Source organism: Cricetulus griseus, chromosome 2 (genome assembly GCF_003668045.3).
Source record: "Cricetulus griseus strain 17A/GY chromosome 2, alternate assembly CriGri-PICRH-1.0, whole genome shotgun sequence".
NCBI classification, from domain to species: Eukaryota; Metazoa; Chordata; class Mammalia; order Rodentia; family Cricetidae; genus Cricetulus; species Cricetulus griseus.
In genome coordinates this window covers 195928484-196072662 of record NC_048595.1, presented here as the reverse complement: position 1 = coordinate 196072662, position 144179 = coordinate 195928484, and the positions used below count along the sequence as shown (strand labels likewise).

Below are 144179 nucleotides of genomic sequence, written 5' to 3'. Positions count from 1 at the left end.
TAAGGATGTTGAACACTTTCTTATGTGTCTTTCAGCCATTTTAGATTCCTCTATTGAGAATTGTCTATTTAGTTCTGTACCCCATTTTTTAATTGGATTGTTTGGTGTTTTCGAGAACAGCTTCTTGAGTTCTTTGTATATTTTGGAGATCAGCCTCTGTCAGATGTGGGGTTGGTGAATATCTTTTCCCAGTCTGTGGGCTGTCGTTTGGGCTTGCTGACTGTGTCCCTTGCCTTACAGGAACTTTTCAGTTTCAGGAGGTCCCATTTATTAATTGTTGATCTCAGGGTCTGTGCTACTGGTGTTATGTTCAGGAAGCAGTCTCCTATACCGATTGATTCAAGGGTATTTCCCATTTTATCTTCTAGTAGGTTCAGTGTGGCTGGGTTTATGTTGAGAGCTGTGATCAATTTTGACTTAAGTTTTTTGCACGGCAAAAGGCTTGGGTCTATCTGTAGTCTTCAACATGTTTGCATCCAGTTATGCCAGCACCATTTGTTGAAGATGTTCTCTTTGTTCCAGCGTATATATTTGGATTGTTTGTCAAAAATCAGGTGTTCGTAGGTTTGTGGGTTAATTTCAGGGTTTTCAACTCTATTACATTGGTCTACCTGTCTATTTTTGTGCCAATATCAAGCTGTTTTCAGGACTATAGCTCTGTAATAGAGCTTAAAGTTAGGGATGGTGATGCCTCCAGAAGTTCCTCTATTATACAGGGTTGTTTTGGCTATTCTAGGTCTTTTGTTTCTCCATATAAAGTTGAGAATTGTTCTTTCAAGGTAAGTGAAGAAATGTGTTGGGATTTTGATGGGGATTGCGTTGAATCTGTAGATTGCTTTTGGCAAGATTGCCATTTTTACTATGTTGATCCTGCCTATCCAAGAGCATGGAAGATCTTTCCATTTTGGGTATCTTCTTTAATTTCTTTCTTTAGAGACTTAAAAATCCTACATTACAGGTCTTTCCCTTTTTTGGTTAGTGTTACTCAAAGATATTTTATGTTGTTTGTTGCAATGTAAAGGGAGATGCTTCTCTGATTTCTTTCTCCACCAATGTGTTATCCATATATAGTAGGGCTACAGATTTTTTTTTGAGTTAATCTTGTATCCTGCCACTTTGCTGAAGGTGTTTATCAGCAGTAGGAGTTCCCTGATTGAGTTTTTCGGGTCACTTATGTATACTATCATATCATCTTCAAATAGTGAGAGTTTGATTTCTTCCTTTCCGATTTGTATTCCCTTGATCTCCTTCTGTTGTCTTATTGCTCTAGCTAGAACTTCAAGGACAATATTGAAGAGGTATGGAGAGAGTGGACAGCCTTGTCTTGTCCCTGATTTTAGAGGAATTGCATTGAGTTTCTCTCCATTTAATTTGATGTTGGCTGTTGGCTTGCTGTATATTGCTTTTATTATGTTGAGGTATGTTCCTGTTATCCCTGATTTCTCCAGGACCTTTATCATGAAGGGGTGTTGGATTTTGTCAAAGGCTTTTTCAGCATCTAGTGAGATGATCATGTGATTTCTTTCCTCAGTCTATTTATATGGTGGATTACATTGATGGATTTTCATATGTTGAACCATCTTTGCATCCCTGGGATGAAGCCTACTTGATCGGGATGGATGATTTCTCTGATGTGTTCTTGGATTCGATTTGCCAATATTTTATTGAGAATTTTTGCATCAATGTTCATGAGGGATATTGGTCTGTAGTTCTCTTTCTTAGTGTGTCTTTGTGTGGCTTGGGTATCGAGGTTATTGTGGCCTCATAAAGGAGTTTGATAATGACCCTTCTGCTTCTATTGTGTGGAATACTTTGAGGAGAATTGGTATTAGCTGTACTTTGAATTTCTGATAGAATTCTACACTGAAGCCATCTGGCCCTGGGCTTTTTTTTTTTGGTTGGGAGACTTCTAATGACTGCTTCAATTTCATTAGAGGTTATAGGTCTATTTAAGTTGCTTATCTGTTCTTGATTTAATTTTGGAAAGTGAAATCTGTCCAGAAAATTGTCCATTTCCTTTAGATTTTCAAATTTTGAGGAATATAGGTTTTCAAAGTATGACCTGATGATTCTCTGGATTTCCTCTGTGTCTGTTGTTATGTCCCCCTTTTCATTCCTGATTTTATTAATTTGCATGTTCACTCTTTGTTGTTTGGTAAGTTTGGATAAAGGTTTGTCTATCTTGTTGATTTTCTCGAAGAACCAACTTTTTGTTATATTGATTCTTTGTATTATTCTCCTAGTTTCCATTTTATTGATTTCAATCCTCAATTTGATTATTTCCTGGCATCTGCTCCTCCAGGGTGTATTGGCTTCTTTGTTTTCTAAATCTTTCAGTTGTGCTGTTAATTCTCTAGTGTGATTATTCTCCTGTTTCTTCATGTGGGCATTTAGTGCTATGAACTTTCCTCTTAGCACTGCTTTCAGAGTATCCCATAGGTTTGGATATGTTGTGTCCATATTCTCATTGAATTCTAGGAAATCTTTAATTTCTTTTTTTATATCTTCCTGTACCCATGAATTCTGCAATTGGGTGTTACTTAATTTCCATGAGTTTGTAGGTTTTCTGTAGTTCTTGTTGTTGTTCAATTCTAATTTTAAAGCATGGTGGTCTGATAAGACACAGGGGGTTATTTCAATTTTTTTGTACTTGTTGAGGTTTGCTATGTTGCCAAGTATGTGGCTGATTTTAGAGAAGGTTCCATTTGGCGCTGAGAAGAATGTAAATTATTTTGTATTTGGGTGGAATGTTCTATAGATATTTGTTAAGTCCAACTGCGCCATAACTTCTATTAGTTCTTTTGTTTCTTTGTTAAGTTTCTGTCTGGTGTTCATGTCCAGTGGTGAGAGTGGGGTGTTGAAATCTCCCACTATAAGTGTGTGCGGTTTTATGTGTGATTTGAGTTTTAATAATGGTTATTTTACAAACGTGGATGCCTTTGTATTTGGGGCATAAATGTTCAGAATTGAGACTTCATCCTAATGGATTTCTCCTGTGATGAGTAGGAAATGACCTTCTTCATCTCTTTTGACTGATTTTAGTTTAAGGTCCTATTTATTGGATATTAGGATTGCTACCCCTGCTTGTTTCTTGGGTCCATTTGATTGGAAGATCTTTCCCCAACCTTTAATTCTTAGGTACCATCTGTCTTTGAGGTTGAGGTAGTTTCTTGTATGCAGGAGGAAGGAAGGATACTGTCTTCTTATCCATTCTGCTAATCTGTGTCTTTTTATAGGGGAGTTAAGATCATTAATGTTGATGGATATTAATGACCATTGATTATTGTTCATTCTTGATTGTTTTTGATTTGGTGATGGTGGCAAGATTATGTGTGGGATTCTATACCTTTTTTCTTTTGACTGTTGGTAAGTTGGGATTATCTATTGCCTATGTTTTTCTGGTTGTAGTTAACTTCCCTGGGTTGCAGTTTACCTTCCAGTACTTTCTGTAGGGCTGGATTGGTGGATATGTATTGTTTGAATCGGGTTTTGTTATGGAATATATTGTTTTCTCCATCTATAATGATTGAAAGCTTTGCTGGGTATAGTAGTCTGGGCTGGCATCCATGGTCTCTTAGTGTAGGTAGAATATCGATCCAGGACCTTCTGGCTTTCAGAGTTTCCAAGGAAAAGTCAGGTGTGATTCTTATAGGTTTGCCTTTATAGGTTACTTGACCTTTTTCCTTTGCTGCTCTTAATATTTTCTCTTTGTTATGTATGTTTGGTGTTTTGATTATTACGTGGTGAGGTGACCTTTTTTTGGTTCAGTCTGTTTGGTGTTCTGTAGGCTTCTTGTATTTTCATTGATATGTCTTTCTTTAGGTTGGGAAAGTTTTCTTCTATGATTTTGTTGAATATGTTTTCTGCGCCTTTGAGTTGGATTTCTTCACCTTCTTCTATACCTATTATTCTTAGGTTTGGTCTTTTCACGGTATCCCATATTTCCTGGATATTTTGTGATATGGATTTGTTGGACTTAAGATTTTCTTTGGTTGACGAATCTATTTCTGCTAGTGTGTCTTCATCTCCTGAGATTCTCTCTTCTATCTCTTGTATTCTGTTGGTTATGCTTACATCTGTAGTTCCTGACCATTTACCCAGCTTTTCTATTTCCAGCATTGCCTCAGATTGTGCTTTCTTTATAGTCTCTATTTCAGTTTTTAGGTCTTGAACTGTTTCCTTGAGAGATTTGTTGATATCTTGTATTTTTTGGTTTGTTTTGTCTTCCATTTCTTTAAGGGATTTTCTCATGTCCTCTTTGAGGTCCTCTTTGAGGTCCTCTATCATTTTCATGAAGATGTTTTTAAGGTCATTCTCTTCTGGTTCATCTGCTTCGTGATGTTGAAGTCTTAATGGTGTATGGTTCCTAGTCTCCAGTGGTGTCATATTGGGTTTTCTGTTGTTGGATGTGCTTTTACCTTGTCCTCTTCTCATCCTTTCTTCTGGTGGGTGTAGCATGTGTTTCTTGTTCTCCTGGTGGGTGTAGGACCACGTTTCCCTTCTGGTAGATGCAAACAGATCCAATACTCTGATGTTGGTCCTCTTTTCATGGATGGAGGTGTCACTGTTACCCCGGTGTCAGCAGTGTTCGGGCCTGCCGGGTCCTGCCGGGCTGGCAGTTGGAGGCAGAGCTGTCACCGGGCCTCTGGCTGTAGGATCCCGCTACCGAACTCCGTCCAGCTCGCAGGTCACTTGCGTCAGATGACTCTGAACAGTGATGACGAACCGGAACCGGAAACAGTTCCTGGCCTGCCTGGGCCAGCAGATGGAGGCCGGTTGCCTCTGGGTGTTCAGTGTTCAGTGTTCAGAACCGGCCGCAGCTGAACGGGGTCCTTCACGAAGGTCGCTTGAGTCAGATGACTCTGGTGTTCTATTCTTAGAATCTTCCCAGTACCTCTTCCTCGATGCTCCCTGGTACAGGAGCTGTTCATGTACACGCACATAATGTATATAACAAATACAATCAAAGACAAAGACGCAATCAACTTGAAAGCAGGAGGGCATAGGAGTTTGAGGAAACCCTATCACCTCCAAAAATAAAACAAAATTAAAGGCTAGATTTTTTTTTCAATAACTAAGTTGCAAAGAGAATAAGAAAGAGAAAATTTTATAGATCAAAGGAGGCATAAGAGACCTATAAAACAATTAAAATAAATGAATATTATTCTAATCATAAATCAAAGCAATTTTCAAAAAGGATTTCTATAGTCATTGAAGAAGTGTAAAGACTGGTCTACAGAGTGAGTTCCAGGAGAGCCAGGGCTACACAGCAAAGCCCTGTCTGTGATTTAAAAAAAAGAAGGAGGAGGAGGAGGAAGGAAGGAAGGAAGGAAGGAAGGAAGGAAGGAAGGGAGGAAGGAAAAGATTGTGTTTAAATTGGAGAATGATCATTCATCTTAAGTATGCATTATAACTTGGAGATTGGTAGGTTTACAGAGAAATCAGGCACTAGGGAAATGTCTGGAGATCTACACAGATGACACCAGCTAACAATCTAAGCAACAGAGGAGAGGCTACATTAAATGCCCTCCCCTGATAATGAGATTGATGACTGACTTATATGCCATCCTATAGCCTTCATCCAGCAGCTGGTGGAAGTAGAAGCAGACACCCTCAACTAATCATTGAACTGAACTGGGATCCAGTTGCAGAGAAGAATGAGTGATGGGCAAAGGGGTCCAGACCAGGCTGGTGAAACCCACAGAAACAGCTGACCTGAACAACAGGGAGCTCTTGGTCCCCAGACTGATAGCTGAGATACCAGCATGGGACTGATCCAGACCCCAGGAACATGGGTTTCAGTGAGGAAACCTCAGAAATCTACAGGACCTCCTGTAGTAGTTCAGCAGGTATCCCTAGCATAGGTGTGGACCTTGGGAGCCCAATCCACATAGCAAGATACTCTCTGAGCCAAGACAGGGTGTTAGTTGGGGGGAGTGGTAGGAGAGGAGGGGAGGAAGTGGGAACTGGGATTGACATGTAAAACAATCTTGTTTCTAATTCAAATTTTAAAAAAGGAAAAAATAAAATAAAAATAAATAAATAAATAACTTTGAGATCAGCAACTATTCATGATTTTATTAACAATTGCTGAGCTCCAGAGTGGCTCTTTGGAAATCTGTCCTCTACTCAGAAGGAGCACTGCATTATCCATAGATTTCTTTGTTTTTAAATCCATTCTGCACTTCATACGCTTCTTGAATTAATCACTCACCATCCCCCAAGTTTAGTTATGAAGCAGAATCACCCAGTCAGTCTTTTTTTCCAACTCAAATTTCAGTCCCATCCCAGTTCTATTGAGCCAGAATTCTATGGGTGAGATCCCTGAATCCCACTAGTGCTGATGGAATCAAGGCTAACCTCACTCTGGGTCTAGACCTTAAATTAATATTTCTACAGGTTTTTTTAAATATACATCTTATCTTGATAAATCTAAAGATGTTTTATTAACCTTTACTATTCTTAATAGAAGCCCTTGACCTTTTTAAGCGTTCTTCAAACATGTTGTTATATTAAGTGTATTTTATATACACTTCTGTGTTTAATATGTATTTACATGTTTTTAGGCTTTGGGTCTTTTTTTTTTTTTTTGGTTTGGTTTGGTTTGGTTGGGTTGGGTTTTTCATGACAGGGCTTCTCTGTTTAACAGAGCCCTGGCTGTCCTGGAACACACTTTGAAGGCCAGGCTAGCCTTGAACTTACAGAGACCTGTCTGCCTCTGGAGTCCTGTGATCAAAGGCATGCAACACCATGATCTGCATATATTTACATGTCTTATAAAGTACTTTAGATCACTACTCCAGCTCTTGGGTTTGTCTTTAGACTAGCTCTGGAATAATAATTAACAACCATTTAAAAATGGTTAAGGTGGGTTGTGGCATATTTCCTGTATTGGTATCTTTACCACCAAGAGCACCCCATTTTGGGAAGATGGTTCTTTCTTTCATTCAAGAACTATTTTTTGGAGGCTCATGCACATCAGGCATAATGCCAAAGATACAACTTCAAATAACACAACCTGTCACACAGAGGTGGTTAATAAAAATAGGGTGAAAAGTGACAAATAGGAAGTTGATGTTGGAAGTGGTCTCTGTTTTAGAAATGGCATCCTAGAAAGCCCTCTCCGAAGAAGTAACATTTCAGCCGTGACAGAAAAGAACCAAATTGTGAACTGTGAGAATGTGCCACATAAGGAGAAGTGCAAACGCAAGCCTTGAGACAACAGTCTACATTTAGGAGCAGAAAGAGAATCAGTTAGTTTATCATGGTCAGGATACTGGATGGGATTTTAAGACATGAAAAGTTTTTAGACAGCAAAGTTTTTCAAATATCTTTGCCTTAAGGAATTGCTAACAACTGAATGGAGACAGAAGTCATCAGTTTCCTAGAAGAAACCCTATTACCTGGAATCACCCTTTTGTAGATGAGAGATGAAAATCCAAATAAAGAGAATGGAAGCTTCCTCAACCCAAGGAGAAGGGGGGAATAAGGCAACTGTGTTCCTACAAACCCAGTTGGAGGCCCTCAAGTTCAGCTTGAGCTACTACGATGCATAATCATCTACCATCAGGGCCCAAGAAGGCCTTGGAAGTGTTCCTTGAGATGAACATGTGGACTGAAGTCCAGAGAGAGCTTTTTCCAAGTTACAAGAGCTGCCTAAGAACCACAGAGATCTCCCACACCCTTTCAAAGTCCCATGGTTTCTAGAGTATCACTGAAACAGAATACCATCTTAAGGAACATAGATGGTCAAAGGGCATCATCAATCAGAACAAATGAGCAAGATGGCTCAGCTGGCAAAAGTATTTACTATTCAATCCTGATTACCTGAATTCAATCCCTGGATCCCACTGTGGAAGGAAAGAATCAATCCCCACAAGTTGTTCTCTGACCTCCACACATGTACGTGACTATACACATGCATACACATCACACACACACACACACACACACACACACACACACACACAAGCACAAAGAAGCACATGTGCACTAATAAATAAAAATGGTTCTGAAAGAAGAAATGAAGAAATGTGACTTTTCTTGTACTTGAAAGCTATGCATGAAAAATCACACCTTCCACAAACCAGTACCAACCGCTTTAAAAGGCTATTCTGTATGTGGTGTGACTTCTAACCCCCAAAAACATCACACCATCTAGTATTACTGCTCATTTCTGCCCTCTCCTCTTTCCATTTTGCAGATGGGGTACTGAGACTCAGGTTAAGCTTTCACAATTTAACTAATAAATTATAGGCATTTCCGTTAGCGGCGGTGGGAATCGCGCTGCTGGCTGGCGACTAGGCCTCTGTGGAAGCTAATCAGGTGGGAATCTGAGACATCGGAGCTGCCACCATGACTGTGGGTTAGACCAGCAAGATGCTACAGCACATTGACTACAGGAATGAGATGCATCCTGCAAGACAGCGGGATCTTCATCGGGACCTTCAAAGCTTTTGACAAGCATATGAATTTGATCCTCTGTGACTGTGAATTCAAGAAGATAAAGCCAAAGAACTCCAACAAGCAGAAAGGGAAGAGAAGTGAGTTCTTGGTCTGGTATTGCTTCGAAGGGAGAACCTAACATGACAGTAGAAGGATCTCCTCCAAAAGATTGGTATTGCTGGAGTACCACTTGCTGGAGCTGCTGGGGAGCCAGGTATTGGCAGAGCTGCTGGCAGAGGAATCCCAGCTCTTGTCCCCATGCCTCAGGCTCCTTCAAGGGTTGGGTGCAAGTCAGTGGCCTGAACACCTACCATGACCATGGCTACCTGGATGCAGCTTGAAGTAAAGCAAGTTTGTGTACCCCCCTCCCCCAGCCAAAGAACTAAGGCTCAGCTTGAGTTTCTTGTTGAGGTAGCTCAAACTGGGAAGGTATCTTGCACCATGGAAGGCCATTTTTCTGCCATCAGCATATGAAAAGCAATAACTTTCCAAATGGTTAGTTGAGCAGGGGAAACAAAATCAGATATGCAGAAACAACCAGGGACACAAGACAATGAGACGTAAAAATTACAAAGACAGTAACTGGCTTGGCTTTTGGTGATGTTTCTGCTTCCTGGATCTAGTCTCTGAGATCCTTTTAGTATACTCTCTTTGAGTTGCTTAAATTAGTTGTGATGTTTCTGGTCCCACAACCAAAAGACTGTTGTCATTCCAATACATGTGCAGTAACAACTGGGTATGGGGGAAACAGGTGTTCTGACTGGCAAAATAGGTCCAGGGGGACAGTGGTTTGTGAGGAGTCATGTCCTGGAGCTCCTAGCAGGCCCTGTACCACTTTTATGGGGAGTGGTGTCAGCCTGTGCCCAGCTAGGGTTGGGGAGGCACTATGCCTTTTACACCCTCCTGATCACCGGCAATTTGACAGCAGAAGCTAATGAATCCCACAGTTGGGGGTTGGGATGCTTTTGCCAGTTTCAGCAATGGAGAAAGTCCAGCTGGCTTCTTTGCTCAGGTGCTGGGGAAAAAGTACACAGGAGGGAGCTAGTTCCCCAGGTCAAAAACAATCACAGAAAATTTGATCCAGGGGCCACTTTCAAAAACAAAATGTAAACAGTAGGTAGGAATCAAGAAACTGTGTGGAAAAATCAGTTTCCATCTGAGAGTAAATCTACACTCACCAAGATAAAAAACGTTCCCCATTCCTGCTTCTGCTTTCTGTCTTGTCCCTTTTTGGAACTTCCTTGGTGCATACTGTGGTTATTTGTTTTCTATCATCCACCAGAAGATAAGCCTCTTTGTGGGTAGACTCTTGGTCAAGCTCATGTTTTAAATAATAGCATTACTTTTTGATAATTTCTTGCATGTGATATATTTTTATCATATGCATCCCCTGACTTCTCCCCACAACTCCTTCCAAACCCTGTTTCCCCACCCTAGCAACTCCATGTCCTTTCTTTCTCCCATCAAATCTCTTTCTCCTAAATCATACTGAGAACCTCCCTTTGCTCTATACATATGGCACATGTGACTAATAGGACACATGGGAAGCCTGATCCCACTCTAAATGATATCTGTGATTAGTAAGCTCTTGACAGGAGCTGTATAGAACAAAACTATGGCCCCCTTTCCTGTGTATTCTGTTATGCCTATGCTCCCTAGCTTCTGCTTCAACCTCTGTATACTCAAAGCCATGATGCTTCTAGTCCACCTGCAGAAGAAGCTAGTCTAGGAAGCAACTGCACTGAGCTAACTATGATGAGTACACAGTAATTGACTGCATCATGCCCAGCTTTGAAATGTACAAAAATTATACCTGCTGATGCCAAATTAGAAACGGCTTCCAAGTGCCTGATGCTACATTCATCACCATGTCCCAGAAAGATGCTGACGGGTGCTTTTCAAAAACTTCAAAAGACTCTTGCAATAATTGCATATTCATTAGACAAATTAGTTCTAGATTATTTTTAAAACTGTAACTTGGAAAAAACAGAACAACAAAGAACTGAATAGAATTATGCAGGAATGGTGTTTAGAATATAAAAATGTAGAATACTATTCATTCTTTTTGAAAGTATTAAATGGGGAAATAAAATGGAGAAGAAACAGTAAACCTAAACTTGAAAAGGCACATAGAGAAAAATAGTCTGTCCCCAGGAGGTAGACAGTTCTCAAATAGTTTTTTTTTGGGGGGGGGGGAAGACATGCATAGTGTTTCCACCTCTGATGTGGGAGCCTCATTGGTAAAATAATAATCACTGTTACCACACTGTTACCTAGCCTGAAGTGGATGATTAATATGGTGTGACCATATGAGTATCTGCTAGGATCTTGATGATTGAAGAGCCACAATCTAGTATAACAAACCTGCTTTATTCATTTTATTTTTAAAGACTCTATTATGTACTTCACCTAGATGTGTTAAACAGGGTGGAGAGTCTCCGGGTGTGGGAACTAAAGAAAAGCCACCAGAGTCACCATCAGGAGATTCTGACTCGAAGCATCCTGCCCTGAAGTGAATCATAGAATGGAAAAAAATATAGAGCCCTGTGCCAGACACAAGGTGCAAAAACTGGTGTTTACTCGGTGGCAGGGTTGAATGGCATGCTCCACCCCTGAGGCCACATGTAGACAGTATTACGATGTAAATTAAAGAGCCCGGCAGTATTTCCTGTTCATTGCCAAAGCCCACTGAGGTTGATCATTTCACCATATGTGAAGGACTGGCTAGCTTTCACCTGGCAGAGAAATGAAGAATCATCTCAACCCTGCTCGTTCCCAAATCAATCCCATCTTCATGATTTTAAGCACAGCACTACATGGACTGGTGAGGAAGGAAAACACAGAGAAAAAGAATGATCAGAGGATCAAATTATGATTACAAATTGCACTGCGGAGGAAAGTAAGGGATGTTATTTACATTAGGGGACAGGGCAGTCTGAGAAGACCATCATCTTTGGGCAGTGTAGGTCTCGGCGGAGAACAGGCACCAGAGGCAGAAAACCTTGGATCCATATTCAATTCCTCCTTTTGCTAGCTCTGTGGCCTTGGCTCTCTAGCTATATTATTTCCTTCTCCAAACATTACTTCCACCATATGTAAAATAAAAGTGATAGTATTTACCACATAAGTAAAGCTATAATGATATCACCTATGCAGCCTGAAGAATTTAACAAAATAGTACCCAGTCTTGGTGGTCCAGTGTATTGATTTCCTAAAGCTGCTAATAATAAATACTGCAGACTATGTGAGTTCAACAATTTTCTCTCTCACAGTTAGGTAAGTCTTGGTATCGTCTGAGGTCTCTTTCCTATGTTCTCACCTGGCCTATCCTCTTTCTGTGTCTGTCCTTGGTATTTGTCTTACTTGGGGTTTCTATGTCTGTAAAAAAGACTCCAAGACCATAGCAAGTCTTATAAGGAAAAATATTCAATGGGGTAGTTTAAAGTTTCAGAGGTTGTCCATTATCCTCATGGCAGGACATGGTGGCATGCAGGCAGACATGGTGGCAGAGAAGGAGATGAGAGTTCTACATCTTTATCCACAGACATCAGAAGGAAAGACTGCCATACTGGGCTTGGCTTGAGCATATATGAGATCTCAAAGCCCACTTTCACAGAGACACACTTCCTTCAACAAGGCCACACCTACTCCAACAAGGTCATATCCACTCCAACAAGGCCACACCTCCTAACAGTGCCACTCCCTATGGGCCAAGCATTCAAGCACATAAATCTATGGGGTCCATAACTGTTTGTAGCACCACAGTATCTATATCTCTACAAAAGGGCACCATTCATTTTCCATGGAGTAGAGCTCATTCCTGATGGCCTCATTCTTGCACTTAGTCACCTTTTCAAAGTCCTTTGCCCCAATCACACTGCAGACTACATGAAGTACTGAGAGCTAGAGAGTCAACACATGAACTGAGGGAGGGTGACAAAGTAACCCACAGTAAGCATTCCTGCACAGAAGCTGAACAACTAGAATGCTGTTTCTGGGCAGTCTGAATAGCAGCTGGCCTTATAGATCCAGCACAGGGAAGTGACAAGACTGTGTGTTACTGCTGTGGTTGTTATTATCAATTGAGTGTTACTTGCATGCCCTCTCTTCAGGGACATATCAGGCTTTAGATAGAGTGGTCCAATAGCTTTTAGAGCCAAGATTCCAAAAGGCACTGAAATTTTCAGCAGGGCTTAGAATTGGATAAATGCAAACACCTTGTGGGAAGAGTCAGGAAAACAGCTACAGGATAAAGAATAAGAGACAGCTAAAGAAAACTGAGATTTGAAGATAGGGACAGGAAGAAATGACCATGAGAAAGGGACAAAAGTTTTGGGGAAGAGGAGTCAGGTGCCAGAGTTTTGAGGTGGAGAGAGCCTCCTGGACCCATCCTAACTTTGGCTTGATGAATCAATCAGAAATTAGACACAGTCAAATTGGTTCCTTCCTTCATGTCACCCTGCTAAAGATTCTTTCTCATTTTTCAACCCGAATGGCTCCTTTCATTGTCCTGTGTTGTATCAGACTGTACGTTGTAGAAGGGAATACGATAGATAACCCAAATCTAAGAAATGCTGTCACCCTCTTGTGCAGTGTTTTCTTCTTCCTTTCCTTGGGTCATTTCATTCTGTGCTTGATACATGATGTACTGGGTATCACATTTATTCCTTCAGCTAATGCTCATGAGCTTAATGACTCTCTTATTTCACACCTCAGAAAATATGGAGTCAATCCAAGTGTGGTACTTCACACCTATAATCCCAGTTAATCTAAGGCCAGCCTAGAAGAGAGTAAATTTCTGTTTCACAAAAGCAGAGAGACAGCCAGGTGTGGTGGTGCATTCCTTTAATCCCAACACTCATGGAGCAAAGGCAGGTGGATCTATGTGAGTCCCAGGCCATCAAGTGCTACATAGGAAGACCATGTATAAACAGGGAGAGTTGATGGGGAAGATAGAGTTTGGATCACCATAACCCATAAAAGCTAGGCATATGATGCACTCCCATAACCCTAGTGCTGTAGGTGGTAGGCAAAGATGGGCAAATCCCAGGGCTTCCCTCACCAGCCAGCCTAAGCAAAACAGCAAGCTCTAGTTTCAGTGAGAGATCCTATCTCATAAAATATGATGGAGACTGCACTGATGATGCTCCCTCCAAGAGCCAAAGACCACCTAACAAAATCCCAATAGCACACAGAAGAAGCCCTCACCTGATTTATTGGCCAGGGCTCTCCAAGAGACTCCTGAAACATATAGTCTATTACTATTGCCCTTGGTTGCTGCTCCCCTCAGAGTTGAAAATTAAGTCCTTATCACTAAAGACACCATGAACTTCAGAATGGGCCAGAAAGCCCCCAAGCTATATGCCCCTTCTCTGAGAACTAGCTTACATGGTACCAGAAGGCACCATGCAAGCTTCCAACAGAGGAAGGCAACCAACAGCCCTACTCTGTTATGATGCCTATGAACTATGACCAGTGGCATGATAACCTTACAGGTACAGTGCTAGCATACATGTGTTGACAGTAACCAACAGCTTTCTTATTTGAATTAAGATTGAATCAACAAGAGAGATATATTCCTGGTACTGCCAACCTAGCTAATTAGTCAGTGCTAGGAAAGTTGTAGTTATTGTTGGAGAATCTACAATCACTAATTTACTAACCCAGCATTATATCTAACAGTAATCTATGAATAACTGTCCTTATATTCACGTATAGTCTTCACCCCTCATCAAGGAACTTCTCTTTGAAATAGACAGAGACTAATACAGAAAACCACAACCAATCAATATGCTGAATTGTGGGGCCAAGTCCCAATAGATATATCTACAAAACACTTCCCACCTAAGACTCAGGGAACATTTTGCAAGAGTGGGTGGAAAGATTATAAAAGCCAGAGGATCAGGGACTTTGCTGTAAGATTGGAAGCTGTACCCATAAAGTCTCACCAACATGACCACCCAGATATGAACTGAACAAGTAGGACATCAATGAACACACCAAATTATTAGGAAGAATAGATGCTGAGGCCTCAACTACAGGCAACTGAGTAAAGCTGGGAGAATGAGAGGTGGCTCTCACCCAGGGGACAACATGGAAACTGGTTCTCCAGTGCCAAATGGCCAGCCCTGAAGACATACATGCAAGTAACATTATATGGACTCAACAGGTCATATTTAGGAATGTGTGTGTGTGTGTGTGTGTGTGTGTGTGTGTGTGTGTGTGTGTGTAAGTAGAAAGATGCAATAACAATTGATGAGAAATAGAGGCCATGAATTTGAAGGAGAGTGGGGAAATACATGTGAAAGGGTTTGGAGGCTGGATATGGAAATAAGAAATGTTGTAATTAAAATATAATCTCAAAACAAAAAATTAAAATAAAGTGATTAAGGAAAATACCCCACCCACTGTTAATCACCAGCTTCCACCTACATATGCATAGGCAAGTGTGCCTGCACACATATTGTACAGAAATACAAATACACACAAAAAGACAGAGAGAGAGAGAGAGAGAGAGAGAGAGAGAGAGAGAGAGAGAGAGAGAATGCCAATTACAGGGAGAGTTAATGACTTATGTCAGATGACCAGATAAGAGTCAGTGTAGAGACCTGGTACTTGGACCCACATCCATCACACATAAGCATCATTGTTGTGACTACTTTCAGCACAGATCAAATCTGAAAAAAACAAGTGGTGATAGGCAATGACCAGCATTCCAAGTTCAGGTACTAACCATGGGGCTATTGGTACAACCAGGACACAATCACCATAGCACCAAAGGCCAGTGCCAAGACCTGAAGTCCTAGCATTGAGGGTGAGAGTGAGAGATACTATGAAGTCCAATGCTAACATTAGCTGCAGGGAAGTGTAAAGAAATTTGGGCCATTTATCTCTGATTCTTCCTCAATCCTTATTCTCCACATCCAATTAACCATTCTCTTACTGTTCTCATTTCAAAATACTCTGTCACTCTTCTTCCTCTCTTCATCCTAAAAGTTACTATCCTAATATTTTGAGATAACAAATCTATCTACTTCCAGCTTTGCCCCTCTAGTCTTTCTATACCATCACAGCCTATCTGTTGTTTCTGAAATAAGCCTTTGATCCTTCTCTCCATCTCCTGTAGTTCACTAGTTTCTCCTGGCCTTCAGGTGGAATAATTAAGGGCAGAAAGGAAAAAGAGACAAAGTTTTCACTTGAAAACTTCATCTCTCACAACTCCCAATTCCACTCTTCCTCAGACACTGAAGTACTTTTAGTGTCTCTGATGCAATACATCAAGTTTTCTCTAGTAGCCACGCCTTTGTGAATATTCTCTGTGCAGCCTTGAGAACAGTTTCTATCAAAATGCCTTCAAGTCTCAGCATGGACACCACTTATTTCAAGAACCCTTTGTTGGCACAGACATGGCCTTGGAAGACAAACTTCATCATGTCATATGTTCACCCTACTATGATTTCTTTCTCCCTTTAAGCAACCACGTCATCATGACCCCATGGCCCCATATGTGTTTTAGCATATGTGTTTCAGACATATTGTAAAATATTGTCTAGGGGGTATAAGGTAGTTCTCAGAGACAGGGACAGAGAGAGAGAGAGAGAGAGAGAGAGAGAGAGAGAGAGAGAGAGAGGAATGCTTATGATAAATATAAAAATAAATATCACTAGAAAAACTCAGAAAGTTGTACAAGTAAAGAAAAAGTAGAAAGCCAAGGACTCATGGGGGCTGTGGAAAGCTCTTCTCTGCAAAGCCACCAGGGAAGACTTTTAACTTCAAGGTCATCAGCTCCCCTGTGCTGCACAGTATCTGCCTTGGAATCCTCTGAGATTTTCTAAGGAAGAATCCAAAAGTTGTTTGACCTGTCTGGTCTCCTTGCTCCTGATGTCAGCATTCTTTGAAAAGTCCTGTTCCATTAGCTTACCATATTTGATGAGGGAGGAACACATGTAGATAGACAGTTTCTAAATAAGTTTGAGAGCTCCTTGTGCATTATGAGATGTAAGTGTTTGCCATGGAGTAAATATTTAAATATTTCATATTTAATCTTACCCACAGGTACACCTCCCAAGCCTTAGTAAGTGTCTTCAAGTAGACTCCTGTATATAGCCTAGATAATCACCTCCCCCACATTCCAGATACACAACAGTGTACTTCCCTCAGGTATATTAAGATATATCTGAACTGGAGAGATGGCTCAGAGGTTAAGAGCACTAACTGCTCTTCCAGAGGTCCTGAACTCAAGTTCCAGCAACCACATGATGGCTCATAACCATCTGTAATGAGACCTGGTGCCCTCTTCTGATGTGTAGCATACATGGAGGCAAAATACTGTATACATAATAAATAAATAAATAAATAAATCTTTAAAAAAGATATATATGGTAAAGATCATATCTGAGTTATTTTTAAATCCACCACTTACCACTTTATATGTCTGGCTCATATAAAGATAGGATGTTTTGAAATTAAATATAATGAATATAATATAAACAACCTACTCCTACCTCATTGCCTCAATAAGACATAAAATATGGAAATGTCCTTTCCAGCCATACCATCATGCACTAAAGTAACTAGGACCAAGTGGGAGACTCAGGTCTTCCCTCAGCACCACTAGAACTTTCAACCTCACTTTTGGAACCTCAGAGGAACCACTAGACTAGAATTTCAAGAGCTATGGATAGCAGAGTTTTCTTACCGCTGGTCTGGAGAAAATTTTTGGTGTGTGTGTGGGGTGTGGGTGTGTGTGTGTGTGTGTGTGTGTGTGTGTGTGTGTGTGTGTGTGCACATTTAATAGCATTGAGTCAAATTTTAAAATGTGATTCTGGTTCAATCCATAAAGGCAAGCAGAAGAGGGGCTCAGAACACCAATTCCTTGCCCTTTTGTCTCCCCATTTACTGGAGAAAATTTTGTGACAGAACTCCAAGTATGTCACTATAATAAAGTACCCAACACTTGGGTAAATTATATATTAGCTGCAACAATTGTTCAGCTTTTAAAAAGAATTTTTCAGATAAAAAAATTAAAATTTAGTGCAGTTTGTGCAGTGCCCTACAGCTTTGAAAATACATCATAACAAAACCAAAATGGTTTTAGAGAACTGTAACCTCACTTGCTCTTATTTCCTTGATTTTTTTTCAAATGGTTCTTCTAAAAGAGAACAAATTGTCATTGAGAGATAAAGCCAAAAAGTAATCAAACAACTAGAGATTTTTAAAAATTTGTTGCTCTACCCAGAAATAGTAGATGGTGACCAAGAAAGCAGCTGGGTTCATGTGAGAAGAAGCATTCTCTCTGATTATCACCTCAGTACTGCCATCATTAACAGTCTAGCTATGTTAAGAGCACTGGTCTAGGGGTAGAGACATGAGGCCATTGACTTCCAAGTCTCCTGGAAGCTTTTAAAACGAAAGTTAACTATTATGAATAATGCTGCTATGAACATAGTTGAGCAAATTTCTTTGTTTTACGATTGTGCATCCTTTGGGTATATGCCCAAGAGTAGTACTGCTGAGTCTTGAAGTAGATGGATTCCCAATTTTTTGAGAAACTACTATACTGATTTCCAAAGTGGCTGTACAAGTTTGTACTCGCACCAGCAGTGTAGAAGTGTTCCCCTTATTCCACATCCTCTCCAACAAAGGCTGACATTAGCATTTTTGATCTTGGCAATTCTGACAGGAGTAAGATGGTATCTCAGAGTCATTTTGATTTTCATTTCCCTAATAACTAAAGATGTTAAACACTTCTTTAAGTGTATCTCAGCCATTTAAGATTCTTCTGATGAGAATTCTCTGTTTAAATCTGTACTCTATTTTTAATGGGATTATTTGGTATTTTAATGTCTCCTTTCTTGAGTTCTTTATATATTTTGGATATCAGTCTCTGTGAGATGTGGGGTTGGTGAAGATCTTTTCCCACTTCTGTAGGCTGCCATTTTGTCTTGTTGACAGTGTCCTTTGCCTTACAGAAGCTTTTCAGTTCCAGGAGGTCACAATGGAGTATTACTCAGCAGAAGAAAGCAATGATGTCATGAAATTCACAGACAAATGGATGGAACTAGTAAAAATCATCCTGAGTGAGGTAACCTAGACCCAGAAAGATGAACATGATATATACCTACTCATAAGTGGATATTAGATGTAAAGCAAAGGATAACCAGGCTACAATCTTCAGTCACAGAGAAACTAGGTAACATAGAGGACCCTTAGAGAACATGTGGATCTCCCTGAAAAGAGGAAGTAGATGGGATGTCCTGGATAAACTGGGGTTGGGGTTGGGGAAGTAGAGGGAAGGGAATGAGTGAGAAGGATCAGGAGAGTAATGAGAGAGATATCTTGCTAAAGGAAGTCATTATAGGGTTAGGGAGAAACCTAAGGAGACTCCCAGGAATCCACAAGGATGACTCCAGCTAAGACTCCTAGCAATAGCGAAGGAGGGAAGGGAAACTGTGGTTGGTATGTAAAATAATTTTTTTTTAATGATGGGAAAAAATCCAGAAAGTTCACAGGACATGGGATCAGGAAATCTGGCTCCCATTCTTAGCTATGCCACGTGCTGGCTGCATAGTCTTTAAAGCTACATAGTCAGAAAATAACATAACAGAGCCAAAGGGTTGGGGAGCTCAGCTACTAGCCTGAGCTCCCCAAAACATCAAAGGTGTGAAAGTCAACACAAAGGAAGGAACTGTTCTTGAGTGAACACTCAAGGGACAACACAATGGAATATCACAAGTGATCTTGGATGAGACAGCAGACAAACACTTGGAGGACATTGACAAAAGTATCTCTATTTTCCCCCTCTGTGCTGGGGACTGAACCCATGGCCTCATAGACATTAAGCAAATGTTCTACCACTGGCATTCTGTTGTTTATTGATGTGCCCTTACCTTGTCAGATTACTTCTTCCATCCTAACTCCACGACAGGAAGGATATTTTTATGATTTATTTTCCTTGGTATCATTAGCATTTACCAGACAATCAATGATAGCTTTTGGATAAATAATGAATGAGTGAATGGATAAGATCCGCTCTGGCTACAAGATCATTTTCCACAAACTACTGCTTTTTCTCAACTCAATACTGGATACCTTAAGTCAATGGCCCTACTTAGTTCTAAATAAATAAATAAAATGAGGTTGGTGCCAACAATACCATTTCACAGATTAATAAACCAACAATTGCACCAAGGCTTCTATCTCCTGATGGAGCTAGAAGCAAAGCCAATTTGTACCCCAAAGTGTCTGTTTTATCAACATTTAGTGCAGCCTCAGAAAAACAGGTGTGTTCAGTTTTCCTCTGGAAGCCAGTGCCTCTCATTAGCATCCTGAAATCATGCTGCAAGAGCTTGTCATGATCTCATTTTCTTCTGCAGCTTATCGCTGGTACAAAGTCTGCAGCTGCTGTGGGTGATGGGATGGCTTTTAACCGGGTGAGTCAGTAGCTGATCTCTGTGCACCTCCATCACTAGAATGACACACAGAAGCGCCTGAGACATCCCAGGTCTTTAAGGCACCTTGTTTGTTGCCCTTGAGTCTCACTTTAGCAATTTTCACAACATTAACTTGTCCTTTGGATCGAGATGAAACCCTCAGTAATCATCGCAGACCTGGCTTAGATCAGCTGCAATGCTATCTGAAATTTTTGTCCTTGCTCCATACACGTGAAAAAAGAAAGTCCTTGTTGAATATCTAAATACTAAATATTTACTGAGTTCCAGACAGCTCCTAAGGTGCTCCAAATCCACAGGACTGTGTGTGTGGAGATGGCTTCATGGTTAAGAGCACTTCCTACTCTTGCAGAGGACCAGTGTCCGTTTCCAGCACCCTCCTCAGGTGATTGACAACCACCTGTAACTTCAGCTCCAGGGCATCTGGTACCATCTTCTAGACTCCTTGAGAACCTGCACTCATACATGCACAAAGCTACACACACACACACACACACACACACACACACACCACATATAGACACATAATTAAAATAAATCTTTTTAAAAAACAGAAAAAGATAAGCAAATAATGTGTGTGGTCAGGGAACAGCATAGCATGTCAAGAGAAGGGGGGAGACACTTGTGCTAATGCCTGAAAGGAACATGTGTTACCCACTTAAAAGGGTAGAAGGTATCCATGTTCTCAGCAGAAGGAATTACATATACTGTGACCTGATGGTGATGGTCATAGCACACTGGAAGCTAGGAAAGCACCATGCATCCAGGAACTAAGGTGTAAGCCTTAACAGAAAGAGACACCCTTTGTGGAATTATGGCAGGACTGGAGGTTTGAACTTTATCCATCAAGTATTGGGAAGTTGGTATTAATTTCCCAAAATATGATCTTCTCCAGGCATACTTCAAGGCAATGCAGGAAGACCGGTGTGGGGACTACTTCAGTCAGAGTGTAGACAGGAAGCAGAAACTCCACCAATCACCTTCAGGAAAACAATTAACTTAAATAGTTATCGATATGAATGAGATTGATGACTACTCTCTATGCTATCCTAGAGTCCTCATCCAGTGGCTGATGGAAGCAGAGACAGACATCCACAGAAATACACTGAGCTGAAATCTGGAACTTAGTTGAAGAGAGGGAGGAATGAAGAACGAAGGGGTCTGTACCTGGTTGGAGAAACCCACAGAAACAGTTGGCCTGAAAAAGGGAAAGCATATCGACCCCAGATGCTCTTTGGGAGGCCAGTACGGGACTAATCCAGCCCCCTGATCATGGATGCCAATGGGGAGGCCCCTGCACTCCTGGGAGCCTCTGGAGGTGGACTGGCGTTTTGCCCTGGTGGGTGGAGGGGACTTCCAGAGCCCATCCCACTTGAAGGGATTCGCTCTGTCTCTGAACACATGGGGAGGGGCCTAGGCCCAGCACAGGAAGATTTGGTGGACTTGGTGGAGCCCCGGTTGGGGGTTGGGGGTTGGGGGCCCCACCCTGCCTGGGGAGTGGTGGGTAGATGGGGTGGGGGTAAGTTGGAGGTGGGGGAGATGGAATGGGGGTGAGGGGAGGGAGAGGGAGAGGGGAATTACATGTGAAACAAGCCTGTTCCCTAACTTGAATTAAAAATAATAATAATAATAATAATAAATAGTTATCGATATGGTGGGAAATTGACGAGAGCAAAAGAAGATGATACCAGAATGTTAAATGTTCAGGAAACAGCTTCTTCTTTGAAGACATGAAAAACAAAAAGGGTCGGCAGCAAGGCTTGTATGAACTCCACATGTGTACTGAGCCATGTACACCCACTCTCATACGCACATATGCACACATATACACATATACATACACACATAAAACACATACACGGACACACATTAATAACAACTACAATTTTAATTTTTATTCTAAAAGTATGACTATGGATAAGAATAAATGTGCTGAAGCATGTCGTACACGAAAGAAATTGTAAGACTAGAGGAAGGGTGGGGAAGAGACGAGGAGCAGGCCTGGCGGGTGAGTTGAGATTCACATCTCCCAGGACAGGCTGACCAGCAAGTACTGATAAGGTCTCAGGACCATACATGGCAAGTTCCAAGAGCTCTGGAGGAGCTACAGACTGGAACCAACTGCTGCTATTGGGCACAAGTGTCAGTGCCATGATGAAGAAGCATTGCTGTGTCACTGAACAAGAAGGAAAAAGGCCCTCTCTCCTGTACATTCATATCTCCCAGATTGGCCTCCTCCAATGGCAGGGCTCAACAGGAAGGTAACCAGCTACAGGGATTGTGCTTTTCTGAGTCCCAGCCTCAGCATGAAAAGGCTAAGAAACTAGGCCAAGTTTGGAATTGAAATACAATAACTTAGTGACTATCTCATTAAAAATCTACAGGTGGGCAATGGCAGACAGACCACTGCAGAAGCCACACTCTCGAGGGTGTGCAATGGCAGAGAGACCACTGTGGAGTCACACTCTTGAGTAGTGAAAGTAACAATGTCAGAGACCACCGTGGAGAGCACGCCGTTAAGGAGTGAAAGACCATTATGAAGGGCACACTTTGAATGGGTGATTGTCAGTAATGACAGACACCACTATGCCAACCTCATGTTAGGAAGACATGGCTTTATGTTCTTCTAAATCTCTGACCACACAGGTTTTCTGGGTGCCTTTTCCTGCACAGTGATTGACTTGTCCACTTGAATTAATTCTTAAGAGAGGGAGCACTGCTATTTCTGTTATTTTTCAGAAAGACACATCTCCACCCAGAGCCAGAGATACAACTCAGATCTAATCCCTTTGATCAAAAATCATGCAACAGAGTTCTTTCCCCAAAAAAAAAAAAATTAAAGAAAAAAAGTAAAGCTATAGAAATAGACTAGAAGGAACTAGTTTTTCCTTAATGGACCCCAACAAAGCCCTGTAAGGAGCAGCAATTATGACACTTTTTTTTCAACTTTTTTTTATTTGAATTACAAACAGGATTGTTTTACATGACATTCCCAGTTCCCTTCTCCCTCCTGTCCTCCCCTACCCCCCCCAACTAAAACCCTATCTATCACATATCCTTTTTGTTCCCCCTGTATGGTGAGGTCTTCCATAGGGTGTCATCAGAGTCTATCGTATCCTTTGGGATAGGGCCTAGGCCCACCCCCGTGTGTCTTGGCTCAGGGAGTATTCCTCTATATGGAATGGGCTCCCAAAGTCCACACCTATGCTAGAGATAAGTACTGAACTACTACAGGAGGTCCCGTAGATTTCCGAGGTCTCCTCATTAAAACCCATGTTCTTGGGGTCTGGATCAGTCCCATGCTGGTATTCCATCTATCAGTCTGGGGAGCAAGAGTTCCTGGATGTTCAGGTCAGTTTTTTTCATTGCTTAAAATCAGTGCATTGTCCAGGTACAGAGACCCACAGACAAACACAAGGCAGAGTTTGGGGGATCCTGCAGATGTCAGGGAGGAAGGATTGTAGGAGCCAGAGGGATTAAGGACACCACAAGAAAAGCCACAGAATCATATAACCTGGGCTCATAAAACTCACAGACTGAACCAACAACGAGGGAGCCTGCACGGGACTGACCTAGGCACTTTGCATATATGAGACAGTTGTGTAGGTTGGCCCTCTTGTGGAATTCCTAACAGTAGGAGCCAGGGCTGTCTCTGATTCTTTTACTGGCTTTTGGGACCCTGTTCCTCAGACTGGGTTGCCTTGCCCAGCCTTAATACAAGAGGAGGTGCTTAGTCCTACTGCAACTTGATAGGCCATGTTTTGTTGAAATCTATGGAAGGCCTGGCCCTTTCTTAACAGAAACAGAGGAGTGGATGGGGTGGGAGGAGCAGATGGAGGTAGGGGAAGGAAATGAGAGGAGAGGAGGGAGGGGAAACTGCCATCAGGAGGCATAATTAATTAACTAATTAATTAATTAATAAGTGTGTTGTCAAGGACAAAGGAAGTAAGGCCCAAAGCTGATATGGGTGGGTCTATGCTCAAGAATCTTCAACCCCCTCTAATTTCTCACTAGCTACTTAACACTGTCTCTGTTGATGGCTGGAAAACCAAGGCATAATCGGAGGCAATGTATACCACTTAAAGCAATAGAGTGAGCCCATGCTTCTCCACTTTGACTTCCACTGTAATATCCATCACAAAACAACCGTCTTTCCCAAGCAGTGACTTCATGCTGAATTTGCAACATTTGGCTGTAAATTCATTTCATTTTCAAGGTTGTCCTATAGATGAAGTGACTCCAGCAGCCCAATGAATCATGTGATACATGTCTGAGCCAATCAAAACACATATTCCCCAGGTTTGGTACAAGATGTTGATGTAACCCAATCAAACCCAAAGAGATTAGGCAAGAGAAGATATTCACTTGGAATATCAGAAGTCAGAAACCTCACTTGGAATTAGAGGGCATAGATCCTTCTATAATTTCTTTACAGCTCTCAGGTGTGAGCTCACTAGAAACTGGGGCTTCCACATCACGGACACGGACACGGAATCCAGAAACAGATCCCTAGAGCGCCCTTTGAGCTCTGGATGAACTAAAAGCTAAATCTACTGGAAGGACTTGGAGAGGGTAAATTTCCTTTTTGATTTAAGCAACCAGGGTGAGATTTTCTTTCATGTCCCATGAAGTGATGCAATCCAAACAGGTACTGAAAACATCACTATCTTGCACTGATCTCTCCACTTCATCCCCAATTGCAAAATTCACCCTTTTCTTTCCCTGCTTTTGGATTGCAGCACCAGCCAGAAAATGACTTCACAGCATAGAAAAGGCACTATTCGGTGAATGGAGATCATGAGAACTTACTAGTAAACAAAGAAGCTGAAGTTACAGTGAGAATGATCTAACCCTGATTAAATGGTCCCATAAAGACTTTAAAATGACAACAGCCAACTTGAACAACATTTTGATGAAAAAGACACTATGTCTTTCTTAAGGTTTCTATTGTTGTGAAGAGGCGCCATAACCAAGACAACTCTTAGAAAGGAAAAACATTTACTTGGGGTGGCTTACATTTTCAGAGGTTTAGTCCATTATCATCATGGTGTGACATCGTGGCATGCAGGCCAACATGGTACTGGAGAGGTAGCTGAGAGTTCTACATCTTGTAGAGGCAACAGGAAATAGTCTGAGACACTGGCCATGGCTTGAACATGTATAAGACCTCAAAGCCTGCCTCCAAGGTGACACACTACCTCCAACAAGGCCAATCCTACTCAACCAAAGACACACCTCCCAATAGTGCCACTCTATGTTGGGGCCATTTTTTTCAAACCACCACACAGTACAATCTGGTACAGCTATTTTGGAAATGTGTGTTGCAACATGAGCTTAAAATTGTTAACAACCTTTGATTTGGTAAATTCAGCCACAGAAATTTATCTGAAGTATTACATTGACATCTCTCATGCTTGTCCTCTGTGTAACTTCAACTTATCAATATACCCTACTTAAAAACCACCAAAATTAGATATCACATTGTACATGTAATAAAATGCAGGGTCCCTACATATTTTCAACAAGTTGAATACTATTCCTGTACATACTAATGAGGCTTGAGTTAACTTTTTCTTTTGGAACTTGTACCAACCTTGTTAAATTACATGGAGTGCAACCATCACTGAAGTCCTACATTGTGAGTCCTTTATATGTGTATGTCTTTTCTGCAAAACTGGAAATTACTTAAAGCACCACTTTCCATCTCTATAACATCCATTTGTTAAGTCAACAAATATCTGCACCTGCACACTGTGAGGTGGAAATCATGCAGCAGCACAGCTAGCAGGTGATAAATGTCTTTCCAGGAATATTCACACTTGGAAAAATGGGAAACAGAGCCAAGACTAACCACAAACTAGCGATATACCTACAGGCAGCTTCTACAGAAATTTTCTGTGACCCCATGAGTTTTTCAGTCTTGAATTTAATACAAAGATGGCCAAGAGTTATTCCCAGCTGTCCCTTCCAAGAGCCCTGGGGACCAGAACAAGGGCTGCCTCCCAACTCCCTGGCCTTCAGCAATTCCTAAATATTCCATGCCACATCCTGGCTTCTGTGCCCTTGAATACTTTCTTCCTTCTGTAATACAGCCAGGTGGATGCAGTCTTCAAGACCAGATACAAGAGAGCCTTCTCTGTGATACCTGCTCTAGTCTCTCCCAGGCTGATCAGGGCTGACACTGTCATCCGTACTCATTACTGGTGACAGTATTGCATGGATCCCAGTATTCCTGATCTACAGTTACTTCGTTGCCTGGCTGATCTGTCCATTGTGTCCCGAAGTCCTTGAGTCTCTCATTCCATTCCATTTTCCAGTGTTCAGTTCTGACTGTGCTCAACAAATGCCCATTGAATAAATTTAAATTAATTACAGTAGAATCTTTTGGAGAATTGTAGCTGATGAGGAACAAAATGATGATGTGCACGTTTTAAGTCCAGGCAGCTCTGCAAGCTGCGAGCTTCAGTGCCTGTGTATGCAGAGACACATAAGCATACAAGCACACAATCACTCACACACACACACACACACACACACACACACACACACACACACACCACCAGTCTCAAATGTAAGCCTGCTGTATGTCTTAGAATATTCAAAAAGGTAATGCATGGCCCACTGAACCCGTTTCCCAGAATGGCACCATGCATCCATCCATCAGCAAAGTTGGGCTGCCACTTCAGGAGGTAACGATGCTGAGTGTTCTGACCCAAAAGGTGACATTTTGTCTCATAATGCTAATTTTCCACCTTAAACACTTTATACTACAAAACAAATCCAGTAAAGGCCTGTCAGGTCAGCAATTACAAATGGCAAAGTGAAGATAGATTAATTCCTGCAACAGGGAGCTTGAATTATTCCAAAAGGCTTGTATTTAAAAAACAATTTGACATAGACTAATGAGATTTGTGTCTTCGTAAAGCAAGATCTTTGTTTGGCATGAAATACAATCCAATTTTCCAGCAGTGCTAAGTATACAGATTTGCTTAACTTGGTCTATAATTTGAACTCTGAATTTTGGGTTATCATGGGTAGACCTTCCCACGATCAGAATGCCTCTGTTTAGGAACAATTTCACTTGTACAGGTGAACAGGTAGATTTGAGACAGAAACACACATTTGACAGATAGAAGTGGAAATAGAGGTGTATACCCCACTTTAAAACATTCATAAGGGGACTGGAGAGATGGCTATGCAGTTAAGAGCACTGCTTGCTCTTCCAAAGGTCCTGAGTTTAATTCCCAGTTCCTCACATGGAGGCTCACAACCATCTGTAATGAGATCTGCTGCCCTCTGCTGGCCTGCACCTATAGATGCAGGCAGAAAATAATAAATCTTTTTTAAAAATCATAAAACAACTGCCAAACATTCCAGGTGCAAAAAACTGAAACATCATTCTTTCTTTAAAGCTATTCCTTGAGAATGCCTTAAGGTAGATGCTTGTATTTAACTTTGCATGCCAGTCTGACAAATTTAACCTAAGAAGGACACCTTAAGGACATGCAAGGGCTTGTGTTCAAGGCGAGTTAGTGTAGAATCTTCTGTAGGGGATGCTGTAGCCACGCCTGCTTAGGGGCTGGCTACAGGTGTGCCTGACCATGCCTTCGAGGGCGTGGTCAGGGTGACTAGAGTGAGGGACACTTATGTGGTGGGATGCTTTTGCTTTCGGTTTCCACCTTCAGCTTGCTGTACAGACTGCTGCCTGCTGGCTGGCTAGGTTGCTCTGTAAGTAAGGCTTTTCCCTATTAAAATCCCTTGTATTTTTACCTGGCTCCATATTGGTAAATTCCCTGCATTAGTCATCCACAGAAACAATCAAACAAAAAGATGCAGTCCTCAACATTTCTTTAAAAATAGGAGAATGAGAGGGTCCATGTAGCAAAAACAGGACAGGGCCTTCATGGGTGATATCATTTATATAGCCATTTCCAGACATGGATAGATTCAGTTTACATATAAGTTACATGCCGTTAGAGATGTAAAGATAGAAAGATAATGGGGAGAACTTGAGATGTCCAAGTTTCAGGTATACTTTCCACTTGAACCCACAACATCCTAGGAAGTCAGTCTTCTCACAGATGAGCAAATTTAAGAATTTTACTACAGGTTTCCCCATCTATAAATGTCACAGTCAGGATTTGAACAAATATATGTCTAATTTCAAACTTTATATGTATAACCAGTGGACCCAAGAGCTCACTACTTGCAGTCCTCTTAGTTGTTTATATATAAAGTTTTATTAGAATAAACCACAACTCTGCAGAATGCTGTCTCTTTTATGCTGGTACAGGAGAGAGCTGAGTAGTTGGAACAAAGAGCAGAGAGCCACAAAATCTATTTACTAGAAATAGTGTATAAGAAATAATTTGCAAAGCTCTGCTTTTTGCTGTTCTCTGGAAAACTAATGTGAGGATTTGGAAAAAATCAAGAATACAGTCCATTCAGATAAGAAATGCATCTTGAATGTGATTGTCTGCTTGGACAGTTCAAATTTACAGTGATACAAGAAACGGAGACGGTGCCTTTAAGGCCTAATGCATTTAATGCTTGAGAAGAATTACAAGAAGACATTTCATGACATTTGAAGCTGTTTCGATTTCAGCTGCCTGTTATCTGACATTCCAAAATAAAATCACTAAAAATTTGCAGCCTACTTACTTCAAAGATCACATATGAGACCTGTGAGTCTCCTGATGCCCCTCAAACATACACACATAAAAAAATCATTTTACAAATGCTATGGTTTGCAAAGCAATGGAAAGTATATAGATTCAAGACTTTGGGTGTTATTATAAACTAAAAATAGCTTCCAGGTCTCCTTGCAAGCTTGTAACCTATCTTTTCATGATTAAATTATCTTAGAGAAAGTTTAGATTTCAGTACCAATATACTATCTCTCATGTGCTCATCATTCAATCCAGTTTCTCCAAGAACCTACGATGTGCCAGGCACTTTCAGTGCCTACAGAATTGCCAAGCTACCTTCACAGTGTCCTACACCCCTCACCAAGGATTTTTTTACTTTTAAATGATATCTAAAACAGGTATACCCCTATTATTTTGGAGATTATGATCTACAAGAATCCAAATAAACACACAAATATCTGAAAGACAAATATTATTACAATTACTGTGGTCCATTTGGGATACTATAGCAAAAAGTCATAGACTATATAGCTACATCAGAAAGGTTTGCTTGTTGTTTTGTTTAATCTTTCCTTGTAGGTCTGAACCCTGTGGAGCCCCAGATCAAGGCACTGGGAGATTCAGTGTCTGGTGAGAATCTGCTTCCCGGGTCACAGTATGAAACCTTTTCACTGTGTTCTCACCTGCCAGAGGGCAAAGGAGCTTCAAGGCTTACAGACCTGCATGAGTTCTCTAAGCATATTATTCCTGGGGGCCCTACTTTCATGATCTGATTATCTCCCAGAGGCCTTCTACGCTAATATCATCAGACATCAGGTTGGAGACAGAACTTCAACTTACTTCAGAATTTTGAGGATGACACAAAGATTCAGCTGGTAGGAACAGGATATACGAAGGCCAGAACATTCAGTAAGACAATGGCATCTTCAAAGACTAAAAAGGACAAGGAGGAAGTGAGTTCTAAGGGAAGACCCAGAGAAGGAGCACAATTTTGTGTAAGTGTAATCTTTACCAGTGTTCACATCCCAGAGGTCAAAATAAAGTATTTGACATTTGCCAAGCTGGATATTAAGAGTTATAACCCTTCTACACACACACACACACACACACACACACACACACACACACACACACACACACACACACAAATCTGCACATGAGCAAAGTAAAACTGAGTGATGATGCTGATTTACCTATTTGCTATTTGATATTGGTGGCTAGCCCAGGCTGCCTCCATAGCCCAAGATATATTAACAAGCTTGCAAGGCTTCCACATCTAACCTAATTCCCAGTTCAGCTTGTGTGAGACTGGACTACTCCAAGGAACAGCTCCCATCATAGCTGCACGATTTTGTTTTAAGATTTCTAAATTCATAAGGAAAATGTCAAAAACTGTCATTTAAACCAAGCTAGCCCTGACTCTCCAGAACTCCAGCAGGCCACCCACCCTCATCACTAATACAGTCATTTTGCAAGTATCTTTGCTGGAAGGCAAACATCACCATCAGTTCTTTGGCTCTCACAGATTCCAAAAACAGATCCTCATGTTCAGTGAAATGGAATCGTCCCTCTGGTTGGCTGGTCATGACAGGCAGCTCACTTCCTGGGGATACAATGCTGGACTCAGGAAACTACATGCAAGAGCTACAAGTCCCTAAAGCCACCCAATAAGGAATCCATTTGCCTTTTAGAGCAACCACAGACATGGAGAGACACAGCCATGTTTCATTTGTGCTCATTTAATTGCCACTTGACATGGGAAGAAAGATGATGAAATGACAAGATGTGACCCCTTCGAGTCTAATGGCTATTTATGGGAATCCTGGGCATGACCAGCATTTCTGTCCACAGCAGCATTTTCACTTCTCTTTCCTCTAGACACCAGCCTATAATGGCTATGAGATAAGCAGGCCTACATTCTAGTCCCAAAGCTTCCACAATGACTCTTTTGTCTGGGGCAATTTAATTATGTGCCTGTCTTTCCATTTTTCTACACCACATATCAAATATGATTACTTTACTGAATCTTCATTCTACCCTACTTTTAAGCCCAACACTGAGACTTGATACATAACTATTTTTTATTACTTGTTTGTTTGTTTTATCAACAAAGCAGTATCTGTTTATTAAACATTGAGGTGTATTTGGTTTTCCATAAATAGCAACTAATTAAGGCTCTCTGGGGAATTCTTGCCCCAAATTCCCAAATCTCTGCATCCCCAAATCAAGTCACATCCTAGACTGCCAGGACCCCACATAGCTAGTATCATTTCTCATTTGTTGCCCAAGACACTCAAGAAGTCCCAACATATCTGTGCTTACTTCCCACCATGGATTCTCCTGCCAGTTTCCAGTCTCCAGAAGCTAGTCATGCCTCTAGGGACCATTGGGTGCATGCTTCCACACCCCGCTGACAAATACCCATATCCTTCACCTGCTACCTGGCTATCACCTTTGCCTTCAACTGCTATCATGTCCTCACCTGGCAAAGAAAGAGACAGGGACATTCTTGACTGTGGATCAAGCTCCAAATGTCCACCTAGACAGCTAAAGCTATGACTGCTCACCCGAGGCCAAAAATCCCCTGGATTCATTTCTGTGTGGCCACTTGTGAAATTTAAGACACCATGAGCCAGGTCCAGAAAGAGCCAGAGAGAAATGGAGATAACAGATGGCTGAGTCAAGGAGAAAAAGAGCCACTGCTGGCCAAGGCCAGTTGGGAAGCTTCCTGAATGACACTCCCAAATGAGGCAAATAGTTCTTCAGAGTCCTAGACATACTGTTTTGTGTTAAACAGAAAAAGAACCCGAGGGACAATGTAGTGGTTTTATTTTTTAACATTTTTCTCTTTCGGGGGCCCACCACTCAGCACCCAAATAATCATACAGAGACTTATTCTTACTTATGAATGTCTGGCCTTAGCTTGACTTGATTCTAGCCAGCTTTTCTTAAATTACCTCTTCTACCTTTTTCCTCTGGGCATTTATCTCTCTCTATTCTATATACCTTTCTCTACTTCTTACTCCATGGTTTGCTGTGTAGCTGGGTGGCTGACACCCGATGTCTTCTCTCCTCCTGTTCTTTCATCTCCCTCTTCTCTTTTTCTCCTTCTATTTACTCTCCCTGTCTGGCAGCCCCACCTATCCCTCTCCTGCCTTGCTATTAGCCATTCTGCTCTTTATTAGACCAATCAGTTGTTTAAGTCAGGCAAAGTAACACAGCTTCACAGAGTTAAACCAATGCAACATAAAAGAATGTAACACATCTTTGCATCATTAAACAATTTTCCACAGAATAAACAAACGTAACACATCTTCAACTAATATTCCACCACAGGACAAGGTTATATTTACTGTGTAAGTAGCATGGCCCAAAGTACAGGCTTTTGCTATTGCTCTTGGATGTATACAAGAATTTAATAGTAAAACCCTATGTCTGAAGATGACACACTCATTGGTTATAGGACATGAAGGAATCAAATTAGTGCTGACCAGTAAGCTTCCTCTCTGCTGGCTAGATTTCATAATACTAGATGGTTTTATATTGGTCTCTGCAAGAGTACAGTCCTGCCTGGCTGTGAACTCTGTGAAGACAGCCATGACTGTGACTGGTATAGCAAGATATGTCCGTGGGTGGGATAGTGACATGGATGTAATGGGAGTAGCCAACCACTTTCTGATTGAATTTAAGGTTCACTCCACAGGAATAAATACATGCCTGGTACTATAAATCTGAACAAGAGCCCATGGCTGGGAGCTCATGGGCCCCAGGGGTGGACCTACTATTATTCTGCTAAATGAACTTAGTATGAAATAGGACTCTAAATTTGTATCTCTCTACTCATAGATCAGTGAAGCTCTTGATCATCATTCAAGAAGTTTCTATGTGCAATAGACAATAGGTGGTTAACACAGAAACCCACAACTGGCCAAATGGAACATCTGGGTTATGTCCTCTTTCCAAGTCAGGGATAACCAAGAAAGAATGGTAGAAGCATTGGTAGAGGCTGAGGTTGGAGAAAACCAATGTGAGACATTCTTCTACACATCATGGGATCTCTACACTGATGAAACCCCAGAAGCTGTGGTTGCCACACAAGGTTGGGCCATTAACACAAGCCATCAGCCCTAACTGAGGAGCTGTGGACAGTTGATAGTTCCTGGGATAGGAAGAATGTTGTCTTTCTTTTTTTTGTAGCTATTTTTACTGTCACACATTGCAGTATTACTGTTTTGATATTAGTAAAAAATAAGTCATTGTATTAAATATTCCCTCAATATCTTGAACGACCAAATACTCCATTAAGTTGCCATATCATTTTTACTATGTCTTTTTTTTCAACTTTTTTTTAATTTGAATTAGAAACAGGATTGTTTCACATGACAATCCCAGTTCCCTTCCGTCCTCCCCTACCCCCCCCCAACTAAAACCCTATCACATATCCTTTCTGCTCCCCCTGAATGGTGAGGTCTTCCATAGGGTGTCATCAGAGTCTATTGTATCCTTTGGGATAGGGCCTAGGCCCACCCCTGTGTGTCTTGGCTCAGGGAGTATTCCTCTATATGGAATGGGCTCCCAAAGTCCACACCTATGCTAGGGATAAGTACTGAACTACTACAGGAGGTCCCATAGATGTCCGAGGTTTCCTCACAGAAACCCATGTTCTTGGGGTCTGGATCAGTTCCATGCTGGTATTCCAGCTATCACTCTGGGGAGCAAGAGTTCCCAGATGTTCAGGTCAGCTGTTTCTGTGGGTTTCATCAGCCTGGTCTGGACCACTTTGCTTTTCACTCGTCCTTCTCTACGACTGGATTCCACTTCAGTCCAGTGATTAGTTGTGGGTGTCTGCTTCTACTTTCACCAGCTGTTGGATGAAGGCTATAGGATGGCATATATGACAGTCATCAATCTCATTATAAGGGGAGGGCATTTAAGGAAGCCTCTCCTCTGCTGCTTAGATTGTTAGTTGGTGTCATCTTTGTAGCTTTCCAGACCTTTCCCTAGTGCCTGATTTCTCTGTAAACCCAAAATGTCTCCTTCTATTATGGTATCTCCTTTCTTGTTTTCTTCTATTCTTCCCCCGACTCAACCTTTTTGCTCCTTCATGTCCTCTGCATCCCTCCTCTTCTCCCTTTCTCATTCTCTATTCAATTGGAACCAATACAACTAAAGGAATGTTTTCTTTAAGGGCATGGCTCTTAGTAAGTAGGCCACTCTCCGGTGGATTGTCTCACACCCAGGAATATGTGGAGAGCACAAATTAGATTCAGCTGATTATTTTTAAATAATAATAGGACACAAAGTTTGAGAAGTTAGAGAAGTGAGAGTGGATCTTGGGGGAGTTAGAGAAGTGAGGTTGAATATGTTCAAAATAAATTGTATTAAATTCCCAAAGAACAAAAATAATACTTTTTAAAGAAAAATATGTTAGTGACAGGGTGTGGCTCCAAACCCAAGCACCCTAGCAACAGAGAGGTGCATGTTTAACCTTCACACTGCACAGCCTCTCCTTTGACCTCAAGTATACCCTCAGCTTAATTAAAAATGGCATTCTAGCAAGTGATTTTCATGGCTTACTTGATAAGAGAGAATTTAGCCATATAAAGTTTTAGACAGCATTATAAAAGCTCGGAAAGAATTTTAATGCAATTGCTGAGTTCAGCAGAAACTCTGAGAGGTCTCAGAACCATGCATAATATTACTGGTTTTAAAAGCAACTCTGTGTTCCTCAAGATTGCAGATCTCCTAATGACTATACACTAAATAGAACAGAGAGACTGAAGTACAAACTTGATGAAAGCCCATGAAAGCCCCTATGCCCAGCCACAACACGTCACTTAGCAACTAACAGCTTTGCCATTAACACATCAGAGCCACAATTCCTAAGAGTCAACAATAAATCTGTAAAACATGGTCATTTTAATGAACTATGTGTCTCACTATTTAGACCATTTGATAATTTTCATAAATTTAGAACAGAAAATACAAAGGAATACATCTTTTATTCCTTTTCATTTATTTAGTGGTATTTAAAGATAGGGTTTCTCTGTGTGGCCCTGTCTGTCCTGGAACTCACTCTGTAGACCCGGCTAGCCTTGAACTCATAGCTCTGCCTGTCTCTGCCTCCCGAGTGCTGGAGTTAAAGGCATGTGCCACCATGCCCAGATGATTTTTTTTTTTTACTTCTTGCTTGGGTTATACATGAATTTATATTCTTAAAATGCTTGTTAAGTATTTGAACACCATCCCTGCATGCACTCATAAAAAGATGTTTTCCTAAGTGTGTATGAGAGTGAGCCTATGAATTTATGATGCTCTATGAATAATATTCAAGCACCACTACTTTGCAAAAACAGATCCCTCTAAATTCAGCAATCACAGAGACCCCTCATCTCATCCAGGTCTGAGGACCAGACCAAGCATAGAAAACTAGAATGGCCAGATAAACCTAAAAAGAGCCACTGCAGATATACTTAGATGTCTTTTTCTTTTCCTCTGTTTAGGCTTGTTAGGGGAATCAACAGCTCCCTAATTCTTGTGGTCCTGACAGAATGTATCAGGATGCTTTCTGTGACACAAATTAAGACATAAAGAGAACTCTGACAGCCCAGCTGAAAAAGCTCACACACAAAGAAGCCTAGAGGTAGAGCAATGCAAAACTCTCTGTTCTTCAGAGTTGAGAAGCCTTTCCCTGGAGCATCTCCTACCTCAGCAGATACCCTCCCAAGTCACAACCAGAAGCCAGAATTGGCACATGTGCAGCTCAGCAGATACACACACAGGGAAAGAACTGTGCTAAATGAAGCCAACTTGTCAAAATGTCCATTACTGTCCACAGCATCCTTAATGAGACTTCATCAGTTGAAAGTCAGAGAGAAAACCATTTGAGCCACAGCTCTACACTCCCTTAAAAATTCATAAAGGTAGACCATAAGGAGGAGGGAGAGGCATTTACCATCTGATTATACAATTATTTCCCCTTCTATCAAAAGACTGCAAATGCTGTCAAATAAAGCAATTATCGTATCTCAACCCTGACAAAAATGCGCATTAGCCATGCAAACAGAAAGCTGGGTCTATAACAGGATCTATACTTGCCATTTCGTTATATTTCTGACCCACTGACCATCAAAAGACAAGTGTGCCTAGCATTTGGAAGAAGCCATTCAAATTGCCAAGCAAGCGTCTATTCAGAGTAAGAATTTAGAGATGCTAAATATGAGATTGGAATCTTTAGCAAATAGTTGAAAACCCCTCAAATGGATTAAGTAATTGAGTTAAAGTTTGGGAGGGTCTTACAGGGAAGCTTGTTGGCTCAGCCATTTAGCCAATATTTCCAGGGACTCTGGTTGTCTTGGTTTGTTTTGTTGTTGTTGTTGTTTGTTGTTGTTGTTGTGTTATACAAGTCAGCTTTATCATCAGAACCTATTCAATGGATATTCCTTCAAACATACACAGTAACTTAAATTGTACTCCATGACAACAAAACACAAAAGTAGCTGCTCCTGTTTCAGCTCACATTTTTATCCTGAATGACCCATGGAAAGGAAAATGTCAGCTCCACTGGCACACACCCAGGTGTTAGGATCTCTTTCCTTACCCTGGAATAGGTCATTTGACTCATTGGAAATTAAGATGGGAGACCAGAGGTCGAATATGTACCTTGACTTGTGCCAATCATTGCCTAATTCTGGAACTGTGTGTGGGATCTATGCCACCCAAAACCACATGACAAAATAGAGGATTTTATTGTCAGAGGAAAATATGGAGGATTAAGGGATGCATGTGGGAGTAATCAGCCAACTCCTTGTACACCTGTCGTCCATGCTTCAGTGCTTCCCTGCATAAAGAGATTTTTCCAACAAGCATCCAGTTCCAAATATTGTTTCAGACAGAGTGACATTTTAAAAAAACAACATGGCAAGTTTTACTTGTTCAACTTGAGAAAAATAAATCCTTAAAATTGTGATATATTTTTAATAAAATCTTCCCAAGAGTGGGAACCATAGTACCAGAGGCCTCCCCCGTGGGCTCTGGCATAGAGTTGTAGCTGCATTTCTCCCCAATGAAGCACCATGTCAAAGCAGTTTCTGATTCATGCTTACTGGGCTGTAACCATTGCTAATTGAGCTTGGAGATTTAGTTACTGGCATTAAACACAAGATGTGAGTCTGGATAAATGATGAGATGCCAGCCCAGATTGGCATGTGGATCCTTTTCACTCAATATCCTTCCACTGATGGATCAAAGCACTCTGGGCACAGCAGCTGACCAGGAGGAGATTCCAATACCTGTGTCTGTCCATTGTCTCCTAGCTGTAGCCTGGAAACACAAGCAAAAACCACAAAGGAATTCTTACCTTCCAGTGATCTATCAAGCAATGCAATGAGAAATGAGCAACACAGAATCTACAGACCATATAGGATGTTACTGTCATAACTCCCTATAGCCTTATCTATCCAAAGCAAATATGGCCTCTGGAGTCTATATGTTTATACCTGAAAAATGGCTATTTGAACAACTCACTTGATGGCAATACAATTTAATTGCCTACTCTAAAAACTACTAGCAATGTGGCGGCATATCTACCCAATCCACAGTTACCCCCACCCTGTCTTAGTTCCTGCTCTACTGCTGTGAAGAGACACCATTACCAAGGCAGCTTATACAGAAAGGCATTTAACTGATAGCTTGCTTACAGTTTCAGATGGTTAGTCCATGGTCATCAAGGCAGGGAAGCAGACAGGCACAACGATAGGGCAGTAACTGAGAGCTTTACATCCTGATCCACAGGTGGAGGGCGGGGGCTGGGACTGTCTGGACTTTGGAAACCTCAAACCCCACCTACAGTGACACACCTCCTCCAACAAGAACACATATCTTAATCCCATCCAAACAGTGTGTCTGTCAACTGGGGTCTAAGCAGGCAGATATATGAGGCTATAGAGACCATTCTCATTCAAACCACCACACCCCCCTTTCAGTGCCCTCCATTATATAGAGGAGCTGAGACACAGTTTATGGTCATTGTAAGAAAAACCTTGCCAAGCTAACCTACTCATTTTTCTCCCTATAAGTATATTTAAAAATTAGGCTAGAAGTAAAAAAAAAAAAAAAAATCAATCTCTAGTGAGCAGTCAAAATGCCTTCTGTCCACGACTACAGAGACTGAAGATGATCCCAAGCCAGAGTCTCCTGTACTAGTGGAGAGAGAAAGACTATGCAAGAAGCAAATGCCTAGAATACAGAGACACAAAGGAGCTTCCATGAGATTAATGGGGTCTTAACAACTCCCCTGGCCCTTCAAAAGCCCAAAGACATCCTGCCCAAAACTTCCACAAAACCAATGTTCTCAAAGTCAAACATCTTGCAATCAGCTCTTCTTTTTTAACACACTCAAGTTTTTTCTGTTATTTGCAAAGAATTTTAATGAACAAATGAAATCTAACTCACTGGATGGCTAAGAATTAAAGCAAATAACAGTAACCTGTAAATGAAAAGCAATATTTAAAAAAAAAATACTAATAAGCAAGGGTTGGAGAGATGGCTTAGTGCACTGGCTGTTCTTGCAGAGGACCTAGCTGTGATTCCCAGGAGCCACAGGAATGTAACTGTCTGAAATTCCAGTTTCAGGGGATTATGCGCCTTCATCTGACCTCTGTGGGTACTGCACTCATGATGCTTAGCTATATATGCATACAAACACCTACACACGCACACACACACACACACACACACACACACACACACACACACACACACACACATTTTAGAAAAAAAATGAAAACTAATAAACACGTTAGATCTGGATAAATATACAATTTTTCATTTACAAATGAAATTATTTTGGAGAAAACAACTTCCCTGTAAGGAAAAGTATCTGCCATAAATTACATAAAGTTAATCAAAAGATGTTGGGTTTTCTTCCTTTTTTATTTAAGTTAGAAACAACTTTATTTTATATATCAATCCAAGTTCCCTCTCCTTCCCATTCTCCCATGCCCCCCCAACCCCATTCCATCCCTCTTCTGCTCCATAGAAAGGGTGAGACCTTCTATGGAGGATCACCAAAGTCTGTCACATCATTTGGGGCAGGGCCTAGGCCCTCCCCCATGTGTCCAGGCTGAGAGAGTATCCCTCTATGTTGGTTTTATCATGGGTCTTCAAAGTGTTGCAACAGAGAACCAGACAATAAACAGTGCAGCTTGTGAGCATCTCAGCTCAACAAAATTGTTTTATGCTGCTACTGTACTGGGGGTGTAGCCACAGGTAAATTGCAGATATTTATTTTCTTCCAAGAAGATTGCACTCATGGACATTGAAATGCAAATTTCACATACATTGTACATGTCAAAAAATATTATTTTTAATTCTTTTCAACCATTTAAAAATATAGAAGGTATAAACCACATTCCTATCTGTGACACACACACACATAAACAGCTTTGAAAATCATATTTCAAAATGTTAAAAGAATTTATTCTCAAGAGTAGGGATGCATCATATAACCCCAGCACTTGTCAGCTAAAACAGAAAGATGATGAGTTTGAGGCCAGCAGGAGGAAAGGATGGGGAGGGAAGGTAAGAAGTTGGTAGTGAAGGTTTCCTTCTTTTTCATCATTATGTTTCCTATTTTTCTATGTAGGCATATTTACCATTATTTAATAAATTTATTTTTATCATTTTTTTCTAGTTTTTTTGAGAGAGGGTTTCGGAACTAGCTCTTGTAGACCAGGCTGGTCTCGAACTCACAGAGATCCACCTGCCTCTGCCTCCCAAGTGCTGGGATTAAAGGCATTCACCACCACCACCCGGCTTTTAGGTAAATTTTATGAAGAAAATGGGTTGAGAGATGTTCGACTATCATACCACTCATGAGTGTGAATATAAAGGACTCCAAGCCAACATATCTCAGAGATGTGTGCACACCCACAGCAACAGCTACACTATTCACAATAGCCGAAAAGTAGAAGCCTGGATGCTCGTCAACAGATGAATGGATGAGGAAAGAATTTTGTTCAGCCACAAAAAAATTAAATGAGGAGATTTACAGAATAAAAATGGACAGTATTGAAGATAATTATGTTGCGTGAAGTAAGTCGGGCTCAGAGAGATAATCTCCGTGTGTTCACTTTCATACACAAAGTCTAAATTTAAATTTATATGGAAGGTGTGTGTATGTGTGTGTGTGTAACAAAAGTACAAAAGAGGACCATGAAAAGGGAGTATGAGGCCTTAATGGGCAGGAGGAGGGATAAGACAGGGTAATGAGTTTTGTGTGACAGAAGGGACTATTTGGACTATTTGGGGGGAATGAGGGCCAGCAATGGGAGAATGGTCACAAAGAGGGACAGAGGCAGAGGGGAAAGTTTGAACAAAGTATAACTACATATGTATATGAAGATGGTAAAATGAAAGCCATTACTTTCTGGCTAATTTAAAAAGTTAGAAAAAGCTGGGCAGTGGTGGCACACCCCTTTAATCCCAGCACTCAGGAGGCAGAAGCAGTGGATCTCTGTGAGTTTGAAGCCAGCCTAGTCTACAGAGTGAGTTCTAGAACAGCCAGGGCTAAACAGAGAAACTCTGTTTCAAAAGAACCCAAATAAATAAAAAATAAGATAGAAAAAAGGTTAGAAAAGAAGAAAAATAGTTTACAATAAATGATAAAGAAGCAGACAAACAAGGAAAGATGAGTGCTCAGGCCTTGGAGGGCTCCCTGAACCTTCAGACAGCTGAACCAGCCCCTGGTCTCACTTTGACAAAGCAGAGATTCCTAGCTCAACATAGAACACCTGAGCAAGTGCCCCAGCCTCAGCCATCCAGGGTCCCAATTCCAGAAGATAAGAGTCTAACCCCACAGCCTAGAATCTGATGCTCCCCAGCAGGGAAGAAAACTCAGTGAGCATAGCTACTTTTTCATCCTGATTGACTAATTTGTAATTGGGTTTCTGACCTAGAAAGGAGGTTAGGGAGCCTATAACCTAACACTCACCTTGACCTGCCATTCCTACACAGCAGAAGGTCCCCTGCGGTCACTGTCCTCATGATTCACCTCTGAGCCCCACACCACACTAGGCACCATCCAAAGATGAGTGCCCTCTGCCAGTTGCTGCAGTCCCTTCCCCAGCATCTCCATAATCAATTTGTGGTGTGATTTATCAAGACCTTAACTAAAAATAGCAGCAACAGCAGCAGAGATTAATAATAATAATAATAATAATAATAATAATAATAATAATAATAAATGCTGTGAGTGGGACACTGTTCTCTTAAGCCCCACTTTCCCTGAAAAAAAAATACAAATAACTCCATTCCAGAGACAGGCTCAGAGGCTGTAGTTTTGGCTCCATGGATAGAGTCACTTGCCACCAAACTTGACAACCTGAGTTCAATCCCCATGGCCTACATGGTAGAAAGAGAAAGTGGACTCCCAAAAGTTGTCCACATTCTCTCTCTGTGTGTCCCTCTATGTGTGTGTGTGTGTGTGTGTGTGTGTGTGTGTGTGTGTGTGTGTGTGTAAAAATTTTAAATGAAAGAACAGATTCAAACAGACGAAATGTTTTGCTCCAGACAAACTGGAAAAGGAGGATATGATCACATGCCAAACTCCACAGTTATGCACGGCTGTGTCCTAAGTCTTTGAATGTCAGCTAACAGTGGAGAGCCTGTTCAAAACAGAGTGTCAGGCCTCCCTCGCAGACCTGTTCACTCTGTACCTTGATATGCTCCCATTAAGCGTCTTCAAGTCAGGCACTTTGCCACTTCCATATCTGTTCACAACGATAGTTCTGCTTTCACACTTGCTATATTAATCTGTACTGGAGGGGCCTGAAACTCAGGGAAGTTAGATCATTTGCCAGGGATTTACAACCATTAAGTGGTAGCGCCAAGATTCATCCCCCATGCTCATAGCAACATCTGTCCTTCCTGCTTTCATGCCAAATACAAAGGTATGCAGAGCCATGTAGCCAGCTTCAGAAAGAGCAGCTGACTCAAGATATGAGTTCACCATTAATGTTGGAGAGAAGATAATGTCTACACTGTGGTTACCCTGCTTATCCACAGTTTCACTTGTCAGGGCTCCAGTTACCCACAGTTGGCTGTCAAAGAAAGAGAAGAAAGGGAAGGGAAGAGATGGCGAGACGGGAAGGGTAAGGCAGAGACAAAATACTGAATGAAAATTTCCACAAACATTCATACGCCCTGTATAACTTCCATTGTGTCATATTGTTATATATATTCTTTGTTATTAATGTCTTACCCTACTTCATTGCCAAGCTAGCTTTGATCCCAGATGTGTCTAGAAAAACCATAGTATTGATGGAGTTTGACACTAGCCACAATTTCAGGGACCCACTGTGGGTCTAGGAACACACTCTTTGTGGCTAAGAGAACCACTGTGCAAACTTCAACTTAGATTATACTATAGTAGGGACAGCAGAAACAGATGCTGCAATTGTGTCCCTCAGGAATGAGATTCCTTCATACTGTACAAGCAGAGGATGCTCATTTTGCTTGGGAGATGTATCTATGGGGTGCTGATGTGATAGCGACGGGCATGACAAGATCCTCTTCTCTAATGAGAGGGCTCAAGGCAGATACCTACTCTACTGCCAGCTACAGAAAAAGAAATGCTCTCGTGAACACTGAAGATATGGATGACTTCTAAACAAAGAAAAACAAAGAAGTACCAGAGTCAGAAAAACACAAATACCAATTTGAAGCTTCTTGGGTTGATTTGTGCTCAGAGTTGTCTATGTATCAAATGGTCTATCCAGACCTGCAAGAAAAAATGCCAGCTGGGACCTGAGCTTCAGACCCTGAGACTCTGTAAGAGCCCCCCCCCCAGGACCAGACTGCATGCTGGGACCTGAGCTGCAGACCCTGAGATCCTGTGAGGACCCCCCCCCTTCTGTACCAGACTGCATTCTTGGACCTGAGTTGCAGACCCTGAGACCCTGTGAAAACAACCCCCCCCCCAGCACCAGTCTGCATGCTAGGACCTAAGCTGTAAACCCCTGAGACCCTGTAAGAACGCCCTCAAGGACCAGACTGCATGCTGGGACCTGAACTGTAGACCCTGAGACCCTGTGAGGACCCCCTAGCACCAGACTACATGCATTGACTCTCCTGTCAACTATACTCAAAGCTGGATTTATCATACCTCAAAAGGTGCCTGGTGCATAATACACAGCCAGTAAGTAATCACTGAATAACTAATTGACTGAATATGTCTCAATGACTAGGAACCATGGTGTGTGCATTTTCAAAATCCTGAGTGTGGAGTAACCAAGTAGACGCATCCCCCTCTCCACTGATTTTCAATCAACGAGAACACACTCATTTTACATGTTGAGCTTCTGAGAAATATTTGTGTTTAGGAAAATATTCCATAACTAAAAAGGAAAACACACTTTTAAAAACCATTGGCATAAGAAAAATTGTTATTCAAAAAGAACAAATGAAGCTGAGGAGATGGGCTTAAAGACTAAAGCATTCACCTTGCAAGTGTGAGGACAGAAGTTCAGACTCCCAGAACCCAAGGCAGATGAGTGTAAAGCAAGCTAAAACACTGAGCTCTGGATTCAGTGAGAAATACTGCCCCGATACATAGATGGAGAGCAAGGAAGACACCTGCCATAAACCCCAGGCCTCTACATCCATGCACACAAATATGTACATACATATGTACTCAAGTACATACATGTGTACTTACATATATACATGTGCCCACAACATTGGAACATACATCTATTCTATTTCCTTCATATAGCTGTAATAAAACACTCTGACTTAAAGCAACTGTCTTAGTTAGGGTTATTATAACTGTGGCGAAACACCATAACTGAAAGCAACTTGGGAAGCTTCTGCTTCTGCATCTCTGTTCAATCACTGAACAAAGTTAAGACAGGAACTCAAGCAAGGCAGGAACCTAGGGCAGGAGCTGGTATAGAGGACATGGAGGAGTGATATCTACTGGCTTTCTCCTTATGACTTACTGTACCTGTTTTCTTGTAGAAGCCAGGACCACTAGCCCAGGGATGGCACCACCCACAATGGACTGGGCCCGCCCACATCAATTGCTAACTAAGAAAATGCACTACAGGCTTGCCTACAGTCCATTCTTTGGAGGCATTTTCTCAACTGAGGTTCTCTTTTCCCAAATGACTATCGTTGTCAGATTGGCATAAGACTATTCAGCATAGCAATGTAGGGGGGAAAGGATTTCTTTGGTTTACACTTCCAAGTCTTTGTCCATAATTGAGGAAAGTCAGGGCAGGAACTCAACAACTAAAAACTGTTTGGTGACTTGTTCTCAGGCTCATGTCCAGCTAGTTTCTGTGTGCATCCCAAGAACACCTGCCAAGGAACTGGTACTGCCCACAGTGAGCTGGGCCCTCCTACATCAATCAGTAAGCAAGACACATCCTTCACACACATGTCTATAGAGCAACCTAATAAAGATAATTACTCACACGAGACTCTCTTATTCCCCCAAGTGATTCTAGGCTATGTCAAGTTGACAGTTAAAGCCAAGTAGGACACATACACCACACATATACCACATGCCCATACAAATGGATGGGAAATAAGTTGGATGCAATGATGTAAGCTTGGAAGTCCAACACTCAGAAGGCTGGGCAGGAGGATAGAGAGTTGGAGGTAATTTTCAACTATCTAGGGAAGTCAGTCTCAAATAAATAAATAAGTGTACGGGAGGAAGAATAGGAAAGGAAAAGAGACAGAAAAAAATATGAAAGACTTTAGTTCTAACACTTGTTTTTCAGCTGTTGGCCTTCAATGAGTTGCTTTCCTTCTCCGGAGCCCATTTATATCACTGATAAAATAATTTGATGAGTTGAATTAATTACAAGGTCCTTCCCAGATTCAAGGCAATGTTATTTTAATTAGCAATCAATTTTATTTATTTCTTTTTATGTATTTTATGATGTGTTCTAATTTCTTTTCAGTGAGCATATACTTTCTACATAGAAAGAAAAGATTTACTTTCAAAGATTTGCAAATTAAAATTAAAAAGGACAACAAGCCCCTCCCAAGTGTGCCCTGCATCTGCATGGCTTTTAACAAAAGCTGCATGAGATGTTTTCCAGACTCACCTAGGGGGAAAAGAACTTACAATCATGCTGCAGAGAGAGCTGAAGCCTTCAAAAGCAAGCGAGACTTAAGCTGTTCTATTTCTGAAGCACAAAATCAAATCAAACAAAAAAGGAAAATAAGCTGCCACTTCTCCAGTGCCAAGTCTTCTCATGCATAAACAGAGATCCATCCAGAAAAACAGCATTCTCAGTCGGGTGAGACAAATCCCCGTGCTTTGTGGAAAATTCCCCCGTCGAGCTGGCATCAAGGACACTGACTACAGCTGTCTCTGTGTGCAGCCAGGAAACCAGAGAAGGTAGAAAGACAGCCTGGGCAGGGAGAAGGAAAGCCTGGGTGGAGTGACAAAGCTGCCCTTCTAAATCTACCCCCTGCCCTCCCCTTCCACCCCCACCCCCTGGCAGGCTGTGTGACTGATAGAGAGTTGAATGTAAGAGCCCCACCCACCACTACAGCAAGCAGAGCAAGCCCTAGAGATGAGGTCTGAGGTTAGACCTGAAGTCTCTGTTCATCTGTCTTTTCCTGAGCAACCAACCTATCCCACTCCAGTGACACTCATTGTGGGTTGTCATTGCTATTACTGTTGTTTCTTAGCATCATTTGTTATAATTAGGGTTGGCCTTGAATTTGCATAGAGCAGAAGCTGTCCTTGAACTCATAATCCTACTGCCTCCACCTCCCAAATTCTGGGATTACAGATATATACCACTGTACTGATCCCACTCTGAGTCTTAATATGGTATGCAGGTAGGTCCTTTATTGCATGGAACCCTGATCCATTGACCCTCTTTTCTCTCTTATCTATGCCTCTCTTTGGAAGGGACTCAATCATTTTAAAGTGCAGATACTCCTGTGACTTCTGGTGGCATTTCATGCAAGCCTTTGGTTTCAGTGGAAACTAAGGGCTGGCTTTCCACTTGTGGCCTTTCTAGCTGGTGAAATATAGGTAGAGAGGAGCTTGCAGGGCCATCTGAAACCACACACCAAAGATGCCTCACTGAGGGGAGCAAGAAAATGGTTCTAAAGACAGGTGAAGGGGGTGGCTGTGACTCAAGCTTGTAGCACTTGGGAGGCAGAGACACAAGCGTGACTGAGAGTTCCAAGCCAGAACTCACACAGTGAGTTCTAGACCAGTCTGAGCTACAATGAAGGACCATGTCTCAAAGAGAGAGAGAGAGAGAGAGAGAGAGAGAGAGAGAGAGAGAGAGAGAACAAAGGAACGAAGGAACACAGGAAAGAAGGAACAAAGGAAGGGAGAGGGAGGAAGAATGGAAGGAAGGAATGAACGAACGAAGGAACGAAGAGAAGGAGACAAGGTCAGATTGGGGAGAAGCATACCTGTGGACACACACCTGTACTCTAGGTGGTCAGAGAACAGGAGGATTGTGAGTAAAGCCCAGCCTGTGCAACAAAACAGGACTCCTAGTCCTAGGTCTGAAGACAAGAGTGAGAATAATTATTTCGCAAAGCAAATTTAAAACTTCTTGTAGATAGAAATTTTACATGAAGAGATGGGATCACAAATAAGTCAAGGAATTTCACACTCCTTGCTCCCTTTCACTTGCAGTGTTCAGAAGGGAGGTACAGAGCACCCCTATGCATGTAGCCCTCCTCCGGATGCTGGGGTCCCTAGGCTGTGGTCACCACTCCTGAGGCTGTGTAGCTGAGAAGCTTTGTGTGATCCTATGGTGAAGGCTCTATTGTGTCAACTCCAGCATCCTTTTGGTAGAGGAACTTTCTGACCCTCGAAATTTCTGTCCCTAGAGAAAGTGTGACCTAGTGTTACAATTTCCTTCTGCCTGGTTTTAAAAGGAATTAGAAAAATTTCTCATTGATCTATTTAGGGATTAGTACTTACTTAGTTATTTAGAGGTTTTATTTCCTCAAATTTTATACATTAAGTATGTATTTATATAATTTCTACCCCTTCATCTTTCTCCTCCAACTCATCCTGTATCCCTCTCCCTCCCACTTGTTCTCAAATTCATGATTTCTTCTATAATATACACCTGGAAAGGAACCTATGCAATAAAGATCAATACTTCTCTACAAAACAGTTTTAAAATACATTAAAGATGAGCAAGGGGATGAGAGATGTAGTTCAATGATAGAAGATTTTTCGAGCTTGAAGGCCCTTAGTTCTATCTACATCACCATGAAATTATTAAAATTAAAATGATAGCAAGAATGATAAGAACAAGGGGAAGATCATTCATGATTTGTGTAAAATTAATTATTTTAGGCTTTTAAATCTTCCTATCACTAACCTATAAATTCTCAAGCTTCAATCTGATTGTATTTGAGAAACTTAAATATATCCTAAGACTACCAAAGAAAAACAAAGGCCCAGGCATAACCAAGTCAACTTTAAAACATTGAGCTAAAACTGGGCACTCAAATATTATAACTTATATAATGGATGGATGAGTGGTGTATATTAAGCAGCTTAAAAATACAGTTACATCTTTGAGTATTTCATCTATTATAAAACATAAATATTGAAGAAAATATCCGAGTGTTCAATAACATGTATTAGGAATCCCTGTTTACTGTGCATAGGAAAATAAAACTAGATCCTAGTGGTCCATTCCTGTAATTTCAGGACTCAAGAGCTAAGGTAGGAAGATCACAGTTTGAGGCCAGCCTGGTATACATAGAGATCTTAAGTGGCTCATCTTGGAGTCATCAGTCTACCTACAGATGTTTAAAACCCTGGGGACCATCTTGACTTTCATGATGACAGACCACCATCCCAAGCCAACACTACCCATCCAGGTTTCTACTAAGGTTCTCAAATGTATGTTAGCCTCCAGTGTTCTCAGCAGTAAAGTGCATGTGCAAAGCCCTGGGCCACTCATACCTGGTAAGGTTGTTGCTGGCCTTTGGAAGATCACAGTCTCCCATCATGTGTGCCTCTTGAGGGTTACTTGAGTATTTTCATAGCATGTATCTGGATTTCTCAGGACAACCAACCCAGGAGAACAAAATGGGAGTGGTAACTACATATTTGATACAGTATCTGCTTGCCACAGCATTTCCAGGAAGGTATACAATATTCATTTATCAGTTAAAAACTTTAAAGTTTAAATTTAAAAATGAAAAAGATTAACAACTAAAAAAAAAAAAAAACAAAACACTGACTATAAAAGGCAAATCAACTAGAAAGCCTGTCAGGATAGGTGCTTTCAATGCCACCTGGTGCAATTCAAAGTATTCAGCAGCATCTATGCATTGGGTGTCACAGTGGCCACCTTTGTAGAGCAGAAACTGCAGGAGAAGCACACTAGTACCAGACTTCGAAGACACATTCAGTCTTCTGCAGGACAAAGTAACATATGAAGGGCTACACAAGACCTAATCCACATCTTACGGAAACACTTTAGACATTGGACTCTGATCACAGAAGATGTGTTATCATGCCAAGAATGAATAGAAAATTTGCAAAACTGGTCAAACACTAGGTGACAAAGGGAGCATTAGTATGTCATGGGGAGAGGAAATGAAATAAATAACAATCCATGGTCATAACAATAAAGGATTAATAGCAGCATTTTAAAATATTAAAACACTTAAATGGAAATTAAATTTTTCTCTTATATCTTAACTGATGGAGGGAATGCCACCCACAATTTTATAATTTTGACAATGTAATAATGAAAACTATACATGTAAGAATCTGTGGGGAGCAACACTAGTCGGAAAAAATAGGCACATATTTATATCAATAAAAATAAAATTATAGCCAGGCGGTGGTGGCACACGCCTTTAATCCCAGTACTTGGGAGGCAGAGGCAGAGGATCTCTGTGAGTTCGAGACTAGCTTGGTCTACAAGAGCTAGTTCCAGGACAGCCTCCAAAGCCACAGGGAAACCCTGTCTCGAAAAACCAAAAATAAAAAAATAAAATAAAATCATATGAGGAAAAAATAAATTACAAGTTTTAAATATTTTTCAAACAATGAAGTTAGTCAAAAGTCAGCACAAATAGAAAAAAAAAACCAGACAAAAGGCAAAGTCATAGTAGAACAGAGAAATTATAGAAAACCTTATTAATAAATCAAAAGCCTGCTTCCTTGAAGAGTATTAATAAAGTAGACAAATTACTAGTTCACTTAATCAAAAGAAGAGGGTAGCCAGGCACAAACAGTATAAAATCAGAAATGAAAGCTTTAAAATACTGAAATTGTACACCACTGTGCAAATAAGTGTGAAAATTGGTATCAAGGGATGAATTTTTGAAGAAATACAGGTTGTCTTAGGGTTTCTATTGTTGTGACTGAAGAAACACCATGACCAAAAAGCAAGCAGGGGAGGAAAGGGTGAATTTGGCTTACACTTTCAGATCACAGTCAGTCACTGGAGGAAGTCAGAACAGGAACTCAAATAGAGCAGAAACCTGGGGGCAGGAGTTGAGGCAGAGACCATGGGGGTGCTACTTGCTCCCCATTGCTTGTTCAGTCTGCTTTCTTACAGAACCCAGGACCATCAACCCAGGAATGGCACCTCCCACAGTGGGCTGGGTCCTCCCCCATTGATCACTAATTAAGAAAATGCCCTACAGCTGGATCTCATGGAGGCAAAAGCCTCAGTTGAGGCTCCTTCCTCTCTGATGACTCTAGCTTGTGTCATGTTAACACAAAACCAGCCAGTACTCAGGTTATCAGACTTACTCAGCTTAAATGAGCCAAATTTTAGGAATTAGAAAAAATGTTATCCAAAAAGAGAAAAAATGTTATCCTTCTCACACAGACACAACACACACACAAAGATTTTCAAGAAAATTTTACCAAACCAAACAGCAATTTTCAGTGCACGAAAATTGTCCCAAAGTAGAGAAAATAAGAAAAACTTTCAAAATCATTTTATGAAGCAAATATATTATTAGTCCAAAAATCTGATTATCTTGATTTTAGATAAATGGCTAAACCCAAACAAATTTAATAAAATTGTAGAATAATACAGCTTTGAATATTAATGCAAAAATATTAAATATGTACTATGAAAAGCATAATTCATTGTCACACTGTGAAAATAATACATAATGACCAAGCGAGGATATAAGATATACTTGGTTTAGAAAAATCTATGAAGCAGGGCCTGCTGGGACATACCTTTAATCCCAGTGCTCAAGAAACAAAGGCCCTGGGTCTCTGTGAGTTCAAGATCAGCCAATGCTACAAAGTGAGACCAAGGCACAGAAAAAGGAAGAGAGGAACAAAGGAAGGAAGAATAGGAAGAAAAACCTATGAACAAGTACTATATAAAAGTGGCTCGATGGTTAAGAGCACTTGCTTGCAGTTTGGTTCCCAGCACCCATAGTGGGTGGCTCACAACCACCTATAACTCCAACCCCAAGAGAGTCAAGGCCTCTGGCCTCTGTGGGTAGCTGCACTCATGTGTACACACTCACACACAGATCTACTCACATACATAGAGTTAAAAATAATTTCATAAACAAAAAGGAAAATTGATGGATACATATATATATAGATAGATATATATAATGCATACAAGCATATACACACATGTACACAGCAGTGATTCTGAAGCCATGATCATACTTAATATTGAAATACTATGGATATGTGCTAGATTAGTAGCTCCAAGATGACCCCAGTGATCCCCATTTTCACATACTCACTCTTTGTTGATCCCTCCACATTGACTAATCCTTGAGCAATATGGACCTGTACTCACAACAAATATTGTAGAAAGGCTGTAATGTGGCATCCTATGTTATGCAGTGCTTCCATTCTGTTCTTTCTTGGCTCTCTTTGCCCACCGCACAGACACTGAAGCAGTCCTGGAGAAGACACACAGTGGGACACTGTGGGCTCTGGACACAGTCCAGCTTCAACCTACAGCTATGGTACTGACCCATCTTGGAAGTATTAATGCAGCCCCAGCCACCAGAACGTGCTACCATGTCTAAAGCCAGAACTTCCTAGGCCAGTCTCGATTGAACAATTTACTTACAGAAACTGTAGGAGATGCATATTGCCTGGAGGTGTCATTCAGTTGGAGAGTGTTGAGTGCTTGCCTGGCATATGAAAGACCCGGGTTCAATCCCCATATCACAGAAAAGAAAAAGAATAAATGATTGTTGCTGTTTTATGCCTCTGGGGTCAGGCAAAATTTCTTAAATGGGTGTAGAAAACCTGTGTTATGACATCAGAAAATGGAGTCTTGTGATATGGAAATAGCAAAATGAGATCAAACCACAATTTATGAATAAGATAAGCAAATCTTTTAGGGAAGCTGGGCAGAGGAGGGGAGTTAGCTGGAGAGCTGAAAGGGTCTGTTAGTAAATAAGCATTCCTGAGAGTACCCTGGATTTTTGTTTGCTTTGGGGAGATGTGCTCCATGTTGGTAATTGTCTGCTAGCTACACACATGGTCAAAAATCTTTTCCTCCTTTTATGCAACCATTCTGGCCTGGTAGTTGGCTAAAGGACAGTGTATGGATTCAGAAAATGCTAAGGATCTTGTAGTTTAATCTGGCCTTTATAAGAAATGCAAAGGACACAGAGTGCTTGAGTTGATGAGAAAGCCAAAGGCAGAGTGTAGGAAATATGTATTCACTCCAATGGCTATGTCTGCCTTTTAAAGTATTTCTCAATCAACATGTCTACTAGCAGAGTTAAGTAGAGTCTGGTGCAAAAGTTGAGGTAGAAAGGGGACAGACAGGCAGGAGTATGGAGATTCCAAATCTATGTCATTAGTGTCCTGCACCATGTATCTCTGGACACTGGTAAAGAGTCACCCACTGGGTAAGAGATACTAATAAAAGCATGTCTACAGTAAAGTTAGAGGCTAACGTCTTATTTCTCCATGTGCCCTCTAAAGTGGATGATTTTTAGGTTGACTAGGGGACAGTGAAGCTAGAGGGTGTTTGTTTTTTTGGTAACAGTTGCCTCTTGCCACTTTGTGTCATTGTGCATCTCAGACCCCACTAGTCTGAGCTTGGCTAAGTCATCAGGTGCTTTTAACCTATAACTATTACAGTTTTGTGACCCAATCTGTTTTTTATGAAAAGTCTGTAGAAAACATGCTTTTTTAAAATGGCTAATGCTTAAGGGTCCACTGTTTATCTGCCCTCTGTCCCCTTGTGGCGGTCCTATTTCAGTAATGCATTAAACACTACTGAAAGACACAAAGATAACTTAGAGCCAATGGAGAGTTAGTCCTTATTCTCTGACAGGATAAAGTAACAAAGTTAAAAGATTTCTTCTCCCTATGCTGATACACATTTAAGACAGCAATAAAAATATCAACAAACTTTTTGTGAAGCTAAATGTGCTGCAATCAAAGTTTGCATAAGAAACAAACATGGGTCAGTAGCTAGGGAAATATTCACAAAACAAGCTATGTGAAGGGCCTAGCCCCACCAGATACTAAAAACATTCTGCAATGCAGTGTGGAAACCCACTCATGAATAAGCAGACAAACCAAGATGCCTAGAAGAGACCCAGGCACAAAAGAAAAATCAATGTCCAATAAAGGAGGTCTTTATAACATGGGTGAAGATCATTTTCCTTTGTTGTTTATTGCTAAATTTATTTTAATTTTTATCATTTTACAGTTTCACACCTCTATTTAATGAGTTTTAGTCATTTTTGTCCCCATTCATCCTTTCCCTTCCCTGAGACACTCTCAACAAGTCCTCCTCTCACTCCCATGTCTTCTTTTTAGTGTGGGAATAAAAAACACATTGTTATTATTGTTATCATTATCATAATCACTCTACATAGAAATAAGTTCAATCTACATGTAAAAACTAAAAGCATAAAATATAGAATTTGTCTATAGCTTGGTACTGAAAAAACTTTCTAATTAAGAATGAAAATCTGGTTGCAGAGGGAAATAAAAGATAAATTTAAGAATATGAAAATGCAAACCATTCATGAAAACCCTGCAGAGAAAGTAAAATGACAAGGAGCAAATGGGGTGAAATATGTGTACGATATATCATAAATCCAAATCTATTGTCCCTAATATATCCGAAAACTTTAAAATAAAGGGAGGCTGGATATTGTGGCACATACCTAACATCCTAACACTCAGGTGACTGATGCAGGAGGATTACTAGTTTGGGGCAAGCTAGCTTGGCCCACAAAGAAGAACCTGTCTCAAAATATAAATAAAAACATAAAATAAAAGTAAGCAAATTCTTAGTAAAGCAATGAGATAAAGGCACATGAGATGCATAACAGAAACAGGCAGTAATTGTAAATTATAGGAAACCATTTCACGTTTACCTATAATAAGAGGAATTCAAGCAAAATTAGCCTGACATGCCATTTCTTTTTCATCAAACTTAAAAAAAAATGAAAAGCTTGGCAACATATTCTGCTGGCAAGCTGGAAGGCAGCCTTACATGTTGCTGGTGGAACTATAAACATCACAAGCCTTATGTTGAGGGAATTTGGCAATCTCTAAAAAAAAATTACATATGGATTTTCCTTTTAACTCAGAAACGTCCATTCTACAAATGTACCCTGAAGGTATGTCTCCAAAAATAAGGAAATACATTTGTGTTTGGTTACTTTTTACAACACTATGTATACATCCAAAGGATTGGAAACAACCTAAATATCTATCCCAGGAAGTTGGAATAAATTGTGATATATGTAAAAATGAGGGCTGGGCATTTGGAATAAAGAAAAAAGGGAGATTTCTATGAGTGCAATCAATATTGATGAGAAACAAAGCAATAGCATGCAAATGTATTTATATTTCCAAAATATGCAAATGTAGTTAATTACAGAAGAATTGGTTCTTGTCAAGCTCACCTGAGTCATGAGATTACAGTTAACACCTTCAATAATTGTGGTGGGTTGAACGAGAATGGCCCCCATAGGCTCATATGTTTGGTTGCATGAGTGCCAGTTAGTAGAACTGTTTAGGTAGGATTAGGAGATGTGACCTTGTTAGAGAAGGCATGTCATTTAGGGTGGACTTTTGAGGTTTCAGAAGCCCATGCCAGGCCCAGGTTCTCTCTCTGCCTACAACTTGTGAATCAGTTGTGAGATCTCTACTACTGCTCCAGTGCCATGCCAGACTGTCATCATGTTTCATGCCATGATATTCATGGACTAACCCTCTGAAAAGCAAGCCCCCAATTAAATGTTTTCTTTTATGAGTTGCCTTATCATAGTATCTCTTTATAGTTATAGGACAGTAACCAAGACAGCAGTGACTTGATAAGCTTGTGGCCCTGATTTGATGGATATCTGAGAATACAAGTCCTTTGCAGTAGTACTCTTATATGCATAGTCCCTCAGCTCACTAGCCCGTTGATATATGCATATATATGTATACATAACCCATTGATACATACATATGCATATACATAAAAATCATTAAAAGTACCAGATATACCCAAACTTACCAATGATCTGCAAAATTAAAAGTTAATAGTACAAAAGATAACCCCAAGGGACACAGAGAAAGAAGGAAACAAAAGAGGCATAGATGATTGATTGATAGATGATAGACAGGTAGGTAGACACATGCTTGTGTACAATCATACTAGTAGAACACCATACTTTAGATGAGAACCTGGGAATTGGGGCCTAGTAAGGAACCTACATGTGGAAGAATGCACAGAATTATGGCTGATAATCACTGTGTAGATTAAGCACCATTTGCCCTGACTAGTCTTGAGAACTTGGCCCAGCTTTGAGACAGCTACAATTTTTCCACAGAAACAGCTTTCCACTTCACACCCCTAGCATTCACCTAAAGAAGGGTCTGGGCTTTCCCCTAAATTTAGAGGACTGATCAGTCTAAATACACTGTATGCTGGCTCTAAACACTTCTCTCTAGAAGAGCCTCGTTTATCTTCTAGTAACATCTCATTGGTCAACGTAATTCCCATAGTCATGTCCAATTCCAAAGAATGGAAGAGAAGTATAATTCTACCATGTACTGGAAAGGTAGAGAGCAGGTCAATTTTCATAATTAGTGCTCACAACCAGTGCACCCCCAGCATGAAGACCTCAGGTGGTATTGGTACTCTGTTTGCATGAAGACCCATGACGTGAAAGCATTTTTAATTTTGCTGAGTGCATGGGTTTGAACCAATCAGGTTGCAAGCAGCCTGCCTGGCAGGAATGGGGATAAAAAGATACATGTGTGCCTCTCTTTGATTACTGAAACAAATGACCCCAAGAAATTAGACTGTTTTCTCACACTTGGAAAACAGAAAACACCTAAAACCTGGGTCTGTGAGAGGAAACCTTTTCTCTAGGAAAAATATCTGCAACTTCTCAAACCTTCTTACAGAGAAGTGAAATCAAGAAAACGATGGGTTAACAAAGTATGGAACCACAACTTAGCCAGAACTGCCTAAGCATGCATGGCTCATTCTATTCACAGCCAAATTTCACTGTAAACCTTGGAGATGGATTTTATGGAGGGGGTGAAGGTGTCACTGGAACTCTTTGTCCCTCATCCCAATATGGCCACATTAAATAGACACCCTTTTTCTGCTTTCTGATGTTAATCTGTTTCTTTAAATTGGTTAATTGAGGATGGATCCGAGCCTGGGCTTGTTAGGGTTGCTGGGACACAGTCTCTGACCCTCACTGTCTCTGATGACAATACTAAGGAAGATAAAGCTTTTGTGAGTAACAGGGAAACAAGTTTCTTAACTGTGAAGGAGCCAAGATGGCAATGTCACTGATGGTGGCTGAAGCATATGTGAGACCTAAGAGTTCTTGTGGGTAGTTTGGGGCAGTTTTGTTCAACAATGCTCTCTACATGGATAGGCACATTGTCTTTCTTCATTGTCTAATATACAGCAGCCAATAAATATGTCTGTACGGCAGTTAGGCACTTGAAATGAAGCTAATGTTGCTGAGAATGTTTCAATTTAATATAATCTTAAGTAATTTAATTTGAATTTAAGTAGCATCGTGAAGCTAATGTTCACTGAGTTGAGCAGTACAGATTTAGGGCAAAGTTTCTGGACTTCCAATGTCTCAGCTCATCTTCAGAAGATGCACAAAATCATCTAGAATTATAGATGACATATTGAGTATGCAGCAATGACTCTTTGTCCTTAATAATACACAGCTACTCAAAAATCAGGATTAGATAAATTAGGGTGGGTATCTGTGGGGAGAGGGTATAAGATAAAGATAAGAAAAGGAAACCAAATGAAACAAAACAAAAGTTTTGTTCAAACTAAAAATTATAGCAAGCAAATGATTGAAAGAAATAACTTGATTCTTTGCACCCAAGGTATTAAAAAGAAACAAATTTTTCATTAATTTTCGAGGTTGTTCTTAGCTTTTAAAGGAGTCTAAGACTCCCACCAAAATTGGAAGAATCACTGACCAAAATCTGTTCTCTAATCTCATAACAGATGGGCCAAGAGAGGAGTGAAAATTGGATTAATACTAGGAGACCTGACAGAATTGGCAGTTGACTGGCTAACCCAGAAAGTGAAAGTTGTATGTATATGTATTATGTATGTATGTATATGAATGTGGGGGGGTCCTTAATACATGACCTAGGGCTGCTCCCAAACTCACAATCTCAGTCTCCCAATTGCTGAATCCATATGTGAGCACCATCGTATCTACCAATAATATTTTTGTGTAATATTTTATTAATTCTTGGAGAATTTCATACAATACATCTTGATCTTATTCACCACACTTCAAGATCCACCCTTGACCTCTTCAGCTTCATGTCCTTTTTTTTTCTTTAAATTAACTAATCAAGTCCAACCTGTGCTGCCTATACGCTGCTGTGAAAGGTGTATGGGGCAGGGAAGGGCTTGAGGAGAGAGATAACAAACACTAAGGATGCTTGAGAAAGCCATATGGAAACTACTATTTCATAAATTTGCCAAATAAACATTTTTCATATGAAAGAGTTTAAGGTGTGATGGTACTCCAAAAAGCCATAGGCTGCAAATGAAAAATACAGCACCAGGGAGTAGGAAACCTCCCCTCAAGCTGTTACAGGTGAGGGTGTCACAGAGAACTCCTCAAAGCAATACATTTTACTCTCACTGCTCTTGGTGGTCCACCAGAACACCACACATTTTGATCACAGGACATGGAGGCATCAAGTTGGTACTGACTAGGGAGCTTCCTTCCTGGTGGCCAGCTTTCATAACAGCAGAAAGTGCTGTGCCAGCTGCTGGTGGCCGACGGGTGGATCATCAACAGCCCCCCACCTCCTCTCTTGAACCCTGTTGACTGCAGTGATGACTTGTGTGGCAAGAGAGCTCAAGGGTGCAACAGTGGCCTATCAAATTTGTATCTTATGCTGGGAAACATTGTTTTAAGCAGTGTTTATTTTCCTCTAATCATCTTTCTTCCATAAATCAAAAGCATGTTTTGACTTAGTATTTACAGGTTTGTTTTCCTAAGTGGGTCAAAGCATAAAGACACTTCGGAAGTAATCTGAGCATATATATACCAGGGAGTTTCACAGCTGCCCCAAATGTTTCCCATTACGTACGTAGCCCATGTTTAATTCAAATGCAATTTTTCTTAATTTAATGTAATGAGTCTTTCTAAAGAAAAAGAAAACACCTAGAATTCATAAAAATAAATATTCATGCTCTGTGGTATGTGTTTTTCTTCCCACTTCTTTTCCTCTCTTCCTCCTTCCAAATGTTGTGGTAAGTCAAATATGTCCGTAGAAGATGTCCTTGGGAATCTTTAACATGTTACTTGACATGATAAAGGATTTAGACTTGAGAAGATTATCTTGGATTATTGAGTGGACCCATATTTAGCCACAGGGTCCTAACTGAAAGGAAAAATGGAGTCAGAAGACGGTTTTAAAGTGCTATGCTGGTGTCTCTGAAGGTGCATGGAGATTGTGATAGTCTGTCAGAGTAGCAACAGTAAAGCAACACACCAATTTACATCACATGCATTAAACCAGATGAATACAGGTACAATAGGCATAACCCTTTTGAGAAATATCTCTTGGGAAATGCAAAAGCCCACATTTTAGACCCCAAACCTACAGGTTGAAGGAGTGGATTATTCAGAATGCTGTATTAACCATCATATTTTATAGGAAACTGGAGAGTGTCCTTGAAGAAGCCATTACCAACTTTATTTTGTGAATAAGCAAATGTGAATTCCGAGGGATTAAGTAAGCTGTTTGGTCACATCGGTTGTCCATGGTATCCACCAGCCAGCACTTTAACTGTGGTCTCTCTAATTTGAAAGATTTTTTTGTTTGTTTGTTTGTTTACTTTCTCAGATGTTAATCCTATTTCATTTTTCCAATAAAATCTTACTTAATCTAACCTGCCATAGCTTTATTACTGTAATCGCCAAAAATCGCAGCAAGAAATAGAGTAACCACAACAGGTAGTTAATGGGAATTTAATGAAGGAATTTTTTCCCATAGCTACATTTCTACACTTAATAATACATCATGGAAGTCCATATGAAATATTTTTCACCTCTTGGAAAAAGAAAAAAATAAGACTGCACTATGATGACAGAACATCCTTAAAGAACATAGTTTGCCATGATCTGAAAAGTTCAATGCTGGTGGACATGCTAGCATGGGAAGGGAAAATCTCATGAGACCCCAAACATAGAATAAGAACTATAGGCAACTAAGGAATGATGAGTGGGAAAAAAGCCTTCCCCAGGGAAGAGTCTCCTGATTTGATATATATTATATATGTATCAAATTGAAGTCCAGGCAGGTTCCTTTGCAATTGCAGCCTAACACTGCAACTGGCTCCCTCTGAAATGGTTTTCTTCAACCATGAAGGCACTCTTGCAGTGGACAGTGCTTGACTCCTGCTGTACAGTGACACTCTACGTTTATTATCATGGTAAAAATGTGAAAAACCACAGACACTTTTATTGCTCTGTTGGTTTTATTTTTTTTTTGAGATTGTATTTTAATTGCAGCATTTCTTCCTTCTCTTTCTTCCCTCCAAACTTTCCCATTTAGCCTCCCCACTGTCCTTCAAATTTCACAGCTCTTTTTTCCTCAATTGTTATTGGATGCATATATGTATATGTACAAACATATATTCCCAAGCATAACCTGTCAAGTCCATATGTTGATACCAGGAGACACAACCTCACAGCAAAGTTTCTGATCCTTTGACTTTTTCAATCTTTCCATCCCATTTCCACAATGTTTCCTGAGTCTTAGGTGGAGGAGTGTTTTGAAGATGTATCCATTGGGACTGGTCTCTGTTGCAGAGAGAGGTTTCCTTGATGAGGGATGAAGACTGCACTTATACTTTTGTTTTAAAAAAAATTAAAATGTATCTTTGCTCTTTAAAGTTGTCTGTTGTGGGATATATTTCACTGTGTGAAAATATACTGCTGTGATTGGTGTAATAACAAGCTGAATGACCAATAGCTAGGCAGAAGGCAGGACTTCAGGGTAAAGAGAGAACACTGGGAATAAGAAAACAGACTCACTAGCTGGATACAGAGAAGCAGGACATGCAGGGGGAGAGGTAATAGCATCAAGCCATGTGGAAGCACATAGACTAATAGAAATGGGTTAATTTAAGTTATAAGAGCTAATTAGAAACAAGACTAAACTAAAGACAAGCTTTTATATTAATTAATTAGTCTTACTTAATTAATAAGTCTCTCTGTGTCATTATTTGGGAGCTAGTTGGCAGGACAGAAAAAGACTCATTACAGTTGTCTACTTACTTTATTTCAAGATGATAAATAAAGGATAAGTGACTTAGCCAAGAGTAAGTACATGGCTCAATTAAATGCAGTAACCACTGGCCTCATATAATATATAGAGAGAGAGTGAAGATGATCCAGACCCATCTTCTTAGGAAGATATTTCCATTTGAATAGATGAGATGATGAGGCAGAATGCATGCTAAGTGAATAGTGGATAGGATTCTTTTAATTTTACATCTTCTTATAAATCACTTGGGTGGGTAGAGAAAATGAAAAGAAAATGGAAAAAGGGAAAAGAGAAGCAAAGAAGAGAGAAAAGGGAAACAAAAGAGAGCATAGAAGGAGAGACTAAAATCACCAACTCTGGCTCTTTCATTTACAGACTGGGATTGCCACTTGCTCTAGATGGGATTAGTCACCCGTTCAAGGAACTTGAACTTGCCATTAAGTTTAGAGACTGACAAAGTTGTAAGTAACCCAGTCCCTTACAAAGGCTTACAGAGTGTCCCAGAAGAAGCAACTCCATACTGAGAACTAGAAAGGTGGAACTTAACCAGAGAATAAGGCTGGAGGAAGTTGAATTAGAAAAAGTCACTGGCAGAGCTGGTAAAATGGTTCAGTGGAGGAAGTGCTTGCTGTACATGAGTGAGAACCTAAGTTTGGATCCCTAGCACCCACATACAAGTCAGGCATAGTAGCATGTGTCTCTAAACATGGCATGGCAGGAAGAGGGGCGGGAGTAGAGGTAGGCTCTCAGGAGCACTCTAGCTAGCCAGTCTTGTTGAAATGAGAACTCCAGGTTCAGTGAGTAACTCTACCAAAAAATAAGGTAAAGAATGATAAATAAAGACATTAGACATTGACCTCTAGACTCTACACACCCATGGGTGAATACACACACACACACACACACACACACACACACACACACACACACACACACGCACGCACGCACGCACGCACGCACGCGCCAGTGATGGAACAACTGCAACCTATGGACAGTATATATAAAACAAGCATATTAAGTCTTTAAAAAAAAAGGCAGTAAAAAAAAATAAGGCAGAGCTGGTGCCATAGAAGATCAATGAAATGTGAAACTGACCAATATCTACCAAGACACACGTGAGGAATAAAGGGGACCATGGCTAATGACCAACAAAGCACCAGACCAGCACCCCAGAAACACCAGGAAAATGCAGATAAGGTGGGCCCATCCATCTTGAAAATGGTCACATCTCACTCGATGTTTGATAAAACCCTGGAATTGCCCTGAAACCATGAAGGAAATGAAATTGGTATTTAAAATCTTCTCAAACAGAAATACCCATATATAAATGACTTCTACCACCCAACCTGCTTTCTGTTTAAATCAGGTACATCAACTACCCACAATAGCTTCTAGAGATTGCTAGATGTTGACTGGGATCCAGCAGGCATTGCTGTCACAGCAATTATGTCTTAACTCACTTAATCCTCTCAATAACCCAACAAAGCAAACCCTACCACCATGCCTTGTCCTCCAAGGAGATGAGCCCCAAGAACTCCAACAACACAGTCAGCACATGGCACTTCCAGGATTCTAGTGTAGCTCCTGGTCCTGGGCCATCAGACTCATCCACAGCAAGCAGAGTTAACTACAGAATTTGATCCATAGCCACATCTTAAGGGATATTTGACAATCAGAAGCAAAGATTCCTAATCTGTTACAAAATTTACTTCCAAATATGACTTTTAAAAATGGAAATTCAAATCTCAACAGGAGATAGTGTTTCAACAGAGAAGCTTGGGCACTACTTGACTTCTCATCCTTCCCAGAAATGTATGCAGTATTCAAATAAACAGGGAGGTTGGTTATTCCTGCTAGCAGCTTCCATGCAGTTCACTCAGAAGACAGGTAAATCGGACTTGGGAGAACACACCAGGAGAAAGGTCTGTAACCTGGGAAGTTAAGAGCTTCACAGAGGCAGAACCAGCCCACCACTGTAATTACAAAAGCCAGGAACCAAAACACTGTTTCATAACATTTCCCTTTTCTTTGATATTTTACATCTTCAAGACTAATTATACCCTGTAGTGGTTTCAGTGAGAATGGTCCCCTTGGGCTCAGATGTTTGAATGCCTGGTCCCCAGTTGAGGGAATAAATTGGGAAGGATTAGGAGGTGTGGCTCTGTTGGAGGTGGGGGTGGGTTATCATTCCCAATTAACTCTCTGTGCTTTGGGATTGTGAATCAGATGTAAGATCTTGCTACTGTTCCAGCATCACACCTGCCTGCCTGCAGTCATGGACCCTACCACGATGGTTGTGAACTCGAACTCTCTGGAGTTAGGAGCCATCAAATTAAATGTGTTGTTTCATAAGTTGCCTTGGTCATGGTGTTTTGCCATAGCAATAGAAAAGTAACTAAGATATACTGCTTTCCATTGATTTTTAAGTACATGAGATTTAACACTGTAGTGCAGACCAACTGTTACAGATTGTTGTGGGACACAAATGTAGCTGACTGCCTCCATTTGGAAACACCAATGTGCAGCAAAGGGGGAGTACCTCAGCCAGCACACATGCACACCCATACAAACCACAAAGAAAACGAATTTACATTATAATGTTCAATGCTTACATACTTTCTTCTCAACTAAGAGCTTTGGCAATTAAGTATTCAAAATAATCCATGACATGGCTGATGGCAAGGTCTGTCTGAGTTTATTTTCTTTTATTTCTTTTAGAAGATATTTTTGGCAAAGGGTGTGCTTCTAGGATGTAAGGCTCACACTGAAAAACTGGGAAGTTTTGTGATTTGGCAATGGCTTTAATTAGTAATTCCCCAGTGTATCCAGAGAAAAATATCAGATCCCACCAAAAGACCAGAGCCCTAGTGTATTCTGGGAAGTGACTAACTCCATCTCCTCTACTGACCAGAACCATAGTTAATTGCCACTCTTTGTCTTGCCCATTATATGCAACCTCCCCTCACACTTTCTCCAGGGTAGAAAGCACCATATACATATCAAATGCCTCAAACAAAACTTTCTTCAAATGGGGGGGGGGTCTGTTTGCTTTCTTTTAAAATCTGTAATTCATTGCAGCTTTATGTTCTACAAAGTTGGGGCTTTGCTTTAGTATTATAATTTTGAGAAAAACAGATGCCTCAAAGGGCTTCTTCATACACATCTCAGAAATGGTCCTAGCTCTCCACGGGAACAGGTGTCCTATTCTGAGAATTACAGGCCATCGGCTGAAGGAAGAAGTATCAGGTAAGTCAGAGAAAAAGGAAACAGTCCACCTGCCTCTGCTCTCCCCTAATTTGTCTCCACAAACCCTGTCCCTTCACTAAGGATTAAAAACATTAACATTCATTTCTCCCAGGAAGTCATTCTCATACCATTTGACAGAACAATTAACACTGAAGAAAATGGGTTACGGTGCTAGTTTCTGACTTCACACATAAAGACTATTTTCTATGCTACACTGGCTCCAGTTGTACTCTTACCCGTGTTTAATCTAATTTAAAACTGTAATTAAAAATTGTAGTAAGATGGCACCTATCACATGACTACAAGTTTCCCAAAGGCAGATAGCCAGTCTACAAGAAACCCAGGGAGGAACTGAACTCTTTTCTGCTGTGTCTAAGGATATGTTACTTGGCTTGGAGGGTGGGGGTGAACCAAAAGGAAAGACGTGATTGAACATTCTAAACCTTCCTACCAAAGCCTGAGTCTCTGAAATGCTATTTGCAAAAGAAAACAACAAACAACAGGGCTCCCTGATAGCCAGCCAAATCTAATCAGCCACAGGTATGGCCTCTGTGGGACATCCCTCACAATTTCCAACATCCCATTTCCATTATAATAAACTGTATTCTGGGGTCATTCATTCATCAAATTCTTTTCTTTCTAGCATTATAGTGGCTTTTAATCTCAAAAAACTACCCATTTCTAACCATGTACTGAGAACAAAGTTTCTGTTTCTCTTAATAGCTTCTATATGGCCCACACCAGAGTGTGTTTTTTATATCTTGAATTTCTAGCTACCCCCCTCCTCCAAAACAGCTCCTATCCTAAGGACAAGGAAGATTTCTTTTTTTAACTGACTGACAAGGGCAACTTTAGTTTCAAAAAGATCAGACTAATAACCACATCCTTGAACAAACACAAATAACAGTAGGGGCTTCCGTGCAATAAGTAATCTCCCCTAAACTTCTAGGGAAAAAAAAAAAAACAACAACAACAACAACAGCAATGTGCCATTTTGAATGTCTGAACAATTGAACTTTCAAATTCAAGGAGACACCTAAACTCCAAACAGGAAAAATAAAAACATGCAAGCAAATAGCATTTTCTCCTCTGTCATTGGATCTAAAAGTTCATCTTGGCACCAACACAAAGAAGTAATGATTCCATCAGCAGCTACCAGATGGTAGGCACGAAATGGCTGTAACCTTCTCAGAGAATGGCTCCGTGGAGTTTAATTTAATGGTGGCTGCCATTTTCTCCCTGCCACTTCTTGCACAGCATGTGTGCCCATAGTTCATAGGTCTGGCTATGCAGTGACTGAGGTCAACACCATTGAGATACGCAAGAAGAGTTTAGAGGTATTTATGAGACTTTTTTTTTCTTTACATAGGATCCTGTTTTCAGAAAATACAAGGAGAATTTCTGGTTAGTTTTGGGTTAGTTATTCTTGGGATGTCCCTTCCCCACTCTCTCCCTACTAGGCTCAGTCTCTCCAAGGCTTTGTTAAAGCTATGAGGTATGGAGGTCAGCCTTCAATAGTTAACATGTCACCCTGTCCCCTCACCTCAAAAGCATCAAGGAGACACTGTTCTGGCACTGCGGCTCTGACCTGGAAGGCATGAGACCAGGCTGCTACTAAGAGGCTGAAAGTAAAAGAGGCTAATGCCTGCATGACCCACCCTCTCTCATCATTGTGCACTGCAAAGCTCCTGGCTATCTTAAGACCATTGTGGGGACTTCTCCACCCTTCTATGCGATTGGACCTATAAGAAGTTATTCTATTCTAAGATACCACATGACCGCCCCTAACTCAGGCACTATCTGCAACTGTGTATCTGATGGTGAGCTTTGGGACTACGAACCTATATGTCTCTGTGATGATCTCTGCACAGTACATCGTACACTGACCTTTTATTCCTGTATCCCTTAAATTAATAATCATAATTTGCTTTACCTAAAACATAATGACATCAGATCTTATTGGTAGTTTATGTCTATCACTGTCGTGTCAGTATAAAAATGGTCCAAGCCTTCTAAGTGGCCCATTTGTTCAGGTCGAAAGAGACGATAACCCCAGTCTTTATCTTACACACAGCAAGTGCTGGATAAATGCTGGATGAACCAGAGTCTACTCCTAAAAGCAAGGTCATCACCTAACCCTGGCTCTAAGAAAGGAAAACATCAATAGTGTCTAGATGGGCACTTTAATAACAAAGCATAGACATCTACTCAAATACATCCAAGTGAAAACAGACAAGAGAGAGAGAGAGAGAGAGAGAGAGAGAGAGAGAGAGAAGGTAGTCTCTGCAGGAGGCAGATCAGAGGTTTAGGACTACAAGAAGACACTCTGCCCCGCCCCCTTTACTCTTTTGTGCCATCCAGCTCCCCTATGGATAGTGTGCTTCATTTCTTCCCCCTAAAGACTCTAGTCCTTTGCACTTGGACCACTGGTTGGACCAATAATGGTGGCCTCTCTTTATATCTCAGAGAAATTGAATTCGCTCACCTTGACGGAGGAGGGGGTGTGACCTACCACCTTCATCTGAAGCAGATGGCGAAAACCAGAATTGCTCCTACAACCACTAAACAAAGATTATGCTGGAAGATGTGACATCCCCAAGAAGGTAGGGTATTATGGGATATTTTGATTACACCCTGATACTCCCCAGGCTGCCAATAAAGTTAAACCTTGAATCTGGGGGGAGACCCAGCGACTAGCCAATGGGAATTAGCCAAAGAGAAGCCAGGAATTTGGATAAAGACATATAGGAAGAAAAGTCAGGACTACAGTTTGGCACTGTGTTTTGGTTTTTGAGGATGTCTCTAGCCAAATAGCAAGGTCAGCTGGTTGCTTCTTGGCTTCTCTGATCTAGCAAGTGTTCACCCTCACATCTGAGTCTTTGTTGGTAAATAGAACAATAGAGACTTAGTTTAAACCTACATATTGCAGCCAAGGCAGAGGCAGGGTGCAGGACAGGAAAGCCTCAGACAGTAATTAAAATATTAGTAGATTCATTTGCAGCTGCTAAGCTGATGGAAAAACTACAGTAGTGTTTACCCATAAATACCCATTGGAAAAAATGCCTTTATTTCTACAGGATAATATTTTATAGCCCTAACTCACAGTCGCACTGACTTTAAAACACTTTATCCTGTATAAAATCCTAGTCGGAGACATTTCCATTTGGGCTTTAATCCATGTTGTTTCATATTATAGAGCAGAATATACATGAAAATACAAACAGCTGGGGAAACATCGGACTGCACATCAAGAGAGATGAATCGGAGCCACATCTCGCCTGTCTTGAAGTCACAGTCTGACAACTATGGCTACGGGTAGGAAATCTGAAGATCAGAAAGCCAATGAAACAATGTCCCAAGTCATGACAGCCATGTTCGTTCATTTTAATATGAACCAAGCAGCTTTCACCGACACACCAGATACTGTTCACTGCTACTTGACACAAACTGTGTAGTCACATGACTTCCCAAACTCGTGGAAAATGAGAGGAAGGCTGCTAGAGACTGACATAGAAATAGTGGCAGGGAATGGTGAGGAAAAGGAAAACTCACAAGGCACCCTAGAATCCAAAGAGCAAACACTCATTAGACAAGGGTTTTCACAAACCTGAGTAGGACCCAAAAGAGTTAAAAATAAAACGAAGGTCTCCAAGAGTCTTCCTCAATAAATTTCATTTACAAAAGCAAAAAATATATACAAAATTAAGGGGGGAAATGATGCAAATGATCTTTTTAAAAGATGTGGAGTTTAAAAGACTGGCTTCAATTTGTTTATACTATATGCCCCTACAATGTCTGGGAAATATGATATTCATTCATACATGGGCACTGCCTATAAAAATGGACAAAGTAATTCACATGAAAAGAACATAGTGTCTTTTTCATACACCAACGGTTGAAAACTTAAGAACCCTCCTGGTGAAAACTACTCAGCTAGCTTCCTTCTTTTAGGACACTGTATTCTGAGCAGTCACATGCAATGATCAGTGGACTCAGATGATGCAAAACCTTCTTAACTGGCAGGAGACACACAAAGACCAAAACACTCCCCACCCAACACACACATCTGTTTTTCTCAAAGTGTGATCTGTGTTACAGAACCACAAATGTCATAGAGAACTTCTGCAAAATATAAATCCAGAGTCCCAACTGAGTATTACAAGAATCAGAGTCTGTGGGAGAAGGATTGAGCCTGTACTGCACTGTAGCCGTTCTGGGGGTGTCAGGCACAGTACAACCTCGCCCTAAAGGGCAAGCTCAGTGATGCAGGCAGGAAGCTAGCCAGGTCTGTGAATGAACCTTCCCCATTCTTGTGCCCAGTGTGCCCAACAAAGCCACACTCCTGACTTTGACATTTAGCATCCATCTCAGTAGATGACCAAGTACACACTTGATGAAGATGACTTTTAAGGATTTATTTTTATTATTGTTACTTCTATGTGTATATGTGTATTTGTGTGAGTAGGTGTCACATGGATTTGGGTAACTCTCAGAGTGCAGAAAAGAGCATCAGATTCCTGGACGCTGGAATTACAGCAGGTTGGGAGCCTCCTGATGTAGGTGCTGGAAACTGATCTTGGGTTCTCTAGGACAGAAAGTGCTCTTAACCACTAAGCCATCTCTCCAGCCATAGCTCTGTAATATTTTTATAAACACTTTATTTTTCTTTAAGTTTTTTTCTGGGTGGGTGGGTGGTTATTTGTTTGTTTGTTTTAACTCAGTGTATGTGGGGGAAAGGATATGCACATGGATGCAGTGCCCTCAGAGGCCAGAAGGGGGCATTGGATCACATAGAATTGGAGTTAGACATGTTCGTGAGCCACCAAAAGTAGTTGCTAGAGTGGTTCTCAACCTGTGAGTTGAGACCTCCAAGACCATAAGAAAACACAGTTATATTACTATTCACAACAGTAGCAAAATTACAGTTATGAGGCAACAAGGAAAATAATTGCATGGTTGGGGGTCACCACAACACAAGGAACCATATTAAAGGGTTGCAGCATTAGGAAGGTTGAGAACCACTGATCTAGATAGAAGCAAGGGCTCAAAAGTACTGGCTGGCAAACATGTATGGCAAACAAGACTTTGAGCAGTTCTGAGTTTGTTGTTGACATATAAAAGTTAAAAGGTTTCTCCTCATCATCATCCTTCTCTGTCCTTTCCTGGAAAGGTGAACATTGAAAGAACGATACAAAGCAGTCCTGTGGCCCCCCACAGTGGCTAGGGCTTAGTAGCAGCAGCCCTCCCTCCCACCCCTCCTGCTTCAACCAGGCATACGCTGTAGGGTCTCTGGAGTGGCCTCAGCCTGTTTCACTCACCACAACAGTTGTCGGGACCACACTTTTGCACCAGCCACCCCAGCTTCAAGGAATCTGGCACAAATTCAGCCTCACTCTCTTAGTGAAAATTCCTGCCGCAAAGACCCTTTCCCGCCTCACACTCGAACTGTTAAGGAAGAAATCCAGAACTGACTGAGACAGGACAAAGGCCACAAGCTGGAGGTCAGCAAGTATTGGACCAGCCTGAGCTGCAATGGTGAGATCCTACCTAAAATAAATGAGTAAGTAAGAAATAAAGTAAGGAGAAGGAAAACAGATAACATGCAAATGGCACATGTGAGGAACTTTACAGGTAGTGATCCCAGGATTCCATAGTGAGAGACTTGGTTTCTTGGTCTGGGGTGCACCCTGCACTGTGAGGTGGAATGAAGTCTCCCAAGTAGTCCTAAAGGGGGGTTAAAAACAAGAACTCTTCCTTTGTGAGCTTTTTAGTGCAGAGAGCTGTATTTACTCCATCATCAACCCCCGCCCCAAGTAAAAATTTCTTGCCATACTCATCCATAATAATCCACTTACTTTTTGGAAAAGGAAAATAATTGCAATGCCATTTACTAACTGGAAAACAAGGTCAAAATACACTCTGACTTCTACCATTCAGTTTCCCTCCAACACAGCAGAAGAGTAAAATGCTAAGGAAATGAAGGGAAATTATCCCAAGAGACAAAACTCAAACAGCACAAATAGCTCCAACACAATAAGAGGAGGCTCACGGTGGCAGGCTTGTATGAAAAAGTACAATTGCTTTGAAATTCATCAATGCACTAAGCAGAAAAAAATTTCAGATAGTAGAAGAGAAAAAAAAAAGAACAATTTCCTTAAGTCTTTTCAATAATGGCCTAATTTTTATCTTAAGATGAATTTCAAATTATTACATCCTTTCAAGCTCTCTGTTAGAATGCGTGCATTTATATTTTGGCTTCTCATCATGGGAAATGCAAACTAATGTCATCTAAGTTTCTAACACTAATCCATCTACATCACAGCTGAAGAGCAGATGCCAAGGCTGGGTGTGGAGCTCCATTGGTACAGTGTTTGCAGCATGCACAGAGCTCTGGATTCAATTCTCAGCAACCACCTGCCATCCCAGCACTCTGGAGACAGAGGCAGAAGGATCAGGAGTTTAAGATCATTTTGGGATACATAGAATTTGAAGCAAGCCTAGGCTCTACCAGACCCTGTCTCAAAAAAAAAAAAAAAAAAAAAAAAAAAAAAAAAAAAGTAAAAGGCAAAAAGAAAGAATACAGAAGAAAAGCAAATGCTCAAAAATCATTTCACATAATAATGGATCCTATTTAGAAACAAAAGACCCAGGATAGCCAAAACAACCCTGTACACAATAGAGGAACTTCTGGAGGCATCACCATCCCCGTAAGCTCTATTACAGAGCTATAGTCCTGAAAACAGCTTGGTATTGGCACAAAAATAGACAGGTAGATCAATGGAATAGAGTTGAAAACCCTGATATTAACCCACACACCTATGAATACCTGATTTTTGACAAACAATCCAAATATATACTCTGGAACAAAGAGAACATCTTCAACAAATGGTGCTGGCATAACTGGATGCAAACACGTAGAAGACTACAGATAAACCCAAACCTTTTGCCCTGCACAAAACTTAAGTCAAAATGAATCAAAGGCCTCAACATAAACCCAGCCACACTGAACCTATTAGAAGATAAAGTGGGAAATACTCTTGAATCAATCGGTACAGGAGACTGCTTCCTAAATATAACACCAGTAGCACAGACACTGAAATCTACAATTAATAAATGGGACCTCCTGAAACTGAGAAGCTTTTGTAAGGCAAAGGACTCAGTCAGCAAGACAAAACAACAGCCCACAGACTGGGAAAAGATATTCACCAACCCCACATCTGACAGAGGGCTGATCTCCAAAATTTACAAAGAACTCGAGAAGCTAGTCTCCAAAACACCAAACAATCCATTTAAAAAATGGGGTACAGAACTAAATAGACAATTCTCAATAGAGGAATCTAAAATGGCTGAAAGACACATAAGAAAGTGTTCAACATCCTTAGCCATCAGGGAAATGCAAATCAAAACAACTCTGAGATACCATCTTACTCCTGTCAGAATGGCTAAAATCAAAAACACCAATGACAATTTATGCTGGAGAGGATGTGGAGAAAGGGAAACACTTCTCCACTGCTGGTGGGAGTGCCAACTTGTACAGCCTCTTTGGAAATCAGTATGGCGACTCCTCAAAAAAATGGGAATGAGTCTACCACAAGATCCAGCAATTCCACTCCTAGGCATATACCCAAAAGAAGCACATTCATACAACAAAGACATCTGTTCAATGATGTTCATAGCAGCACTATTTGTAATAGCCAGAAACTGGAAGCAGCCTAGATGCCTCTCAACCGAAGAATGGATGGAAAAAATGTGGTTCATTTACACAATGGAGTACTACTCAGCAGAAAAAAAAACAATGGAATCTGAGCGAGGTAACTCAATCACAAAAAGACAAACATGATATGTACTCACTCATATGTGGATTTTAGACATAGAGTAAGGGATTACCATCCTACAATTCACACTGCCAGAAAACTAGTAAACAAAAAAGACCCTAAAAGAGACAAACTTTGTCCCCTGGAGAAGGGGAAAGGGTCACCATCCCCTGAGCAAATTGAGAACATGGGAAGAGGAGAGAGGAAGCTACGAGAGTGAGAAGGGAAGAAAAGGAAGGATGCAGAGGTCATGAGGAAGCAGAAATTTTGAGTCAGGTGTATGTTAGAAGAAAGGACATATGATAGGTAGGATTTTAGTGGGGGCGTGGTAGAGGAGGAAGGGAGGGAAAAGGGAACTGGGATTTTCATGTAATTCAATCTTGTTTGTAATTCAAATATATAAAAAAATAAAAAAATAAAAAAAAATAATAATGGATCCTATTTAATAGTTTTATAAACCATCTTAGGTCAGTCCAATAGCCTCATTTAGAGCCATTACCTCATTGCACAACTTTTATTTAAATTAGTTTCGGAAATGTTAAAAATGGTATGTGCACACACCCACTAAACAATCGGTGGCAGAACCTGGGTTTAATCCATACCAATCTGACTGACTCCAAATCTGTGCTCTTTAAGCTAAACCTAGAGATAGAAAGAACCATGCCTAATTACTCCCACTTTACCAGTCAAAAACTGATTTGGATAGTTTGTGCCACATCACAAAACAAGTTAGTGGGAGCCACAGCCAGACCCTGCTTTATACTCTTCATTCTATGTTGTTGCAGAGGTACAAGCCAGAGTTTACAGGTTACCTCCTAAAGGCTGTACTGACTTCTGAGAATCTCAAACATTCATACATGTGTCGTAGCTAACCATGGTATTCATGTGGTTTAGCTGACCATTGTATACATGTACTTTAGCTGCCATGGTACACATGTGGCTTAGCTGACCATGGTATACATGTAGTTGGCTGACCATTGTATACATGTGACTTAGCAGACCATGGTATTCATATGACTTAGCTGACCATGGTATACATGTGTTTTAGCTGACCATGGTGTCCATCTGGTTAGCTGACCATTGGTATACATGTGACTTAGCCGACCATGGTGTCCAAATGTGGTTAGCTGACCATTGTATACATGTAGTTAGCTGACCATGTGGTTAGATGATCATGGTATACATGTGGTTAGCTTCACCACAGTTCTGGCACATTGCCTTTCTAATCCATCTCTCTGGAAACAGGTACCAGGATGGACCTCTTTATGTGTCCCAGAATACTCTCCTGGATCGTATGAACACTGATGCTGACAGCTGATGAGCAGAAGATGCCTCCCCTGGGCCTTCATCCTGCCCTTGGCTGCCCTGACACCATCACAGGAAATCAGCAAAACATCTTGAGGAAGCACAGATATCATCTGCTATGTTCTTTCTCTTTATTCATAAGACTGTAAAGAGACCATGTCATAAAATTCCAGCTGAAAAGGTCTCATCTCCTTGAGTCCCATGATTTCAAGCAGGCTCCAAAGACGGGTGTCAGTGCTGTGCTCTGGCAGGAAGGTCTCCTTTACTCTAAGCCGCTGATTCTGTGTCCTGAAACTTGTATCCAGTAATTGTGCCTATGATGCCATGGTCAAGAAGTGATTCTCAAACAACAGAGTAGACACAGTGGCAGCTTCCCTGCAAGAGAAAGAAATAGGTTTTATCACCTAATAAACACGTCTCTCCAATCAATACTTATTTGCCCTCTTTTCTGAAGCAGCTCCCGAGAGTTACTTGAATTCTCTCACTATGGATAATTCTTGAAGAAATTGCATTCCTACCTCTTAATGATCTTTGAACAAAGCAAGCACCTCATTTTATTAAGTCCAGCTACCTGGAGGAGCTGCTTCAGAGTGGAGCTGAAGATAGAGCTACAAGTGAGTTCTTAATCATTCCGACGAGATAGAACTCTACTGTGTTATCAAACCTCACCGAGTTGGTCTCCTGAATGCCAGTGGCAAGAACAAACAGATGTCAGGGCTATTTGTTTTGTTCAAAAGTGACAGGAAATCAAATATCCATCAAATAGATGTGTCAGCAGCAACGCCACAAGCATACTGGTTAGTGAGATTTATGTGCCTCCATTTTGGTCCATGAGAAAATTACCTTCTAAGCTTTCTCCATTTTCGAATGCCCACTTGGACACACAGGTCAGAGAGCTCATGGGTGTTTCTTTGATGCTAGGTACCATGGACAATGTAGGCATATGTTACATGAATTTAAATGCTATATTTTTGTGGGTAGAGGGGGGGATTAGGGTTAGCCCTGACTGGCCTGGAACTCAGAGATCTGCATCATAAATGCTGGGATTAAAGGAATGGCACAATCGTGAGGTCCTGAGTCGAAATATCCAGAAGCCATGTGAAGTCAAACACATAGCATGTGCGTCTATTGTCCCAGTATTCACACAAGAAACTCTCCAGATAGATAGATAGATAGATATGAATAATGCAAGAGGCTTTGAAGAAAAATTCAGGGGAAAATATAGGATGAAACCTAAGAGCCCAGCTATCTGATTTCTTGGTGTCCTAGCACTGACTGCCTCCATCATCTCTACCCGAAGATGAGCTCATGAGACACTCCCAACCCCTGAGACTTGGTCAACCAGAACCCCAGGAGTGGGCCCACTAATATATACTTTAAAATCCTCCAGATGTTTCTTTTGTTCACTAAAATTTCAAGACCACTAATTCAACATTTGGAGACTAGCTGAGTTGTCTTCAGATCTCACTCCCTGGGTGAGTCGGGATCAGTGCCCAAGTGCACAAGCACATTAGTACTTAGTGAGAGTGCGCTCTATTAAGATTGAAGCAGCCAAATGGAAGCCATTAGAGATGCCTCTACCTAGGACTACAGTGAAGCAAAGCTATTATTGAATCCCTGGAGAGATTGTGAAGATGAGAGCCACCATCAAGGCCACAGGGGTGGTGGCTCCAATCATATCTCCATTTAAGTCTATTAGGCCTGTGCAGAAGAAAATAGGTGGATATTGGAGAATGACAGTTAATTATTGTGATAAACTGGGAACTCTAATCATACCTGTTGTACAAATTGCAGTTGCCTTGCTTGAATAGATGAATACATTTCCTGGTATCTAATATGTGGTTTGGTTTTTTGTTTTTTTATTTTTTGTATCTGTCCATAAGATGCATCAGGAGCTACTTTTTTGGGGGGCTGGCATCTTTTATTACTTTATGAGATGTATTTAGTAGATATTATCATTATTATGAGATGGCCATGAGCCCTTGAGGACAAAGGGTAGAATGTTACAGTTCAAGGTGTCTGGGTGTCAGGTTGATAAAGGATAGACTTGTCTTCATTTTCAACTGACTGGATTCAGAGGGGGCTGGGGGATACAATTCTAGGTGGGTCTGTGAGGGTATTTCCAGAGAAATTTATCCAAGAAGGGATAAATGCCCAGCAAGTTATGGGTTGGGATTCTGAATTTAACATAAATGGACAAAGGCACCAACATTCACATCTCTCTGCTCCCTACTGTGAAGGCAATGTGATTGGCCACCTTACAATCCTGCCACCATACTGTACTCCATCCCTTCTTAAAACAGAAGCCAAACTAAATCAATCTTCCTTAAAGCTGCTTCTGTGAGGTATTTTATCACAGTAGTGAACAGAGTACCTAATAGAGTGAGCCTCACAATATGCCAGCCTAGAATAAAGAGCAATGCAGCCAGGTTCCTTATAATTTGTTTAACGAACAAGGTGGATATAGGAGCAAACCATCTTTAGATTCAATTCTAGCACTTTATGAGCACCTACCATGTGCCATGCCTGTACTAAATAGAATTATCTTGTTTAGCCCTCCAGTAACATTGAAATTTACTATATGTCAAGTACTCAAAATGGCGGGCATTCAACTTGCAAATAAACAGAAATGCAACTCTCCAATTAGTGTCCATTGCTGGCATGCTTTGAAACTCAAGGTACTTGTATGTGAATGGTCCTATCATTTCTTCGTTGGTTAATTGCTCTCAGAGTTCATTGTATACCACAATTAAAACACCAAATTGTTTATAGAAAACCATGTGTAGAGTGTCCTTTTAAGCTGGCCACAGGTAATTCTGAATTGCTAGACTGTGCCCACGATGAACTCTCCTAATCATGAAAGGCACTCAAGTCAGATCCCAGGAATTATTCCTAAGATTGGGATTCCTTCAGAATAGCATTTCAGGCGGTGGAAAGTGTATGCTTATTGCATATCTCTTATCCAAACTGCCTGGATAAGAAGTATTTTGGATTAGGGAATTTCTCATGTTTTTGCAATATTTGCACACACATAATGAGATTCCCTGGGATTAGAACCCAAGTGTAAACACTAAATTCATTTCCTTTTCATATAGACTGTATGCTCATAGCCTGAAGATAATTTACATAAATACTTACAGTTAACCTTGTTTGGACTACCACCCACCACATAGGTCAGGCATAAAGTTTGTCACACATCACTTTAGGTCAGCATTCAGGAAGTTGCATACTTAGGAGAATTTCGTATTTTGATCTTGGGGATTAGTTTCCAGACTGGTAAGATGTATTTGTTTTAGTGGCCAATCAACACATTCCTTTCTCGTGATCCTTCCTGCCCCAATTACTGCTTCAAGTCTCCCTCCTTACTGTTCTCAGAACAATACTAAGCTTCCGTTAATCCTGAGAACGCCTTTACAAATCTGCCTCCTCAAGGGCCTCAATCAGTGTAGATTACACTGAACAGTTTTAGCGATTTGAAAGCAGTTGTAACTCAGCACATAGTACAAAACTGCTTTGAAAATCAGAGAGCCAAGCAAATAAAGCCGCTGAGCAGATAACAAAATGCCTGTGAAATAGTATTCTATGGGTATCACTGGGAAACGTACAGCATGAATAGCCCAGGGAGGTTGATTCATAATGCCAGGTTTATAAGCATGAAAACATGGCTTGAGCAAATAATTCTGATTTTGCTTTTGATACTCACTATGATTCTTTATTCCACTAAGGGGGAACCACACTGTTCCTTGAGCAGCATCTCCATTATTCTAATTCCCTATGGAGAGAAGAAAGAAAAATCAAAATGCCATCTTTCATAGACAAGCACCATTACATTTATCATAACCTTTTCCCTATAGGGAATCCAGTCCTGACCATATATTAGTTCAAGAAAAGTGGGCTCAGTCATCCCTGACATTTTTGTAATATTTCACTCAGCAATCCCCCTTCTGCTTTCTCCACATGTTCTCAAAGCTGTTTCAGGGGTGGGTAGAGCAGAGTTTGGAATCTGCTTGCAACATCAGAAAGCAGCCCAAGCCAAGGTAAGCAATGTCTCATAAGTGGCATAGCTTGCCAGAGTTGGAATAATGGTAACTGTAAATGTTTGCTGAACGCTGACAATTGTGCTGGCTTCACTGCCAAGGTTCATGCATGCTGGTGGGGACAGCAGGTGCTGCCATACCCTACTGAGACGCTCTCCAAGAGGAAGGCACTCTTCCCTCATCCACAGACCCTATTATGGACCGCTACAGGCACAAGGCCATCTCAGCCAAGGCAGATCATCACCTGAGGTCATTTAGTGCCAGCCCTTATCCTGTGATTGGTGGATATGAAGATAGAATGACTCTCTTCCTTCACTTGCCAACAACATTGAAGTGTAATACACCCCCATGGCTCTGCACAGAAAAATCCAGACCTCTGCTGCAGCTGTATCTCAGCCAGCTTCCCCTGCTTCCTCCTCCTTACAGAGATGCTCCCCACAGTCCCCTCCAATACACTGCACATGCAAATCTCCAGCTCTGACATCTTGTTTGATACACACAAAATTGCTTCCCTAGTTACAACACAGATGTTCAAAGAGGTTTAAGTACATGCCCCCAGCTCTAATGCCATGATGCCAGGGAGAGCACACAGGCACTCCATCCTGCTTTCAGGCCCACACACCAGTCTTCTGCACCACTCACTCCATGACTTGCCACACCACCTGCTCTTGGAGGAAAGAAGATGGCAGCTACTCCTCTCCTACTTTGGAGACCAGTTCTTTAGGCTAGAGAACAGCTTGCAGGTAGAAAGATGGGGCTGTGGCATAATTGTGAGGCCTTAAAGAAAGCAAAGGTGGATCCAGAAGGAAAGGGGCCTGCTGTTCACAGAGACTGGGAATGTTGAGAATAACAACAATGAAAAGACCTTTAAAACAGTTCCCTAGGCCACTCCCAGAAATACAGGTTTAATGGGACTCAGGTGGGGCTGCAGAGTATTGCATATTTGAGAGCTTTCCACGTGATTCCCTTAAGACCAAGCAGGGATGGGCAATGCTGAATGAGCCTACAAAAGAAGGGCTGGGACCCACCATTGGTGCTTATGTGAGCCAGGAGATGGGGATTGGAAGGGGTCAAAGGCATCACTAGTGAACACAATAAAATAGAAGCCAGGGAAGTGACTGTGTGGGTAAAGTGTTTGACATGTGAAGATGGGGACCTGAGTTCAAACACCCAACACATATCTTTTAAAAGACAAAAAAAAAAAAAATAGTCAACCACACACCTATATTTCCAGCACTGGGAGACAAGGGAGAAGAGACAGACAGATGGATATGCTGAATTCATCTTCCAGCCATTCTAGCCAAATCCATGGGCTTCAGGTTAAATGAGAGACCCATCTCAAAAAGATACGGTAGAAAATGATCAAGGAAGATGCCTAACCTCTGGCCTCTACATGCATGAATATACATGCAAATCTCGTGTGCCTATATGAACATGAACATATACCACACACACACTAACACATGTGCACACAAAACACACACACACACACACACACACACACACACACACACACACACACACACAATCTTTCACAGCAAAACAGAACAAGTGAGATATGTTTCCGATGGTCCTTCCAGTTCTCTCAAGGCCATCACCCCTATAATGCTGCAGTATTAAGCAATCATGACAGAAGATGAGAAGCATGACTTGTCAGATGAACCAAGAGAGTGAACCACAGGACCAGTAACATAGCCATCTGAGCCAGGAGACTTGGACCTTATTTACAGCTCACAGCCTTTCCAAAGCTGGGTTCCTTAGGATGGTTGCTTTTCACCAAGAACTGAGGCCATCTATTTTCCAGCACACCAAACAAACTAGGACCATCCACAAAAGAGATTACAGGCTCCTCAGCTCCAACAGTGACTTCCATCAGAAATTATAGTGCCAAGACCTGGAACTGTGCACTGATAACACACTTCATGAGATTCTGAAATGCAGTGTACAAAGATTTGTAAATAGTAGCTTTGTAGCATTTCTAAGATCCCCTACAGTTTTGCCCATCTGGGCATGATGAAGCAAGCTCTCCATTATCATACCTGGAGATGTTATCTCAGACTGTACTTTTAAAACTAGTCTCCAGTTGGTGTTGGAGAGATGGCTCCGTGGTTAAAAGCACTAGCTGCTCTTTGCAGGGGACCTGGGTTCAATTCCCAGCACTCACATCAGGCAACTCCTGCAACTCCAGCTCCAAGGGTCTTACACACTTTTCTGGCCTCCTCAAACACCTGCACCCACATGCATATACACTCACATACATTTGTTTTTAATCAATCATGTGATTAAAAACAAATCTAAAAAAAAAAAAAAAAAAAAGCTAGTCTCCTAAAACACTGGGGAAGAAGAAGGGGGGACCAGGGATGCAGCAATGTATCTGACTAATATTTATGCCTACTATGTGCACTAGATATCAAATGATGAACAGTTAAGAAAAGGTCCCTTCCCTGATAGAATTTACAAAAAAATTCTTTCTTATTTCAATTTTCTCTTCTTCCAACACCCCCCCCAGATAATTAAATATCCTCTTGTTTCCAGAAGAATAAAATCTGCCATATAAATTCTTTTTTCAAACTTTTTTTTTTTTTTTTTTTTTTTTGGTTTTTCAAGACAGGGTTTCTCTGTGGCTTTGGAGGCCATCCTGGAACTAGCTCTTGTAGAACAGGCTGGTCTCGAACTCACATGGATCCACCTGCCTCTGCCTCACAAGTGCTGGGATTTAAAGGCGTGCACCACCAACGCCCGGCTTCAAACATTTTTTTTTTTCAGAGTCACTGCACACATCCAGGCAACATGTCTTTAAAACAGGGAAAGCACATTCTTCCTTGGGAAGAGAGAACTAACCAGTAATCTGTCTCATCCATCTAAATTAAGACCTCCACCATTTACCAGGCCACTAATTGACATAAATAAAGATTCCAAGACTTGCCCTGGGAATTGTTATTTATTGGATCAATTACGTTCGCAACGTGACAGTTGATTTTTCTTTCCCTCTTTCCTCCTCTCATACCACTTTGCTCTTAAGAAGAATGGTTAGACACAGAAAGGGGAGAGTGAGGGCAGGGAAATGGCTTATAAAGTAAATTAAGAAAAAGAAAAATCCGAACAGTAGGTCAGCCATTATTTGGCACCTCTCTTGGTAAGGAGTGGCCTAATCAAAGCCCAGTAGAAAGTACTTTCAAATAAAGTTCACTCCAACACTCAAATCTCACCCCCTAGAGATGAGATGTAAAGAGGCTAAATTTATACCCCTCATCACACAATGAGGCCTTCGTGCAGAGTAAACATTAAGTGCATCCACCTTGCAGACATGCTTTAAAAGCTTTTTGGACTGACAAACCATAAACCAGCTTGATTTTATTATCTCTCTGCTCTCAGAATGTTTTTTCCTCTATTACTAGGCCATCTTTCCCCATTTGTCAATGCACAAGCAAGTAAGCCACCTAGGGCCTCATGTCCCTAATGCCAGGACAGCAAGGCCTAAAGGCATTCCCATTCTTTAGTCTCAAGCCTTTCAGGTTTGAAGTCCTTCATAAAGGCCCTTCTCTGTTTCTGAGAAATCTCTGATTATGACTGCAAGACCAGAGTATGTCTTCAGGAGAGGTAAAAGCAAAGATGGCTAGGTCCAGACAGTGTATTTATTTTATAATCAAGTTGACATTCCCTTAAGAAACACCTGATTTACCTGGGAGGTTCCAAAGGGAGTTGTATTAGACCTTACAAAAATTATAGACATCGTAGCAGCTCCCCAAAGGCATACCCATGCAGAGCTCTTAATAAGAGAGCTGTTCACGCCAGGCATTAGTGATGCACACCTTTAATCCCAGCACATGGGAGGGAGAGGCAAAGGATCTCTGTGAGTTCGAGACCAGCCTGGTCTATAAGAGCTAGTTCCAGGACAACAGCCTCCAAAGCCACAGAGAAACCCTGTCTCGAAAAACCAAAAGAGAAGGGGGGGGAGAGAAAGAGAGAGAGAGCTGCTCACTTATCACAGTAATAAAAAAAAATGGTGTCAAAGACCCCACTGTTAACAGCTCCCTTCTTCAGAACAAATACTGCCTGTGCCAGCTAAATTTTTGTCAACTTGACACAAGCCAGAGTCATCTGAGAGGAGGGAACCTCACTTGAGAAAATGCTTCCATAAGACTGGCTTGTAGACAAGCCTATGGGGCATTTTCTTGGCTGATGATTGATTGGTGGAGAAGGGTCCAGCCCGTTGTGGGTGGTGCTATTCCTGGGCGGGTGGTATGGGGATGTACAAAAACAAATTTATAAAGACACAAGGAGAGAGCCAGTCAGCAGCATTCTTCCACAGCCTTTGTTTCAGCTCCTGCCTCTGGTTTCCTGCCTTGAGTTCCTGCCCTGACTTCCTTCCATGATGGACTGTAATGTGGAAGTAGAAGCAAAATAAAGCCTTCCCTCCCCAAGTTGCTTCCAGTTAACAATATTTTATCACAGCAAAAGAAAACCTAATTAAGACACCATCCATAGAACCAGCTGCTGCTGTGTGTATGAGACTTCAGCCAGCATCATAGAGCTCCTACAGGACACTAAGTCCCCAATCAGAGGTCGTGGTCTCGTGGAAGAATGAAAAACAACTGAAAGGCAAGGCAATCTCTGAAAAGGGTTGTAACTTACAGAAGAAAAACCGTATGAAAGAAGAAGGGGAGGAGAGGTCAGTCACACAAGAAGAGACCGGTGGGAAGAAAAACCAGAGGGGCAGAGATGTGAACAAACGACAATGTCCTTTTGGAGTCACAGACACCAGAAAGGTAAAGAGGGAACCAAAGAAGGTTAGCAAAAGGCACTGGAGCAGGGAGCTGCTCACAGCTCTCTCGCTGTTAAGCAATTGCCACTGGAAACTGGACAGAATAGAGAAGGAAACAGGATGATTATACCTCCCATCTTTCAAGCTCCCCCACCCACACCCACACACTTTCTCCTCCTTAGCTCCACTTCTTCCTGGAAGAGACAATAGCACATAAAACCTCCTATGTAGCCAAAATTACACTGTAATTGGCTAATGACTCCATTGGAGACATCTGGGTCATATCCAAGCTTGCTGTGAAACTTTGTGCGAAATTTAAAATTCTTTATTTACCTCAACTGCCTCCTCCTTGTATAGAGACAGCTCATTGGCTTGTTCTGAAATTTGGGTAAAACTCTGTCTAACCTGATTACCATAATTCCCAGTGCTAAAGTGCTGGTTTATGGCACACACTCTGCAATTAAATAGCTGTGCTTCCCCTAAATCAGCCTGTAATCCTGTGAGGCTGGAGACATAGCTTCGATGGTTCCCAGCACTCACAAACTCCATCACTAGCACTGCTTAAACCAAGTGTGGAGCCATATGCCTGCAATCCCAGCATTCAGGAGGCAGCTGTAGGGGAGATCAAAAATTTAGCATCATCTCTGGCTACATAGTAAGTTCAAGATCAGCCTGAGACACATGAGATCCTGTTGAGAGACAGGCATGGCTGATGAAGTGGCTTAGCAAGAAAAAGCACTTACCATGAAGTCTAGACCATCCTAGTTTGAGCACTAGAACAAAGGTAAAAGATGAAGGCACTACTTTACAAAGTTCTCCTGACCTCCACATATACAGCATGGAATGTGACACCCCGATTCCCACCAACTTCCACTCTAACACACACAGAATAATAAGAAGCAAACAAAAAAGGATGCATCCTATAGAAGAGTATAGCCTTGGGACACTGAAGACGCACCATAACTGTCCATTGAATGAATGAATGAATGAATGAATGAATGAATGAATGAATGAATCCACTAGTTAACCAATCAATAATCAATTTGTATTCCTGCCATTTTAGATGAGATATCAAGGTGCTCAGTTAGGTACAAGTTTTGTTTATGTTTGAACCCCAGTACCTTGGGTAGGTTCTCAGTGCTAATGGGTTGTAAAGCTTATCACCATGACTTATGAATGCTTGAACAATGAGCTTAAGTGGAACTGATCTGAATGGATCTGCCTCCTGTTCAGCTTTCACGAAGTGTGGGTGGGAGGTTCAGCTTCACAAGAGCAGCTGTAGAGATGAGAGGACAAAACAAGGAAAGGAGGAAGGCATGAGAGGAAGAAAGAAGAAGGAATGATGGAGAAATAGCCAGGAGCACACATCAGGTCTGGAGAACTGGATTAGTCAACAAATATTGATGAGATACATCATCATTTGGAAAGAGGTACTTTCCAATGTGGAAGTTTGCACTGTAAAAATCACTGGCCACTTAACAAAAAGATTTGCATCAAATTTAGTTCAAAAACTTCATTACCCTTCAACTCCTATTTTCCATTAAGATGGCTTTTATAGAACTTGTTCAGAATCATCTTGTTAACAAGGCAGAATCCTGAAGACATGAGTAAACTAAAGTATTAACACTTGGCTGCCTCAACTCCCGACATGTCCTGTGGCCCCAATCATACTCACCAGGCTCTGTCTGGTCTGTTTCCTTCCTAATCCTCCAGCCACAGCCCTGTGCATTCTCCTCTGACCATGTACATGACTCGCATGTCTGCTTCCTACTCAGAGACACATCTGTGCCTTCTTTCTCACCTGCTGTTCTCTCTGAGGAACATTCCCAAGTCTTCAAGTGGCAACCCTCCTCACTGTCTACTGTCACAGCTCAATTGTTCTAGCCCCTCCTCAGAAAACACCTACTCCTGTGGCCACATAGCCCAGTCAGCCTGGATCAAATCTCCACACCCCACTGTCTTTATAGCATCCATATAGCAATTCTGAAGCTTCTAAAATACCCAGTCTTATCTGTCACCCGCCATGAGTAGATGTATTCCATAAGATCAAAGAAAGATCCCATGAGAGTCCACTGTTGAATCCCACCTACTCTAGAACCCAGTAAAATGGGCATCATTTGTGAAGGAAAGGAGGAAGAGAAAGAGAAATGGAGGGAGAGAGGAATGAAAGGAGGAAGCTATCTGCATCCAGTGTTCTCAAAGCTCTCCAGAAAGAGATATTTTATCACAATAAAGCATCTTTTAATCTGATGGCCAGTTCTTTTCAATTTAGAACTACCTTCATCGACAAAACTGGAATAGCACCAAATAACAATAATAAAATTTATTAGCCCATGTAGTGTGCCAAACACCATGTGAGAACCCTCCCAGAGCAAAGCTCCTCTACATTCCATCTGCACTAAAGGATTGTTATTTGTGTTATTTGTATTTGTGTTTGACACCGAGGCTCAGAGACATTAAACATTCTACCTGAAACCACCCAATAACTAAGAAAGAGAGCCATTTGACTCATGGCAATCAAGCAGAAGCACCTAGAATTCTACTAGACTGGAAGCTCTAATGAGAGTGTGAAAGCCCTATTACAATGCTGGATGTGAACCAAGAGCTTTTTTCCCTTCCCTGTTGACTATGGCTCAAATATTCTGATAAACAAATCAGATATTTTAGTCCTGTTCCCAAAGAAAATGTCATGAATTTTAATATATGAATCAATATCTAATCACATCTACAAATTATCTCAAATTATTCAAGTAGGAATAGTCAGATACAATATACCGCTTTGATACAACTTTCCCAATAGTAGTTGATACTTCCTTCGGTAAGATTCATTTTTATTTTCATTAATCACCCCCAAATCTTTAGGTGCAACTGCATAACATTAACTGCTACAATGATTCGGATACCTCCGCCTCACATTATTAATCTTTCTGAAGAATATCTAATTCCCACAACTTGCAACAGGAAATAATATATGCTCAAATTTAAAAATAAAAATCTAAAACTTAGGAAAGACCTTATATTTTCTAAACCAGAAAGAAAATCCACCACAACAGGTTGAAAGTGACCTGTTTGATTTAGAGAAATCTACAGCCAAATTTCAAGAGGAAAGATGGCACTGTGACTTCCATGGCCCCTTTTCCCCATCAGCCCAACCTGACAGGCATTAAGTCTCTGGTACGCTTCTGTGTTAAGTTCTTCCTCCACCATTCAACATGACTCCATCTGTCTTAATTATGACAGTCTAGAATGTGACCTGTACACAGTTTTATTTCTCCTGACTTGGATTTCATGTGAAATGCATTTTCCTTTCCCTATTAGTCAAGGGCAGCCTCTCACACAGAGCCACACCCGACCTGGACCATCCCGATACTGAACCTCTGTATCTGCTTAGAAGTCTCCATCCAAGGGACACATTCAGTACTCCTCATGCCATCTGTGTCAGTCCTAATGAAAAGGTGTTCTCTCTTATCCTCCAGCAGGGAGAGTTCAGTGCCTGGCACCAGTGGGCTGCATTACCTACTCTTGTTGTAACAAACTAAAAAATAACAAGAGTTCTATCAATTCTCTTTTAACAGAGGTTTTTGTTTTACTTTCCTGTTCAAACTTAAGCCAAAGTATAGCTTCCCTATTTTTCTTATCTACTCTGAGATAAAATGGAGAGCCAAAGTGTCTGCACATGTTACCAAAGAATTGCCTCTAACATAATGTATGAAATCTAACTATAGAGCAGGAAATAAATAGATCCAATAGATTCCTAGATAATTCTTTTGTTTTATTTATTATAATCATGCTTCTGTGTAAATCAATAATAGCTGCATGCATGTCTTCAAATCGGGTGTTTCCTTTGAACAAAGAATAATTTCCTAAACCCATACATTAGTAAAAAGCCCATCTCACAAAGTCTCATCAACATCCACGTTACTGCTGATGTGTTATGGGCTGACTACAAGCCTGTGTCTCACCCACATTTTTAATGTTTTCAACAGTCCTATGAAGTGAGCTACTTTGACTCTCATCATTTCCAGGGAAGGAAAGAGTCTCAGAAGACTGGGAAGGTAAGGCCATGGTTATGGGGTGGCAGGCTTAGAATTTCACCAGGATTTTTCTAGCTCTTTGCACAATGAGCACTTAATCTCAATGAGTTTGTTTGCTTGCCTGGGTAGAGAGAACAGAAGAAGCATTTTTCTTTGCAATGCTACTTTTAAGAATTAAATGAGACAGGGCTGGAGAGACGGCTCAATGGTTAAGAGCATTCGCTGCTCTTCAAGAGGACCTGAGTTCAAGTCCCAGCACCCACATGGCCGTTCACAAGTATCAGTAACTCCAGTACCAGGGGATCTGATACCTTCACACCAATGCACATAAAATAAATTTAAATAAATCATTTTAAAAAAGAATTAAGTGGGACATCTAAAGCCACTCGAATACAGCATGCTTGTGTTAACGATGTTGAACCACCCAACCTCCCTGTGGCCCAAAGACAAGCGCCGACCTCTGCAGAATGGGAGGGAATGTGTCTCACCACAGTGTCCAGTGGCCCACAAAAAAATGCCACCAGACACCCACGTGGAGGATCTTTACATTCACAAAGTATTTTCCTTCCTTATCACATCACCTCAGAGACACTGGTTGCTGTCCTATCAAAGAAGCAGCCTTCCATGGGTCTCAGCCCTGGTCACCAATAAGAACACTGCTGGAATCTGGGTCCAAGGGAGAACAGGTCCTCAGCAGGCAGGCAATACCCTCTGCTGTGTGGTGCTGAGTACACAGTACTCCTGGACTCCTCAAACCCTTGGGCCCAGTCTGAGTTAGTCACACTCAAAAGTTAGTCAGTGGTGTACCTGGTTAGAAAGTAACAGAGTGACTCTCTCAGTATACTAAGGCTTTTAAAATGTGGGTTCATGGCCTAACATGGTGGTACATACACTACTATAATGCCAGCATTTGGGAAGTAGAGGTTGTGAGATTAGTAGATCAAGTCCAGCCTCTACTTCACAGCAAGTTCAAGACCAGCCTGGGTTCCCTAAGATGCTATGGAAGGGAAAATGGGATGAGACGGGGAGGGAAGAGGTGTTTGTAGCTTTCACATTAAGTCATGTCACTTATGTCCATCTACATGTATGTGGTCCTAGTTTTCTAAGTTCAAGAGAAGCAGAAGGGAAACAAACCACACGAAGTGTTTGCAATATTCTCAGAGCAAAACATCTCACCACACCTCCTTTTCTATCAGGGGAGTCTCACTTCTAGGCTCTAGAGAAGCCATGCACACCCGCAGTTAGTATTTCTGCTCCAATAAGTTATCGATGTATATAACATCTTGGTTGGCTGTCCAACCAACATTTTTTTTTCCCACTTGCATCGGTGACTTTTTGTTGCTGTGGCAAAACACCATGACCAAAAGCAACTTAAAGAACAACAGCTGACGGGTTTGAAAAGTCACTCCACCAAGTCAACTAATTAAGCAGGCAAGGTTTTATTTAACTGGTTAATTCCTAGGGACATATCCTCTGCTTCGTCTCAGATATTATCTCCATGGATTAATAACTCCCACGTGGATGAAGCTCTAAACCTGTCTTTGATGAAAAAAAATATGAAATTCTTTCCTTTGATAAAAAGTATTTACAATTTTTTCTTTTGATAAAAGGGTATTTAAAGGGATTACCTTTAAAAGCACGCACTGAAAGCAATTCCAGCTCTTATGGAGAAACCCATGTGAAACACACAAGGTGGGACAACTCTTCCATCTATTTGCCTCATTTGGCATTCAACTGGCTAACTCAGGTTCTCTGGGAAATATCTGTTACAATGGCAGACATAAAGATGTGGGCTGTTAGGAGAGTAAAATGGGGAAATGGGGTGGCTCTCTATCTTAAAGCCACTTAGCCTAGGGCTGGGCATGTAGCTCAGTGTCAGAGCACTTGCCTGGCAGGAGGCCCTGGGATTAATCTCCAGCACTGTTAAGACCAAGACTGTAAGTTTTTATCACAGAAACACAGTAATAATAACTTTTTCCTATTTAAAATCAGACATGTATGTAGCCTGCTCTTCAGTGTTAGGACAGAGATCTAACCTAATTAAAAATCTATAGATAATAATAAAGTCAATATGTAAAATATTGGGGTAAATATATTACCTATGCCTAATGTTTTTATTGCCATCCCATTGTTTCTGTATCTCAAAATAGAATAGAATCATAAAATTATTATCATTTGTATGTTGGCTTGTTTTGTTTTGTTTTACAGGGTTTTTTGTTTGTTTGGTTGGTTGGGGGTTTTTTGGTTTTTCGAGACAGGGTTTCTCTGTGTAGCTTTGGAGCCTATCCTGGCACTCACTCTGGAGACCAGGCTGGCCTCAAACTCACAGAGATCCGCCTGCCTCTGCCTCCCGAGTGCTGAAATTAAAGGCGTGCGCCACCAACACCCGGCCTTTTGTTTTGTTTTGTTTATTTTGTGTTTTTTTAAGCCAAAGTTTTGTTATACAGTGCAGGCATGATTCTCCTGCCACAGCACCCTGAGTGCTATGATTATAAGCATACACCACCAAGACAGATTCCACATTATGCTTTAAAACAAAGATGACAATGATCCCTTATGGTGTGTTTCCTGTATCCCAAGGTATTTTATGTGCTTCATCACACTTTCTTGTGATTCTGTTCACACTGCAGAGGACAGCATTATTCAAATGTCATCCAGAGATAGGTTGAACTACAAGATAAGGAAGGGCTAGATTTAAACCCAGGTCAGGCTGACTCCAAAGGCAAGCTCATTATAACCACTAAACATTGTCTGCAATGCTATAATGGGGAATATAAGATTTTGCTTTTAACTTCCTTGCACTTTGCTTTTTAAATAATGACAGCACAACAACCGATCATTTGCTTTGTGCCAAGTCCTGACCTATGTTGTTTTACATAACTCATTTACTCCTTCCAAGGACTCTATGAAGTAGGAACCAATACTGTCCTCATTCTACAGATGAGGGAAATGAGACACATGGATTTTAATGGCTTGTCCAAGGTCACACAGCTCTTCTGGGCAGGGTATTGTTACGAATAGCTCTACAAACAATCCAATTTAAAAGATGTACTAGTTATTCAGCTCATATTCCAGTTAACCAGAAACATAAAACAAGCCTCATAAAATTATGTAAAAGATTTTTAAAGTCTTTTCGAGGAGACTGCCATAATTTCTTTAAATTTTTAACCATTTCAGATATATCTAGAAGATTAGAGACTAATAAAGAAAAAAAGTCAAGTGTTTTTGTTTTTTTTTATTGCTTTTGTTTTTTGTTTTTTAGAGACAAGATTTCTCTGTTAAGTCCTGGCTATCCTGGAACTCACTCTGTAGACCAGGCTGGCCTTGAACTCAGGGATCCACCTGCCTCTGCCTCCTGTGTGACGGAATTAAAGTTGTGCACTACCACTGTCTGGCAACAGTCAAGTTTTTAACAAATGTAAGTATATTTAAAAATAACAAAAGCTATACCCCACTAAAGGTCACTGATGAAGAAAAATTTTAATTATAGCCTTTAAATTCTACTTAACGTGGGAATCAATATGAAAGAAGTTAGTTGACTGCAAAAGACACCATTTTCTTTTGCTCAGGAAATTTGAAGAAAAATAGAAATAACAGTTGAGGGCCAGGTGTGATGACTCATGCCTACAATCCTAGCATTTGGAAAGCTGAGGCAGGAGGATCAACATGAGTTCATGACCATTCCAAATTCCATGCCAGCCAAGGGTACATGGACACTGTCTCAAAGCAAAACAACAATAACAACAAAATGCCGGAAAGAGCAAGGGAGAGAAACAAAGATGAAGAGGGAGAGAGGATTCTAGACAGAAAGGAAAGGAATAAAAGCAGTTAAGACATCTCCAAAGAAGAACCACAGCTAAGGACTAAGGTTCGTCAAATGACAAATCCCAGACAGAAAGTAGAATTAAAAACAAACAACTTGAGCCAGGCGTTGGTGGTGCACACCTTTAATCCTAGCACTCTGGAGGCAGAGGCAGGCGGATCTCTGTGATTTCGAGGCCAGCCTGGTCTCCAGAGCCAGTGCCAGGATAGGCTCCAAAGCTACACAGAGAAAACCTGTCTTGAAAAAAAAAAAAAAAAAAAAAAAAAAAAAAAAAAAAAAAACTTGAAAAAAAACAACAACTTGAAAGTGGAAAACATGATATCACTCCAACAAACTCAGGGTCCCTAAATACAATACTCCTTTTGTCCTTAACAGGCAGACACCAAAGCCTCTTCCACATCACCATTTCCAAGGTCCCTCAAAGGGTAGGCACGACAAAAAGGGGTTCAGTAGCAGAAGATTAACTCCTACCATAGAGTAGAAGTCTAGATAAGAACTCACCCTGCAAAAGAGACAATGGACCCAAAAGGAACAACTCCCCACATCAGGGAACCCAGAGAGCTTTTAATTAGCATGTCATAGGCTGCAAATACACCATTGCAGATGGACTACTGGACCTACCAGGAAGAAATGAAGTCACCTTCCCAATCCAAGTAGCCATTCCTATACTTCTGAATTTAACTCCCAAGCTGAGGGGACTGATGAGATTTTCTGGTCTTTTGGGTCAAACTGGGAGCCTTAGCTTAGTACAAAGAGCCTAGGTGAGGACAAGCTGAAAATTACTAGTGGTCTTTTGGATCCGCAGCAAATTTGTATCACAAAAGCACTCAGTCCACACAACGTGCATACACAAACCCTGTTCTTCTTTCTTTCTTTCCTCTTCTTGTTTTCAAATTTATTTGTTTATTGTTGTTGTTGTTGCCTCTTGGTACAGCCTGTTCCAGCTTTAAGTTCTATGCCTGCCTCAGGTTTATATCGAGTAGATAAAGATTTATGATGGCCACAAATTCCTGTTTTCATTGCCTTTATATATTTGAATCTTCTTGCACAACAGAAGAGAGAACAAACTCAGAAAACTAACACACTGGTGGGAGATTTGATCCAGGACAATGTCAAGAACTCAGCTCCCAAATGTCCCAGTGCCCAGTTGAGTGGAACAAAGAAGCACTAGGAAAAGAAAAGTGTCACAGTAAGAACTGAGAAGGCAAGGACACTTCCTCAACTGTCTGGCAAATGTCTACTTCAAGGTCATAGGTACACCCCATGCAGTTGGACTTGGGCCACCCTTGTGTTATCTCCTCTCCTAGATTTCTGTCTTCACACTGGCAGCTAAGAGAATGGGCTCCGAAATCACACAGCCTGGATTCAAGTTCCAGCATCGTATGCCACCTTGTCTACATCTGTAAGAGGGGAAGGTAGGAGTAACCGCAGCCTCTTTTTCTGGCTATTGGGAGAACGAATGTTTGAGAAATTATGAAGTTTTTGGGTCACAGTGTGCAATCACTGATTATAGCTATATCATTATTCTATCTGGTCTCCCCTAGAGCTTCTAAACTGTATTTATGGGAGGTATAGATCAAAAATAAGTCATCTTGTTCTATTACTGGGACCAACATTTTAAAGACATACAAATATTTATGATATGCAGTTTGGCTCATATGAACAGGACTATGATACAAAATTATAGAAACCCTACTTCATGCTTACTACCTCTTCTGCTAACCAGTGTTTTATTAGCATGTTTCTTATTTTTAATATTTTATTGTCTCTGCTACATTCAACCATATATACTTGCTAATTAAATTACCTCTGATGCTCTTTAATCTCTACATAGCTAAAACTATTTAATTCTTATGCACATGTAATGACTAACAGACAGAAAACGTTGTTTAGAGATAAGGAGAACTATGAAAGAAGGAAAAACGCATATAATTTTAGAATTTAAAACGACTTAATTAGCTCAATCTGATTTTCCAGGAAATGATAGTTTAGATCAGAGCATCCAGAATGAACAACATGACTATCAGAGTTTGATCAAAGTAGGTCCTGGGTTTCCTAACTCATGGCCAGATCAGCAGCTCATTGCCGTACCATGTAGACATGGTCTCTCCTACCATCATACAATGATCCCACACACATCCGAACCTCAGGAAACCACTTCCTAGTCTTTCAGACAAGGATTGAATTCCCAGATTCCACCTTGTTTCAGAGAAAACACATCCCAAATTTCAGCTGACCAGCGTTAAGAGATTCCCAAAAGCTACTGGCCTGAGCAAAGTCTTTACAAACAGAGGAATTCAAATGAGCCATCCAGGGATTGGGGATTCTTAGGCCTCACAGTCAAGAAAGAACAAACAAACAGACAGACAATTATGACTCACAGATCTTTTTCCCTAGGAAGACTATGTATCAGCAGACTAAGACTCCAGGGACAACAGAATGAGTGGAGGGAATAGGGAGGGGTCATTCAAGATAGACCTATCTAAAAGTAAGTTCTTAAGAAGTAGCATCCTTGGTATTCTCATGGCATCAAATGAATGAACTATGACAGAATCGGTCTAGTTGAGCATGCAAGAGTGAGATTCAAAAGCATTGTCACCAGGCATAAATAAGAGCTGGGAAGAGGCTTCTGGAACTGAAGAGAGAGCATGTTTCATATGGTCTTTCAGGTAACATAAAGAATCTTAAAAGAACACACATGAGAAAGCAGGAAATGGAAGTCCCCAGTCCTTATTCTACATGCTGGCACTCAGATGTCCTCTTGTCATGCCTGTAACTTTAACTTATGCTGTTGAATGACACTATTTCTTGCTTTGTTCCTCTCTCTCTTGGGATCACTAATTTTAAAACATCCACTTTTTTAGAGTTGTGACTACCTATGCAAGTATACACATGAGACACACAGTTCTCAGTTAAAGAACTCAGCATTCACACAACATCCACATCAACGTCACACAACATAAAAGCCCAGGCGGGGACTGAGGCCAAATGATGTGACAATGGCAGAATCAGTAACTGTTATCATTTCCAGAGTAGATAATCAGAGGGTTGGAACTGGCAATTTTGCTTCTGCTTCACAATTCTACGAGCTAAAAATAATCAGCCCAACAGTTCTAAAACACCAAGTCATTCATTCAATTCAGACAAGCCCAGTACTGAACTGGTAGAAGAAGTTATAAGCTGGCAGAATTGTTTTGGAAAGGAACTTGATAATACACACACAAGGTCTTAACAATCAGAAATGTACAGAAGTATTTATACTAGTGGAAAGAGTAGAAAATGATAATAAAAGCTATTATACAAAAGGATATTATGCGCCGGACGTTGGTGGCACACGCCTTTAATCCCAGCACTAGAGAGGCAGAGGCAGGCGGATCTCTTGTGAGTTCTCTCGAGGCCAGCCTGGTCTCCAGAGGGAGTGCCAGGATAGGCTCCAAAGCTACACAGAGAAACCCTGTCTTGAAAAACCAAAAGAAAAAAAAAAAGAAAAAGAAAAAGGATATTATGCAAACTGTCAAACTTCCAAGGAATATGTACTGTCTAGATGTAGCTATGCACACCTGTAATCCAATACTTGGGAGGCAATGGCAGGGGACCTAAAGCTCAACTCCAGCATGAGCTATGTAAAGTCTGAGGTAACTTGGGCTATTTTCGATAAAATATCTTAAAACATTAAAGAACAAGAAAATAGAAATCTGTAATGACAAAGAAAAATGTTGATAATATATCCATAAATGAAAACATTGGTCTGAATAATTTCATCTTTTTTAAAAAATAAAAACCATCTATACATATGTAAATACACAGACACAAATGGAAAGACCTACATCAACATGCTAAAAAAGAATACATTATTAGAATTATAGTTTATATTTCACTGAACCTTAATAAAATATTTGAGATTTAAGGAGATGATTAAAATGTTTTGGAACAATGCAAACTTTCCCTTTACCATTGTAGATCTCAAATCTTATTTGAGGCTAGGAACATAGCTCACTGAAAGAATGTTTAACTGAGCATGTGCGAGGCCAAACGTTTGATCTCCAACAGCACACACACACACACACACACACACACACACACACACACACACAGGAGAAGGAATGTAGGAAGTCTGAGTAAACAAGTGGTGTTTGACATGGACACAGCCATAACAAAGATTCCAATGCTTTAGACCCAGGGTAATGGCAAAACCTTCCCTGGGTGATGCTCAGAGATGGCAAAGCCTTCCTTGGGTCTGAGTGCAAATGCTGACAATGTAGGCAAAAAAATATAATAATGCCCACCATACCGTTCTCCTCCTGAATGTTTAAGGCCTGGAGACTGCTCCCCTACAGAAACTGCTCCTATGAGATTAACCAGTTCAGCTGTGAATAATAAACCTGCCTCCTTGTTTACCTGTATGTAATAGCTCTGCCTTCCTGCTCAGCTGTGCTGTGGCTTCTTTATCAGAGAGCCCAGACCACCTGACTCCAGCTTTTCCACATCCATTTGTAAGTCATTTCTTCATTCCTTTGTTGCTCCTAGTCAGGGTTCTGGGACCATAGCCAATAATTAAGCAAAAGGGGAAGCAATAATACCGAGAGCCAAGCTCAGTTAACTGTCAAAAGATTTCCAAAGGCAGCTAAAATCTCATCTAGGTGGGTGATGGTGACCCACCCCTTAACCCACCCTTGGGAGCTAAGGCAAGATTATGAATTTCAGGCCAACTACGATACATTGCAGGTGCCCAGCCAGCCAAGGATACTACAACAGAGAGAGTCTTGTCACAACAAAACAAAAACAAAATAACAACCAAAATCTTACTCAAGTAAGTACTTAAAAGTCTATTTACAGGACTGGAGAGTTAACTCAGCTGGTAAAGTACTTTTCTTGCCAGCATGAGGACCAGAGTTCAATCTCAGAAGTACAAAGCCAGGCACGGTGGTGTGCACTGGTAATTCTGGTGCTGGGGAGGCACAGACAGGTGGATAGCCCTGCCAATCCTCGCCAGCAAGCCCCAGGTCCCAGTGACAGACGCTGTGTCAGCAAGTAAGGTGAATGGCATCTGAAGTGTAACACCAGAGGTTGTCCTCTGGCCTCTATACTCGTGCATATACATGTTGTGGGATATTTGTACATCGAGTGAATGTATATTGCTGTGACTGGTATAATAAAAAGTTGAATAGCCAATTGCAAGGCAGGAGGCAGAGGTGGGATTTCTGGGAAGAGAGAGGAAGTAGGAGGAGGAATCTAGGCCCACAAGGGAGAAGCTGGGAGACACAGAGAGGAAGCAGGAGGTGCAAGAGAAGAGAGGCAACACCATGTGGTAGAATGAAGGTTAATAAAAATATGAGTTAATTTAAGTTATAAGAGCTAATGGGACAAGCCTAAGCTAAGGCCAAGCTTCCATAATTAACAAGTTTCTGTGTCGTTATTTGGGAGCTGGCTGGCAAGACAGAAAAGGAGTCTATACATGTACAAGTGCATGTCACACACAAGTGCATGTGTGTCTGCACACACACACACACACACACACACACACACACACACACACACACACACAAAGTTATTTACCTGTAACTACACTTCTTGTCAGGAAACATCGTTTTTGTTGTTATTGTTGTTGTTGTTGTTGTTGTTGTTTTTTGGCTTTTCGAAACAGGGTTTCTCTGTGTAGCTTTGGAGCCTATCCTGGCACTTGCTCTGTAGACCAGGCTGACCTCGAACTCACTGAGATCCACCTGTCTCTGCCTCCTGAGTGCTGGGATTAAAGGCGTGCGCCACCAATGCCCGGTAAAACATCTTCTAATACCAGTAACCACTGAAGTTTGTATATGCCAGGCATGTTCGAAGGCTTACTAAATCCTTTCAAATCCCCATGGGATAAAACTGTGATCACCCCATTTTATAGATGAGAAGCTGGGGTCTGGGTTGTGAAGTGTAACATCTAGACTAATCAGACCAGTGGCCAATGAGCCTTTCTGTGACGCTTCACATCCACTCGCTACGTTGAGCATAGGACCAGCATCCCAGTTCATACTAGAGTCTTTGAAAAGCATAGCACACTCCTTTAGCTCAGGAGCTGATACTCGTATGTGGTTACTAGGATGTCTTCAAAGCACTTCAGCATGAACAACATAGTACTGTGGCATGTATCTGTTACATCCTGTCCCGTGCTAAGGACAGCCAGTGCCCTCGTGTGGGCTTCACGCTCCAGTGGTTGTCGTGACTATTCTAATCAGCAATCTCACTCTAGAAATTTCAATTATCTTCATCACTGAAAGGAAATTAGCATAAGGGATGTTAAAACTGAATTTTCACTGGTGAAATTGGTGTCTTATTAACTACCATAATGTACATTAGATATAGACTTTCATTAATGCAATGAATGGGACTTAAGATACAGGAATCAGTTCAAAATTCCAGAGATTTTTCCCATCCATGCCTGACCACGGAGGCTACATATCTCAATTAAGACCATCCAGGGCCAGCTAGTCCCGCAGCAAACCACTGGTCCAGAAGACACTGGCTGCTTGACTCTACCTCCTTATTACAAAACAGATGCCACAAACTGAAGATCTGTGTACATACTCTGTTATGACTCTAATTTACATACAGAGAATGCATTTTTGTCTTCCACTTCTTCCTCTTGTTGACACCACTCCAGTGAGAAAGGGCACATTATAGCACAATGAACACAATCCTGAGGAGCTCTGCTTCCACCTCTGCAAAGTTACCACCAGCTCCTACATCCCACCCCCACTTCCAGAACAGCACACGACAAAAAGGCAAACCCAAGTGTGGGTGAACTGTTCCCACTTGGTTTCTTTTGAGGCCAGATCCACTTTTCACTTCTCCACCGAGGCTTGGAAGATAATATGGGTGATAACAATCTTGCCACGCAGTGTTCTTTTTTTAGCCAGTTTGTCTCTGTGGTTAAGGATGAGTACAAATGCTGAGGAATGCAGAGTTCTCATTATACAATCACACAAACGTGCTCTTTCTTTAAGTTTGGGAAATACATTTTCAATGTGTGATAAAATGACTTGTTAGCACAACCACTCTTGTAGAAGGCCCTGTTATTAGTGCAATCACTATTCTCATCACGCCGGATCTCAAGCCTGAAGCAGAAGTGGAATTCACCGGCGTGCGAAATATTTGTCACAGAGTCAACCATGGGCAAGTCAAACCATTTGAGCATGGCTTCAAAGGTCTGGCGTGGGCATGCTACATCTAAAAAATCTGAACATGTCAGTTTATGATATGGAGTTGTTCGTTTGGATTTTTTTTTTTTGAAAACTCCAGTTTTACAATGGATAATAATTCCCTGCTGTCAAAGAAAAATTGGTCTAATACATGTGATCCAAAAGGGCATTTGAAAAGCCCAAGCTAGGCTGGGTATGGTGCTGCACACCTTTAATCCCAGCACTCAGGAGGCAGAGACAGGTGGATCTCTGTAAGTTAGAGGCCAGCCTGGTCTGCAATAGGAAGGAAAGAAAAGCCTGACTATATCTGGCTGCATTGTTTTCTTCAAACTCATTCTATTGGTTATTTGTTGCTGTATAAAAATTACCCTGACTTTGCAGATTAAAACAACATTTGCCTACTATCTTTCTGATTCTGTGGGCCAGTGGACTATGCTCAGATCCCATTACACATCTACATGATGCCTCTCAAATTGAGGAACATGCCTTATGACACACTCTGTAGTGTCGAGAACTTAATGTATCTGGACTCCCTTTAGCACAGACTGGAAAAAGATACCCAGTAAAGGAAAATTTACAGCTGTTATACATAAAGTTGTATGAGAAAAAATGGATTATCCTCACCACTTCATTTAACATATTACAAATGTCTAACGATTAGACAAAGAGGAATTCAAACAGGAAAGGAAGGAAAGGAATGTATGTTTCTTGGCAACATGATCTAACCATAAAATAGTAAATTCAATGAAGTTTCAGTTTGCAAAGTTAATACACAAAATAATAGTATTTCTATATACAGGCAACTAACTAAAATACTTTGAGAAGAACCATTTACAATAAGTACACAGAAGAAAGTCACACACAAATAAATCTAGCCACAAAGCTCAAAGACTCTGTGTGTGTGTGTCTGTCTGTCCGTCTGTCTGTCTGTCTGCCTGCCTGTCTGCTTTTGTGTCTGTGTGTTTGTCTATTTCTCTGTGCCTGTATACCTGTGTATGTGTGTGTGTTTCTGTGTGTGTGTGAATATGTATGTTTGTGTCTCTATATGTCTACACATCTGTGTGTGTGTCTGTCTATGCATGAGTGTCTGTGTGTGGCCCTGGGTTTGTGCAAGTGTGTGTGCAAGTGTATGTACATGTGGAGTAAGAAATGAACTCCCAGTGTTGTTCTTCAAGATCTGTCCACCTTGTTTTTGAGACGTCTCCCACTGGCCGAGTGCTTACTGGGTAAGCTGTACTGGCTGGCCAGCAAGTTCCAAGGAGTGACCTTTTTCTGCCTCCTCAGCACTGGGGATTAAAGCCCAGATTTTTTTAAGAGTTCTGGGAATTGAAGTCAGGTCCTCATACTCTTTTGGCAAGCCCTTCACTGACTGAGCAAAGGATACCTGCTCCTAAAACTGTAAAAGTGACCACCCCCATCCTGCTCTGTTCCGTGTTCTCCCATCATCACCAGGTGCCCTCTTCTTGCATTCTTTTATCCTCACTGTACACATATGCCCTTGTTTTAATTGTTCTAAGCACATGGAAATGTGCACGGTTTAAGTGCAGCGATTATAGATGGGACCATAAGAGTTAGAAACCAAGACCACACTCTGGGGTCAGACAAACTTTGGGTCACATTGCTGTTGTCCCACTTTCTAATTTAGTAACCTTGAGCAAACTGTTCTGTCACTTGGAACCTTGGCTTCCCTGTGCAAATAAAAGGAGAACAGCAATTCCCATATCATGGAATTACTCAGAGAAGTAGACAAGGCAATGCATGCCAGGCACAGGCTTGTCATCTTAAACTCTCAAACTCACCAGCTGCCTTCTTACTACCCTTCTCAGACTCAGAGTGCCAAGCCTGAGCAGGCTTCATTCATTGGCAGCCTCAGCAGATGTCTAATCACTACCTACCATGCTTTCCACCCTCAGCAGCATGCCCCCAAGTTAAAGCTGCACAAGGCACTGTCTCCACCCTGGGAATTCTGTCTTATTTATTTTTTAGTAGTTAATATAAAAGTTATTATGTAAATAAATTTAATGCATTAGGAAGCTGTTTGAGGATAAATCTAAGAAAAAAACACAGTCTCTGAAAGCCTTTTTCCTCTGACTAGAAAACCACAAGTGCTTTCACTATGTAACTACTTGATAATTTCTTATATTCTTTATAGAAGATCTGATATGTATGTTTTAAAATTTACATTACTCATCAATTGTATCTTTAAAATAATTCTAGAACTCTGTATAAAACATGCATATATAGTTTAAGAGCTGCTTTTAATCACACAAAAGAAAGATAATTTATAAAAATAAGTCCCTAATTAGTCTATGTCTCACTTCTATGTGTCTCCAGCACTCTACCCAATGCCCAGCACACAGCTCATCAAAAGATGTTTGCGGAGTTGAATAAAGTTTTAAAATGTAGCTATGTGCACTACCCATGTTCACATGGCTTAGGGGGAGGTGTAATGATAGTAAGAAAGCATGACAGAGAAGCATAAGATTGTGATGTTTTCTTAACTCTTAAAAAAACAAAGAACCTGTATTTATATGTGACCTGAGTGTTGCAACTTTAAAACTCTCATAGTTTTCACTCGTACCTCTAGGACTGAATAAAAAAATCCCTCTTTGGTGGATGAGCAAACTTGGTAGAGGGACTGCTACCAGGTCACAAGAGTGATGGAAGGGTGCACAGCAGCCTGTCCCACTGCAGGGCCATGCCTGGAGCTTGGCACCCAAGGGAAATCAACAACCTGATAACCGCTACATCTAATCTAAGAGGAGGGCAGCTTCTGACTAGTGTGTGAAAGCCAGCATGTGTGTCAAAAAGGGCTCCAATTGCACACTGCACTGGAATAGCAACGGGAAAGGAAAAAATACAATTGAACAAGCCCCTGGAGGCCCAGAAACACAAGTGACCTCCCCTACAGTCCTGCATCAACAGCCTGACTTTAATTTACAAACACAGATAGAAAGTTTGAGTGTCTAGTTTTGCTTTTACTAGAGGAAAAAAATAGCTATCAGATCCTACCTTTGACACCACTAAACAGCCTCAAGGATGAAGTCCAAAAGTGAAAATATAGCCACCTAAATCCCTGGCATGAGCACTTGGGCAGAAGCTAGTTATGCAGACTGGGCTCTGAGGTTTACCAACAAGGCAGGGTGGCCCTACAAAAATGGCATCACGTGTGGGTAAGAGGTGAAAGACACTTAAGCATGGATGCATTCTAAAACAGAAAAGCTAATTAAACTTAGCCTCTTCAGAAAGCAAAGTTAGAAAAGCTAGCAGGAAAAATACATTCTCTTCCTTCCAAACATAATCAAAAAGAATAAAGGGTTCGTCGGGTTAAAACATTAGTCATCTGGTTTTGTTTGTTTTGTTCCCATGAATATTCATAAGTCAACAAAACACCCCTCTGCATTTTACCGCCTGCCTACTCACTTCCACATATACATACGAGGCACTGTCCAGTGTATTACAGGTTAGGGAGGAATCAGGATCAAGACTAAGAAAGCTGGGGCTGAAGAGATGGCTCTATGAGTACTCACTGTACAAACATGAGGACAAGAGTTCAGATACCAGCATCCACATAAAAAGCTGGCCACACGCACATGAAAGCTCACACTTGCTCGCACGCACACACACACACATACACACACACTCATACTCAAGCACCTACGACCTAAACTTGGTAGCAGGGTGGAAGACAGCAGGATGGCTGGGTCTTGCTGACCAGCAGTCTAGCTTCAGGTTCAGTGAAAGACAGAATAATACACCTAACATCCTCTTCAGGCCTGCACAGTGTGAGGCAGGGGGTGGGGTTGGGGTGGGGTTGGGGGAAAAGAAGGAGGGAGAGAGAAAAGGAGGAGGACAAAGCATGTGCACTCTTTCTCTTCTCTCTCTCTCTCTCTCTCTCTCTCTCTCTCTCTCTCCCTCTTTTTCTCATTAGGGTACAGAGTACAGAGTCTACTGTGAGACAATAGTAGAAACAAAAATGGCTTGGGAATATTTTCCCCCCAAGCCCTTTCTCTGAGAAGTGACCTCAGTCATGGTCATGGCAGAGAAGATGGTCATGTTTGTACTACTGTCATCCAACCCTCTAGTCCTGTTTGACCTGTTTGCAAACAAGTGCCTCTTCTTCTAGAAGCATTAGAAAAAGAAGAAACAGTCATTTTTCTGGGAGAGGGAGAGAGAGAGAGAGAGAGAGAGAGAGAGAGAGAGAGAGAGAGAGATGCAGTTGGTCTTTTCATTGGCTAGAATTCTATTCAACATCCACACAGAGAGAACCGGACTGAAGAAAAGAGAACCATGAAGACACATATCTCTATGGACCAGGTGGACTAGATTGGAGAAGGAATCCTACAAAGGTGATCAGAGGCTCCCACCTCAGTGCAACTCTTCCTGAAGCCAGCAGTCAGCCTCAGCACCCTTGCACCATTCCAATGACCAACCCAAAGTGTGTTTTGTCACTGACACCCAAAGAATACTAATATATACAAGGAGTATTGTGCACAACATAAGTCTGTCCCAGCACAGTCATTTGTGGGAAGGTCACTCTGTTGAGAAGGTAAGGGCTTTACGGCATCTACCTGGGGCCTTGAAGGAGAATTGAACAGTTGCCAATGGAAGATGGTTTGTGAGTCTAAAGCCTACATTTCACTATTTCTATAATCAAATACATACATTTAGCCCCCTGTCTTAGATTAGAGTTTCAGAGATTTAGTCCATTATCACCATGGTGGGAAACAAGGCAGCAGGCAGATAGGCATTGTGCAGGAGAAGGAGATGAGAATTCTACATCTGCAGGCAACAGGAAATGAACTCAGTCCCATGCTGGGCATAGCTTGAGCATATGCGACCTCAAAGTCTACCTCCACAGTGAAACACTTCCTCTAGAAAAGTCACACCTACCTCAACAAGGCTACACTCCTAATAATGCCACTTCCTATAGGCCAAGCATTCAAACATAAGTCTATGGGGAGCATAACTATTTCAAACTACCACACCCACATTTCACACAGTGCCTAGCACAAGGCAGGTGCTCTCCTGTAAGAAGAAAAAAGATAGGCAAGATGATAAGGATATACTGGGTGTATATAATCATCTTTCACTAATAAAATGGGAATGCAGACCACTTCATATATTTTACAGGATCAAGACATGATTAACAACTATTAATATGTTCAGATTGATAACAGGTAAAATACAAAGTCACTTGGGTGAATGGACAACGTGTATTTATCTAAAGTGAGGCAAGCCATAACCCTCCAGGATTAATACAGCTTGCTATCTGTTTTTATAGAGACCACGGGATAGAGTTTTATTTTATTTTACAAATGACTATGTGTAGCCAATTTAATAATAAGAAACCTCAACTTTTAAATATTATCGCTCCCAAAAGGGTTTCCATCCTTTTGATGAATAGACTTATGTGCAAAACAATTATACTTAATTATTATTATTATGGCTTTTCTAATATGGGACTTAATAGATGAACAAGGAGTCAACTCAGTCAGAGACACAGTGATAAAATTAATTTTCTCATCAGGGGTATTACTTTGAGATTGCAATTTTGCAGATAGGAGGGTAGTGGTGGTATTTTTCTTTTTTTCTTTTTTTTTTTTTTTTAAAGCTAATGTACTAGCTAATGCTAGTGACCTAGCAGAAAACAAGTATAATAATGTTTCAGTGAGTAAAAGCAATACAAGACCTTCTAGGAATTCAGCTATTCCCTTCCAGCCTAGGCTAAACCAGATTGGATCCAAGACAGAAACCCCCTCAACTAGGCCAAGAACATATCATTAATCTCAATAACCCAGTGCAGCGCTCATTAGGATGTATTCAGACTGGTTTAGCCTGGTTAAAATTATTAAAAGAAATTTTGTGGATACATTTATTAACTCCCTTTTTTATATAATACCTTCATGATGTTCTTCTACTATGTCATATTCAACAACCCAACGGATTCCTCCATGTTTTCTTAAAATTAATGTTAGTTGAAAGTAGAATCAAGCTTACCTTCTGGGCTCCCTGTCTTAAGAATGCACTAGCAAAAGTTTCCAAAATACAATTGAGAAATCCAGCCCCTGTGATTGAAATTCTGCCTCTTTGAATGAACTCTGTCCTGAAAAAAAAAAAAAAGAAAAAAAGAAAAAAATCTATACACACACATACACAAAATTCATCTCCATGGCTACTTGCATAAGATAAAATAAAGTAAGCCATGAGGACACAAGGACACACAAGAACAGGAGAGGGAAAAGGTAGGGTAATGGGGCAGCCACACGATCACAATACATCTTTTACATGCAACTGTCAAAAACTCTCATCTTTCATGTCACTTTCATTTAGATACGAAATTATAGACACTTTTAGCATCATAATTACCATTTGTAATTAACACAAAATAATATCCATAATAACTGAGTAATTACCTGTTAAAACAAAAGACTCCATTTAAGGTTGACCTAACTATGTACAGTTTATACAATATAAACAACAATCGTTCGAATTAAAGAATATTCATTTCATGATGTAAAACACCTCTTCAAGAAGCTACCACCACCATTTTGCTAAATTGATAGAGTTTCCAATTGCCTTCCAAACACTTACTTCTCATGCCTTTAGGTTAGTGCAGCTCTCACCCCCTCACCGAAGCAGCTTTTGCAGCAGATGAAAGCTACTGCAAAGAACCACAACTGAACCAGTTACTGTGAAGTTTCCATCCAAACATGGAACATCTATAATACAAGTCCTGACCCAAGGCTCAGGAAACATCTGAGAACAAGGGCAGAAAGATTGTCAGAGCCAGAGGACCGGGAAGACTGCTGTCCTCTGGACATGTGCCCATGAACCTTCAACAGCTATGGCTCCTACACAAAACCTGCTCCAGACCACAACAGTCAACATTCCACCATGGGTGGGGAAAGGGCTCACAAGGCTCCACTCCTAGTGGACAAGCTACTGACAATCTGCAGCTTCTGAGAGTTTTCTTCATAGACAAGACGGTCAGCCATACACTTATGTGCATATGGACAACACTAATTGGATTCAGTAGGGTGTGTGTGTGTGTGTGTGTGTGTGTGTGTGTGTGTGTGTGTACATACAGACACATACATACATATATACAATTAAAAATGAGAATATGACTTCAAAAGGGAAGGAGGGACATGACAGGAGTTGGGAGGGATGTAGATAAGATTAAAGAACATTGCATTTGTGTATGAAATTCAAAAATTAAAACAATTATAAAAGAAATTATCACTCTTTGGAAGAGAAGTGCTGTTTCTCTCACAACAGAGTCTCACTGTGTAGCTCTGGCTATCCTGGAATTCTATAGTCCAGGCTGCCCTTGAACTCAAAGAGATCCACCAGCATCTACCTCCCAAATGCTGGGACTGAAGCTATGCACCACCATGCCCTGTTAGAAACTTATCACTCTTAATTTGCAACTGAGGAGACTACAGTTAACATCTAAACACATTTACTTTCATGGCAATCAGGACCAAGAGACCCCTTCATTATATGAGTAACATGAACTTTCTCCATGACAATAAGTGCAGTAGTTAGTTCCTGTGCTTAAAAGTGAAATGCCTCTTAAAAATTGAATCTGAGACCAGTTTCAGCTTCCTGACCTTAAATAAATTGTTTACTTTCTATAAGCAATTTTCTCACATGTAAATGAGGCCATAGTATCACCTATTTACAACTATTATAATAAAGAAGTTTATACATATAACAGGGGTGTGAGGAATGACTGGTACATGCTCAGCATTTGCTAAAATGATAGCAACAGTTGCTAAAGAGAGGCAGGCAAACACGGAGACTGCAAAGCCAGAAGTCTGAAACAGGTATTGAATCCCTGTCAGGGGCAAGAGGAGACAGGGAGCAGGTGTGTTGCCATTTCTATCATTTTAATTACCAAAGTTCTGCAAATATTAATTATCCCCATCTCATAAAGAAATTCCGGTTATACTTGAGAGCCATGTAGAATGGCTGAACAGGAAGCCTTCAGCTCTCACCTTCCCCGATAAAGACAACAATTTAACAAAAATCTACAAACAAAGTTGCCTTTGTGAGACCTCCTGAAACCAATTAAGAGGTGGAGTATGCCCCAGTGAGGGCAGAGCCAAGAATAGTCATGTCAAAGCAAGTGAAGTGTGCTGCTTTCATTTGCTGTAGGAGTGAAACTTTTCTGTTACAACAGAATTCCTGCCACAAGTCACTGAAGGAAGAAAGAGAGGTTTCTACTGTGTATCCATGGTGGTGTTTGTGGCGAGACTAGGTGTCATGTAACCCAGGCTGCCCTCAAACTCTGTGTGGTAGAGACTGGCGTTGAGGTTCTGATCTCCAATCTCCAGCCTCCAAATGCTGAGGTATAAGGCACACACCACTGTGCTCACTGCAAGAGAAGAGTGCTTCAGGTCCTGGTTCGTGGAATATGCTCTATCATGCTAGGAACGGTCTGGCTGCCTGGCCAGCTCAGGTCAGAGCTATTGGGAGGTCACTTGTTCACATCTCTGTGGGTTCACAAACCAAGGAGGGAAAATTCTATCAGCCATCTAGCTTTTTTTCCTTTTTTCTCCAGTCCAAGACCTTAGCTCAGGGGATAGTGCCACCCACATTCAGATTAGCTTAATCCAGTCTGGAAAAGCTCTTAGACACATTCAAACCTGTACCTATTGCCCTAAGTGTTCCTTAATCCATCTAAATTAGCCATCACACTCCAGATATCTCCCTCCCAACTAGCACAGTGGGCAGAAAGGGGAGAAAACTCAAAGACATGTTTCTCCCGCAAAAGAGAAAGAAAGGAGATAAATGTGCATCAGTACTGTGGCTTTAGCAGGCCTTGCCTGATGACATGACTCTGGGGAAGGGAAGCAGAATACTTGGATGCTTACTGGTCACTGAGAACAAACGCTAGCCGGCACAGAAGGTTGCCACAGCCCTTAAGAATCCGCAGTACCGCAAACAAATCACCAACAGAAACGAGAGATTATAGACTGGGCTCAATGACAGGGCAGACTTCTATATCTGGGAAATCACACACATAGTCCCAGAGAGACCCAGAAAAAGTTTGAGAGGCCTGCATACTCCCAGGGAGCTGCTTCTGTGTTAAGCCAGCTGTGACAAATGGCAGAAGTGGTCATTGTTTCATAGAGCCAAATCTCTCTGAAAGATCACACAGGATACACACACACACACACACACACACACACACACACACACACAGAGAGAGAGAGAGAGAGAGAGAGAGAGAGAGAGAGAGACAGACAGACAGACAGACAGACAGACAGACAGAGAGGAAAACAACCCAGTCATCGTCCCAGTCACAGAACCGAACAAATTTCTAGAAACTCACTCTAAAGAAACAGGTATATGAATTGCCTGACAATGAATTTGCAATAATTATTTTTAAAATATCCAACTAACAATAACAAAAAAAAGAGTTCAAACAACCAAATGAATTCAAGAAATTGAAGCGTGAACAAGATGAGACTATCAACAAAGACAAACTACTTAAAAGCAGAAAGCAACAGAGGACAGGCTGTCCAAGATGGAAAATGAATGAGAAAAGGTGGTATGAGCTTCTGAGACTTATGGGTGTTGTCAGGTGGCCCACTCACCCGCTGTGCGGCCTTCAAGGAGGAACCAATGAAAATGGAGAAGAAAGATTATCTAAAGCAATATGGCCCAGACTTCCCAAATTTAAAAGAAAAGTTAACATGTCCACAAATTCAAAATCTCAGCAAACTCCAACTAGGAGACCTCTAAAGAGATTTACACCAGACGCATTATACAGTATCAAAAACCACAGGGAGAATATTGAAAGCACCAAGAGAAAAGTATCTTGCCTCATAAAAGGAGCTTCTGGGAGATCTGAGTGGTTTTGTTTCTGTTTTTGTTTCCAGAAACTTTACAGGCCAGGGGAATTGGATTAACATATTCAGCACACCAAAAGAAAAAAATATAAACCAGTAACTCAGCAAAACTACCTCCCAGGAATGAAAAGGAAATTAAGATTTCTAGCTACACAAAAGCTGAATGTACCCATCTCTACTAGACACTTGGGCTAATACATTTGTTGAAACCACTTACTGCATGGTTAGTATATGCTATATATTACATATCACATATAACATATATTTATTTCAAATTAATTATCAGCTCCTGGTTCAATGAGAGATCCTGTCTCAAACTCCAGCAGAGAGTGATTGTACAGGATCCAGCATTTTCCTCTGGCTGCTGGCTGCACACACACACACACACACAGATGCCCATACTCACACACAGAAATATACATATACACATCACACTTGTGAACCATACATGTACATATTACACATACAAAATGGCAGCCTTGAATATCAGTTTTATAAAAATAAAGCATTCCTTTTAAAACATCAGTAGTTTTAATTAAGACACTTGCTAACTTTGGTTTGGCCCTTCACTTCAAATCTCTTAAGTCACCACTTAAGTTTTCCTTTCCCCACACCATACTGAGACTGAGAGGCTCTTCCAGGACCTCACTGTTTAACAGGAAATGCAAAGGAACAAGTAAATGAGAGGTAGCATCAGCCTATGGCAAAGCATTCCAACAGAGAAAACCCATAAGGGCACAGGCTTAAAGTAACAGACAATATCTGAGAAGCCACACTGTCCTAGTTGGCTTTCTATTGCTGTGATAAACACCATAACCAAAAAGCAATTCGTGGAGGAAAGGGTGTGTTTGGCTTAGTCTTCCACACCACAGTCCATAACTGAAGAAAGTCAGGGCAGGAACTCGACCAGGAATCTGGAGGCAGGAATTGAAGCAGAGACCATCAAGGAGTGCTGTTCCCGGGCTTGCTCACCTTTCTTATACCACCCAGGACCACCCACATCAATCATACAGTAGGCTGGACCCTCCCACATCAATCATTAATCAAAAAGATGCCTCGCACACCTGCTTACAGTCCAATCTGATGGAGGCATTTCCTCAATTGTGCTTCCTTCTTCTCAGATGACTCTATCTTGTACCAAGGTGACAAAAAACTAACCTGCACACACACACATTATCTTAAAATGCTCAGACATGGCACAAGTTTCATCAATCCCATGATAGTCTTGGGGATTGCATGATATGGGAGATTAAAAGTAACAAATAACCTCAGATTAAATGGAGTTTTAGAGTTAGAAAGAGACTTCTCCCAGCACAGAGTAACTGACACAGATTAATGGTTGCTTGTGCATTAGTGACTGCTAGCCTTGCTGCCTCCACCAATGCCTGTAGACAATACCTTATGGCCCATTTGCAGCACAGTTCTTACACTTAATGAGCACAACCACACTTGTTAGATGAACTAGTTATCTTTGCAATCAAATTACTCAGCACGAAAAATATTGTCTCAATATTCCCTACCTTCTTACATCTTAAGGAAAGAAGTCCAAATCTCCTATGTGTATGTTCCTATGTACACACACACACACACACACACACACACACACACACACACACACTATTCTGAGAAACACTGAACTCAATGAGATGTGATGTTTAGTCAATCTAGCCAGAATGACCTTGTCTTTCCTGCTTTTTCCCCCAGTGCTGAATATTAATGCAAGCCAGGCAAGCTCTCTGCCATTTAGAATCATCTCCAGCCATACACTCTCCCTCGGATCTAGCAGGAGTGCCTACATTTAGATCAACTCACAGCAAAAAATCTAAACCTTCAGGCCTCCTCTCTCCCTCTCTCCCACCTCCCTCTTCTGCTCCTACACACTGCACACACACACACACACACACACACACACACACACACACACACACACACACAGAGTTACCCCACCCAACCTAACACATGCACTTCTGCCTAGCCTGCTTCTTAGATTTAAGCTTATTTAAAATGCTTTGTTCATGTAAAACTACATTCCGGTGATGCTAATCTTTCCCATCTTTATTCTGGACTAGTTGGATCAGACTTTTACAATGACTTTAATGTTTAAGACTGAGAAGTTGAAGGGCCTCGCACTCTTTGGGAGAAATGGGCTTTTCAGTCCACAAGTAAGTGTGGGTGAGGGATTAGTCAGTCTCCCTCATATCATATTCTAAGCAATACATCTCCTTCTGCCAATCTGAGAAGCAAGTCCCCAGAAAAGCATGCTCGGGTCTGTGCACATGGCAGAGACCAGCAGGGCAGTAAAGAGGGTCACATCCCTGCCATCCATAAGATGGAGTTCATCCTGCTGTATTTTAACACTGTCAGAGAAGGAAGCACGGCACTCTCAATAACTCAGAGCACCATATCATGTTCTCCTTCTGACCCAAGACTATCCCTAATGTCTCCTGTCAGGATGAGCTTCCCTGAAAAGCACAGCTGGTTAGGCAGCATTGTTTAACCATCAGCTATTTTCTTTGGTTTTGTGTTCATTACAAAACAGGAAAGAATTAGGCTTGAGCAGATAGCTCAGTGGGTAAACTGCTTTTTGCACAAGGGTGAGGACCCAAGTTCAGCTCCCCAGCACCCATGTAAAGCTGAATGTGGCAGATCATATCTGTAACCCCAAGGCATCTATGATGAGATGGGAAGTGGAGACAGCAGAATCCCAGGAAACTCCCGGAAGCTCATAAGCCAGCTACCCAGTGTATGAAGTGGCAAACAAGAGATCCTTTGGCAAACAAGATGGAAAGTGAGGAGGCCCAACATCCAAGGACATCCTTTAACCTTACTGAGTCAGCCCCTGATACACACACACACACACACACACACACACACACACACACACACACACACGCACGCACACGCGACACACACAAAGGCATGCACACACAAGCACAAACACATACAAGTTTTAAAAAGGAAACAACAACAGCAAAAAAAAAAAAAAAAAAAAAAAGGTGGTAGAGAGATGGCTCAGGGCTTAAGAGCACTGTCTGCTCTTCCAGAGGACCATTCCCAGCAATTACATAGCAACTCACAACCATCTGTGTCTCCAGTCCCAAGGGTTGCAGTGCTCTCTCCTGGCCTCCACAGCATTGCACAGTCATACATGAAGGCAAAATACCCACACACAATATATAAATTTTAAAAGAAACAAAAAAAGGATGGACAGACTGACTGAAATATAATGTTAACTAACAGAATCTGGGAGCATTAGTAAGCCCATGACTATTGTTTCTATAAAAATAAAGCCTGAGGTTTTCCTTTATTTGTTTGTTTTGTTTGTTTGTTTTGATTTGGGTTTTTTGTTTGATTTCAAGACAGGGTTTCTCTGTCTATTCACTCAGTAGACCAGGCTGGCCTTGAACTCACAGAGATCCGCCTACCTCTGCCTCCCAGGTGTTGGGATTAAAGGTGTGCACCACCAACACATTCTTTGGTATAGTTTCTGTGCAGCCAAGTACCATTTTCAGCAAGGGTGCAGCTAGCATGGGCTAGCCCTCCATTTAGTCACCTTGTGGCTCTCCTTACCCTACACTCTGTTTTCTTTTTTTGTTTGTTTGTTTTTCAAGACAGGGTTTCTCTGGGTAGCTTTGGAGCCTATCCTGGCACTCGCTCTAGAGACCTGGCTGGCCTCGAACTCACAGAGATCCACCTGCCTCTGCCTCCCGAGTGCTGGGATTAAAGGCATGCGCCACCAACGTCCGGCCTTTTCTGTTTTTGTTTTTGTTGTTGTTGTTGTTGTTGTTGTTGTTGTTGTTGTTGTTGTTTCTTACCCTACACTCTGAAAGGGTGGTTCTTCCTCCCTATCCTGAATGTGAAGTGAGTGGTGTTTATGTCAAGAAGCAAGAGATTCAGGTTTTCCTCCTGCCTTCCTCTGTGTTAAGCCTACAGAAGACTGTGTCACACTCATCTTACACATATTTTTTTACAGTCTCAGTCACACCCAAAACTCTATGGTAACAGTATTCACACTCTAGACAACACATCCTTGGAGGCTGCTGATATGCTTTGAAAATTAGTTCCTCTATAAAAATATGAAGAAACTGTAGTAAAGAGATGTTGAATAATATCTCTTAGGCAGAATGGTTGATCGCATGCAGATCAGTCACCCACAACCTCAAAACCCTCCCCTTTCTCTGCCCCCACTTACTGATACTGGTCCGGGAGATCATCAGCCACAAGTGTTAGAGTTCCGACGATCTCGCCAGTCTCTGATTATGTTCAGTCTCTGTAACTGACTCTCAGGCAGCCATGCCTTCCTCTCCCGTATTACTACTACTTCCTGATTTCCTCACATCCCTTTCTCTTTTTATGTCCAAGGCAATCACTTCCACCACCACCCCCACTCCCTACCCCTGGGGTCCTTGTCTCTAGAATGGAAATCCTCTATTCCACCCTGCCCAAAATCAGTGATGGCATCCCTGCCTGATTACTGGTGGGGCAGAGAAAGCCGGAATGTTCACACACTGGCTTACATCTCATTAGCAGTCAAATGTCTGACTAGAGAATGCCAAAAAGTTCTCTAAGTATCTCTTTTTTTTTTCTCCATTACAGTCTCAATTTCAATTGTAATGACTAGCATGTGACAGGAAATCACTAAAGGACATTAGGAAGGGAAAGAAAGAGGGGAGAACATGAAGAAAGGTGGGAAAGGAGATGAATTGTAGACTATTTTGTTGAGAAAACTGTCCACCTGCTAAGGTCAGTAGGGGGCATACTTCACCAGCTGAGAGACAAGCCAACAGCAGCCTGTGTGAATGAGACCGGCTGGTTCACTTAGGTAGGACCAGGATCTGAGTTACTGTTTGTCCATACACAGACACCATTCAACACACCAAGGCACTCTGAAAATTAGCAGCAGTTTAAACAATCAAGACTCCTATTTTGACTGAGCTGTTTTTTTCTTCTAAATTTGAGGAAACAAAAATCCAGGGAAAACATGGATGAAACCTACTCCCCAGGGCACAGGGCCACCAACCTGGAAAGCTCAAAAGGGCAGTTTCCAGAAAAGCAAAGTTTCCTGATGAGATCCTGGCCTGGAATACTGACTGGCTAGGTGTGGCAAATCTTGTCTAATTATCTTCATGATGAAAATTTAATTAAAGTGCCTTTGAGAGGATTGGGAAATGTTCCAATGGTATCGTGGTGTGGTGCCATCTCAGTTTCAGTCACAGAGTGTAGGGCCTTCTGTAACCACATGGAAAGAGGGATGACCCAAAGGAGACACCGGGCCTTCCAGTCAGTTTGCTCAAGTCCCTGGATAACCCCTGAATCCAGCACTGCTGCAGAGATTCCAACCCCACCCCACCCCCAGCTGAGTCTTGTACCGGTCACACCAGATCATGTGCTCTCCCCCATGCTATTTGGCAAAACCCATTTCTGTACCCATGATCGGTGGAGAACCCTTGCAATCCCCTGAGCTCGCAAATGCATAGTTTTCAGCACTTGAATGCCTACTAAAGTTGTATTTACACATGTGATATAAATTAAAATGTAACATAAGCAAGCATGCAGGCCATATTTACAAACCAGACAGACAGACAGACGGGCACAGCTTCAAGTGGAGGCACTTCTGAAATCAGACCTCTTAGAGTCTCATCTCACCTTGTATCCCCATCACATAAACAAATCCCTGAAGCTTTCTGAAACTTCGCCTCCTCTGTGAAATGAGATTAACACCTACTGCTTGAATTGCCCCCAAGGTTGAACTAAGGACATCTGTATAAGGTGCTCTAAATGACATGCACTTACTCCAATTCAGGAACCATTTGCTCAGGGGATGGCACCACCCTCAGTGGGATATCATATATATATCCCCTCAGACTAACTAGGAACCAAACTGATGGAGGCATTTTCTCAATTGAAGTTTGCTCTTCAAGTTGTTTAAAAAAAAGCCTCTCTCTCTCTCTCCTTTCCCTCTTTCTCCTTCCTCCCTCCCTCTCTCCTCCTTCCTGGCTGCTGTGAGGCAAGAGGCTTCTCTCTGCCATACTCTTCCTCCATGATGTTCATACCCTGCCACAAGATTGACTGAAAGCAACAGAAATAGATGGCCATGCACTGGAATCTCTGAAACAGTGAGACAAAATAAACTGTGCCCCCATTAAGTTGGGTTTTCCCTATGGTATATTGTCACAGTGACAAAATACAGCCCAGCTCTGATGATGATCAAGCTTCCAGGTTGATGAACCTCCTTACAACAGAGTCATGTCTGAGTTACCACGCTTCTCTTGATTGTCTTGGGATTGGTGGGTCCTGCACTCCATCACTGCCTGTCTGATAAAGCACTATCATTTTAATATTCTAAGTATTTAACTTATTATAGACGAGTAACTACCACAAAGAAAGAAATGTCACCATGATGTGTGCTCCCTAAGAGCAGCCAATACCATTCATTGTCTTGTGCATCAGACTCACTGAAATCTTACTTCTCCGCTTCCTTCAATCACTCCTCTCACATGCATTCAAGGGGTTGCTGAAAGTTTCCTACACTTTTTAGTGGGACGTTTTCACTGGGTAATGTTTGCTGTTTGCTGGGGAAGAAGCTTATCAACTTGTCATACTTTAGAAGATTAATGAGAACTTTGCAAAAGGGGGACAGAGTTCCAAAGGGGTACGGCTCTGTATCTGCTTACCGGTAGTGCCTAGACACCGGCTGGTTATCAAAGTTTCCAAAGCTACTGGCAGATTCACCTGGAGCCTCTATGAAGCTAGACTCACTGCAACACATCTGTTCCCCTCTGAACTGTGGAGTAAGACACAACTCTAAACCAATGGAGGATTAAAAAAAAAAATAGATATCCACTAAGATATTTCAAAAGCTTTCACTTGTGAGTGCCCCAGAATGCTCTCTTGGCTAAAAATCACTGTTTCCATCTCGATTTCCACCTCTCTTTTCAATAAAACAGCTTACTCCACTTTTCAAACATAGTGCCTTTTAAGAGCCACCCAACATCAGCAACATTTACTCACCATCATTGCACTTCCTCCATGTTTATACCCTCCAAGTGTAGAGCAGTCCCACTTAGGATGTTACTGAATCTACGGATCACTGTGTGACAGAACTCAGGCAAACTTGTCCCAGAGCAAAGAGCACGCAAGTGACCAAGAGCATCAATGAGAGCTTCCCATATCAGTGCACAAGATTCCTTCTACCCAATCCCATCAGAGCTTCCCAAGTTCTACTTGCCCTCTACCCAGTTCATCTCTTTCCCCTCCCTTCCTCCATTCCTTGTTTGGACAGATGTACTACCTGAATCCCATGAACATTAATCATTCATTTGTCAAAGGGCCAGGAGCATCTTCTGTGTGTCACACACTATGCTTGACTCTGGGTTACAGAGAACCATGACATTAGATCAAAACCCCACAAGACAGGAAGTACAGGTAAGGAAACCAGAACAGACTCTGACAATGTGAACACTGAATCAGAAGGCAAATGGGGTGCTTTATGAGGGCAGCCATTCTGAACCCAAATGAGACTCTAGCCAGATGTTGAGTTTGAGCAGAAGGGACCTTGTGGCTCAGCGTGTCATAAGCGGTGATGCACTCTGCTAATGGTTAGATCACCCTCTGGTGTTCTGGAAATCAAGGCCAATATGAGCAGGGGGAGTTGTGTCTGCGGCTAAATACAGGAGGCCTCATTCAGGCTACTCAGTAACAACACCCTCAAGCCCTGCAGCATCAGGACTGAGTCTTAGACATAACCGCCAAGTACAGTGAGTAGAGCCAGATGATGCTAATACTTGGGCAACGATGAGCCTGGAAATCAGTCAAAAGAGGGCAGTGCCAGCCTTAAAACCTCACAAGTCACCCAACCGCTACATCTGCTGCTGAAACAAACATAAAAAGACTCCAGAAGAAGAAAGAGATAGATGTACAAACTGCCCAGCAAGTATCTCTTGAAAGATATAAATCACACTATCTGTGATTTGTTGGATAATTACTTGAAACTTGGCACTTTTAGCCAAGAAATTTAAACTGAAAACTTCAAAGGTTACAAACCTATTTATTAGAATGAGTGGCGTTCACCTGGGAGTCTCTCCAAAACTATGAAACTAGACTGCTCAACCCATTAATTTAACCTGCTTGTAAGATTTCATGTGTGCTTTCATCATCTTTTGTATTCTGTTCTAGGAGTGGTTTCGCTGAAATTTTTATAAAAATTTAAACCGCCACACTATTGGCATATACTCAGCTGAGCATTTTAAAGTCACATATGAGTTCTTATACATCAGATGTCAAGGATGGAGTGTTGGACATGGGCAAGTTCAAATATGAGTGACTGAGATGCTACGCTGAGTATAGAAGAATCACTGCCTCACTCAAAAGCAAAAACTCCACCAAGGAGAACCAGAAGATATAGTTTAACTTGCCACAAAAATACATACAGTTGTAGGACGAGGAGCTGAAGGCAAAACTCCTCAAGAAGACGATTGTCATCTAGAACTGCATTACTTAGGTAAAGTAAAAACCAAAGCAATGCCACATCTACCGTGGTCTACACAATATAATAAAAGTCTCTATTATAAAGGAAAAAATAACAAGATTACTTAGAACTAAATGGATGCATTCAGGGACTCACAAAAACTATGGTTCTTAACATTCCATCATGGACAGGTGAGGGGTCCATGAGATCCCACCCCTCCTTGAGGATCCACAGACAGAAAATGGTTTACCTAACAAGGAAGACACATTCCTCAGTGTTACAGTCACTGATTGCCCATCCTATGATCATGCAATCGTATTTAATTTGGTCTCACACACACACACACACACACACACACACACACACACACACACACACTGGTTTCAGCAGGAAAGAAAGTAGAATGAGAGATGGCAACAGTGGGTGAAAATGAACAAAATTCATTATTATATATGTATGAAATTGTCAACGTATTAATTTTTTTTAATGGTCAGAAAGATGTCTCAGCAGGTAAAATTACTCTGCCAGACCTGACACTCTAAATTCAATCCCCAGGTCCCACACAGTAGAAGGTGAGAACTAATTCCTACATGGTGGTCCTCTAACTTCTATATACATGCATGGCACATGCACACATGCACTCCAGAACACATGCACACAAAATAGAGACATCAAAAAAATTTTAGTTGCCAGGAGATGGTGGTGTACACCTTTAACCCCAGCACTCAGGACACAGAGGCAGGAGGATCTGTGTGAGTCCAAGGCCAGCCTGGTCTACAAAGTGAGTTTCAGGACAGCCAGAGCTGTTACAAAGAGAAACCATGTCTCGGGGGAAAAATATTTAATTACAAATAAGAACTCAAAACTAATAAAACGTGTTTAAAGGACAGGTACAATAGTGGTTAGAATGCATAAGCATCATTGCCAAGCTGCTCTAGTTGTGAGGTCGAAAAGGTAAGGGCAAGAGATGGCAAGCTGACTCTGTCTTCTTAGTCAAAATGTAATGTCCAAGTGGCAGCCACTGGCCACACATGAGTGCTAAGCCCTCAAAACAGTAACGGCATACTTGAATAATAGATGTTAATGACAGGGCACCACCACTTTTCATTTTCCAAGTAAAAGCTCGTTGGCACAAGAGATGATTTTGCTTTTGCTCTGGTGTTGTTCTATTCACTTTACTGATTTCTGGCTGTCATGAGGGGTCCTAAGGGCAAGGAGAGCACCAGCCCAGGTTCTCTGAGTCCACAAAATCTGACATTGGCCAAAACACACTGGCCTATGGCATCCTGGATCTACAAACACCAGTCACTGTACTTAAGGAGAAAATGTCAACCACATTGGGGATTGTCCACACCAAATATACAAAGCCCTGAATGCACATCTTTCCTGAACTTACTTAAATCTAGCTCTGGAAGTAAGACAGTAGATTCTTACCCCCACGCCCTTAAATACGGAAGTGAGCACTTCTGGGGAAGGTGTACTGAGATAACAGCATAAACATAGAGCAGAGTCTTACAAGATAATGGTAAATAGTTATAAACATTCTTTCTGTTTCTATATTTTGAACTATATAAAATGAAGCTATAGCCCAGTGGTAGAGCATCTGCCCGGCTTGGTCAAGTCCTCAATAGCACACATTCTTATTTATTCATACTACAAATTAGAATTGAGTCACGAAAACTTCTTACAGAATAGAGACAGCAGGTTAGGATGTAACTCAGTGGTAACTAGCATACACCAAGTGTTGGGTTCCATCCTCAGAGCTGCATACACCAGGTTTAGTAGCATAGGCCTGTTATCCTAGTATTTGGAAGGTAGAGGCAAAAGAATTAGAAGTTCAAGGTTGCCAGGCGTTGGCAGCGCATGCCTTTAATCCCAGCACTCGGGAGGCAGAGGCAGGTGGATCTCTGTGAGTTCGAGACCAGCCTGGTCTACAAAAGCTAGTTCCAGGACAGCCTCCAAAGCCACAGAGAAACCCTATCTTGAAAAACCAAAAAAAAAAAAAAAAAAAAAAAAAAGTTCAAGGTCATGCTTGGCTACATAATAAATTCAAGACCAGCCTTGGTAACAGGAAACCCCGTCTCCAAAAAAAAGTAATTAAACATGTGATAAACATGTAATTGCAGAGACTTTCATTATAACACTGTAATAGCTAAAAGTTCAGAAGTTCAAGTAAAAATGGACTAAGAATAGTAGTATGTAAATACTACGTAAACAGTGTGTAAATAAGCATGATTGTCTAGTTAATGTGATTTGTTTCCCAGAATTGATTAATATTAGTTACCAAAGTCACAGTTTTATACCTTTTCCCCAAAATCAGAATTATTCTTTTCCTATGATTAAAAAACAACAACAACAACAACAAGATGAAGAGTTTCCTGAATTATCCGGGCAAATCATAATTTAACTGACACAGACAGCTTTTAAGACTATCCAATAGCCCAGATGTAATCCTAAACAACATTAACAAAAACTGTCACTAAAACATGGAGGATGAAATGAAAGACTCACTTTGTGTGCAATCAGACAAGGCCATCCTTTTACTACATCTGCAGACCAACAACAGAGCTCTGTTCTCTGGCCCCAGCTTTTAGTCCCAGCCACCCATGTCCTACATCAGCTCTGGATATCAGCAAAATAAAAACTGTGGTCCATGAATCTCCCTCTGACGTGAATGAGATATGCTTCTTACTCATCCAGGAGGCTGCTGAAACGTCCTAGAGTCATTGATATGTGTTGGTCAGAGCTGTGCAAGGGGGAATGATCTGGAGAAAGGCTGGGCCCTAAGAATGGCTTTTACATTGGGACAATTAGTTATTTGAAGGTTTTATTATTTTCATTAAAACTGTAGCTGTACAACAAAAATATTCAAGCCACACAGAACAGTAATAATAAAACACAGTAAATTATCTTTTGAAAATTATTCACTGTAATGGTTATCATTAATATTTAGTGCTTGTGACATTTTACATTTGTTTCAAAGTCTATCTTTGGGTGCCAAAAAAGTTGAAAGACATCAACGAAGCTGAGGCAGGAGAATGGAGGGAGCCCAGAAGTGAACAGTGAGACACTTGTCTCAAAAACAAAACAAGAAGACTGGAGAGAGGGCTGGCAGCTAAGAACACATGCTGCTCCTGCAGAGGAGCTGGGCTTAGATCCCAGGACCCACACTGCAGCTCCCACTTCTAGGGGATCCAATGCCTTCTTCTGGCCTCTGCAGGCACGAGGCACACATGTGGTGAACATATATGCATGCAGGAAAAATGCCATACACATAAAGATATGTAAGTCTTTTCTTGAAATCTGTTTTCAAGGAATTGATTGTTTCTCACCAATTATAGCTGTAAAAATTAAAATGTGTGTTAATTAACTACAGGCCATGCTGTAGGGAAATGATCTCTGCCGAGTGCTGTTATGGAATGCAAACTTGTGTGTTAGCACACTAGAAGACAACCCGCCAGAATCTGTGTTGCAAACCATATGTCTATGTACTCCAAAAATTTTATGCTGCCATTTTTATTTTATTGAGTTGCATTATATTGTATTTTTGGTGCTAGGAATGGAAGACCTCATGCGTTGGAGACAACCTGAGTACCACCCAGATGCCTCCAGCTTGTGTGTTGAAACCTTAACCCACAATGAAAAGGAGTTACAACACTGGGCCTTTGGGAAGTAACGCAAGTTTACATGATTCCGTGAACGTGGAACTCAGCCATTAAATATGTTCCACGGAGGAAGAGAACAGATCACATGTTCTCAACCATCTGGTTTAACAGAAGACAGGTATCTGTAAAGCTAGAAACAGGCCTCACAGACAATGGTTCTGCCAGTGCCCACAGACTAGACTTCCCAGCCTCCAGAGCCATGAGAAATTCACAGGTGTTGCTTGAACCACAAAGATTGTGGTATCTAATTACAACATCTCAAACTAAGATTTCCTAGAACTCAAATTGTACATGTCCTGAAAACCAGCCCACAGTGCTTTAAAACTAGCATATAAGACATGCAGCCACTGGGGGAATCTCGGACACAGCATCTCGGACACAGGGAAACATCAGAGGGAGGGAAACTTGGCTCAGCCTGACTTTGTTAGCCAACACTGATTCAACTTTCAGGAGCCTGACACCAGGCTGTTTATTTTAGACATGTTTAAGGCTGTTTATTTTAGACATGTTTAAGTCTATTTCAGTTTTGGAAAAAAAGTTTCCTGGTAACAATTATTTCAATCCTATGTGGACAATAGATCTTAAGGAGTGATGACACAGAAACTCATGCAAAATATGCATGAAGATAGGTTCTGTTGCTTAAGGGCCTAAGATCTGGTGTAGTCTCTGACCAAGATAGCATAGAGGTTAGCAGGTTAAAAACTATGTGTGACATCTTCCCTAAGGGTGCTTCAATTGACTGAGAAGCAAAGATAAAGATAAGAGTCTAGTCTAGAGAGGGAGAGTCAGGGATAAACATTCTGAGGGATTTGGGTGAGGTCTGACCCTACCTACAGGTAGGTCACCAAGGTCACCAGGTTTTAACAAGATGCACTCTCAACCTTCTGGATGAAAATAGGTATTCATTTACTTCATTGAGGAGACAACCCTGCATGAGCAACACTCCTGGTTTCTCCATTGCTTATCCGTCACCCTCCACAAACCAGAGAATTCACTTCCTTAAACCACCCATTTCAGGAGGATTCAGTATACCTGCAGGGTTAAGCAGTGACTGTGGCAGTAGGGACACAATTGTACATATTGGTCATATGTACAGTTCTGTCACTCCTCAGAGAACTAACTGTATGCTAGGAAAGGTAAATTTGATTGCTTATAGTTAGTCTTGAATCAAATACAACACTTAAAATTTTCACTGGGTGAAATATATCCCATCAGAGTCATACTCAGAGGCCATACAACTTATGGAGGTTATATTCTCCTTTACAGCAAAGAGAAACTAGACACCATCAGAGTATCTACCATAGTGGTGCTAACTACAGAAAATGTGGTCAAGTTGAACCGAATGTAGAGAATAATCTAGCTCTGCATGTATCAGATAAAGCTCAGAAGCAGTCTAGTAAGCATAAACAATAAACATACAAAAACTTGGATGACATAAAAATCACATGTGTAAAAAAGATATACAAGGCAATCATGCTAGGTAAGTCTTTGAGGAAGCACCTCCTTACACCTGCTTGACTTGACTGTGGCTAGGCAGGCCCACTGACAGGGTCATGCGCATGATAACATCAACCAAATATTTTCCTTATTTAAACTTTGTTGAATACCTAGATTGCCTTTAAAGGTTCGAAGAGTATTCAACAAATGGTAACATTCATTGCCTTTGGAGAGAGTAAGCAAATAGCAGAATTTAGAGGGTACTTGGACAAGAGTTGGGTTCTGTCATATTTTCTCCAAAAGGAAATATATTCATTACTTACATGACTAAAAATAACATGAAATACATGTGGGTTAGACAGAGACCATAAGTATGAAATCGTGTGCTGGGAATGGATCCCCCCAACACACACACATACACACACACACACACACACACACACACACACACAGAGAGAGAGAGAGAGAGAGAGAGAGAGAGAGAGAGAGAGAGAGAGAGAGAAAGGTGACCTTACCAATTTGGATTTTCCACACTTTCCCGGAAGACAGACTCTTCCCTCAAGGAGGCATACTGTGTCCACGTGAGGCAGTGACTCCGTATAGCCATGTTCCTTTTCTGAAGACTGAGCCAGGATTCCTCTTCTAGCTGGATATCAGGTACCTTTAAAATACTCACCTGTCCAGAGAAAGGACAGTATTCTCAACTTAGGAAAAGCAAGCTATGTGAAGATTCTGCCTAGAGTTGATTTCAGTCTTGGAAAACAAAGGGAACAAGTGGTCCCGATACATGGATGACACTTCAGTAACACCCCTCAGTCTCTGATAATCACACACACTGTGGCCTCTCTACTTGCTGCCCAGGACTTGCAAATGGCCCAGGATTGATGTAGGCTACTAAACAAGTTATCAGCTGCTTCATGTCTCCTCTGGGGCAGGCCTTCTTGCATTGATGGATTCTCATCAGGCCCACCTACACGCTCCCATGCAGGGCAGTATCAAGAGAAATATTTTCCTCGTTGTAATCTCTGTTCAATCCTAGAAATCAATGCTTTCCCAGGTAGAGAGGACAAGGAAAGCTACAAAGGCAGAATTGTACAAGTCAGAGCCTTAAATTATTTAAGAATTGAGATACAAGACGAACTTGAATGCCTTTTTAAATAATAGATTCAAAATGCGTATATAGGGCAAAGGCAGCTATGAACTCTGGAAAAGCCAGTGATAATTTGCTGTTGAAGTGCAGCACAGCTTCCTATCTGTAAGTCAAAAGAAGTTCATTTTCTTTGTGGTTCTAGCTTTCTTTCCACTGAGGGAATAACAGTGTTTTAACCTACGATGAGGAATGGAGGGAAGCTGCCATTTTTCCTAGTATAAGCACAGGAATTTAATTTGCAAGCTAATTTGCAGGTACCATTCTGTATCACACAGGGAATCCCCTCTGAAGTGTTTTTTAAGTGCCTGTCAAGATGCTCTCCTCTTACGTATTAGAAGACCACCATCAAAAATCCTACATTGTGGATGAAGAACTGCATAACTGTTTAAAGTACTATAAGAATAAATGACAGCAAGTGCTCACCAATGAAGGGACATGTATACCAAACACCTCAAGGTTCAGGGAACATGGTCAAAGAGAGGAAAGAAAGAGGGGGAGGAGTGCTGTAGAAGGCTATCTTATGGCATCTCATGCTGTTGCGCATATGAACTCACAACAGCTGTACTTACCTGCATAAGATCAAGGCAGTTAAAAATTCCAGCCTAGACAGCATAGACAGGACAGGGGAGGGCTTAGCTGAGGAGTTACTGCAATTGATGTCTGCTAAAGGAGGGAGAACCATTTTTCTTTAGAGGGGTACCCATGCCCCAGTAGATAACTACAAACCCAAACAGATATGGGCAACACTTACTGGATTCAACAATTTAAAAACAGTAATACTAGAATGAAAATAGGAGAACATGAAGTTGGGAGGGGTAGATAAGGGGGTGGATAAGATCAAGACACACACACACACATGTATGTATGTATGTATGTATGTATATAAATATATGTATATACATATATGAAATTTTCAGAATAAATAAATAAATAAAAATATTAAAGATTTTTAATATTTTTATAGCTAGGCATGGTGATACAGACCTGTTATCTCAGTACTTAGATGGTAAAGGAAGGAGGATTATCCTGAGTTTGAGGCCAGTCTAGGCTACTCCCTAAGTTCCAGGCCCACCTAGGCTATGCAGAGAGTCCCACTTTCAAGAAGAAAAATCCATCTAAGGTTCAAGCCATGCAAATGATGTTTTCAACTTACCTCCGCCCAATACAGAATCATCAGAGTGCTTAAGGATTTCAAAGAGAGAAAACAGTTTTCTATCATAAAGATTCCAGACCTTATTCTACAGAAACACACACCCAAAGGCTTGCGTAGGGCACTAAGAATATTCCACTCTCAGAAACAGCTATTAATTCTAACAGTAAATTACAAACAGAAGTGTGGAAGTCCTAACCAAACATGAGACTAATACTCACAGTCTTCTCACTTCTCATTGTTCTTGCCTATTCTAACCATGGACAGACTAGAAAAGACAACACTTCACTCAAAATGCCAAAAGTACCCACAAAATAATCATCGAATCTCCCCACATCTACAGAAGAGTCCTTCTCAGACAGGACAGAGATGACACACTCCAACGGCACCTGCCAAAACTGGTGGGATAGGCATGAAAAGTATTTCCCCTACAAAACTGAGACTGGGGAAGTGGCAAAATCTGACACTCCTTTAGATCAGAAAGTGTTGTCTTTTTCTATGACTATTGAAATTCCTCAATTTTATCCCCACTGTGATTAAACTCTGAAATGAATTTACCTTTCTTAAAATTTCAGGAACCACATTCTGACAGATAGCAATCCTCTTTCTATAGATGAGTCCTGTTGATTCATCTAGAAAAAGAAATTTTCATAGCCAAAAAAATAATTAGGGAAAAACATATTCTTATCTAAGAGTCCATAGAGCTTTTTAGCTCAAACTTCAATTTTCAATATGTAGAATTCTTTATAGATAAGGCTTAACACAAATTAAGTTTCCAGGGGCTGGAGAGATGATTTGGTGGTTCAGAGTGCTTACTGCTCTTGTAAAAAGTAAGTAAGTTTGGTTCCCAGCACCCATCCACCTCAATCATCTCACAACAGCCTATATAACTCCACATCCAAGGGATCCACCACATCTGGTTTTCTCAGACACCTATATCCAGGCACACATATCCAACAGACATATGCAGAAACATAATATGAAATAAAATAAAAATTTTGAAAAAACATTCCCCTTTTCTGATCAGTTTTCTAAGCCGAATCACAAGTGCTCAAGATAAAACAACTCCAAACATGTGTCACTAGTGGGCCACCACTCTACTCTGGATGATCAGTGTCAAGCATCTAGTGACACTGGCCATTGGCCACCTGCTCAACAAGGAGGATGGTAAGGGATTCTGCCACCTCCTGGACCACACTGTCACATGCAGATTTCTGACTGTATCATCTAAACCTGTAATTAATTAACTACAGGAGTCATTTATTGAGGAATGAAACCCCTGTGACCAGAACATTCCTGGAGGAAAGTTTAAAACTAATTATAATAATAACAGGTGTGAGTTAAGATGAGAAGAAAAGGAAAAAAAGACAAACTGTGAAGTGCTGTCATTTCTCTATAGAATTACTATGGCTCAGACACAGGCAAGGTTTCTCAGTGCTTTAACTACAGGTATCCTAACCCCTGCTGCAAACATTGTGACTACTAGATACCTGCAGTCAGGAAGCAAATGCTCCACCATAGCATTTGTTACTCTCAGACAGGTAAACAACACACATATTAAAAATGGAGTTGCTTCTGGGCATGGTGGTACACGCCTTTAATCTCAGCCCCTGGGAGGCAGAGGCAGGTGATCTCTGTGAGTTCTAGGCTAGCCTGGTGAGCATAGCAAGTTTCAGGCCAGTCAGGGTTAAATAGTGGGGAAAAAAGAGGCAAAGATGATACCCTGAAATTAACAGGATCATTTTACTATTTGACAGATAAAGACCTTAAGCTTTTTTAAAGTTAGGTCATAAGGGAAGTAACAGAATCGGGACTCAAAATGAGATTTGTCTCAGGCCAGAAAGCAAGCTTGTCCCACACTACATACAGGTACACGAGAAAATGCTTTTACAATCTATTTCTATAGCTACGGAAATGCAGAAAGCAGCCCCATAAATAAGACAGCAGAGAGGAAGCTGCAGCCCCATCACCAACAGCAACACCCGTGGTTTCTAAGGCTGAAGAGCATGCTGGGCCAGGATCAAGATGTCTCCACGGGCTAATGCATCAAGTGTGTACATCATGAGAGCTCCCGGCACTGCCCACTCCTCAAGTCCCAACAATAAGTCACAATGTTTCCCCGGAAGAAAGGACTGCAAAAAGCACCAAAGACCCCGAGGTGGGGCACAGTCAACATTTTTGGAAAGGGGTCCTGGAGTATATAATTTAGATTTGTGGGCTATATGGTCTCCTTTGCAAATGCTCAGCTCTTGCTGTAACTCAGATGAAGCAGCCACTGATAACATACAGAGGGGATGACTAATGAGCAACAAAAGCTTGCTTACAAAAACACACAGCATGAGCCATAATTTGCCAAACCACAGTTATGGTTCCTCAATCTAAGCAACTTATAGCAACATCGTATCTAGCTGCTATTTTTGAATAGTCCAGGCTAGCCTTAAATTCCTGATCCTCCTGCCTCCACCATTCAATAGCTGGGATTACATACACGAGTCACACCACTCCTGGTTTCATCTATGCACTATCTCCAAATGTTTTGCCATCTATAAATTGACATGTGTAAAGACACAGCCAAATGAGCTTGGGCAGGTTAGTCTCACTGTGCTTTAGTTTCCTCCTGTATTAAATAGGAATATTCATAATTCCTACCTCAAACATTATTCTAAAAGTTGAATGGGCTAAGGAAAGTAGGATGTTGGCACAGGTTAAGTACTTCAACATGTTACCTGCACAGTTATGTACAGCCTCAGTCTTACCCATCAGCTATAATTTACAAAATGACAAGAATCCTGCCTAAGATATAATAGACATGCACAACACACACACACACACACACACACACACACACACACACACACACACACACACACGCACAGACAAATGTATCCTTTATAAAGTCAGTATACTTAGTGAGCACCTCTAAAGCAGACCATATTCAGAGAACTTACCCTTCTTTTCTTCCACAGTTTCTACAGAGATGACATTCTTATCCATGGGGTTGGGATACTAAATGAAAACACAAAAAGAAAAGTTAGCATTCCCTTTTGTCAACATGAATTAACTGATAGAAATGACAGGTACCTGCAGGACCAGTAAACATCCTCCAAGAAACCTCTAAGTAAAAACCAGTTTTAAATCAAGGATCTTGGTTTTACCACTTAAACTCAAACAAGTGAGGGGGGCTCTCAAGAAATCCAGAGGAAATTTAAAGTGGGGGGTGGGGTGGGACAGGGTCTTGCCTGCATATGTATGTGTACCATGTGAGTGCTTGGTGCCAAAGAGAAGATCAGAGTGGACAAATCCCCCCAGAACTGGAGTTACAGATGATTATGAGCCACACATCTGTACCAAGGACTGAACCCAGGTCCAACAAGAGCAGAAAGTGTTCTTAGCCAATGAGCCATCCCTCTGTCCCTAGGAAAGCCTTCTTTAGATCCTAACTAAGCCCTGAGCAGAGATGAGAATGAGATTGGAATATATAAAATAATAATAAATAATAATAATAATAATAATGAACCAGGCTAACATAAACCAAGAATGTTCTCAGTGCCAGACCTGTGCTAAATGCCTTAATTACATCACCCTGTCTAACTCTAACAGCTATTTCATTATGAAGGAGTTACATAATATTATCCCCAATCTCCAAAAGTAGGAACTGGATGAAGATTGGATTGTTTCAGGAATTAAACAGGTCAGTCCAAAACAGAAAGACCATGGCCTGGTGACTGTGTTAGCACCTCAGGAAAACAATCATAAAAGGATAGGATGTCAGACACATAAGAGATATTCGATAGTTTATTTCTTTTACTAAATTGCCCTGAAAGAGAATTTAGATGCACCAACATTAATAATAGCTACCATTTTTAACCTACTCAATTTACATACATAGTCTGTTAATTCTCAAAAGCATACCATGAAATTATAGTGGTTTTTTTTTTTTTTTCTATTTCCTGTATGGAGGATAAGGCTTGGAAAAACTAAATACCCTGCTAAAATAGTTAATAATTACTGCACCTGGGATAATGTAACTTACTCCAGATACTGTCTGTCTGCCTCCACATCCACTGTGAAATCACCTCTGTGTTACTCTAACTCAGATGTGGGGAGAGAGAGAGAGAGAGAGAGAGAGAGAGAGAGAGAGAGAGAGAATGAATCTCTCAAAATCACAGGATAAAGTAGCTTCTAACTTGAGACTGATACTCTTGGGCCATCCCCTTCCTCCTCCCCAGGTCCCCAATTCATCGTGTGATCAAATGGTGTCTCAATACACTGAGCAGAAGCCAAGTGCATTGCCTGGGCTGAGGTGGGGAAAGGGGTCCTTTGCCTGGAGAATTTGAGCTTCAGGTCTTCTGAATCCTTAGAAATGAAATATAAAACTCTATTGGTATGGACCTCAAAGAACCAAGAAAAAGAATGAAAATGCATTTGTGTTCGAAATCACTCAGTTCAACCCTATTCCAAAGACTACCTCAGCTGCCTCCATGAAGCTTAGCCCTCCAGAGATCCATACTGGTAAGAGAAGATAGACGGAGGAGTCTGTTTCTCTACAAAGGAGACTTCCTGGACAGCCATCCAAGACATACGCAGCTCCCTAGACCATGAGGACATGTGTGAATTAGCCTTTTTACACTAACATAAAATGAAATTGTTTCCTTTACAGCATTGCAGCTTGTTCATTACATATCCATAAATGCATTCTGAGTAAATGTTACAGTCACGCTGTAAGTTGTAGGAAGATAACGAAACTAAATTATGAAGGAAAACAGAATGCATCGCCAGACAGGCACAGTAATAAAACTTTCTCAGTTCTGATTACATCGCTAAATTGTCAGTGAAATTCTTACAGGTTCAACTATACTATTTCACACTTCCATTTAATTTTAATATTTAGCTACTAAGAAAAAAGGCTATTCATTTAAATAATAAGGACCCTCTTCATCTTTTTGTGATTAAACAGGTAGAAAGATGATAGATAGATAGATAGATAGATAGATAGATAGATAGATAGATAGATGGATGGATGGATGGATGGATGGATGGATGGATGGATGATGGATGGATGGATGGATGGATAGATAGATAGATAGATAGATAAAGAGATGATAAGTAGAATCTTAGTTTGGGTTTTATTGTCATAAAGAGACACACAACTCTTAAGATGGAAAACATTTCATTGGAGCTGGCTTACAATTCAGAGATTTAGTCCATTATCATCATGTAGGAAGCATGATGGCATGCAGGCAGACATGGTGCTGGAGAAGGATCTGAGTTCTACAACTTGACTCACAGGCAGCAGGAAGAGACAGTGCCTGGCTTGAGCTTCTGAAATCTCAAAGCCCACCCCCCAGTGACAAACCTCCTCCAAAATTCCACACTACTCCAACAAAGCCATACCTCCTAATAGTGCCACTCCCTATCACTACCACAGATCAATTAATAGATATACATACCCACAAATGTATACACATGCATACATACATAATAGATAGAATGATGGATAGATAGATAGACAGACACTGTTCCAGACACTGAGAATATGGTCATGAAATGAAAATCATGTAGCCTCTTATAAAACTCATATATTACTTGAAAAAAGCAAACATAAGCAGTAAATAAATATGTCAGATCTGCTTAAGAGAAAGTAACACAAGGTGATAGATGGAAAAGCATGGAAGACACAGTAGAAAACACCTAAGGTCACTCACTCATTTACAATCCTTGCAGCTTTAGGAAAATGGAACTTTTAGTAGCCGAACATGAGACCATGAACTATTCACTCTAATAAATGTCATTTGCAAAATCTAAGTTGTTTTCCTTCATGAGTTAACAGACATAAGCCTCAAGTTTCTATAAAGAATAGCAAAGGAAATTAGAGGTTTGTGTGAAACAGTTAAATACCGTTACATGGACGACACATATTTTAACACTTTTCAGAAATTAACTGCCCTGGCATTACTTGAAATAATAGAATGCCATCTTGTGGTACATATTCATGTTTTAATTCTTACACATGAAATATATGGAAAGCCTGATACTAAGGGATTAAGAGACTCAGAGCTCATTAGGAGCCCTTCCCACCATCCTGGGAAGAACTCAAGTAAGTACTCATGCTTTCTGGACACCTACTCAAACACCACATGACTATGGAGCTGATCCAGCCAGATCCAGATCTACACTGTGCCCACCCGGAGTATGTTACACAGTGGCTGTTCCACGTGATCTCTTTTCGTACTCTTCCAAATAAGGAAACCTAATAATGAATATTATGAACTCTTCTTGTTGAAAGTCTCCTGTGTAAATCCTGCACGTGTTATATAGGGATGGGTCTGCCCATTCCCACTCCATTCCAGACACTCCTGGGAGCAATATGGTTTGCTGACCCAGTTTCTGCCAAAAGCCCTTGTCTTTCTTGAACCTGGTTTTGTGGCTGTGTACACACTGGTGTACTGCATTTTATTAGTGAGTCTGGAGATTTCTCAGGTACATTGGGCTTCATTTTTAATCTTATGATTTTATTTTCTTCATAGAATAAGTGAGCTAGCACCCTTCCTTTCCCAAGATATATAAGTCTACTGAAACAATAATAAAGGTAAAATGCATACTTCTAAGGTTATCACTAGCCCCTTTCCTTTTCCCCTTTACAATTTAAAAGAGACCAAAAACCATTTGAATGGAGATATCTTGAAGTGGGTAGATAAAGATACTCCTAGAATCCATAGGTTATTAATGAAAATCCCATTTCCAGGGATGGACTATCTCCCTACAATATCTCTCAGGGGGCCTCCAAAATAATACAGGTGATTGCCACTGCTGTTTGGCTGCCCAATAGAACTAGATTGTAAGACCCTCTGGATGAAGACACCACATACTCTGATCTAAGAACATTGAGAATTAAGCTAGAGGTGGGCTGGATGCTCCCTCCCTGCTGACTGGCCTTCACAGTGTCAACAGTGCTATGCAGATAGGTGTGGGGAAACTGTCCTCAGCTGTCATACTCAGCTTTGGACCCTGAAAGTTAGCTTGCTGAATTGCCAGGCAAGATGTACCTACTAGTGCAACAGTAGCAAGTCCATAATGGGGTAACCAACCACTTCCTAATTGGATTTAAGGCCTGCTTCATAGGAGAGAACCAGTGCTCAGTACTGTAAGCTGGTACTGTAAGCCTGGTCAAAGCCTTGTGGCTGGAGAGGTCATGGGTCTGGTGGGAAAGCTACTTCCATTGTTTTGCTAAATGAATATGCTGTGTGTCCATCAAATTAACTTCTAAATAATTATGTTTATTCCCATGGATGAATGTTGCTGTCACCTCTGGGCAGAGACCCTTCTTTTTGCAGTAAGTAGTGCTTACTGAGGAGACATAATTACTGGTCAAAGTGCTAAAAGTAAGTGACTGTTGAACGCTCAGCCCCAAATACAACATCTATCATGCCCTAAAAGGCTCAGGGAACACTGTCTAAGAGGAGATTTAAGGAAAGAGCAGGAGAAAGGGGTGGAATGTTGGAGAACAAGGTCCCCAAAGTATAACACAGCTGTTGCACTCAAACTCACAGCAGCTGCACAAGATTGGGCCAATCAACAATGTTCCATGAAGGGGGGACACTTACAATGACTCACCCTTCCCTGGGGAATTCTAGACAGTTTACTATTGCTAGTGGGGTGAATCTCAACCTTCTCTCTCAGAAGACCTATATATAGACTGTTAGTGGTTGTTGGGGGGGGGGGCGACGTATGTTTTCTTCAGTGATGAAATATTTATACTCCTGTAGAGAGGCCCTATTCATGTTCCTGTACCCAAATGAAACTCATTAGCCCCCTCATCTCTCTGGCTCTCATCTCTCTCTCTCTCTCTCTCTCTCTCTCTCTCTCTCTCTCTCTCATACACACACACACACACATACACACACACATACACACACACACACACACACACACACACACACACACACACACACACCATGAAAGAGAGGAAACTAGTTGGGAAGAGGAAGGGTAGCAGCTGGTGGGGGAGGAAAACAATAGAGGATAATGAGTTTAAATATGATAAATATACATTGTATGTACAAAATATCATAGTGCAGCCCATCATTACATATAACTCATATATGCTAATAAAACATTGTTTAAGCTGGGTGTTGGTGGCTCACGCCTTTAATCTCAGCACTGGGGAGGCAGAGGCAGGCAGATCTCTGTGAGTTCGAGACCAGCCTGGTCTACAAGAGTTAGTTCCAGCACAGACTCCAAAGCCCAGAGAAACCCTGTCTTGAAAAAACAAAACAAAACAAAAAAAGTTGTTTAAAAGAGAGGCCCAAAAGCCACATGATGCCAATTCTGGGGAATGTACATTAAAGCAAATACATAATTATTAAAGTAAAAGACCAAGAAATTAAGTCCATCTATTATAGGGATAACAATTAGTGTACCGTGAAGGGTTACACTCTGGCCCTGGACACATGGGGAAGGGCCCAGGACCAGCACAGGAAGATTTGGACTTTGCAGAGCCCCCGTTGAGGGCCCTACCCTGCCTGGGGAATAGTGGGTGGATGGGGTGGAGGGTAGGCTAGGGGTGGGGGAGGGGGAGGGGGTAAGGGGAGGGAGAGGGGGAAGGGACTTACATGTGAAACAAGCTTGTTCCCTAACTAGAATAAATAAATTAAAAAAAAAAACAATTAGTGTACCTGTAGGTGGAGCTTTATGAACCCATAGCCTCTACTTTTGTTTGCTAGAGGAAAGTTCATCATTCAGAAAGTATTCTCTTAAGAGCAGGAAGTTATTTAAATATCAGCTATCTGAAAAGTTCAAAAGTCAATACCTCCCTTTTGAAACATGGTCCTCTTCATAGTCAATGTCTTCATAGGAATCAGTGTGGACATGCTTTTGAGAAAGCACAAAGAATGACGACCTGTAGTATGCCTGGCCCATTGGCATATGCATATCTACTCAGTCTGCTACAAAGGGATCTACTACCCAGAAGCTGCTTCCAAACATGTACAAAGGGCCTCACTGTGTGTTCAGCTATACAGAGACATCACCATATATTGCCCAATCTTTCATGGTCTCCATTAAAGTAGCTCACTCCAGAAGAGAAGCAAAGTTGACTTATTACTAAGATCAAATGAGTCATGAGTTAATCAACACTTTATTGATCTGCCTGGTGTGGTAAGTCATGCCTGTGAATTGCAGTACTAGGGAGGCTGGAGGAAAAGTGCCAAGTGCCCAAGGCCAGCCTAGGCTACAGAGGAAGACGCAATTTAACAAATGCACTTTGCCCCACATTATATGTCTGTGTATACCCCTGAGAAAGCTTGGCACGATAATCAATAGGTTCCTCTCTGATCCCCCCTGACAGGAAGCAACTTCAGGACAAGGTCATGTTTTATTTATTGTCAAAGGGTACAGAGACTTACCATGAATAACAATTAATAGGCATATAATGAATATGTAACTATTAGCACTTTGATAGATAAAAATTTTTCATACACTAAGCCACAGCCTCCACTGGATGAGTTACTAAGCACGCTTTAAAATTTAAATTGCACTTAAAAAATAATTTATCATGCAGATGTGCCCCATTATTCATGCTCACCTTCTCCCTTATTGTTCTAAGCTGGTAAAGATTTCTGCAGACTGCTTCCCCCAACTTTTCAGTTTCACATTCCTAAACAAACATAAAGATCCCCAGAATTTAGCAGATGCTTTGAAAGCACTTACCATACCCCCAGCATTAAGCAGGGTGCATGGAAGTGCATGCATTGATTAACTATGCCCCAGCAACCTTAGAAGATGACTATTATCCTTATTCTGTAGACAAGGAAACTGAGGCACAGAAACATGAATTGACCTGTCCACACCCCCACAACTGTTGGCAGTACAGCCTGACTCAAGAGCTATGCTCCTCACCCGCACCTTCTCCTTCACACCACACCTCAACTTGCAGGAGAGCATAGGAATGGAAGGTGAAAAGTGCCACCCAGCACAGGGTATAAAGATCATCTCTAGGCTCTGCTTGACACTGAGACCTAACATCCAACCAAACCACTGGTTTGGGGAATGCAGATCCTCGTAAATACTTCTGGCGCTCCACGGGGAAAGATGTTCCACACATGTAAGCATCAGGTCTTCAAGGGGTGAAGACGGGATCAGCAGGAAACATTATTAATTACCCAATCAGCTTTCCACTCTAAATGGAAATAGCCATTCATAAATCCCCTTTATGAGCTTACGGGTAAACACTGATGCATTCCATGAGGCATGCCACTGGAATAAATAAAGCCTTAGGTCACTGACGGAAGTAAAATGTTATTTTATTCTGTTTTCTTACAGTATTCCAGTATTGTTTCTGGACCCTGTGTTGACTTTCATCAGCATGTTGGAGTTTTGGTTTGTTTCATTTTGTGAAATGAACAGAGGGTGTTTCACTGTGTTGCCCAAGCTGACTTCAACTTTCTGAGCTCGAGCAATCCTCCTGCCTCAGCTTCCCTTTAATGTAAAATTGTATACTGTGAACCACAGGAGGGTGAGTTTTCTTCATGGAACAAGAGTTTGTTGAATGTCCCCCGTGTTCAAGAACCTCTTTGGGTGCTTGGGATACAACAGAAATGGTTGACACAAATCTCCATAGAGTTCACCCACATTTGCAAGGAGTAAAGTCAACCTGAACAAGTCAACAGTGAGAAACCTCAAACTCTGTGGGCTCATTTGGACAGACCATTTGCATCTTTAGTAATGACTTTAAATTCCAGGCAGATGGCACGTAAGGAATTTTCCACTCCACTTGTTTACACAACTTTCTAGTCAAATGTAAGGAATACTCTAAATTACGAGTGCTGGAAAGATAAGATAAGATGAGAATTGTACAGTGGGGTGGAGGTAGTACACACCTTTAATCCTGCACCTAAGAGGCAGAGGCAGGCGGATCTCTGAGGCCAGCCTGGTCTACAGAGCAAGTTCTAGGACAGCCAGGTCTACACAGAGAAACCGTGTCTGGTGCGGGGAGCGGGGTATTGTACAAAGAAGGGAACCAGGGAACCCAATGACACAGTGAAGCCACTGATGCTGCAGTAGTCACAGAAAGCACAGCCTAGCATCTGATGAAGCAGCCATGCTGGGTCTCAAAGCACTCTTCCAGGAAGAGACTGAGGAACACTATACTCCACAAACAGAGCACTGTATCCTTTGTTTTCTAGGTTCCACTCGTCTTTGAAAGCATGCAGCTAATGTTTTGCACGAAGCAGCCAACAGACAGGTGTAAGATCAGATCATCTTCAGGTTTTAAAAATAGTAGTGAATTAGAACTTGGAAGGCGAGAGTGGACATACCGAAAGCCACGGATCAGTAGACTCTATTTAAAACACGATGTCCTCAGTTCTAAAGCAGCTTCTCCCGCCATTGTGCAAAATCAGATTAAATGTCCCCAGAGTTTCTCACCTGACTGTCCCTTCTGCCTACTGCTTTGCTTAAATATATATTATTATTATTATTATTATTATTATTATTATTGTTGCTATTTAAAAATCATCATCATAAAGACTAAAAGAAAAGTAAAAGCATATTTTCTTCAAAATATAATTCTTTCTACCCAAGGCTTCATAAAACACACATGCCTGTCAAACTGTTACATTTTTGATCCTCACAACCAGCCTAGAAGGTGGTGGCATCACCAAGAGAGAGGAAGGCTATGCTATGCACACAGCTGAGCATGCTGCTCATTGCATGGGGGTGGGGGGGCAATCAGGCGAGTCAGTGGACCATACCCACCCTGAGGAAGGAATCCCCATTTTAGAAAATTAATATTTTTGTAATTCTTTGAGACCAAGTGTACTTGGATCATTTTCACCCCCCAACTCCTCCCCTTAACTTTCCCCAGACCTACTACCATCTTCCTTCCCACCCCAACTTCGTGTCCCATTGTAATTTATTATTATTGCTGTTGTTTCATATCCCATCAACTCTTAAGTTATGACGTCCATATAGCTCTAGGTGTGGGACCATCCACTGGAGTATGGTAGACTTCCAGGAGCTACACCCTTGAGAAAAACTAACTCTCCCTCCCTAAGAAGCCACAAACTGTCCATAGTCAGTCAGTTAGGGAGGCTCATGAACCCCTTTCCACTCCATGATAGAATGCTGAGTATCTAATAGCTGTCTGACTGCATCAGGGAAGTGTTTTTTGGAAGTAGACGGTGGTTAACACAGAAACTCACAACTAGTCAAATTACAGAGCATAAGGGACGGTGGAGTGCACATCAACACACACACACACACACACACACACACACACACACACACACACACACACCAAGTCTCAGAGAGACCATTTAAATAGAAAGACTGTGAGGAGAACCAGAAGAAAACTGTCTTCTGGACACGACAGGAATTTACACTCATAAGTCACAGCAGCTATAGCCACCTACAGGAATTCCTTTTTGTTGATATTAATTGTTTGGTTTGGGGTTTTCTGGGACAGGGTAGGTAGCTCAGTGGCCACAAGTGTGTGATGACCATCCTGCTTCAGACTCACCACCGCTTGGGTTACAGGCATGAGTCACCACACCTGGGTCACTCCATATTTCTTAAAGGTGCCAAACATTTAGCTACTATCATCTTATAAGAACTGCATCAGATGCTGACTGAATGTACTTATATAAGTGATCTCAGCCACACCACATGACACACTAAATCCAACCACATGAGCTCAGTCAACCCACAGAACCACCAGAATTAAAAGCCTGTCACTAGGCAAGGCCACTAAGTTCTGGCATAATTTGTTGCACAGAAACGGCTAGCAACTGCTGTGTGCCACGGTCACACATCCAAGCTAAGCTTCATATTAGACACAAGGATCCACCCCGAAGAACAGACCCTGAGAGGCAAATGAACCAAAGGCAAAGCTGAGCCTTGAGCCACTGTCCTCCTCACATCATCCTCTGAGTGGCCACTGTGTCAGGGCTGGAAGTACAGATTGCTGGTGAGACATGGGCTTCCCATCCACATGGGCTGGGATCCTGGCTCTCCTACCTGTTGGCTGGGGGTGCTTAAACAGTTACTTAGACTTCGCTGAGCCTCAGTTTCCCCACAGTGTGAATGAGTCCGTCATGATGACTTCTTAGACTGCTTGGAGGAGTAGAGATGATACTGTATTATTCAGAGCAAATGCCCACATGTATACACACAAATGCATGCATGTATGTGCATGCAGAAACACACAGAGAGAGAAGGGAAGGAGGGGGAGGAAGGGAGGGAGGGAGAGAGGGAGGGAGGGAGGGAGGGAGGGAGGGACTAGGAAGACTCCTATCCAAGTTTCAGCAAACCTTTTATAGATGCCACTTTTCTGAGAACGCCTACCTAAAGACCTCCATGTGGGACTGCTGCAGGCATCCCCAACACCCTGTGTGCTCCTTGTGTGAGGTGCATCACCCACTGAAATTATGCCAACCTCACCATCATTTATTAACGTGGGTCTCACTCTCTAAACCCATCACCTGTACCTGAAACCGACATGTGGGACCGAACAGTGGAATACTGCTGTGATGGAGCTGACCATGTTGTTTTGTGGGTAAGAACTATGGAAAGACTTGAGTTTAGAGCTAGAAAAGGTGAAGTGTTCAGAGTTTCCTGAGCTGTTACAAGAGACTGGAAGAATGTTAGCTAAGTGAGCCAGGCAAAGTAAACCAGTAAGCAGCATTCCTCTACGGTCTCTGCTTCAGTCTCTGCCTTGTGTTCCTGCCTGGACTTTATTCAATGATGAAATACACCCTGTAAGCTGAAATAAAACCTTTCCTCCCCAAGCTACTTTTAGCCAATGTTTTATTGCAACAAAAATCAAACTAAAACAAGTAATTGTGGACCAGAGCCTTCATAATGGTGAACCAATATAGATGTTTCCTCCTTGCAAGTTCATTACCTCGGGTATTTCATCACAGTGGAAAAGCGACCAACACAAAATGCACGGGGAATCCACTCCAAATTGCCAGTTTGAACAAAACATGGGGTGTCAGCTGTTACTTTTATTTTTACTCAGACTTTTGTTGAGGGCCTGGAAGGTGCAAGGCACTTTCTAGCTCCCAAAGTTCAATGAGCTATCCCTCAAAAAGGAGGAGGAGAGGGAGAAGAAAAGGAAGGAAGGAAAGAAGGAAGGAAGGAAGGAAGGAAGGAAGGAAGGAAGGAAGGAAGGAAGGCCTTCATAGCAGTACTGTATTGAGTACCCTACTCAGCCCTCATGCACTTGGGGCCCCAGCTGTGTCTCCCTCAGTAACTGAGGCCCTTCCTGTGATGGAGGTTCTAACCATCTTCCCAGCAGCCCCTGAGTCTAACTTCCAGGCTATACAGATTCCATGCTACAGTTCACTGCCTGAGGGCAGCTGCAATCATCCCAAGTCTTGGTCAACAATGTGAAAGCTGAAGGGACTTTGAAGACATATGGAAACTACTCCTCATCTTACAACCAATACATCTTGGAGAGAAGACATCTGACCTGGGTCACTCAAAAACCTTACTGAACCAGAAACATAGTAGCTCAGGGTCCCACCTCCCAGGCCTGGGTGACAACCAGTTTTCAAGGATATTTTTCACTTTACTGTTAGCCTAGGCACAGTCCAAGGAGGAGCCCTCATGGTGAGGGCCATGGAATCCAAAACGGCAATATTATAAATAGCAGTATTTCTAAGTCCTTATAACCATCAATCCTTTGATAAACACTCTTTAACACACTAGGAGTGTGCGCTGTTTTTCTCACACTACAGATTAGCAAACTAAGGTCCAGAAATAGTGCTCTCTGCAGGGAGTCCCACAGCTGTTTAGTAAAAGAGAAAGTCTTGAAAACAGTAGAGTAACACCGAGTCTACCAAGATCACAGCTTAAATGACATGCATTAGAGTTTAAGGAGTGAGTGAGGAATGCCGGACTAGACAGTCCACCCAGAGCCCACTCCCTCTGCCTGAGGCGGGCAGGATGTGGACGTGATGCCCTGCACGGCACCCTCTGCTCACCCCTGAGAGCAGCCTTCGAGGAACTCCACCTCCACCCTCCCCTGTGCAACCCGAGAGCAGCATGCATTGCGCGCTGGAGGGGGACCCGGAGAGTGGGTTTAGACCCCCTGAGCTTTGGATCCTCGCGCGATAATGAGAGGGCCAGTTCAGGCTCTCGGCAGCAGACGCACCGCCCAAGTCGAAGAGATAGGTACCTTTCTGAGGAAGCAAGCGACCACCTGTTCGAAGGGGTACTGAAACACCTGGTGAACGTCCACGGTGACCCCCATGTCGCGCAAGAGCCTCTAGGCGCCTCGCCGAGCTACGGCCACACCCCGTGGCCAGAGGGGCGTGCACTTTCTCTCCCCTTTTCAAACTTCTCAAACTTTATTGTCCTCCTCGGAGACAGGATATAGATCACACTCACGTCCCTTTCATTTGTGCCTTATAAAGATATCATGGGAGACGCCCCAGACCCCAGCGACCGGGAAGCCAGTCTCAGTTCATGTCCCCTCTCCGGCCACGCCTGCGGATCGTGCCCTGCCTCTGAGCCACCAGTTACACCCTGCAATCCTGAGCTTTGCAGCCAGAATTTTAAGTCATCACTGCCGGAGGTCACAAAATTAACCTCTGTTGACAGAACCAAATAGAAATATGGTGTAATAAATAGGTAAGTCTCCGCCCTGAAACTGGGTGTGTGTGGTGTTAACAGCCGGGTTTAGCTAAATCCGGCGAGACAAAGGCCAGGGACTGTACGCTTCACGAATCTGGAAGGCTGCCTGAGGCTTGGGGCTGGGCTTCTAGCAGGGAGGAAACTGCCCTTCCCCAGAACAGTCTAGGAAATAGAATCAGCCTATGTATCCAAACCTAGGAACTTCCTTGACTAGGGTTAAGTACCAGCAAGCAAGAAAGGGGATTCAGAAGAAATGTTTTCTTTCCTCCAAACAGCAATTGTTACTAAAAGAAGCAAATGTTACATTTATTCACAAAGTTATTCACCTGTTTCTGCAGACTCAGCAAGGAATTCGAGCCGTCCCTGCTGTTGGGTAAAATTAATGAGGCGTGGAATTTGACACCCACTCAATAATGTAGGCAAATAAAGTCCCATGGCCTAAGACAGGAACATTCACTGAGTTGTTCACTCCACAGTTGCCTGGGCTATTCCGAGTCAGTCTGGGAGACAAACCCTGTTGTCTGAACTCAAAACCATCAACCTCAAGGGGCCTTGTTTTTTCTTCCATTCCCCCCTTTCTTGGGTTTTTGTTTTGGTTTTGGTTTTGGTTTTTGCATGTGTGTGTGTGTGTGTGTGTGTGTGTGTGTGTGTGTGTGTGTGTGTTTTGTTGGGCTTTTTCTCCCCACCTCAGCTTTTTCTAAGGGGGAAGGGGATCACATATATAACCTTGCTATGTTAGTGGATTGCCTTGAATTTCTGCTGCTTCTCCTCCTCCAGAGGAATTATAGACTGTGTTTATACAGATATACACCAGCATATTCAACTTTTTATGTTGTGCTGGGGTTTGGGCTCAGGACACTCTTCCAACTAAGTTATATGCCCTCAGCCGCTTCAAGGAACCTTTGGTTGGTGTCAGGCAAATGTCTGTCAACATACAGAATAATATCTCTAATCTGCTTGCTCTCTCACCCTCCCTTCATCTCAGGCCTGGATGGTCTCCTACACTTCCTGGTTCCCAGGCCATAACCTGGATGTCCTTCTCACTCTGTAATAAAAAAGCATTCCACCTCTATCCTTGTGGGTGTATTCTCCACACTTAGTTTAGGGACAGTCTGTCCACCTGAGCTTCCAAATCCAGGCTGGACAGACAAATACTTAACTCACCCTCCCTTATAAGGCAAATAGAACAGAGACCTTTCTTCTCAAAGTTGCCAGCCAAGTCTTGTGATGAGAATACTACTGTGTTAAAAGCTAATCTCACTATGGAGCTGGGAATAGAGCACAAGACCAGCAGTATGTCTCCGAGGTCCACATAGAAGTAGTAAAAGATATTGTAAATATAGATAATGGGTAAAGGGACATCATTAATAAGTGATGCATCAGGCTGGGCGGTGGTGGTGCACACCTTTAATCCCAGCACTTGGGAGGCAGAGGCAGGTGGCTCTCTGTGAGTTCAAGGCCAATTTGGTCTATTGAATGAGTTCCAGGAAAGCCAGGGTTACACAGAGAAACCCTGTCTCAAAAATAAACTGTATGTGTGTGTATTTATACATACATATAATTTCTTAGTTATAACTGTGTAATACTTGATATTTAGTAATGGCTATGTTTGTAGCCAGCCCCAGCATATCCTGAGGGCATCGCTCTAGTAATGGCCCTCCTCTTTACTATATCATCAGCATCCATACCTACAGGATAATTACAGGCAGCACACAAGAACATGTGATTTCTTCCACCCTAAAACAAAACAAAAAAGCACCATTAACTCCCTGCATCCCACCAGAAAGCTCCTCTCCAATTTTATTCCTCAGGAAAGAGGTTTGTAATGTCCTGAACCATTCTCATTGCTTTGTCCCCCACCATTCCACTCAAACTACATTTGTCAAATTCCCAGTGACAAAATTGCTAAATTCTATAATTAAGTCTTTGTGGTCTATGTTAAAACTCAAAACAATCCTTTGTATTCCAGTTGAACATCTTGTGTAATAAGAATATGATTATTTTTTTCTTAATTTTTCACTACATATGTTCATTATGCATAGTATTGTATTACATAAGGCCATTTTCATACAAGCATGTATCATACATTGAGCAGACCCTCCAAACCCCCTGACCTCTCCATTTTCCCCCTCACCCTCTTTTATTAGGCCCCTTTATTCTCCTAGCCTATTTCATTTCTACTTTCTTGTTTGTTTGTTTTCAAGGCAAGGTTTCTCTGGATAGCCTTGGCTGTCCTGGAACTCGATTTGCAGACTAGGCTGGTCTGTGGTGATACATTATTTATGATTTATTAAAGCTTGCCTGAGGATTCAGAAAGCAAAGTCAGCCTCAAGCTATAGAGATCAGGCAGTGGTGGTACACAACTTTAATCACAGGACTCAAGATTAAGAGGTAGACAGGATCTCTGTTACCTCAAGGCTACCATGGCCTACACAAGAGTGAAGAATAATAGAGCTCATGCTTTTGATCCCAGAAACTGGGATTATACACCTTTAATCCCAGCATTAGAGAGCATAAGACAGGAGCAAGGTCTCAGAGCTGGCATTCAATTCAGTCTTAGGATTCTCCAGTCACATTGAAGAGAGCATAGCAGTCTGGGATTACATGACAGTCTGAGGTTTGGTGGAGCCAGGATCGCCTTTCAGTCCAAGGTAGAAGTAAAAGCTAGTGGCCATCTACTTTGCTTTTCTGATCTTCAACTTGAAGCCTGAACCCTAATATCAGTCTCTGGGTCATTTATTTAATGTAGTACACTGACTGAGAACTCACATGCACCCGCCTCTGCCTCCTGAGTGCTGGGATTAAAGGTGGGCACCATCACCATCCAGCTAGTTCTACTTTCTTTGTTCCTGATGACTTGTTTTATTTGACAACTTCATGCAAGTACATATTTTAGTCATTTCACCACTGATGACTCTCTGTCTTTTCCCTCCTACTCTCACATAATTCTTCCTTCTCACTTTCAACTGTTAAGTTTTTTAGTTGTGTGTATATGCATGTGTGTGTGTGTGTGTGTGTGTGTGTGTGTGTGTGTGTGACTGTATTTAATTAGGGTTACTGTCATGGCCTTAGACAACCCAACAGCAGCCATACCACTGAAGAAAATAACTAGCCCTACCCCCCAGAAACTACTAACTATCAATACCTCTCTTTTTTTGAGACACGGTTTCTCTGTGTAGCTTTGGAGCTTATCCTGGCACTCGCTCTGGAGACCAGGCTGGCCTTGAACTCACAGAGATCTGCCTGCCTCTGCTTCCAAGTGCTGGGATTAAAGGCATACACCACCAACGCCCGGCCCTCAATATCTCTTCATGGAGGAGAAGGGACTCACCTCCATCCCTCCTCTATTCATGATGGAATGTCAACAGGCCCAGTCTTGAGTAGATCTTGTGCAAATAGCCAAAGCTTCTTTTAATTTGTGGGTGCAATAGCCATGCTGTGTCCAGAAAACTTCCACAGAATTCTTCACCATTCTCTGGTTCTTGTATTCTTTATTCCATCTCTTCCTGAACTTTGGAGGAGGTGATAATCTAGACATATACAAAAATGTCTATATTAAGTCTGAGCACTCAAGATTCACTTATTCTAAATACTTTGACCAGTTATGAGTCTCTCCATTAACTGTCATCCACTGCAAGCTTCTCTGACCAAAGCTGAAGTCAGCACTAATCTATGATTATAAACAGGTTGACACCAGGTTTATTTAGCAAAACAGCAGCAGTAACTTCCTCACTGGGGCCATGACTTCCCCAACCATAGCTTTCTACCAGGTTTATGGAATCAGGAATGAATTCCCTCCTGTGAAGCAGGCCTCAAATATAATCAGAAAGCAGTTGGTTATCCCCATAATAGTCATGCCATTATTGCAACAGTGGGCACAACTTGCCTGGCAAGTGCATATTGTACCCTATGGGGTGCACAGCTGGGTAAAATGGTTGATGACTTTTCGCCGCCAGTAGCTTACATAACACCTTTCAACACTACAAAAGCTAGCCAGCAGAGAAGAAACTTCCAACTTAGATCAATCTCGATTTCTCTATATCCTACGATCACTACACTTTCATGATATGTATACATACATTAGTTTATATGTTTATACAAAATCTAGGCACCACATAAGAGAAGACATATGCATCTTTCTAATACTGGCTCAATTCATTTCTCCCAGTTATCTCCCAGTGCATCCATTTTCCTACAAACAACACAATTGCATTCTTCATTATCCCTGGAAAAACTTTCAGCATCTATATACACCAAATTTTCCTTATTCATTCCTCTTTGGATGGTCACCTAGGTCAGTTCCATAGCTTAGCTATTGTAGAAACTGCTACAATAGACATTGATGTGTAAATACCTTTGTATTGACTTGAAGACTTGGAGTAAATCCCCAGTTAGTGGCAGGTCTATTTGTTTTTGAGGAGCCTCCGTTCTGATTTCCATTGTGGATGGACTGATTCACACACACACACACACACACACACACACACACACACAGCAACAATGGTTATTTATTTATTTATTTATTATGTATACAGTGTTCTGCCTGTACATCAGAAGAGGGCACCAGATCTCATTACAGATGGTTGTGAGCCACCATGTGGTTACTGAGAATTGAACTCAGGACAAGTCTGGAAGAACAGCCAGTGCTCTTAACCTCTGAGCCATCTCTCCAGCCCCCAATGGTTAATTTTTAATCCCTGTCTTACATAACTTTTCTTGAGGACACACGAACAAACATCTGTTTACTTCATGTAGTGCATCAACAAAAGACCAAATGCCAGAGTAAGTAAACAGTTCCACAAAGACCAGCCTGGTGAACCAATTGGTGTATTTTAGCATGAATTATGACTCAAAGGTAGCTGCATCACTAAAAAGCCCACTGGTAGTTGGTGGCATTCACAGAAGCTCCATCCCTGGCACTCCTTCCAAAGGTAACAGGAAGCTCCACTTTAGAGTCTTCTTTCACTTTGCAATGTCTGCTGTCCATGTGACCTGGAGACAGATCCTGTGAGTCCTGTAACTTTCTGAGATTCTTGAATCTTGTAAGTTTCATTGCTTCCTTAGTCTTATGACCCTCCCTCTAAAGCAGAAGATTTTCATTTCAGAGGAAATAGCTACAGAAGCCCCACCTTACTAAACCTATAAGCAGCATTTCAAAGAAATGCTGCGTGATGAGTGGGCCAGGTGACATAGTTCCTGCTTGTGATGAGTTTCTGTGGGAAAACTCCACGCTATCACCAACCCTTCCTTACAGAGAGGTAAAAAACCTCTCCTATCATGCCTATAATCCCAGAATTTGGGAAGTGGAAACCGGAAGATAAAGTGTTTAAGACCAGCCTGGACTACATAATACTCTGTCTCAAAAAAAAAAAAAAAAAAAAAAAAAAAAGAAAAGAAAAAAAAGGAAAGTATGTCTCTTAGGAGCCTGCACAGACCTACAAAGCAGAAATTATTTGCTTGAAGGAGTGTATTGTATTGTTGTGTTGTTGAGAATGATACCCCCCAAAACACGGTAGGTTTGGGCATGGTGAACAGTTTAACTGAAGGAAAAGACCTTACCAGTAGGCTCAGAACCTCATCTTGCCTCTTCCCAGCAGGGCAGGGAAAGGCTTTCTGTTTAGTTCCCTTATCAGCAAAAGTTTGGAGCCATTGAAGATAAAGGGGTTACCTCTGGTCTCTGCCCTGAGCTTTCATTAACTGAACTCATAGAGCAGGAAAAAAATACTGATCTAGAAACACAGTCAGAAACACCTTTTCCTCACAAGCCATTGTCTTCTATTTCAGTCTCACACAATATCCAAAAAAGAATCATTTTTAATCTATTGTCTCTTTTGTAGGCACAGTGGCCTTTAACTCTGGCCATGTGTGTTCTTTTAGGCTCATTCATTTCTCTTTGTCAACCATCACTGAGCCTAAAATCCCAGTCTGCCTTACCCCTTGCTTCCCTCCCTGCCCTGTGGAATAGGAGTATATGAGTTTCTGAATCCTGCTGGGATGGAGTTATTTCCACTCCTGTGATTTTTCTCTTTTTCGTGTTAGTATATTTGTGCCTTTTCTTCTTTTTATCTTTCTGGTATGAGTTCATTTTGAGAAATCTTCAAAGGATAGAGGGCAAAGTTTCTTTAGCCCTTGTAATACTTCTGTCTGCTTCTGTTAGCACAGAATGGGGGCCTTGGGTCCCCACTCCCCTCTACCAGTTTCTCCCAGAATGTGTCCTTAGGCAGCTGCTCGCCAACCTCTGATTAAGTGACCACTAAAAGCCAAAAGTGTGTCCTGAAAGGTTAAAGGACTCAGCTCTCATTGGCAGTGTGTGAGGTTGATTGACTGATCTAAAAACAAATGCCACCTGCCCATTTCAAGGACATCGAAACAGTCTAAAGGTAAAAATTCATGCCAAGCTAAATAGCATAAGGCTTGTGACCATGTGACTTAGAGTCACTGCCAGCCTGAATATACTGAATGCTCAGTATAGTGCTCAGTGAAATCTTCACTGCTGAGTATGTCTCCCAAAGAAGAATAAAGGACTATGAAAGCAATTTATTTCTTAACTTAAAAAACTTGTTGGTGTCTTAGTTAATTTTATATTGCCATGACAAAACACCACAACCAAGGCAGCTTATGGAAGAAAGCATCTAATTTGGAGACTCACTGTTCCAGAGTTAGAGTCCATGATCATCATGATGGGGAACATGGCAGCAGGCAAGCATGGAGCTGAAGTAGTAGCTAAGAGCTAATATCTGATCTACAAATACCAAGTACATGCAGAGAACTAACTGACTTGGAATGACATGGACTTTTGAAACCTCAAAACCTACCCTCAGTGAACTATCTCTTCCAATGAGGTCACACTTGCTCATCCTTCTCAAACAGTTCCACCAACTGAAGACCAAACAAACATGTGAGCCTACAAGGCTACAATCATCCAAACTACCATAGTTAGTCAACCTTATGTGGTCTTTGTGACATCGAATAGCTCACCAAGGAGCTTTTGTGAGATACTAAACTCATTTTCTCTCTCTTCCCCAAGGTTCATCTTTCTCAATTTGTAACTGAGTTTTGCAGGGAGAATGTTTAACAATTACTTTTGGGTTTGCCCCAGACATATAAGTGAGACTTCCAGAGAGTCTCTCATGGGGGAGAGAAACAGGAGAAAGTTAGGAAATCCTTAATTCTTCAAAAGTTTGGAGTACCTAGTAGATAGCTTCCAAGGTCTTCTAACTTCTTTTTTCCTGGTGCTAGGGATTAAACTCTGGGCCTTAAGTGTGTGCAAAGCTGCTAC

The 144179-nt window shown here is 41.4% G+C and overlaps 1 protein-coding gene across 3 annotated transcripts; it reads right to left on the bottom strand.

Moving 5' to 3' along the window:
* Positions 1-71795: 71795 nt before the first annotated feature.
* Positions 71796-136598, bottom strand: Prelid2 (PRELI domain containing 2). 3 transcript variants are annotated; one of them, XM_027398002.2, is made up of 8 exons: positions 136443-136567; positions 134279-134371; positions 124213-124270; positions 121823-121896; positions 119480-119640; positions 101533-101638; positions 75390-75458; positions 71796-72061 (listed from the first exon to the last, which is right to left on the bottom strand). In XM_027398002.2, exons 3-7 carry the CDS (start codon positions 124256-124258, stop codon positions 75399-75401), a joined length of 447 nt encoding a protein of 148 aa, XP_027253803.1. In that variant the 5' UTR covers positions 124259-124270; positions 134279-134371; positions 136443-136567; the 3' UTR covers positions 71796-72061; positions 75390-75398. The 3 variants fall into 3 exon arrangements, with proteins under 3 accessions (XP_027253803.1, XP_027253804.1, XP_027253802.1); XM_027398003.2 differs by having other exon boundaries at positions 134279-134374; positions 136443-136565; XM_027398001.2 differs by lacking the exon at positions 134279-134371 and having other exon boundaries at positions 136443-136598.
* Between the last annotated feature and the right edge of the window lie 7581 nt (positions 136599-144179).

Excerpts from the sequence above, each read along its gene's own strand:
- Prelid2 (XM_027398001.2), bottom strand. The coding sequence starts at position 136,517 with ATGGGGGTCACCGTGGACGTTCACCAGGTGTTTCAGTACCCCTTCGAA. Across the intron at positions 121,897-124,212 it reads AACTGTGGAAGAAAAGAAGG|ATGAATCAACAGGACTCATC; the intron begins GTAAGTTCTCTG and ends TTCTTTTTCTAG. Across the intron at positions 75,459-101,532 it reads TAAGACAGGGAGCCCAGAAG|GGAATTAGAATAATGGAGAT; the intron begins GTAAGCTTGATT and ends TTCTCTCCATAG.